Source organism: Crassostrea angulata, chromosome 6 (assembly GCF_025612915.1).
Source record: "Crassostrea angulata isolate pt1a10 chromosome 6, ASM2561291v2, whole genome shotgun sequence".
Classification (NCBI taxonomy): Eukaryota; Metazoa; Mollusca; class Bivalvia; order Ostreida; family Ostreidae; genus Magallana; species Magallana angulata.
Genome location: NC_069116.1, coordinates 51615485 through 51743731, shown reverse-complemented (window position 1 = coordinate 51743731; position 128247 = coordinate 51615485). Strand labels below are relative to the sequence as shown.

The following is a 128247-nucleotide window of genomic DNA, read 5'->3' as shown; positions in this document are numbered from 1 at the left end:
ATCGAAATCTTGATTCCTATGGGTAATGTGGAGCTAAAATGGGGGTGGGGGTTTAACATAGAATAAATAGAGAAAAAATTTTAACAGGATAATATGTGGAGAAAAATAACATCAATTCTATTAAATTATCAAGAAGATTTGTATTTGATACCATGAAGTTGATATGATCATAGTTAAAGCTGTTGCTAGTCAGGTTAGTGATGGAGTCCCTGGCCTCTTGCTTACCAGTTTTATCACAATAGTTGGCTTGAAAAGTTATTTAAAACTCGCATAAACCCTAAAGTTATAAAGTTGAACTAAATGTGAAAAGGAAAGGCAAGATCAGATAGGTATGACAAGTTGAATTACTCACCAAAATAAGTTTTTGTGTGCAGTTTGAAATTTAGGTAACTGCAAAAGTAGGATATTATTGAGGTGTCCTGAATAAACCAAAAACAGGACGCAGCTCAATGCTACATGTACTACTAAAAGATATTTTGAATGAACTCTTAAAAATAAAATAAGTTTGATAGATTCTTTGGAACTGAACTAAGTGCATAATTAGGAATAGTAAAGATAATTAAATTAATACAAAGGTCAAGGTTCAAAAGTATGCCAAAGTTCAACAGCTATCACCGCTGAATATCTTGAATAGTACGCAACCCGATTGTGAGTAATGGTAAAGTCACAGTCAAAAGAAACAGTTTCTTGAAACTGAACTGTATTAATGAAGTTCAGTGGCTCTCAACAAGGGATATGGAATTGAAGGTCATTTAAAGAGTCAAGGTCGCAAAGTTGGAAAAAAGTTGTGCTCTCATCAATAAGTAAATGTATTTTTCGTTTAAAGAAAATATTTACCCCACTTAAACATCGACATCGGAGATAAAAGAAATACTAGTATATCTAAAATATTATGTTTGAGTAGTAATTCCTTAACCGTAATAAAAATGTGAAAAATTCAATGCCCAAAGGATGAAGGAAGTAGATCTAGTTAAAATGCGATAATGATGTGTATATATTAAAAACTATGTTTTGACCCTTAGGTATGTTATCAAGTTCACACCGTTTGCCTAAAAATCAAGACATAAGATGTCCTTTTTATCACGATACTGATCTCAAATCTCGTAAAAAGGGGGGACATTTATAGGTTTTCCTGGCCAATATGTCTTTTTTGTCTGCATTCTTTCTCATTTGATCGCTTTATTAGGTCGGCCATACCAAACAAGCGTGCATCATTAATGAGCTGTATTGTTGTTTATGGTACCAGAACTAAAGTACAACCCAAAAGTAGACCATCTGTAAACAGTGGCCTTATGTTGATACTAGATTGCACCATTTGTCAGCGAGAACAGTGCACTTTGTGCATCATGGATCAAACACAGTGAGGGTAAAGGAGTTTAAGGGAGTTCAAAAGTTAGAATTGCTCATTGTTTCTCTAGTACAGCATTTGCTATGAACGGAGTTCGTGTTACCAAACTGCAGGTTGGTACTCTTATATAATAGAATCATATCTTAAGATATGTTTCTTTACTAATTGATTGGTAAAATTTCGTTGATCTGTTATCGATGAAACCAAAAAATGTTGGATGGACGTGACTATTCTTAGAATTTCATTAATTTATAGACGATAAGGTATGTATAAAGAAAATATTCAAAAAGGAATTTATAAAAATTGTAAAAGGATTTTTCTTTACTTATTTATAACATATTGCTTAAAAACCATTTATAACATTTTGATGTAGATCTGATGGTTACTTTGAAATAGAAATGGCGATCAAATTTTTGGGTTAACTTTTTTTCTTCTTATAAAAAATTTACGTTAAAATTATGAAGATACGACCAGAAAGCCAAAAGATGATCTGCTCTCTATATAACGTATAAACTCAAATCACATGTGAATGATACTAAAAATGTCATAAATGTCCTTCTTTGCACGATGAACATAAAATTATATGGAGAATTGTAGTGAAAATCAAAATTCATTGAAATGTTGAAAAATATTGGGTATCTTAATCAGGGAAAAAAACCCATTGGAATTGATTAAACTGGGAGGGTATTTTTTAACTAACTTAAAGCTCTACTTGGTAACGTTGGTTAATTAGTCTTCATAGTAAAGTACTAACTATGTTACATTTCGTGTACACGTGTCTTTATTTATGGATAGCTTCTGAGACTGTACCTACTATTGCTATTTGTGGGCGTGGTCTCCGGGCAGTCGTGTGAGTACCTTCCTTTTGTTGATGGTTGTTCCCACTCTCCAAACTTCATCAAGAAGTTCATGGCAAAAGCCTGTGTTCGTCACGATCTTTGTTATGGATGTGTAAGTAAATACTATCTTTTATAAAGTCATATATTACAATGCTTTCAACATCTATTAACAACATGCACTGTAAATTTAAGTAAAAATTCGCGTGTCTCATTCTCTCCTTCTTGAACTTGTTTTATACAAGTACATTTATATATAGTATATGAATCCCTTGATTTATTTAATGGCAAATAGAGTTCATCATCAATCTTCAATTCCTCTTAGCTTTCAATTGATTTTGTATTGCAGGGAATCAAGTTTGGATTTTCGCGATCTTTTTGTGACGATACTTTTCACTTAGACACCGTTAGCATTTGTGATTTTAAAGCTCCCTTGTTCAACTCTCTTTGCAAATCCCTCGCCAGTTTTATGTCCTTTAGTGTCCGTTTGCTGGGGGAGAAAAGATACAAATGGGTTTACCCTGAGCCGTGGTGCGATTTACCGGAAGTTAGGCACTGCTTGCCCCCATTCCCACTAAAGATTGATTAAACACTTATATTATACAATTTCCTTTTGTGTTTTCTTTGATGTGTGATTAATTAAGACAAAGATGGTTTAGTTCTATATGGGGTACGATTCTGGTTTAGATCTCCTATAGACGATGATTGAGTACATGATTGAATAAGTTAAGTTTGATGACGTTCTCTGGATTTTGTCAAGTGCCAGCTGGAAGTCCTTAATAAGGTTATCCAAATCCTCAATAACAATGCTATTTGAAGAAAATGCTTGAAATCTGGGTTTTATTATATAATGTTTTAAATAATTCCATAATACCCAGTCGATCAATGAGTTGTTTCAAATATGTTTTTTATTAGTAACACTGCTTTAGGAATGCATTTCAGATGACCAAATGGCATTTGAGAGTCAGTCGTAGAGTTATAAGCAAGATACAGGGACAACTCTGTGTCATGTAAATAAGGCCCGTGCGCTGTTTTTGTTTACATAGGTTCAATATACCAGTAAAAATCTTTTTTCAGGCTGATTCATTTTAAGCATAAATAAACTGTTCTTAACGTTTAACACATTCATTTAGGTCTAAAACTGGAATTTTCACTTCAACATTCAAAATGTAAAAAGAAGCTTTGATCACAAGTCAAAGAATTGCAAGGTCTGTAACTCGTTTATAACGCAACGAATGACACTAAATTTTGGTTTCCTATTAAAAATATCTTAATGGAGTGTTGTAAGTACTAAAATCGAAAAAAAACATTTGACCAAAATCGTGCTAATGCCCCTTTAAGAGGGGTTTGATAATGTATCATGGTTTTCCAAAGATCAACGGCCCCAAAGGTCAAACAACCAACAACACGGTCAAGTAAGACTTTCATATTATATTATAATTATGTATATAAAATGATCACCATTTATGTAGATTACAAATTATCTTAGTATACCACAAACAGTTTGCCATAATAAAGTATTTTTAAGTGTTCATATCCTAATGTTGGGCTTGATATGTTTCTTATACTCAACCCACAGGTTTATGTGATTCCATCGCTGAACTCCCGGTGGTGTGTTCGATTCCATCCCAAGGCAGGATATTTACCTCTAAGTCGTAGGTCCATCCCGCTGTAACGAAGGTTGTTTACCGCCTGTTAAAAGAGTTTAAATTCTTAGGGTGCTTCTATAAACACATAAATTTATTTTACAATTATTGCAGATCGTATAAACGATACACATGTTTATATTATTCATATTTTAATAGATACAGTAAATAAGCATGGACAAAAATGTATCACTGTAGGTTCAGCCTTTTTTTTTTTTACAAAAATTTTCTCCTCTGACCATTTAAATCAGTAATTTCAGTTTTAAATTGAAAGCAAGCAAACAACTCTCACAATTCCTGTATTTAGAGGACTGGATAGTACCAGGCTGAAGCTAACAGCCAATAACAGCAGCCAATCAATGAAGATATGTTCGAGTACTCTCAGTACTTTGATGAATTTCCTTATTGGTTGTAGCATCTACGGTCTTAGTGGCTGCTGATAGTGGCTGCTAGCTTCAGTCTGGTCTGGATAGTCGCGGCCATTTTTACGGTAGATTTATCTTTTATAAAATATGAAGATGAGCTCTGTTTAAAGAAAAAAGAATGCGTTCGAATTCTAAAGCTAAAATTTTTGGGATGTTTTTCTTTACTAAATGCTAATTTATGTCCAAAAATATAATGTCAAATTTTACGGCACATCTTAACCACCCAGCCCTCCTAAACTACTAAAAGAATAAGAAGAACACGCTTTTTAAAAGCACTGCCATATTGATTGTCATCAATCGACACACAATCGCTGAAACAACGAAATAATCACTGACCTTGCGCGTAATAACACAGGGGCGGTTAATTAATTTCCGAATGTGTGAGGGTGGCTTACATTACATACAGATGCAGGGGGTCCGTCAGCCGCTTATAGCCCCCAATAAGTCCAGGGCAAAGCTCTTATTATCATTTTACAATTGTTGTATTAAAACTAGTCAAAGTTAGGAAAACCTTAAAATCGGTGATTGTATAATGTTCACCGTTTCGAATGTTTATTTCCATCTGGCTCAAACAACATCAGAGGTGGATGAGGTACAAAAATATTGGTATGTCTCAAAATAGAGTTGGTCCATTACATTTTAATTGATGGTTGATTTCAAAGGCAAGTAAGATGACACCATTCATTAAGAAATATCTCAAGAATTTTTGGTAGGAATTTGATTGATATATAGACTAGGAAATTATTAAGGAAAAAGGTCAAAATTTAGTACACTGTTTTACACAATAATAAATAGATAGCAGGGAGTTTTTATAATATTGAACTGTGGATTATTGGCAGGTTTCCAGAGAGCAACTCTTCTGCAGTCTGTTGTAAACATTTTTTGTTAAAGTTTAATTTGTTTGGGGAAATATAATACCGATATTTTTAAAATATTTAAAGGGACCTAGACAGATTTGAGATCAAAATTGTATTTTTCCTTTTCAATTTCAATATTAAGTCTGGTAATAGGGTATTTTAATGCTTTTTCAAAATTTGAAAATCCAATATTGAGTTACAAGCAACATCCAGAGTTTCAAATTCTTTGTTTGGTAAACAAAACTAGGGTCTCGTTATTGTTTACATATATTTGTGATGTATTGGTATAAGTTGCTTCTTCTGTTGATGATATTATCTGTGGTCCATTTGAATCAGTTTATAAGGTTTTCCCACAAGACATTTTGTCAAAGAAAGGTAATTCCTAACTTTACTTTATTTGTAAACAAATAAAATTTTTTAGCTGTGTTTAAATAACAATGAGTTCTTACCATGGTTACCTTTACATCTCTTATAACTTGACTTCTAAAATTCAAATTTTGATCAATCATACAAAATGAACAAGTAAACCATTTTACACAAAATAAATGATTTTTTTTAATCTCAAACTGTGTTAATGTCCCTTTAATCAGAAATCATAACTTAGGTGCGCTTAAATAAATGGTATTGATAATGCAGATTGTTCGAGTGCTTGCAAATGGCAATTTTAGCTCTGAACAGCTCTTTATAATCCTGTGACTAACAGAAGTTGATAGAACTGAAACGTGCATTATGGCGAGTGATTAGCCCTCTCACTTACTTTTATCAAATCTCTACAAAACCCCTATTAACTCAAGCCTAGTAAGAAATCTAAATCTTTAAAATATTGTCGGACAATTGTGAACAATATAAACATTGCATTTTATAATTTTATTTTATTATAATATATGTTCATTACAACACATAATACAACAAATGTAGCACTAAATCATAATATAACATGACGTTAGTTGTTGTTGCTTAATATCAGACTGTTTCACTATAAAAGCAACTTGGTGAAAGTTCTTCATGTAATATTTAACACCATTTTGATGTACAAGTTGAAGTGTAAAACTTATTCTTGAATGGTGAGAACATAAATCCTAGCACACAAGAAACTTTTTCTTACAGAATGAAACTTCTTATTACTGTTTTCACCTAACAAACAGAAAAACAGATGATTTTAAGTAGATGTTTTATTTAAATAGTGAAGTACAATTCAACAACAAAAATGAAAACTGCAGATCACATTGTTTAATTAATCAGCATTGTTACTTTAATGTGTCTCAGATTCCAAAACTACAGCTGAGGTTCTAAGCTTACGCTTTAATGGTATATTTGTTTGCAATTCTTCACTCAGTCCTTCTATTTCATTATCATCATCCTCATCATCACCATCACCATTTTCTTCTGGATGGACATAATCGGGTCGATATTCAATGCCAACTTCCTCTCTCTTTTCTCTCTTGGAATGATCTTCATCATAGTTTTCCTCTTTTTGTTGATCATCAGATTTCCTCTCAGACATAGTTGCCTGGTCACCATTTTCAGTCCTTGTCAATGACATAGTTCTGGTTTCAGGACGTTTCTTTTGAATAATATTTTTCAGCTTTTGACAAGGGAAAAATTTATACAGAATAAATAAAACAAACAATATAATTAATACGATTGCAATCCATTTGTATATCTTTGAATCAACATTTTCTGTAGGTAGATCAATTGTTTTTTTCTTCAGTTCCTGAATCTCAGTTTTGCTTTGGTTCAACTTTGTGTTCAGTTCCTGAATCTCAATTTTGCTTCGGTTCAACTTTTTGTTCAGTTCATGAATCTCAAGTTCTCTTTGCTCTAACTTCTTCTCTAGTTCCATTTCGCTTTGCTCCAACTTTTTCTTCAAGAAATTGATGTTCCTTTGATTTTCTATTGGGGAGGAAATCCCACCATACTTTTCGAAGCACTCAAACAACTTGTAGCTCTCTGAAGAAAAGTATTTAACTTTACATGGAGTTATTGAGAAGTCATTGCAAGGAGTATCACCTTTTGGTTGAATGATAGTTACATTCTTATTTTCATTGTACTCCAAACATTTCTTCACAGCCACGGGCTTTTCACAAAAACAACCAATGCTGGTTTTTTTGCCGACAGGATTAAGTACATACGTCACTTTGAGCATGGTATGATTACACTTCAGGTCCTCTGTTTCTTTGAAGTACATGTATTCTTCTTGAGTCCTTGGAACAAAGGTCACATTTTCCACCAATATATACTGCACGTGACGAATATCTTTGCACGTCAAGTTATTCATGTCTTTATTGTAATATTTTTGAGTCAATGGAGCAGAAGAAACGTTTCCCATAAATATATGTTGCAGGCCTAAACTCACTAGAGGAATGGCTACAACTCAAATCAGATTTCGAATCATGTTTGCCTACAAAAAATGACACTATGAAAATTAGTCTCCCAACATTCCACAGTATTTTAATTCAAATGCTGCATTATATTCACCAAAAACTTTCTACTCTGTTCCAATATGGACATAATTTTTGGTTGGTAAATGTCAAATCAACACGAGTCAAAATAACTGAAGAAAAGCAATACCATGTGCGAACAACATGATTTTTTTACCAAGCGGAAATTTCTTTTGACATTGGGAATAAAAACAATTACAATTGATGGAACTCACTTAAAACGACTGTCCTGACCAAATATTCAAAATACTCGACCCTCTACACGAATATTTTCTGTTTTGTCAACATTCAACGAGATCGACTCATCGAGAACATTCGCTGTTGGGATTGCTAACAAATCTAGATCTAGACTGGAGAGCCTGCCCTTGATTCTGGACGGGTGTAAATGTAGTCTGGGGCGTACATCACATGAGTTCCCGGTTTACTTTTTTCACCGATAGATGGTTTAATCAATAAAATATTTCAAGGGTTTTGTATTGTCACTTACTGCAAGTGCGCTGAATAAATCTGCAACATAATAATGCCTTTTAGTTTAAATCGCAAAATATCTTTTTCGGGTTGTATTTTACATTACCCGTTCCTTGATTTCACATGCTGCAGCACCGCTATAGAAGTCGTAATCAATAAGCGAACCGGTAATCGGTATATGAGAAAACCAAACGTATAAACAAAGTTTTTTACTTTTTTATGTATTTTATCAAAATAATCAACAAATGACCATATTAATTAAAGTCAAAGCCATGTCGACACAAGTGTTATATGTGTTGAAAATATGGAGAATTACTGTTCGTGCGTGAAAGTCGCCGATGTAAAGAAGAATAACATGATGACCCCCGTAGAATAATGACTGGATTTCTTCATCGAAAAATGATCCCTTTAATACCTGCAGAGCAAATTCTATCAAAATCACCTATGTACTTTAAAAAAAATGATCTTCGTAGAATAATGACCCCTTTTGATATGTTATTATTCGTTCTCCGAGTAAGCCAAAGGCGACTGCTCAGTATTACAATGTAAATAAAGTTATCAACAGTAAGTAATTTCAATCATGAATGTTTCTATGAAAATACATTTTCATTAATTTTTATTAAAAATTAAGAAATGCAATTATGTTTAATTTACTTTGAAAAAAATCCAATAATTTACTAGTTACTTTGTGCAATAAATCTGACTCATAATACATAGATTGGTATTCTTCTAACGGAATCATACACAATTAAAGTAATATACAATAGCCTTGTTTTGATGAATATGAAACATGCAGTGTGTCTACATTGATTGTCAAGAAAATTCATATTCCTGATCAATAAACAAGCAAATAGAGGCCAAACTACATGTACCTATAAAAAAAGAATGATACCTTTTCCAATTTTTATTAATTGTTGGCTATGTCCGAGGAGCCCGGATCTGATTATATTTGTTTCAGTCGCCTTTGGTTTCGACCAATTGGTAAACGGGGCGGGAATATCTTAGTTCTGTAGTTTCTATAGGGCTATGAATTAACTTACTGATAAGTTTCTGTCAGAAATAGAGGGAATCATACTCGGTAGAAGTAAATACTCATAAATAATTAGCAGGGTATTTTTATGATATTGAACTGTAGATTATTGACAGGTTTCCAGAGAGCTACTCTTCAGCATGTTTGTTGTCTACATTTTTTTTTAAAAAGTTTATTTTGTTTGGGGAAATATGATATATTTGATATATTAAAAGCGACCTAGACACGATTTGAGATCAAAAAATTATTTTTCCATTTCCAATGTTAGAAAGATATTTTGGGCATTTAAATGTTTTGTTATAATTGGAAAGTCAAATATTGAAATGCAAGTAAGATACAGAGTTTGAAATTCTATTTTTTGTAATCAAAACTTGGGTCTTGTTTTTATTTACATGTATTTAATTGATATAAGTTTAAATCAAATGTTGCTTCTTCTGTTGATGATATTATTTATGAACACATAGAATCAGTTTAATTTGTTTACGACAAATCATTTTGTCAAATATTTGTACAGAAATATAAGATTCGAGCTTTAATCACGAATTAAATTATTAATTATGTAACTTACAGAGGTTGATGGAACTGAAGGCATTCCGGTGAGTGATGGTCCTTGGGCGTCTTGATTACTTTTATCATATGTCTACAAAACCCTTTTAACTCCAGTCTTAGAAATCTAAATCATTAAAAGATTGTCAGATTGAACAATATAAACATTGTATTAAATAGTTTTAATTTATTATAATATATGTACATCTCAATACTTGATACCACAGATGTAGCACTAAATAACAAAAAAACACCAGTTGTTGTTCAATATCATTTTTTAAAAATTCTCATTTCATTATAAAGAAAAAAAAGCTTGATGAATGTTCTTTAAGTAACTAACATTTTGATGTACAAGGTGCAGTATATAAAACTTTTTATTGAAAGGTGAGAACATATAGCCTGGCACATAAGAAACTATATATTTAAAGGGATGACAATACTGATAATTTCTTCAATCAAACTAAATTTCTGATTAATTTCTTCCACCTCACGAACAGAAAAACAGTTGTTTATAAAAAGAAATTAATCATTTAAATAGTGAAGTACAATTCAACAGCCTACATCAAAACTGCAGCTCACAGTGTTTTTAACAGGATTGTCAACTCAATATGTTCAGTGTCAATAAATACAGCTGAGGTTTTAGGCTTACGCTTTAATAAACTAGATATAAAATCCCCAGAATGTTTTCCATTTGAAAAAAATCAAAATCATATATTCAAAGATATTCTAGGTGTACATAGAAAAGCCACTTTACTATTTTTGTTATGAAAACATGTTTAAATACTATATCAGATTAAGAAATATGGAATCAAATACCACATATAATCATGAATTTTTGGTATCAGCTTTTAAAGAAGACAACGAGTTAGCTTCGAAAAAGAGTTATACTTCATGGCAAAACAAGATTTTTAATCTCCAACAAAAACTAAACTTAACATCTTTAGATATTTCCCATAAGGATTTGAGGTTTAAGTTAAACAATTTTTTGTTGATATGATCTTTCAGCAATTGAACAAAATCTCATCCTCTAACTCAGGAAAACTTCATTTTTACAGTAAAATATTAAATACTAACGAGTACAATTTGCAAGATAACTTAAAGTTTTCCTTGAAAAAGCATGAAATATCCCAGCAAACAAGATTAAGAATAAGTACACATTCACTATTCATTGAAACGGGTAGATATTGAAACCAATTATCCCAAAGGAAAAATGTTTATGCTATGCTTGTAAATTATTGGTCGAAAATGAAAAACATTTTGTGCTTAACTGCCCTGTGTATGACGATCTTCGATTTCATTATTGTGATATTTTCAATGATAAATTGTACTGTGGAATTGATCCCATTAAAGAAATTAGTAATCCATGTGATTATGATACTACAAAACGTCTATGTATCTTAACTTGGATATTTTTTTATGCATAGAAAACAGTTCCAAGGACTATGAAGTATTGTATAAAACTGTCATGCATGCTGTAGCCTTTATGTTGTAATTTTCTTTTGTTTGTCATTTGATTTCATTTTGACTGTATGCCAACATGGTGATGTCAATAAATCATTGACTTGAATTGAATAATGATATATTTGTATGCAATTCTTCACATAACTCTTGTATTTCACCATCGTCACCATCACCATCATCATCACTTTCTTCTGGCTGGACATAATCAGTTCGATATTGAATGTAATTTATGACAGCTCTCTCTCTCTCTCTCTCTCTCTCTGAATGATCTTTATCGTGGTTTTCCTTTTTATGTTGATCATCCCGTTTCATCTCAGACATAGTTGTATGGTCACCATTATCAGTGCTTGTTAATGATATAGATCTAGTTTTAAGATGTTTCTTATGTATTATAATTTTCAGCTTTTGGCAATGGAAATATTTAAACATAATAAATAATAAAGACTGTATAAAAACTATCAAAAGTGCAATTGCAATTCATATTAATAATATAACAAGCTTTAAAAAATCAACAATATTTTGATTTCTTGTTTACTTATGAATTAGAATGTGCTTAACGAAACCAAACTTTATTGTATGTAAATTATTGTGAATCTTTACATATACATATATCATCTTTTATTTGCATATGAATAATCTGTTTGACATTTTTGAAAGGAAAGGGCTATATAAGCCATAGAATATGTGCTAAATTCTATTGTAGATATATTACAATAAAAGTTCAGACCATTTCCATATATATAAATGGTGTTTATGTGATATTTTACCGCAAGCATGCGCAAATCTAAACTCTTTCCCGAGTTTTTGCTTCCACCACTTTTCGCTTTATATTTCGATAATCATAAATCATAAAATCTTTAAAAAGTGATGGAAATAATATCGTGGGACAGATTACAGAGGTGACCGTGAGGGTCTGGACTCTTCCCCACCATACCCCACCTCACCCCTTCTGAAAATTCAGTCTCTTAAATTTATACAGTAAAATTACTGAAAATAAGCCTCGTACTAACCCCATCCTATGGAAAACAAAGATCTACACACATATATATATATATATATATATATAACGTAGTTTAGACACAAAGGTATTTATGATTATCGAGTAATCAAGCAAACACCGGTGGAAGCAGAAACTTGGGAGAGAATATTGTAGTCTCAATCAATTTGGCATATTTCATTTTTTTTCTGAAAAAATTCACACACATTATAGCAAAATATCCCATCGCTAAACTGTTTTGATAGAATCTAAAAAACTGTGTTGCGTATTTTTGTAAACGAGAGAAGCAAATGATAGATTAAGCATAATAATATACAATACATACGTCATGTAATACATAACCAACACGATCAATGCACAGAGTTCACTATTAACTATTTGCAAATAAGGATAACTCTGATCACAATACATGCTATAATTTCAAGGTAAATAATAGTTACTCCGCATGAATGCAATCAACAAATTTGTAATTGATCAACCCGATGTACATGTATTCGTATATCAGTATCAAACCTGATAAGTGTTTTGTTTTCTCGAGGACTATTTAGTGAGATATTCATTCACCAAAAATGATTTACACTAATCCATGTAAAACTCAATCCGGTTCATGAAAATCATACCCTCGTTTCCGCTCCTTTTTTACAATCGCCATCAAGTATAGCGATAATAAAAAAAGCGGATCGAGGAAAAAAAAAGCTTAACATCTTGTCCAATTATACAAAATCAGATCTTCTTAATTATCATTCTCACATTTCATAAGCTCTTTGAAATTCTTTGCTGCATCTTTGTTCACTTACAATGATATATATTGTTGCTATTCAATTTTAAACGTTTATTGAAATGTCAAGATGAGCAGGCAAAGCGTTGGCCATATTGCCTAATATCACCAGACGGGAAAAGATATACATCATATGTCATGCATAAACCAATAAAAGTGTGACAATTCAGTCAGAGGAAAAACAAGAGCAAATAGTTTCCATAATGAAAATTGGATGCAATCATGCAACTCCTTAAAACCCTTACCAAAAAAATTGTATTGTACTTATTTAAACAAAAAAATGCTTTTTTTTTTACGATTCATGCGGGATTTGAGGGTGGCGATGTTACTTATTTCTAACACTAAATCATTTAAACAAAGCACAACAGTTGTTGTCTTTGAAGGCTTTATTGAGGCAATTCATACTATTTTTCTTTAAATTTTATTTTACTATGAAAAATTGACAATTTCCAGTATTGACAGTTCTGCAAGTAACTTAAAACGTTTTGATATTGAAGAAATAACAAATCAGTTTTTGAGTCTTTTAAAACTTTTATTCAGAAACAAGTTAAGATTGTTGACAGTTTGTTATTGTCATTTTTCATCAACACACAAAAAAAAAAAGAAATACATATAAATATATAAACATGAAAAAAGTTTAAAACTCTCCCTTGATTGAATGGTGAGAACAAATACTGTTACGAATATAGCCAGTACATAAGAATAATTATAAAATGACAATACCATGTTTGTTTTTTTGTTTTGTTTTGGGGGTTTTTTTTCAATCATATGAAAGTTCAGATCACTTATTTCAAACTTTAAGTTAAGAATTATACAGTGTTTTAAATCAGTATGTTTCATTGTCACTTACAGGATATTCTACATCTTTCTTGTCCCTTGGTTTACTCATTGGTGGCAGATTGGGTTTACCTACGTGTACATCAGCCATGATTTCATTAAGTTGCATATCATTAACATCATGTGGAATGTTTACACCTGTATACGAAAGTTCGAATTTATCTTCATTACGGTTTTCCTCTTTGTCATCAGATTTCATCAAAGACTCTCCCTTGTCACCATTATCAGTACTTTGCATTGTGTCAGAATTACTGATTTGAGGATGGCTTTCCTTGCGAAAATGGAATATAATAAAACATATAAATAAAACTAACAGTATTGAAAAAAGTACAATAAAACTAATTGCATAAGCCTTGTAACCGGTTTCTTTCTGTAGATTTTGGATTTCGTAATTTCTTTCTTTTATTGTCTTATTCAGTTCCTGAATCACTTTCTGTAAGAAATCAATTTTCCTTTGAAATTCTTTTGGGGACGAAATACCGCCATATAGTTCAAAACATTCAAAGAATTTGTAGCTTTCTGGAGAAAAGTACTTGTCTGTACATGGAGTTATTGAAAAGTCATTGCATGGAGCATTAAGTTTTGGTTGAATGATTAATTTTCCATTCTTAAAATTATACTCCAAACAATATTTGAAGACAGAAGTTTCACGAAAGCAACCAATGCTTGTTCCAACACTGTCAGGATTAAGTACATATGTGATATTGTGCATGGGATCATTACAAGTCAAGTCTTTTGTTTCGTCCAAGTATTCCTTTGGAGACCTTGGTACAGAGGTCACATTTTCCCGTAATAGATATTGCGAATCTAAACTCACAAAGGGAATAACTATAGTCAAAATGACACAAATGGGCTTTCCAATCATGTTTGCCTGCAATAAAAAAATAAGATTATGAAAATCAATTGGTCCACGCGATTCCACGGTATTTTATATTCTTTTGGGAGGTTAAATTCAGATTTTATATCATTTTCACTTGAAAATGTCTATTCTGTTCAAATTATGACATGCTTTTTGTTGCCAAAAGGCTTAAGCACACAAGTCAAAATAAGCAAAAGCAAACCCATGTGCGAACAACGTGATTATCTTCACAACTAACACAAGTCAGTGGTGAAGCCGAAATTTCTTTTGACCTGGCAATTAAATCAATAAGTATTGATTGAACTCACATAAAGGCTGTTCTGGCCAAATATTCAGGAGTTTCGACCCTCTACACGAAGCTTCAATTTTGCCGAGATCGACTCATCTAGAACATTTGCTGTTGTGAGGATTCTTTGACTGGATAGCCTGCCCTTGATTCAGGATGGGTGTAAATGTAGTACGGAACATGATTGGGCAGTGAGCACATTAATTTTCCCTCTTATTTCTTTATACAATAAAAAATATAGCTAACCTATAGAATGACATTAGTCCAACAATATATCCAAACTACAGGAAAATAAATGAGAGGATACTGAGATATGGTTTCTACCATGCAAAATCCACTTTCACTTTGGAATATGTGTAAACAACATTGGCCTCTTTACGCCCGTTCTATGGAGCCTTTCAAGATATTTTTTCCGATTTATATCTGTTAGTTTCTTTCCAAAACCTTGTTCTTTCCATCTATGCTCTAAAAGTAACCAAATTCGCACCTCTTAGCACCCCTGGGAAGTTTTGAAATAATACATTCATTTTATAGAATAGAACTAATTGCGTATTGTTATATGACCTAATAATATACAGTTCTATTTTTATTTTGATAAAACTTAGATCTAGTAGGTTTACAATTCTACACATCATACATGTACATCTTCCTCTGAAATTTGGATTGAATTTTCTATTCTACACCAGGGTTATGGGCCTGTGAATTCTGGCAATGGAAGGCTGAAAACACGCGCAAAATATATCACGTTGCACATATAATTCAATTTATAGGGCTACATTTAACATTACTCGTCAAAATTTTCATTAATCTCTTGCAAAAAAAAAAAAAAAAAAAAAAATTAAAAATTAAAAAAAAAATAAACATGTAGTTCGCTTTAGAAATCAGGTGTTGAGGTAAATACATGTAAACATGCAGTGCCTAGTTTACCCTTTTATATTAAGCAAATATTCACAGATATTCACATAGGACCAATGCACACATTGTCAGGAAGTGGCACTTGCTGACCAAAGTTGATAAACTCTGGGTACACAGGGATGCATATGGATTGACATAAAATCCCTTTTGAAGCAAAATGAACAATTAAGAAGAATTAAGAATGAAATTTATTTACCTGCTTATTAAATATACACTAAAAAAATCAATTTAATGTACCCTCATAAATAGTTGGTAACGAGGGGCTTCCTTACAAAGTCATGAGTTTCTACATACTGTGGTTTCATATATTCAAGGGTATCAATTTTCATGGACAAAGTGAAAATCACAGTTTCAATGAATTCGTGGCCAATGACCCTATCAATACAAAATGTTAATAGAAACTGCACTTCAATGAACATTTAATTTCGTGGATCAACTTAACAGCATAGAAGGTGGAAAGGGGAGTCTGGTGTTCAGTACCGGAATGGCGGCCATATCTACGGCCTTGTAATGCTTTCTGATATTTAAAGCGGTGATCATATAGATAGTATAGAAAATAAAAACTTAAATTTCTGACATACACAGACACCTTCATATTTTTCATTTGTTTCTTGGATGTTAAACGTCTTTTTGGGTTCATTGTAATGGAATCCAAACACCAGTTAAAGCTCTCCACGAAAAAACATTGATGGGAAAATATTATATCAACATTTGCGAAATGTAAACGATAGTATATGATTTCTATCAATTGTTCTATAGAAAACTAACCTAAAAACCTCACACTGAATTTGAAAGACGAAACTTTAAAAGTAATGTTATATATTAAATAATGACTGTAAAAAAAAACTGTGAGAAATTTTTGAATCAAATTACCTGAACATACATATACGTTGAAATCACATTGAAATCACATCTCTGTTTACCTGTACATGTGCCTTGTTTATAAATCATACAAGTGTATCGTCCGCAAAAGAGGTGAAATGAACGTGTTTTACTTTGAAGCACCTTTAGAATTCACACCTTTTTATCAGGTGGTAAATGTGTCCACCCTGTATTCAAATTAGATGATACTAGTAATTAAAATTCTTTAACAATGCTTTCTTACTTTTGGGATTATAGATTTATGTATATTTAAAAAGATTTTCTTCATTAGGTAATATTGTCAGTCACAAAAATTAATACTAGAAGCTGTTGTGTATGTGAATTGCAAACCTCCTCTAGAATCTTGAGATAATCACCCTAAGATTTCATTTTGTACGTGAATGAATGATAGATTGGCGGTACCAGGGCCCCTGTTTTGGGACCAGGGGGAGAGGAGAAACGTGATGACGTGGCCACAGTGTCGGGTGTGACGTCACTGATGTGAAGACCATTCACGCTCTTCTCCACATCGGATTGGGGAGGAAACCATTTCTTACTGTAGACAAACAGGTAGAGGACATGATTAAATTTTATGATCTTATCCTTGAATTTTCTCTTTAACACTACCTGTTAGTTCGTCATTTGGGATAATACTTCAATTTTATGCTTTCTCGATAGTATGGTGGCACACCTCTGCCCCTTGTGTGAAAGTTATTTTTTTCTATACCAAATATATAGTCATGCAAAATAATTATGTTAACATGCAAGATAGTTATGTCAACATGCAACATAACTATGTTGACATGCAAGAAAATTGCAATCAAATAAGAATTATAAAAAATCTCAAAAAATCTCATATAACGCCCACATGTGACATCCAGGATACTAGATGCTACTTATTTATGTCGACATGCAAGATAAATATGTTGACATGCAACTTATTTATGTCAACATACAACTTAGTGATGTTAACATGCAAGATAGATATGTCGACATGCAACTTGTTCATGTTGACATGCAACTTATTTATGTTTACATGCAACTTATTCATGTCGACCTGCAACTTAGTTATGTTAATATGCAAGATAAATATGTTGACATGCAACATATTTATTTCAACTTGAAACTTAGTTATGTTTCGATGCAACTTTTAATTTGCATGTAAACATATTTATCTCACATGTGAACATAACTAAGTAGCATGTCAACATATTTATCTCGCATGTCAACATAACTATGTTGCATGTCGATATAAATAAGTAGCAAGTTGCATGTTAACTTAAATAAGTTGCATGTCGACATAAATAAATAAAAAGCATCTAGCATCTTGAATGTAACATGTGATCGATAATTGAGATTTTTGATAATTTTTATTTGATTGCAATTTTCTTGCATGTCACCATAGTTATGTTGCATGTCGACATAACTATCTTGCATTTCAACATAATAATCTTGCATGACTAGATATTTGGTATAGAAAAATAGTAAAAGAGTAATACGATATGAATATCAGTGAATTGCTGTGTTACCAATGCATATGCACGTATAAACAATTTGAAAACAAATCCAAAATCTGAATCGCACTTTCTCCTTCGATCCAACAGCTGTTTGTACTGTTTTTTCGCTGACCATTGTGTACACAAGTCTGAAATGTATATATTGTAAATGTTTACCACAGTATGCATTAAACGGGTGGGCATGACGACCCATTAACTATGATCAGCTGCAGGAAGTTCCACTTTTTACATACTCTACAAACATTGATGACTGCATACACTAAATATCAACTAACTCAAATTCTTACCTCATCTTCGCGTTTTAGATTTTTGAAAATATTAACAGTCCTAAAGAAAGATAAAATAACAATACTGCACCATGGGCAGCGAATTTGACAATAATAAGACATTGTGTACATAATAACAATTATGCATGATGACTGTGAAAGCACAGAAGAAATACTAATACTAGAAACAGAGTTCAATTCACTGTCACTATATGGCCATATTGGCCCCACCTTAGGGCCTGAACACCTGACGCATGAGCCAAGAATTTTACAATTTAGATAGTGGGCTTCATAATCATAATATTCATGCATTCAGTTTATCTCCCCACTCAGCCATCATCGGTGACCACCCACGTGTTATTCACATCGATTCTCTCCATCATCACCGTGACTCAAAACCGTGGTTTGCGACGATGGCATTCAGTTTATCTCAATCAATTATAAGGGTAGAGAAGAAGATTTTACAAGACAGTGTACATTAATATCTTTATATGCCCATATTAGTCCTGCCATAGGGCATGAATACCCTGACCCAGGGGCCATGAATTTCACAATTTTGGTAGAAGGCTTCATAAGCATCAGAACCATGCATTTAGTTGGTTTTTTTACAACATCTGTTGATTTAGAGAAGGAGATTTTTTAAAAATTTGACTTTTTGTTTTGTTTATTTGGCTCTGCCCATGAAGCCCTGGAGATGGTATGGTCACAAATTTCACAATATATATTCTTCTTATCCTAGAAATGCTTCAAACCAAAAAATTGTAACAATTGGTCTAAACGTTTTCAAGAAGAAATTTTTAAAATGAAAAACTGTTGACAGACGACCTGCAACGCACAGTCAAAACGAAGACCATTGACAGTAGGTCACCCGAGTGACTCAGTTCATCTAAAAACTCATCAGTTTTCATTAATATTCAATTTATTTAGGACATGAACTGCAAAGCAACTGTCATATTCCATTATTTAATTTTTACACATACCCTAATGCTGATTTTTTTTATTATGTAATGTTTTAATGTTTGTACACTTTAACTCTTATTTTCATAATGAAGGGATGTATTTGGTTAATTGAATTTGAAAAGAGAGTTTATTTTTATATACTTGCAGGATTTACATCATAATATGTGAAAAACTATTCTTCACCATGTTAACTTTTTTCCTTTATCACTGTACTTTCAGTTCTACAACGTTTACCCTGGTTTGCTGAAAGTTATATGTTTAGGAAGGAAAGACTATAGTGGGAGCCTTCTTCCTTGAATAATCTTCTTTTTGAATAATGTACTGGTAATTGAACTAGATTTCCAGACAGTTAATCATTTACATGTGTATCACCTTTTACACATTATCACACTTTCAACTAATCAAAAACGAAACCCAGAATTTTATATTTATAATTTTTTCTCAAACCGAGTTGTCACAGATGTGGCCCATGGGCCTCTTGCTTGCTAATGCCAAAAAAAAACCCCAATGAAGTCCTGCTTAAGAAATTCAAACCTTCAGATGATTAACAATATATTAGTTAACATTGTATCCATTTGTTGCACTTAATCATAATTAAACAAACAATTTCGGATTTTTTTGCTCTTTTTGTGTTGATACTTTTCGCTTGAACGCCGTTAAAATTCGTGAGATCAGAGCTCCCTTGTTCAACTATTTTTCTTTAAATCCTCGCCAATTTTATGCCTTTAGTATCCGTCTGCTTGGCGAGAAAAGGTTCAAGTTTGTTTACCCTGAGCCTTGCTGCAATTTACCGGAAGTAAGGCACTGTGTGCCCCAATCGCCATTGAAGATTGATTAAAACACATACGTATATATACAGGTAGTATATAATTTCCTGTTGTTTTTTCTTTGATGTGTGATTAATTAAGACAAAGACAGTTTAGTTTATATAGGGTATTATTCTAATTTAGTTCTGCCAGATGATTGAATAGATGATAACTAAAATAGTTCGGTTCTTAACCGATGACGTTTTCTGGAATTTTGTCCAGCGCTTGCTGCAAGTCCTTGATGAGGTCATCAGGATCCTCAATACCAATGCTATTAGAAGAGAAGACAGCAATTTTTTAAATTTGATATGCTGCAAAGAATTTAATTTTATGATGAAGTTACTAAATATCAAACAGCACCTTATTCTAACGAGTCCGTCGGTTATACCCCCACTCAACCTGTCTTCTGACGTCATCAACATGGGACCATGCGTCATCGTCGCTGGGTGTTCGATGAGACTTTCCACTCCTCCTAGCGAGACAGCCAGTTGAACAAGTCGCACATTCTGTTACAGATTAAGTAATTAAAATTGGTATTAAGAAATTAAAATAAAGGGATTACCAAGTGATGACTAAAAGATTGGGAAGACCAGATGAAGATTCTTTATATATAACTTAAGTTTTATATTTGTGCAGAGTGCTTTTTGCAGCAAAGGGGCTGAGGGTCTATTCGATGAATAATAATAGTCCTAATGTCCTTTCAAATATATTTCAATTCGTCAAATAAAATATACAACGTGGGTACTTTATACATAGGAAGAGACAATGAGAAGAACTCCATGAATAAGATTGGGATTCATCAAAGCTAGTACACCATATGTTGATGATTAGAAACGACACATACCTCTACTAGGATCTTGCCTCCTTGGACACCGCCCCTGATCTCCGCGGCGATCATGCCACTGAACATCTTCATCTGTTTCCTAGCGATCTGGTGCTGGGGGTGGGACGGGAGACCGGGATACATCACCTTTTGAACCTGCAACAGTTCATCATAACGCGATATACATGTATTGCATCTTTAAATTAGACAAGAATTCATAGTGCATGATCATCCACACTTTAACTTCCCAGTGTGACAGAGCAAAAACTTCTGAAATGGACAGATGTGTGCTATGATATTAAGACAGTACTGTTGACTTGTACCTTAGGATGCTTTTCCAAGAACTCGGCCACTTTTTGCGCATTCGAACTGTGTTTCTCCATACGTATTGGCAGAGTTTTAATTCCGCGAAGGAGAAGACTTGCATCGTGGGGAGACTGTAAAATTCATTAAAATTAAAACTAATATAAAGTTTGTTTTCACATAAAAAAATATTGTATGATGTAGAAGAATAACAAAATAGCGAGAGATAGGTTTAAGGTGGGTTCCGCAATGCACTAAAAGAATAAAGGGGACAGAAAAGTTCACATTTAGAAGAACATTTCAAGCAGGGGTACGTTTAGGATGAGACTGAGAACATGGCCAGAGACAGAGGCCACATGCAGGGTAAAACTTGTTCAGGTCCTACGACAAACGGGGAAAAGAGGTTCAATAAGTAAGTTCATGTTCAGTGAAAATAGATTCCATCTCGTACGTACAATACAGTGAAAACGTTTACAAGTACAGTGCATAAGGATGCCCTTGTGGTGAGTTTATAATTTTGCAAGAAAGACCAACCATTGAAGTCCCCAGAGTGGTTTGATAGTGAATCATGGTTTTCCAGAGATCCACGGATGCAAAGGTCAGACAACCAGCCACAAGGTCACTGTGGCCTCCCAGGTATTTGGTACTGCAATGGCAACCAGTACATATAAACCAATCGATATATGAAAAGTGTGTTTCTTAATAGGTTCTTTTTGTAATATTAACTTAAATAAGCTAATACAATACAAGAACGTACCAACTATGCATTGATATATCGATTCCGTGTTTGATGACGGGTTGTAGGTAGGGACTGGCAAAAGTACTGTCCACTATGGTCAGAACATTGTCCAGTGATCTCCCAAGTTTACCGAACTCTTCCAGGTCAAGGATGGCCATGTTTGGATTACAGGGAGTCTCGCCATACAACATCTGTTATGAAGCGGGGAGTAAAAAATACATCATTTGATAAAAATCATCCAAAATATTCAAATTTCATCCATTTACAAAATGAGTTCATTAATATTTAAGTAAACTTTTATTTGTTGCAAAAAAAAACCAAAACTTTTTTATCAAAAGCTTTGACTTGGGTAGTTGTGACAAACAGCATTGTGGCGTAGTCATGTCTATTCCATTGCTGGCCATTCAGCCATGGTTCTATGAAATCAATATTTGTCTGGCTTATGACTTCGCAGTCGTGTATATTTCGCTTAAAACAAGCTTCATTTTGAACTTGATTTGATGCAAGAAATAGATTGTTACGGTTTACTGAAAGTCCAAGGCCTTGTTAAAATGGTTCTAAATGCCAAAAAAAAGGAACAAAGGTTTAAACTGAAGGTTTTACCCTAGTGTTAGGTTTGATGTGTTTTCTATACTCTTCCACTGGACACCCGGTGGTGACAAAGGTGTGTTCGATTCCATACCGTGGCAGGATGTTCACCACTATGTCGTAAGTCCCGCTGTAACAAGGGTTGTTTACCACCTGATAAAAAGGTGTAAATTCTAAAGGTGCTTCCAGGTAAATCACGTTTATTCACCTCTTTTGCGGTCGATACACAGATACATGCACAGGCAAATAGAAAAGTGATTTCAATGTACATGTATGTTATGGTAATTTGATTTTAAAATTTCTCACAGGTTTATTTTTAAAACATTAATTCAAGTATTTGATTTGAAGGAAGCAATAAGCTCGCATGACTATTTTTTTCCAGTGAATTAACATCATCAATACCCTACAATCTTAACATTACTGTTTAAAGTTCCGTCTTTAAAATTCAATGTAAGGCTTTTAGATTAGTTTTTAAACGTCCTATTGATAAATCATAAAATATCGCCAATATTTCGCAGCAAATGTTTATATTATATGTTCCCAATGTTAATATAATTATACTTTCACCTCAGTGTTTTATGGGAGAACTTTAACTGGTGTCTACATTGCATTACAATTGTTTTTATCAAAATCAGCCGTTCTGATACGCTACCGAGAGCGGTAGCATATCAGAACGGCTGATTGTAATCAGATTGTTCAACTGAGAAAGCTCCTCATAGAAAAAAACCCCAAAGAGACGTTTAACATCAAACAAACAAAGAAAAATTATAGAGGTGTCTGCGTACGTAAGAAATACAAGCTTTGATTATATATACTTGCTATATGATCACCACTTTTCAGAAAACATAACAAGGCCGTAGATATGGCCGCCATTCCGGTACTGAACACCAGGCTCCCCTTTCCACCTTCTAAGCTGTTAATGACGGCGCAGACGGAATCGTTCGTGAAGTTACCCAACCTCGAGTAAATGTATCCACCCTGTGTTCAATTAAATGATACTACTACTTGTACATTAAATGTTTTAACAATTCCTTCTTAATTTTGGGATTAGAGATTTGTGGATTTTCAAAAGGTGAAATGATCAGTCGCAAAAATTGATAGCAGTGTAATATGTAAAATGCAAACCTCCTCCAGGATCTTGAGATAATCATCGACGGATTGCAGTTTATACGTGGATGAATGATAGATGGGCGGTACCAGGGCCTCTGTTTTGGGACCAGGGGGAGAGGAGAAACGTGATGACGTGGCCACAGTGTCGGGTGTGACGTCATTGATGTGAAGCCCATTCACGCCCTTCTCCAAATCGGATTGGGGTGGGAACCATTTCTTACTGTAGACACACGATTAAATTTTAGTGCATTTCCTAATTTTGATATTTTTCTTTAACATTTTTTTTAATGAGTCGCACGTTCTCCTTCGACCCAAAAGTTGGTTGTACTGACTTTTCGCTGACCATTGTGTACAAGTCTGCACTGTATATATTGTAAATGTTTACTACAGTATGCATTAAACGGGTGGGCGTGGCGGCCCATTAACCATGATCAAATGCAGGAAGTTGCACTTTTTACATACTTTACAAACTATGAATGACTGCATACAATAAATTACTAAACATTAACTGGCTCAAATTCTTACCTCATCTTGGCGTTCTAGATTTTTGAAAATATTGTATACCTGTAACATTTCGATGAGATAACAATAGAAATTAGGTCAAGTTTGTGTAAATTTGACACTACACCTGGGGCTCGTTTCATAAAGAGTCGTACGTCCAGACTAAGCGCTGCGCCGGTGTAAATACGGGACTAGTTCGAATATATCATATTGCGCATCTTTACGTCCGACTAAAGTTAAGCCAAAATTTTACGTTCACTCATAGGTAGACGTAAGTTCGGACGTAAATATAAATACGCATATATATTATGAAATGACGATTGTATTTTATCACTAATGCGATTTAAGTAACATGTATTGTCACATTCAGATACTGAGAAAGAACTATTTATACGTTTAATTCTGGAATTTGATTGCCACGGGAGTTTCTCTGGAATTATTGTGCACACGGGGGTTTCTCCCGAATAAAAGCATGAGAGAGAGAGAGAGAGAGAGAGAGAGAGAGAGAGAGAGAGAGAGAGAGAGAGAGAGAGAGAGAGAGTAATTTATATAAAAAAAGTTCCCTAATTTTAATTTTATGTGTTGCTTTTTATAAAGTTACATTATACTTTTTCTGAAGCATTTTTTCTTTCTACAACATTTACCATGAACAAGTTTGCATCACATTTAGTAATAACTTTACCTTTTAAAAATCTTTCATTAAAATTTTCATTTAAATTCTGTGTCTACACAGTTTATTCATATACATGTATAATATAAAATATGACAATTTCCTGACCTTTTTCGCTCTTTGTCATTGCGCATTAATTGAAATTAAGGGTTCTGGAGCATAATTAAAGAATTTTTACTATATATATTATTCATTTCGCGATGGTTTGCATTTTACCGTAATATAATATATTATCATACATGTATGTACTTTAACGGGTTAAACTTTCAAGGAACAATTATATGTATCCAGTATTAAAAAATATAAATTGTACCGGTATTTATCAAACCAGTTCGAATTGCGATTTTGTCTAAACTCTAATGTGTCATCATTATTTTGTTTAGAACACTGTATTGATAATATATCTTGAGTTAAAAAAAAAAGAATCGCATATTATGTATTCAGTGAATTATACAGTTGTTGCTGAATATTGCAGAATGCACGAGAGTCAACTATTGTTTTATTGATATTCATGTGAATCAAATTTCGCAACAACGACAGTCAAATATAGTAAATTTATTTAAAAAAAATATAATAATGACAATAAGATATCTATAATGTATATACATAATTATAATTATATTTAGTACATGTACGTATAAATAAGTATATTAAATTTTGAGTGTATCGATATTGAAAAAAAAATATATTTTTTAAAATGTTATCACAGTTTTAATATACTGGTGCATGCATGATAAGAAATCAATTTCTATATATAGTTTAAAATATGTATATGACAAACAAAGCATTAAATTCAATCAGAAGATATTGAAAATAAAAAATAAAAAATCGAAACGTAAAATAACCTGCACATTCCAACGATGAACACCAAAGAAAAGCAAAAGAGGAGGAAAACATGTACACATCTAGTATTAATCTGTACCTCCGAGTTAATTAGCCTCTGCTTCATAAAATAAAAGCAGGAAGTTGTATAGACAAATTACTATCATAATATATTAAAACTTAAAAACATCAATCATAACTGTGATAAAATAAAAGCAAATCTCATTAAACAATACCCTGAGTGACTGAACAAATATGGGGGTGACATTTTAAAAGATTAATTAGGCCTGTTGGATACTATAAAGCCGAAAAAAGCGTAGTCTACAAAAGTAGCATAGTTTAGCTTCACATCAGCTAATAAGATAACACTGACTCCCTGGAACTATGGCACGAAAATTGTAGATGTTAACAAACTCATCATCAAAGAAAATAATGTCATGCTCATCTTCATCATTTGCATGCGAGCACAATTCTACAAACGTTTCTGCCTTGTCGTAACCACAAATAATGACCGATCCCTTCCTAGCATACTTGCCGGAAACTAACACAATCTCATCGTTATGGCACGTAAAGACATCCGTAAGATTTAACCTCTCGACTTCCATCAATATGGTTTCCAGATTCATTCGAGTCGGTCTGATTGCGCTGATAATGAAAAGTTCACACGATAGATTCTTCTTCCAGTGGAGCAGGCGATCTCTCGCCACCCGTGACGACAATCTTTTGTCAGATTTCCGGTACACTTTCAGCGTATTGTCCCAATCCAGTACGATCTTGGACCTTGGTTTTATCATCCATTCTTCTATGTCTGAGTACGATTTCTCTTGGGTTTCTAGATTGGTCAATGACTGCATAGCAACTGCAGAAACGTTCACTCGAATGTCACAACATTACCTATGATACCCTCAGATAAAAAATCTACGGAAAGCAACTCGGTTTATTTTTGTAGTCATTAACCACGTGCTCGTGCGAGTTTGTCTGTAAATATGATCAAATAGCATACTTGTTTTCCGGTAGTAATTGGCCGAGATAATTTTAGAACGACACAGTACTATATTTATTGCGCTGCATGTTTAGCAGTTATTTTGTTACACGATACATGTTAATCCGTATTATCAAAATAAATTGTAAAATGTATTACTGAACACGCGACATGTAACAGTGTATACATGTATCTCAGGCAAATGGTACAGTATTAAAAGAAGATGTACATGTGCCATTAGATACATGAAGATTTTATTCTTAAAGTACAAAATGTATCCATAAATTTATATCACTTATACTCAAAAAAGTAAGTCATGATCATATTAAAATATCATTGAGGTATATAAAAAATGTGTATCAAATATGGTTGCTATGACATTTTGTTTATACATGTATTTATTTTGCCACTGACAGAATTTTTTTGGAGTTGTTGCTAAAATGTTTTCGTCCAAAGTCTAATCTGAATGAAACTATTACAAAGAGATGTTCGTAAACTCTCTTACTTCAGCTTATATCCGAAGAGAAATGTAATTTACTTTGTTGTTTTGAACATCAATTTTCAACATACGAGTAATGCATGATAATATATTCTCTCCACTTAATTGTTATGTTGGTGTTACGATGTGACAAACTCTATGGAGTACAGTAAGGGTTTTTGTCGATACTGTGTGGCTGGTATAACATTCATAATACAAGTATCTGGATATGGAGAAGTGTTTTAAGTAGGAAAATTTTATGATTCTTTTTTTTCTGTATTTTATCAATAAAATAAACTGCAACGCAATAGAAACAGAAAAAAATCCTTCCCAGACGGGGAATCGAACCCCGGCCGCCGCGGTGAGAGCGCGGAATCCTAACCACTAGACTACCTGGGAACTTGCATAAACAGTAAATAAACAAAAGTTAAACCACTGGGGATTTGCATTCAATAGCTATTTTTAAAGTTTTAAACATGCAGTGGCGGATCCAAAGGGGGTGGATTACGGAGTGTGAATTAGCACCAGATGAAATGAATGTCTTATACAGATGTTTCCGGACTGTGTTTGTTTTATGAGAAAAATTATTTAAAATGCCAATTTTAAGAATTTTTATCTGATTAGTTGCAATTAATCCACGGAAATTGAAGTGCAATATCTTATAAAAACTGTCTTGATTGCATATACGTATCCTAGCTAGTAACTGTGATTTTTTTATAGCTATGCTAGTGATGTCCGTATTCAAGAAGTCGGCTGTCTTTTTAGATATTTTATGCAAGAGTTCAAGAAATGTAATTTGTGGTTAAGAAAAATGTTCCTCAATGTTTAAATATATCATTCTGTTTTAAGAACTATAGCTCTATTTTAGTGTAATCGCCGACTTCTCTTACTTAGAAAGCCTTTAAAGGGTTTAATTTGTATGGTTTTTACTTTTAAAAAATCAATCAACGAACATAGAGGTTTCAAACACATTGCGATTTCAATGTTGATGAGAGAACGTCTTATCACTGTTATAAAATGTTAGAACTGTGCAATTATTGAATTTTTTTAAATTGTAAAACTCCTTTTTTGTTAAGATTAACTAATAAATAAACTTAAGTACGTTGACAAAGTATCAACATTTTAATTTCACCTTAATAGAGACAAGAGATTTGACTAGAAACCCGTAATTAATTGCCCTTTTTCATGATGTTTGTTCGTTTTACTCTTTTTTTAAATAAAAAAAAATTAGAAGCCTCTGGAGGCCCCTCGTAAATAAAAAACCTACAAGCCTACACGTACTCCCATCATTGCAAACCACGCCCAGTATGTACAATTCTATCGAACACCCTTGTCAGACTATAAGTTGAATCTAAATAATGGGGGGGGGGGGGGTATGGACTTTATGTACATTTTAATTGAATGAAATATATATCGAACGTGTCTGTAATAAAAATTTTGAAGGGCCAGCTAGGTGTTGATTACTAGTATTCATTTTTTAAGGTAAAGGTAGATTTACAAAAGGCGTAAAAAGAGAGGGGGTCCCTAAATGTTCTCTACTTGGGCTCGGAAGTCATCAAAATTAATATAGCCTACTTTAAAATTAACAGTAGCATAATCACCTTTCAAATATATTGAAGTTGATTGGAGTTAGTGCTGTTCCTTAAAAGATATACCCCTGGCGCAGACAATTAAACCATCAAAGAGTGCTTTTATTTAAAATTGTGTTCTAGGGTCGTGCAACAATTATTGATAAATAGCCGAAACAATGCTGACAAACTGAAAACAAAACTCTTTTGTCGTTGTTATCTGGTTTTTATTGCATGTTTAATTACACGTTCATCGTTTTCAATCAAAGTTTACTTGTTTCAAAACCTATACAATATCCGTTGCCAGAAAGTGTTTGTTTTGAAGGTGAAGGTGCGTTTGATCCTCAGTTCCCTGTTGTAAGAGTAAACAGAGCGTCGGGGTATGAATACAATCTGGGCCTTACTGGGGCTCGTCATCAGTACTACGTCATATATCCCCACACGTCCGCGGGCCGTGAGGGATCCCCGTCGCCTCGGTCGGTACCTTCTGACGTAACTTCCCCTCCGCGACCCTCTCCTGCTCCCCCAACGTCCCCATAATCTTTTGTAACCGTTTGATCTCCACAATTTCCCTTTCGATCCCTTCCGTCCCCTCATTCTTTTGGAACCTCTCTGACTCTTTCCTTTTCCGGATCCCCTCCATTTCTTACCTTTCGCCGACTTTCTATAGGATGGTCTTTTGGATTTACTTTCCTTTACGCTGGATTTCCCCTTCGATTTTCGTTTTGCGGACCCTCTAAGAAGTTTTCTGACTATTTTTTTACCATACTTTTTTGCTCTATACGTAAATTTTCCGCGGCTTCTCCTGTAACGTCTCTTGTAACCATTCGTTCGATAGTATGACCTGGAAGTTCTGTAACGGTTCCTTCGTCTGTAGCGTCTAGTCCGGCAGCCCCCGAATCCACATCTTCCATATCCGACTGTACTCTAAGTAATAAATCGTGATTTTAGAAAATCCTTTACATCATAAAACTTTTTTAAAAGTTCCACAAAAAACAGTCAAACGCTATAGCTGCATGGGTCCCAGGTCGTCCATCCGATTTTTTTTTCAGACCGGGAGCTACAGACCTGCAGCTAGTCAAGCGCATATTGGAGACATACTATGATATGAAAGATCCAAGGAAAAATCTTGTAAATTGGTATCTTATAGTTTGGTTTTACGTAAGACATACCGTGAATTTCAAAAAATATGTATACAGTATACATTGGAATTGTCGATCCGTTCTGAACTTTCTGAATATTATTTAGAACAAAAAGTCTTTAAAAGAATAATTAAAACCCATTGATTTAACCAAATTTCGCGCTCAACTATGAAAAATGACTCACAAATGTGATGCTACGAGGCTTCAAACTGAAAAAGATTCTGGCGGCGTCATTTGCATCACCGTTGGCGCTGTATTTGTTGGCTTCTCGATAGCTTGTCAGGATTAGTTGAGCTTTCCTTAACTCTGTGAAAGGGGCTCTAGTTACCCGCTCTGAAAAAAAACGTAGACAATTAGATTGTGATAAACGTACCCAATATATGTTTCATCCTTTCCAACATGAAAAAAACTTTTCTCTGCATTCCTTCTTATCCCTTGTCTTTCCGCAGTTTTAATCCTTTTTTTAAAACACGCACCAGTTGGATTTTTTTAAACTAAGGAAATTGTGTCTTATAAAAATTGATAAAGTAAATATACTCTTTTGAATTTTTATTATCTCTCAAGAGTAAGAGCTCAAGGATCATTAACTGTATACCGGTAAGTTGTCCATATATCGACTGTCAATTAAACTTTTCAATACAGATTCGTTGATATATATGAAATTATGGGTAAACTATCAAGGAATTGTAAATAAACTTTGGATAAATCAAAGTACCCAGATAATTGTAAAATTTATGGTCCAGAACATAGTCCGTTCGGCGGGGGGATTTCCAGTAGGAGGAATAGCTCCGAGCATCGGTCCGGGGGGACCAGAGGCAGGCCACAGCCAACACCAGTACGGTCACACCGAGTGCTCGCATAATGGCGCGGTCCTGAAACTGTTCAAATAATGAGAAATACTATCTAAAATTGTGAAATTTGATTCTATTGTGGTAAATACAAAATTTGTTGTATTGTGAATTTTGTATTTATATTTCTAGCATTTATTTTTGTGACAGATGAACCTGAAACTTTCCAACAGGATCTCAAGCATATTTTTATTTAATATTGTGATTTTATAGAAAATGCAATAGTAAATTTTATAAATCGCAAATTAAAATTCTCTTTGTAAGTGCTTCTATTTTTTTTTACTGTTAAAAATATGTATAAGATTTGACTATAGTGCAATAACGTTGAAATACCAGAATTTTTTCAAACTACGTAATATATTTTTTTTCTTAGTGATAAAAAGAACATAAGCAATTATTTTGAATATGAGTATCTATTTTTTTTTTTTTACTTTTATCAAACTATACCTGTGTATTTGGTGATCACAGACCAGCGACAGAGGAGGGGGCTGTACGATGTACGTCACTATCCCTGTCTAAAGAGTAGATCGCGTGTCTCCCGAATAAAAACCAAAAACCCGCGTGTGGACACCACAGGTGTGACATGCTGTACGAAATCAATCCTTGAAATTTGAACATCGTTGGCAATCATTTAAGGAAAACAGTACAAATGTTGTATTAAAACATGCGCAAAAAACCCCACTAACATCACCTTTAAGATACCCCTCCCCCCCCCCCCCCAAAAAAAATGAATAGAAGATTACCTATTCCTTTTGTATAGCTGTAGTGACGATATTACAATCAAAAACCTTACAACTATTGCACAGTGTTGTAAACATGTCATAAATGATATTCAGGTGAATCTGCAACCTAGGAAATGTGCAGATAACCGCTACCCACCCATCCCGCCTATATATATTTTCAGCTCCAATTTTTTTTTTCGGAAAAGGGGTGGGTGAAGTTCTAAGCGCTTTTCAGTATCATTTTATATAGCTAAGTATTATATACTAAGATATATATTGTGTATAATTTCATGTTGGGGCAAGCAGAGACGTTACCGGCTCAAATTCGTAACTTTTAAAAACGATGCAAATTTACCATCCAAATTCACCCTAACGATCCACGCAGCCGCTCGCTGGATCCTAATATGTAGATAAGAACCGTACATGCAGTCAGTGGACTGTAGTTTCAACACCCTGCATATTTTGATTCACTACTAAAAAGGGTACCAAAGAGCTGTGAACTTTTAAGGAAATACACACATATTTTAAAACTTAGAACTTATCATTCGGAATTTCTTGTTCTACGCGTGGGTTTGTACAATAGTGTCGTCATAGTGTGTCCGGTATACTCAAGCGACGGACCGAACTTACTCAGTTACTGTTAAAGATGTTGATTTATTGTGGAATTTTGTTGATTTTAATAATTTTATTTGCATTATCAAAACTTCTATCGGCAAAGGAAATAAAGCTAAAAGGAGCTCATGTATTGGTAAGTTTCATTATTCCGACACAGCAAACTTGTACTTGTGAATAGTTTTAACAGTTTTTAAAAGAGAAAGCATCCTGTAATATGTTTTACGGTGCTAACGTTATGGCGAGCGCAGCAAGAATTACACATACCTTGCATCATTGTCAACTTATAGTTTTATTTAGGTATCAACGAACGTCAAATAATTTTTGAGGGTATTGCTCTACAATAAGTATGCCAAATGTACTAATTTTAATGGTTATGATACATACAGCGCAACCCCCTTCCCAGAGAGAGAGAGAGAGAGAGAGAGAGCGAGCGAGAGCCAGAGAGAGAGAGAGAGAGCGCCCGGTACCTGTTTGTAGGTGTGTAATTTCCCACTTTTAAATTTAATAGTCTGACTATATGCAATATCTACATAATTTTTTAACTGTTTATTTTTTCATTTTATTCCTTTTTATTTATTTCAAAATGTCCTATTGTTTATTTCCTCCCTACTCATGCATGCACAATTAGCTTAAAAATGGATCGTTATGACAGTAAAGTATGGCACTTGCTAATATATATATACATAAAATCTCTATATTAAAAAAAATTAAAAACAAATCATCCGTCAATGAGGCAGGTATCGCAGTCTATTCTGGAATAGCTAGTACACGCATTACAGGCCCCGGGGCCATAAAACTTAGATGAGCTTACTTTTGATCTAGGTCTCACTTTTACAAAAGAAACATATAGTGGAAAAGTGAGACTGAGATCAAAAGTGAGCTCGTCTAAGTTTTATGGCCCCAGGGCCAGATGTTTGATCCATCTCTAAATTTATCGCGGGAAATATAGCGCGAGTGCACTGTGACGTCATCCATGACTTTGTTCGTCTTTGTTTACGTTTCTCGACTCAATACGGAGGTATGGAAGCATGTAACAACTCTTTTGAGTCTCGCCATAGCATATGCGGTACTCAAAACGTGTCTATAAACTTTGAGTCACTGTAAATTACGAGTTAAAAGTCGGCCATTTTTGGCATAGCACCACGGGTGAAAACATTAGAGAGCATTATGGGACGTAGACAAAAAATTTTGTTTGATGAACTGTAGGTTTAGCTCGTTCTTTTTCCCGTGCACACTGGTTCTTAGAGCTCGCTTCGCTCGCCGGCGCTGCGCACCGGCGAGCTGCGCTCGCTATTAAACAAATTTTACAAATGTTAAACCAGAGATATGTATATAACATAGTATATACGTCCCTGGTTAAACCCACTGGAATCATTATTAATCACTCAATTATTGAGGTCAACTCCATATCGGAAGAAGAAGGATTCAAAATACTTAAAGATTTAGATTAGCATCGATAAAGTGGTTGATAATTTTTGAAAGATTTGAAGTGTTTATGAATGGTCATTACCTATATATCTTTCTCTACAGTCTCTCCATTTCATTACGAATATCTTGCCTAGGGAGGTTTGTTGTATAAATTTGATAAAGTGTAACCATGATTGATCAGTTGATAAAATCATGGCATGTTTTTATTATTCTGTGTATCAGGAAATCGTGATATTCGCATGAGTTTATGTGTGGCCTTTCATGATATGATGCTTATTAATTTTTTTTTTCAGGTAACAGGTGGATCTAGTGGTATTGGTAAAGCCCTTGCTATTGAGGCGGTTAAAAATGGAGCTAATGTCACTATCATGGCCAGGAATGAAGTAATTTGCTTTGAAGCATTATGTTTTTACATTCAATGGATATCCGTTAAATATTTGGTGATCAAGGCAAAGTTATCATGGTTATGATAAAACAGCAATTTGATCACATTTATATAGGAGTGAGGATTGAAATCATTTGGCCAACATTAATTGGAATTGATTTTACAGATATATCAAATTATGCATATAGTGAAGTAAATTCAAAGGTCCCCAGAACATCACTATAACCATGTTACTGTATCATGATATTTACAAAATATATATTATATTTTACAGAAAAAACTAGAAGATGCAAAAGAAGAAATAGAAAGTCACATAAAAGATAAAGATGCTCAGGTGAGTCCAGTTACCTGTAAGTAGACAACTTCAGAGACCCAATAATTATTGATAAAAGCCAAATTAATTGATAAACTTACTTACTTGCAAATACTTGGCTTAATTCACTGCATCCCATGGAGGACATATGACGACTCCATTGGCTTTCAATCTCCCTTTGTCTTGTGTGATTGTTTTTGCCTCTTCACAGGTTTTGCAAACTTTCTTTAAGTCTGATGTTAACACTCTATGCTAGCTTTTCTTTTCTGTTCCATATCTTTGCTGTCCTTGTTGGTTATACTCTAAAAGTTTGTCATGTTTCTCGTTCCTTAGGTCTTCGGTTTTCATTTCATCCTGCTCCACAAGTCTATATTTCTAATGGTATCTGGCTATCTTATCCCAAGGATGCTTTTCAGGCAGTTGTTCACAAAGACCTGAACTGATGATTATTTTCATTAGTTTATCACTGGTGCTCAAAGTAACTCACTATATCATTTTTATCTCAGTTTTCAAGAAACTACTCAAGATTTCTAACTTCATACAAGAGTATGTACATGTATTGAACTGTTCAAAATTTTCTGATCTTTCTTCAAAGATGCAAAGTACTGAGAGCAATTCCACATTGACATACCTGGTACATGTATTTTACAATGATCAGACCCTTTTTTACCTTGACTTCACTATTTCCTATTTTTCTTGTGCAAAAAATGAAGGTCCGCCCCTTAATATTGCAATTCATATGTACACATTAGATGGGGCATTCATGTCTAAGGGTCACAACACGTTTCTAATTGTATTAGTATCCAAGTGATTACAAAATGACATGCTTTTATGGTAGTTTAAATTCATCCATTAATAAGTAACATTTATTTTTTTCCTGTCTGTTTCTAATGCAAATACCGTATATAAATGATACACTGTCTTTCTTTTTATACTCTGTATGATATGGATCCTTTCATCAGTGATAACTTTATGATGTCCTATTTTATATTGCATTGCAAAATTGTTGTTCTACAATCCTGGTCAGATTCAGGACTGTGCAAAATGCACCAATATTGTCAACATTGCTCTCTAACACTGCCATCCTTGGTTTAACTTACAAATATGTTCAACTTTTCTAGAAGGTTTTTTCAACATCTGTGGACATAACAAGAAGTGCAGAAATGGTTAAAGAAGCTGTTAAAAAGGTAAATTGGAGTGATACTATATAAACATTTAGGTAGTTTGTAATTGAACTATTCGAAAAAAAAAAAAGCCGATTTGAATAAAGCTGACTAAGCAATTTAGCATCATGATACCTTTGATAGATTATGTCCATTTATTATTCTTTATTTATTTTTTTTTTCATTTTACAGGCTGAAAACAATCTGGGACCAGTTACAATTCTAATTAACAATGCAGGCAGTGCAGTGGCTGGAAATTTTGAAGACACTTCATCTGAGCAATTTCAGGTCTTTATTTTTAAAAAAAACTCATTTATTTTATTGATATTCAGTCTAAATGCATCTTACAAGTTATTGCTTATTTAATCTTTTGAATTTCATGCATATACACACCATTACATTTATTTCAAAATTTAATAAATCAACAAACTATTAATATTAAATTTGTCTATATCAAAGAATGATAAATATGATAACTTAAAGTCTATTTTGATAGTTTCCAAAATTTTACCTATTATCTAATCTATATCTCAGCGCATGATGGATTTGAATTTTCTCGGAGGTGTCAATGTCACCAAGGCTGCCTTAAAAGGGATGAAGGACAACAATGGAGGAAGAATAGTTTTCATCTCATCCCAGGCGGGACAAGTGGGCGTGTTTGGCTACACCGCCTACTCAGCCTCAAAATTTGCTCTCAGGGGATTCGCAGAGTCCCTTCAAATGGAGGTACTTGATGAATTTGCTAGTGTAGTACAATGAGCTAGACTCACCTTCTTACAGTGATATTATATTTAAAAGAAATCTTACTCTCTTAGTTCACTATGAAAGATACTTCATTGTTAATTGGAAGATAAGACTTCCCTATGATTCTCTACTTCACTATACATTGTTATTGCAGGTAAAACCATACAATATTTATGTTACCATGGCATTTCCACCTGACACAGACACTCCTGGTCTAGCAGAGGAGAATAAATCTAAGGTTGGTACTCTATTGTCTATTTAATTTTTTTTCCACAGATACAGCGTGCAAATATAGGGTTTGCTACCTTTCAAGGATTTAAATAAATTTCCACATGCAGATTGTATATAATTATTGTACGAGTTGAAAGTTGCATCTCTCTCTCCTTTCTTCTCTCACTCTCTCTCTATGTATATTTTTAAACATAGATTTAAAGAGCACATGTATTTATTTTTAAAAATCCAGACTTCCTAGCAACATAATTTTTAATAATTAATTCTGTCTTAGCCCAGGGAAACACTGCTCATATCAGATACAGTAGGACTGTTTTCTCCCAGTGATGTTGCCAAGTCAGTTTTCAAGGATGCTGTGGTAAGTACATGTATACAATTGGAGTCCATCATTACTAGTAAATAATATCTTAATAAAACAGTTATCCAGTAATCCTGTACCAGTTACTGGCAAATAACTGTTAAAAAAAAATTCATGTTGTACAGTGCATCTATTTCATGATGTACATGTATAAGACTGGCTGTTTTCAGGTTGTATATCTTCATATTAACATGTACTGCCTAAATGCCATGTTTTGTTATTTTCTGTTAATGTATGAATTGATGATGATTATATCTCATTTATCTTAATCACTGATTTGCAGAATGGGAAATTTTTGAGTTACGTTGGTATGGATGGCTGGTTGCTTTGCAACTTATCAAGCGGGATGTCCCCTGCAACGTCCGTTTTGGATTTACTTCAGCAGGTATTTATCATTCCATTTCATTTTCATGTATTAAAACAAAGACATTAATTTATGCATTAAACAATAGGTTAGGAAGTAATTTTGCTTAACAAGCAAGCAAACCTTACAGGCAATGGGGTATTTAGATACCAAGTTTTACTTTGATAGAAATCTGTCGTTTTCCAAGATAAAGATTACTGCTGAATTCTATTCCAGTCTTCCAATGACTGAATAATGAGTTCAAAGTCATCCTTGCAAAACTAAGTTGAAGACAAGTTCTCTATAGTTTTGTAGCTTGTCGCACATATTCCACAGATATTGTCAGCTAATTTAATTGACTTGCACTACTGTTCCTTTATATTAAAGAACATTTCTTTTTTTCGTTTTAGATATTCACTATGGGACTGTTCCGCTTTATTTGTCAGTTTTATTTGTTACATTTTGACCGAATTATAAAAAAGTGTAAAGAAGAGAAGCATGCAAAACCCAAGACATCATAAGATTTCATATGTATCTAATGGTTTTTTTTAAAACAATTTAAGGAGGCCGATTTGGGTTTTTTGGCAAAAAAACTACAATAGCAAAACTCTTTATTTTTTAACCATATGTAATTTAAACCAACTCTAGTTTATATGCGAAGGTTCATGAAAATCGACCGTCTGGTTCTTTTAAGGGACCATCTCAAAATAGAGGTACATTTACTGTAGGAATGTATAGGAAACTGTCATTTTCCGCACATCATAGCAGTTTTAAAAAATACTACAATAGCTTTTTTTCTCAAATTGTTATATATGATAAGTAATATCATTTCCTACCTTATTTGTAAAAAACACAAAATTCTACCGTCTGGTTTTTAGTGGGGGCCATCTCAAAATATTAAAATGCACCAAATGTTGCTATATATTTGGATCATCACGAATGATGATTGGTATAATGGATTCATTCCAAAAATGAGGAAAATATCCTCGAGGATAGCATCATTCTGTATATAAAATTTCAACAGCGTACAATTTTTACTTTTTCTTTTATGTTATTTCTTATAACGTACTCCTACAAAGCTTTATTTTATCATAACGTCATAAAAGCGCAATGGCAATGCTCCCCTACCGCACAACGTAAAAATCGTGTTAAAAATAAAAATTTCCTTTAAAAATCTAAATATTTTGATCTGTATTTTGTTTATTGTGTTCAATTTTATAAATGATATCGAAAAAAATTACTAAGAAGTATAAAACAACTGTATTATATTAGGATGCGCAAAAACATGCGCAATGCAAACTAAAGTCGGCCTCCTTAAATATATTTATGAACAAATTATACATTTATCAGTTGTATTTGAAATACTGGTATATTAATTTGCTTTTACATTCAATGTATTCACACTTGCAAAAAATATTTTTCGTATTATTTGTATGAATAAATTTTATATCAAAATAAAATATTTATGGCATTTATGTACTGTGATGTTCAGGTAATATATTTTGAAAGGGCTCTTTGATTTTATTTTATACTTGCATATTAAGAAAAAACGAGCTTTTTATGGTGTTAAATTGATATTTCATAGGGAACATATAAAGGAGTAAGATATGAACTACCATAATGTGAGATTACATTTATTAATTTTCATATTGCAACATATTTCTTTGGCTTGAATTTATGTGTAGATCTTAAAACTGGCTGACAACAGAAATTGTTGCCATATAGTGTGATGTAATGTCCATCAATTTCAAACATGAAAACGCTGCCTTTCTTTGGGATGCCTGGAAGTAAAATAAAACATTTTTTAAAAATCATGGGTCATATGGTCACGTTGAATGTGAAATAAAGTTGAATATATATATAAAAAAGGAAATAAGAAAATACCAGCTGTTACTAACACTTTACTTGATCCTGTTTGGTAATAAATTTAAATGTATTCTTGGTTTCCATGATAACAATCCCAGTAGCACCAATATAAGATGGACAACAGGACTTGGAAACTGTTAGGAAACATCCATGAAAGTCCGCTTTAAGGATGCTTTCACAGTTATACTGATCAAATGGCCTAAAAATAAATATACCAGTACATATATATTTATATACAGTGTATACAAAAACTTAAAGTAAATTCTTTAATAATAGAACAGTTTTTCCTGGGCAATTTTTTTACACTACCAAGTAGTCAGAAGAGCAGAGACAATGTCCTTGAATGTGGTTACCGGAATATAGAATGTATTTATAGAAACATTATTTGTCCCTGACCTATTGGCTTTAAGTCTTAAGGTCACTTAAGGGGTCGTGGGGGTGGGGTAAGGCCATCATTTCATAAAGTTATAACGATCAACCCCCTAAGGAAGAGAATTTGATATTCCAGAAATTCATGGAAAATTTTCATATTACTTGTGTAATAAATTAAAGCATTTTTCACTCTAGGAAATTCGGTGACATAAGTAAAATATAATATTCAATATCATAAATTGTTCTCTTACTTGCTCTTATCTGTCAACCCCAAAGTTTGTTTCATGTACTCTTTCCATAGATCATGCATAGGTAGATAGGTTTCAAATCTGAAAAAAAAAATTAATAACTTGATCTTTCTCTCATTTCAAAGCAAACAAATATGATAGAGACTTTAATATGGTAAACTTCATTATACAAAGTCATTGCAAAAGATGTAAAAATTACTTATGTCCTTCCTTTGGAATGTCAAACAACTTCAGTTTTCTTCGCTCTCGAGATGTAAGACTCTTTCTTTTGGATTCCTTAAGTTTCCTTTTCTTTATAGGCTTGTTATCTAGGTTTTGTTTAAAGTATTCAAGATTTTCTATCTCCCCTTTACGTAACCTTTTTTCCGGAAGAGTTGCTTTTAAAAAGTTTGCAACAAAATCATCTTTTACAGCCTGCAATAAAGACATTCAAAACTTTATAGTTGTTTATTGACGGATGGGGAGGGGCAATAAACATATTTTTCCAAACTCCACAATTTTCCTTTACCTTAAATCCAAAATTTCTTGCCTCATCAGTTATTTTTGGATCCAGTTGTGAGTACATTTTCAATGAAACCTAAAACTTACAAATGTTTGAATCAAAAAAATTTCTCGGACATTTTACTACATACATATCATCATTTCACTTTGCCTTTCACTTTGCCTCTGATATTTTTTTAAACACCATCAGCAGCACCGTGAAATGAAGTGGTGCAGTTTGTTTACATGTAAAAATGAAGACTATCTTTTTCGACGTGAATAAATATACTTCATTTTTCCGAAGTCGGTTAGGCCTTAGCATGTTATCTGAGGCAAGTAAAGTGACGATATCACTATTACTAGTATCATTGATAAATTGCCCGAAAAAATTATTAATGGTACTGAATGTTTTCACAGAATTCGTGTGAAAATAACTTAAAGTTAGTCCAAAATATGTGCGCCGTAAATTGCAGTGTTTTGTTTTTTTAACAATGGGTACCGTGGCACTCTACATGTACAGGTCCATTACAATCTCTTGATTTAGCTATATAGCTTGAAAAAGCTATATAGCTATATAAAGCTATTCAAAATAGCTTGATAAAGTTATATATGTACAGTTTTTGAAGCAAATATTTATTGTAAGAAATGAATAAAAAATCGCAATTAACTTGCTACTCATATTTGCACAATTGACCATTATAAACTTGACCACAATTAAAGATAGTTTTAACACTGCAGCTTTTAAACACTTATAAGCAAAAAATATATTTCCATTGTTTGGGTAACTGTTTACCACTTTGTGTGCAATGAGGCGTGGATAAGTATGATTTCTTCTCATTGTGATAAATTATTACCAATCAATTTATCTTGTTTACCATAACTGACCTCCTTTATATTTCAACTGTGTGGTCATGAATCAGTTGCCCCCAAACTTTTAGTGCAAAGTCTCTTAAGGAGACGCAAACTGATGAGTATTCTTTACATGCATTGTTTTCAGAACAGTTCAAAGTTGAAAACTATCACTGGACTAAAGTGCGATTTTTTATACATACTGATAAAATTACAAATTTAAGAAAAATGTATGACAAAATAGCTAAATGAAGCTACTCTGAATAGCTTAATAAAGCTATTTAGCTTATTCAAACTGTATAGCTAAATCTGGAGATTGTACTGGACCTGATCAGCTGCTGATGTACATGTAGCTCACAGGTCGTCCATCCGATTTTTTCAGACCGGGAGCTACAGACCTACAGTTAATGATTGTCCATACAAACCTCCGATCCTTAACCAAATGTTAATGTTGTCGTTAGATTTATTTCCAGACAGAAAGCTAGAAACTATTTACTGCGAAAACAGCGACAAAACTACATACCTCTTGTAACTCTTCTGTTCGAGAAGGCAGAAATATTGTGCAATTGGTAAAGTGAGGAGCAGCATTGCAGGAATTAGATGTATATAACTATAATTCCTAGGTTTCATTGCTAAAAATGATTTTTCGAGGATTATCAACTTTACTTGGACACGGTATTATAAAAACACATAATTTTATTATAAATATGTAATGTTTGAATAACCAAAATTAAACTTTTATTCAACTTCTCTAATGTACGGAAGCCTAAAAGTGTTAAAATTGTATATAGTGAATATATTCTTTGTAACACGTTTTAAATATTAAAGAGGCTAGTTGGACAACAAATTGTCTATTTTAGGTTTAAAATATGAACATTTTCCTATATACACTTTATTACGGAGCTCGTCTTCTTTTGGAGATCAATGTAGTTTGTAAATGGCAACCATCCAGCCATCTAAGATGATTTATTGTTGTATCATTTGCGTGCGATTTTGCATACTTATAATATTTTTCATTTTAATTCAGGACGGAATTTAATAAATTTTCCAACTGCAAGATTTTCAACCTCCCTTTTTTATAACACTCCATTTGACGAAACTATCCTTGAAGTGCTTGTATGTCCAGTCTCCAAAAAACCTTTGAGGTTAGTAAAATATATCAGCCAGTTCAGTTATTCCACAGCTATTCACCTTAATTAATTTGTGAGCTTTGTGTTGTACAACGTGATGTATTTATATGTATGTGTTGGAAGTTCTGTGGAAAATAATTCCTCCTTTGTTTGAATTTCAAAGTTCGATTTTATAAACGCACACTTTTTTAATTTGATTTATACACATTGCATGTTGAAATCAAGCTTAATAAAACAGATAATATTAATTTTATAATCATTTTTAATAGGTATGATCAGGAGAAAAATGAACTAGTCTGTGAAGAGAGTGGAATAGCGTACCCCATTGTGGATGGAATACCCAACCTCGTTCCTCAAGATGCCAGAATTATAAACAAGGGCACAGTAGATAGAAATGAAAGTCCACCCAAAACACAAAATAAATGAACCATTTTTTCAATATTTCTTGGGTTTTTTTTAACTTTTCATTTAAAATTTATAGAGAACCCATTCCCCCAGGTGCAGAATTTTATCTCTACGAGAAGAATTTTCCGTAGAGCTACTGATCTACAGCTAATTCTCTCTCTCTCTCTCTCTCTCTCTCTCTCTCTCTCTCTCTCTCAGCTCTTTTCATCAACATGTTCCAACCAAAAATGAAGTTTTTGGTTATGATAGAACTATAGTTGTTTCCATTTTTACAATGTCAAGGTTTTGTGATTACGAAACTTTGTGTGGAGTACCGTAATCAAAAAATTTTGACGTTGTGAGGGTGTTTTGTTCAAGGATTTCGTCAAAATTGAAACGTAAGAAAAAAAACCGAACATTGGTCGACTGTAAATATTACAGGAAGTACTAGTTGTGCTTGCTGAAATACAATAGACTGTCGGAAAGGAAACATAACATTATGTCCCAATCTGATTTAAATACAGATTTCTACATAAGCGCTTATGTAGGTAGAGATCTGTATTTTAATCAGATTGCATTATGTCCATTACTGTCGCGATACCACACTGGATTTTATTTTTCACAAACTACATCGCATCTTCAAACTGTCAGGTTTTACAAAATTTGTGCAAGTAAGGTATTTGCAAGACATTTGAAGATGGTTGTACAGGTGCTCAAATGACTCTTATTTATACCCACTGAACACGGCGATACCTTTTAAAACACCACCACACCACCCTGCATCGTTATGTTAATGTACAAAGTAAAACCAAATAGTATATATATATCAATAGTTTTTCATTTTATTTTGTCAGTATCAATAAAATACTGAAAAATGTCCTGAACAATATCATGGAACTGGCAATAATAGGACACGATGTAGATACATGAAATATCATTGCATAAAATTAATATCTTTCATTGTTACTGCGTTGTAAAGCTAAAAAATATCACTTATATAACAATGATTTGTTCCCTTAAGTATAAAACACAATACTAGTATATGCTTGATTTTTAAATAAAAATACGAGACAGGTAAAATGCACTGTCAATTTCTAAGTAAGTCACGGTTTTGTTGGGACTAAGCTGGTCCTCCGTCAATCCCGAGTTCCGGTTCCGTAGTTAGCCCCGCCCGCCTTTACTATCGCCTCTCTGATGAAATCTTCATTCAATTCGGATTTCTCGTTAATCATTAGTTCTACAGCATAACTCTGAAATATTGAAAAAATATATTAACTTTTTTGCGTTTGTCTCTGTTAAAATTATGCGACTTTGAACTTTCAGAAACAATTTAATGCTTTGCATAAGTATATATACGTCCGAGAAGTTGTGCCGGGTGAAATTATTTTTGTAAATATTGCCGGGTGAATATTTAAAATATTTAAACGATCAGACTACACACACGAATGACTTCTTTGACTGAGGATTTGTCGGTGCCCATTCTTGCCCGTTTGATTCCAGACACATTTTTACCGAGCCATACAATTAAGGCGAATTTAGTTCGTTTGCTGAGCTCGTCGCCGGCGATCACTCGGAGGAACCCGTATACTCGATCATCATCTACAAAAATCAACAATGGTTTCATGATTCAGAAAACAGTGGAGAACATCCTATCGCATCTCGAACATGATCTTTGTAGATTGACCCAACAGTGCCTAGACTACTTAGCTTCTCCTCTTCTCTGCACAGTCTCATTTTGTGCAAAGTGATCGAAGCATCACCATCAGACTAACACTTGAAAATATATCGTAAACATGTAAAAATAATATTTCGATACCATATGCATACACACAAATTTGGAAATTTGACATGTGAAGTGGCTATTTGAAGTACTCTCTTTTATACTTTTTTATGCAAACATTTGTTTGGTAACATATTGAAGTGCAGTTAGAGTAGATATTTATATATTTTTTTAAACACACAAAAGTTGTCCAAAAGAAAAATATGAGAATGGATATGCAAATCTGTTAAGAAATATATAATTTTAGTAAATTGTTTCTCATTCAAAGGCTCTGAATTTTCTTTTGCTAGATTAATTACGCTTTTTACGCACAGGTGCTTGTTGACTGGACCCCCCCCCCCCTCCCCCGACCGAATTTTACAGAAAACCCAGGGAATTAACTCCCATATATTAATGAAATAATCTTTAAAAACTGTTACAAAATATATCCAAGTGAATAAATCAGTAAAAACAAACTACCACAAACACTTTTATAAAACACCCACTTAAATTCCTCCTCTGCACGTTTTTCTGTGCGGGAGGGGGGGGGGGGTGCTATGCTCGGTTTTAAACATTCTAAAATGAATGAACAAATAGATAAAACAGCAAGGCATACCAAAATAATAATGGTTTAACTGTGGCGGGATCTGAACCAGTGACCATTTCAATTCATGCAGTTGAAAACTTTTATGCGATTCCACTTGCCAACTTCGAATAATTTACATACATGTCATTCAAGACATAGATCTTCCGCACCACACATATCAGATGTTCATAAAAAGCGTTTTGAGTCAGATATTAATCGTTATCACTGTCGAATAAGTTCTGTCGATCATATAAAAACATGAATGAGATCTATACAGCTTTATACTTACCGGTGAAATTCGACGCGAAGTCTTCAAAACTAGACCCAGTAGAACCCAGGACAATGTGTGATCCATCATATTTCAAAACAGCCCTGTTAAAAACCGAATACGTTTTTACAAGAGATAAATATTCAAACAAAGCATTGAAAAGAATGTCCACACCTCTGAGACTAATCACTTAGTCATAGCTAGGTTTATCGCGAGTTTTCATTTTTTTATTTAATCCATGAGACAGGTAAATCGTTATTTACTGAGTGGAAAGGTAAAAATGTAATGAAAGCCGCGGTACATTAATTATAACTTACCAATTAGTGTCGTTACTATCATTACGAACTTCTTCGTAAGCATCGCGGATTGTCTGTTTGTCTATGTTAGCCATCTTTACGTGTGGAAAGGAAAAAAGCCGGCTACACAGGTGGGCGTATTAACTTGTTTACCTGTATAAGAGAGCCATAAAAGGAAGTGAATAGAGACATGTAAATCTCAGGGACGATCTCAAAACAAGTTATAAACATTTGAGAAAAAGTTACACGTACATTCAATATTTCTTCCATGTGTTACCCATACATTATATTGGAATATTATTGAAGAACCTGTGTACTTGTACCTTTTTAAGAAAAGTAATTATATACAAGTATAGCCTAATGTCATCAGCAATAATCTGCATGCGTGTTAATGTAATGTACGTACAGTAGGCCTGCAACATATCCATCGTGAAAATGAGAGTATATCTGGTAGACTATAGAAAAATATACCGAACACACAGAAACCAGTAAATTATTTCTATACCATTATTATATTATCCATGAGTGCATATTTTGAGTTTATAATGTTTCCCTATACTTTAGGGAGTCACTTTTAAAAAGTTCTACTTTTAGTAACAAAGTACAATTCTATCGACTAATACATATTTTTTAATTAAGAATATCATTTTGAAATGGTAATTTACCAAAACATTGTTTACTTATCGATATGAGATAATCATTTAAAACAACTATATAGATATGGATGTCCGAGATAATGATTTCTCCCTAGGTTAAAGGTCATAATGGCTGCGCCCATAGAACAACATGGGAAAATGCATTGATCGTTTAAGTATATGTTAATGCTGATAGCTGATGCCAAGAACTAGTGATTTTTCTTATGAGACTTGTGATTTCTACTACAGTGTTTATTAGGAGGAAAATGAGTACTTTTGTCTCGGTAATTAACCCTTCCACGGGAAAGATAGACTGGAAGCTCCAAGATGACCAGTATGATTACCATCAAGAAATCGCCAGGTAAGTGCATTAGATTGTTAGAGGGGCCTTCCTGTGCGTGTTAAAGATAGAGTGTTAGAGTGTTATAGTTCACTGAGATAATGCTGTGTTGTTTGAATATTTGACATATATGTAAGATATCACTGAAGAGCAATACTGACATGTGGTCTTATAATAGCATGCTGCCATTGACTTCATGACCTATTCTCTTTTGAGAAGTGGACAGGCGTAGCCTACATCCACGTGGATGTAGGCTATGCCTGTCCACTTCTCAAAAGAGAATATTCAGGATCATACAAATATTTACACGTGTCATGTCACTTCACGTTCTTTCTTATGTGTCTTGTTTTAGGTCAGGATATGCAGACATGCTTCATGACACAGAGAGGGTATGTAGATATGGTAAATGTTTTGACAAAGAAATTTTGTATTAAAGTCTGTCCGAAGATTAAAATATGCATAAATATCTTGAAACAGACTATAGTATGTACTGTTGAATCATTAAAATTCGTGGTGGCTCAATTTTCGTGGTATTCGTGGGTAGCCCTTGCCCACGTAATTACATCCTCAGCGAAAACTACTTATTAAAGATTCAGTTTACCATCAGATTCTTAAAGCTGACAAATCCACGAAATAGCATCCCAAGGAATATGCAAAAAACCCACAATCCACGAAAATTGGCCCCCACGAAATTAAATGATTCTACAGTAGCCAATGGTTTGTCAGTTTCATCTGAATTCAGATGTCTCAAATTTGTTGAAAACTAGCTGCCTTAAGTTTTGATTGAAACTATTACACAAGAAAATGCATGTCTTTGAAGTAAAGGAAATTTATAAATATCTCTCTCTCTCTCTCTCTCTCTCTCTCTCTCTCTCTCTCTCTCTCTCTCTCACACACACACACACACACACACATCAATTTTTCTAAACCTTATCTTTTAATTATAGAACAAAAAATATTACAAAGCCTTGGCAGAGGCAATCCAAATAAAGAGAGGGCTGGGAGAACCAGTCAATGTTCTTGATATAGGCACTGGTACCGGGCTACTGTCCATGATGGCCGCTAGGCTGGGAGCAGACACTGTCACAGCTTGTGAGGTATACTATTCACCCCCTCCTTTTATTCTGTGAATTTTGGAACAGTACTCTACAACACAATTTGAATAAGTTCTTTATTGATACTAGAGATACAATCAACTATTTTCTAAGTATTCATAATTATTTTTAGCTAATATTTAGTGTAAGACCTTGTTATTTAGGCTTTTGAACCCATGGCTAAATGTGCTAGAGAGATTATTCAGCAGAATGGTTTTGGAGACAAGATCAGATTAATTCCAAAGCGATCAACAGACATCACAGTTGGTGAAGGTAATATTAGATCCTTTTATGTTACATATATTCTATTCTTAACAAGTTTTCATGTAAGATATATATACTGGTTCCAATATTGATGTGCATAATTATGATATTCATCTGATTGAATGAGATACCATAGAATTTAAAATGTTGACCAAAATTAATTTTAAATGGAAAGTCTTGAATTTTAGATGGAGATATGCCAGAGAGAGCAAATATCTTGGTAACAGAAGTCTTTGATACCGAGCTCATTGGAGAAGGAGCTATCAACACATTTACACATGCTCACAGGGAACTATTGCAGGTGATACGAAGCTCTGTTCATTGTTGTTATTTATAGGTTATTTCAAAATCGACATAGGATAAGACTCAGAAATTTTTTTTTTACTATGAAGAATAGTGTACACGAATACTAAATTATATTTGAGAATGAAAACTCATCAACTTGACCTATAACTGATACTATATTATATGCATTGTAAATGCATACATGATATGTACAGTGATTAATAAAATATAAATGTTGATACCTTATAGATGATCAAGCATGATTTTGTTTACAGAAAAACAGCATTGTTGTCCCATCAGCTGCTAACATGTATGTTCAAGTGGTCAGCTCAGATTTCATACGTCGATGGAGGGACATCAGACCCATAAAGCTACCTGGGGGTGGGGTCATTGACCCTCCTTCAGAAATGACCAGCTGTGGAGGGGCACCTGCTCTCCATGATCTACAGCTCCATGAGCTCCCACAATCCTTGTTCCAAGTTCTTTCCATGCCTCTCCATGTCTTCAGGTATTCAGTTATTGTATAAGTGATGAAATTGTTTCACATTACTGATACATTTACTGGCCATTGTATTGCATTTTGTCCTGATTTGATTGATAATAGCCTTTTTGGAAAAAAATTCTTTGCTCAAGCAGTACAGGTAGTAAAAAATTTGCTTACCCCATGTACTAGTGATTTGATTTGGTCCTTGTATTTCCAGTTAACCAAGAGAAATTTTATTTTATGGTAGGTTTGACTTTAGTGGAACTCATCCCCTGAAATTTGACAACCAGTCGTCAAAGACGTTTGAAGCCCTACATGCTGGGCAGACAGATGGGATTTTCATGTGGTGGGACCTAGAAATGGATACGAAGAACAAGATCAACCTGAGCTGTGCCCCAGGGTGGGGTCACCCAAGGCCTGAAGAACTGCAGTGGCGTGACCATTGGATGCAGGCCATTTATTACCCCAACCAGCCTCTCTCAGTGCAGAAAGGTGACAAGGTCAAGGTTATCAGTAGCCACGATGAATACAGTCTGTGGTTTAATGTGCAACCAACTAACAGGTATTGGTCACTTATTTGCCCACTACAATTCAGATTGACGGGCTACATTGTCATTTATTCTATTATTTCAAATGTGTAGAATAAATATTACAAATGTTAAATGTTCACCAACTTACCGTAAATAATTTTGTGTTTGAGAAATACATACTATGTTTCCGAATACCTATAGGGTCAAATATTAGAATGGATGCAAGGAAAATATCAAATGAATGCTAAAAAATACCATGAAATTTCATTTGCAAATATTTATCATAAAATAAACATTTTTGCTTATGAAAGTTGGTTTAAAATACATGTTTGATTAATCAAGGTGCATGATTTCAATGTCTTTGATGCAGGGCTGATAGCAGTGATAACATGGGACCAGCCTGTAGCTGTGGGATGCACGTGTCCTACAGCAGGTCACAGATTGGAATGCTGAATGATCCTCACAGGCGCGACATTTATTACTCACTTTTAAAAGAGGTAAAGCTTGATGATATAGATAAATCCTTGATTACCGAGTAGTCATGTGGTTGCTAGAAGTGTTTGATCATTTCATTATCTGCAAATCATGCCAATATTGTTTTTTCTGTGATACACATGTAGATTTATTTTTGTGGGTTTTTTCATTTCAGAAGGTTACTGAAAATTCTATTGTATTAACTATATCAGATGGAAGTCTGCTTTCTCTGGTGGCTGCTAGACTTGGGGCAAAACAAGTGAGTTTACATTGATCATAAAACATGTATGATAATTCCAGAGAGAGAGAGAGAGAGAGAGAGAGAGAGATAATATGTCTACAGGACTCATTGTATAATTTTTGTAGGTGTTTGCTTTGGAGACCAATAATTTCACCAGAAAAATACTGCAGCAGTTTATAAACCACAATGACCTTGGTGGTAAGGTGACCATTTTAAGTAAGGAGCCTGAGGAAATAACAGAAGAGGATCTACAGAGTTACAAGGTGACAATAAAAAAACACCTACATGTATATAAAAGATAAAATAAGAACATGTTAATTCAGGGGTCAGTTTTTGTGAATTATCAGTTTTCAACAAGATCATGGGAATCTTTTTTGAAAATTACGTGGATGCATATCAAAGTACTATACATTTATTTCATAATTTGTTGAAAATTCATTGGAAAGGAATACCCATGAAATCCACAAAAATTGAGCCCCATGAATTCTAATGATCCCACAGCATGTGTTTCTGTATTGCTTATAGCACATAACATATTGCATTTGTAATAACAATTATGTTCCGTAAAATCTTATTCAATTTAGGAAAAAGTGAAGATATTTTAATTACCATCTTATATCTCTCTACCTCTAATGAATGTCTGAAAACTCATTAATTGAAAATTTCTACCTGTTTCCATGATCTAGTATGTATATCTTTATTAAATTTACCTTACTGTTACATTGCCAAATACAATGCACATACTCATTGATAGCATGTCACACACAAAAATATTTTGCATTCAATATTTTTCCTGGGATTCCACAGATTGACCTAGTTGTTGGAGAGCCTTACTTCCAGTCCGCTGTGTTACCATGGCATCATGTTCATTTCTGGTACGCAGCCAGACAACTGTCTGGCTTTCTCAGCGAGAAGGCAGAAGTGTTTCCACAGTTGCTGACCATTAAAGCAATGGCTGTCAGTTTCCGGGACCTATGGAAGATCAGATCACCAGTGGGGATGTGTGAGGGTTTCAACATACAGCTGTTTGATCAACTGATTGAGGTTCATACCCTAATATTATATTACCGGTATAAAGCAACCATTAGTATGTTGTTTTTTTTGTAAGTTTGTGACTGTGTGAGATGTACAGGTATAATTATGTAAAGTGTTTGTTTATACAAAACTGTAAATGTAAAATAGTCCACACAAAAGTAATTTACACTTGTATTTAACCCCAAAAAATGTATCCATCTAATTACTGGTATTAACCCATGAAGTGATTATAACATACCAGCTACCTATTTCTAAAACAAAAAACAGAAAAAACCGATCCATATCTCAGAAGTATTATCATTTTGATTCCACCATTGTTTACAGTTTAAAGTGTGTCTTTTGTCTAAAAGAAATTACTGAAATTTCTTATGTACTAGTAACTATTTGCTGTATTAAATTTAAGTATTGGTATTAAAGTAAAAGAGATATGTGTCACTAGGAAATGACAAATTTTAACTGTAAATGGTTTGTTTTGACCCAGAGCTCCTCCGAGATATCAGACAGCGAGGTGGAGCCCCAGCCCCTGTGGGAGTACCCCTGTACAGCCTGTACTGACCCGGTCACGGTCCAGTCGTTTGATTTCAGTGAGGCATCATGGGTAGACAACACGTCACAGTCGTCCAACATCTCCATAACTCTGGACCCCTCGATGTGAGTTGATTTACCATTTTGAGGAGATTTTAGGGCATATGAGTTTCAAATATAAAACCAAATGCAACTGCTCCCATAAATTAAACACCGTCTGTATGTTTTATACAATTCTGTGTAATATATAGTTTTTTGAAATGAAAGTATGCTGTTAACAAATTTGGGTGGTTCTCTAAATTTAAGGGGTGTTAAATAAATTCTGCCATGCAGAAGTTTAAAACTTTTCAATGAGGATGTAAGTAATCATGTCCAAGAATAAGAATCAACAGTAATAATAAAAGTTTGATTTTTTTTTCAGAGATGAAAAGTGTAATGGAGTTGTGTTATGGGCAGAGTACCAGTTCACGGACCAGTTAAAAGTTTCTTTGGGGCCACGGGAAAAAGTGATTGTAGGAGAGAAAGTGGAGTGGGACTTTTACAGTAAACAAGGCATCCATCTTCTGACAAACAAAGGGAAAGATTCTGTAGAGAATCTCAAGACAATTGACGTGTCTTTGACCTTTAAACCAAACACTGGCGATTTTGACTTTATATTCAAGACTAAAACTTCATAAAAATTTACCTTGTATGTTTTTTTTTATTCTTAAATTTCAGTGGTGCTTCAATATTTTCAAGTTTTTGGTACATGTATTATTGATTTTATTGGTGTACTTTATTCAAAGAGAAAAGGCGTTCCTGATTGTTACATTACTTAATGCGAGTACATTTATGTACTATTTTGAGCAAGAATCATGTTTTAATGGGTCTTTTATATTCAAAGAATGTCAATCTAATAATTGGGTTTTGTAATTTTCAACCTTCATTAAAATCAACTATCGGTACATGTATTGACACCTATGACTAGATTTGGTGCAGATTGTCGTTCATGAATTTTATACTAGTATGCGTTGGTAACCAATTGTATCACTGGGACTGACCTTTGAAGGGACATGGTCACGATTTTGGTCAATAATTATATTTCCGTTTTTAATGTTTACAATACTTCAGAAAGGCATTTTTAATAGTCATTCGTCATGTTATAAGCGAAATACAGAGCTCGCAATTCTCTGTGATGTAAACAAACTTTTTGTTCACGTTTTGAAAGTTGAAGTAAAAATTCCACTTTTAGACCTAAATGAATGTGATTAATGACGGGAACTATTTATTTATGCTTAAAACGAATTGGAGAAGAGAGAGAAATCAACTCGAAAAAGAACTTTTACCGGTTTATTGAACCAATGTAAACCCCAAAAAAAGCAGGACCCAATCCTTGTTTAGATGACAAAGAATTTTGAGCTCTGTATCTTGCTTATAACTCTACGGCTGATACTCAAAATATCGTTGATCATTAGAAACGCATTTCAAAAGCAATGTAAACAATCAAAATAGAAAAATAAGATTTAACCAAAATCGTAATAATGCTTCTTTAAATGATCCTGGTTGGTCTTTTTTAGATAATACAACCAGGATTATATTTTTTTGTTTTATAGGTACATGTAATGGCATGTATATGTTCTCCGAATTAATATTTAAACTCTGCATAAGAGCCTCTAGATCTTGACTTAGATGCAGAGTTCAGCTCTCAAGGAAAGATTTCAATGAACAGACAAGGCTGTTCACCAAACATTTTCTAAGAAAAGAAAATGACAATTTTTTATTTTCTTCAGTTTAATCAATGACAAGAAATAAATTAATACATTTTTGGCACCTAGTATGATTGACAACTATCAATAAATATTTGAATTCATAGAGAATATAACAAAGATAGAGACACCATTACCGACAAAAATGGACGTGATGCAGAACAGCAAGTTCATCAGATGAATAACCAAACAAAGATGGAAGTCTCCAACAAAAGCCATATATTGTAACAATGAAAACAGCGAGTTCATTTAGAATGTCACTCGCTGGAATATGTGGCGTAGAAGTGTGCATATCCAACGTTTCTCTGCACACTGTCAATTTTATCCTGCAGCGCTTTATACATCTTCTGTTTCAATATGATTCTTTATACATATTAGGTCTTTATCTTCAGTATTTTGCGCAACAATGATAGATATCACAAAAAGCGATCAACGCTATTGTAAAAAAAATGGTATTTTTTAGAAGTGTGAATACTGATGATGGATGTTAAACCTATAACATTTGTGCTCAATTATAGAAACTGCATGATAAAAGGAAACGTTGCAAAAGTTGATTAACAACAATGTCTTTGTAAATGTAATAGAACGTTGATCCACCACTACTCTACATCGGCGAGGTTATTACGCGGGTCATCGCTCCCAATCCCTGCGGCATCGTCTTTCTGAACCTCATCCTCTACATCATCCCATTCAACGTCTTCCTCTAGTTTGGTGGTCTCTCGGTACGTGGGTGGGGGAGAGAAGTCTTCGTCATCACGGTCTCCCATCTCCATGCCAGGCTCAACCTTCGAGTTTCCAGCGCCACCTACATACATTACAAAAGTCATAAAGCAACTATCCATTTACAATTATGAAATATCATAACCTTAACTAAAAATTTCAATTGTTTTTCCAATACGTTTGGATTATCGCCTGACACTTGATATGCGTTGGTAACATCAATAACAGTAATAATACTTAAACGTCGTTTACAAATTACGAGAAAGCTTCATGATCCTGGGACCATAAGTGATCTCGGATCCGACATAACCATAGACTCGCTGAGTTTAATTAGAAATTTTGAACGAAACAAGGTTTTCAATGATGAAAACAAACCTTTGCATTTTTTGCAACACGGCCAGCAACAGCAGCATTTGACGCAACATTTCTTGCAGCAGGTCAAGGCGCCGACGACGGTCCATATACCGGCGCAACCCGCGATACAGAATACGCCGGACATCACCATTCCTCCCAGCCCCAGAGCAAAGAAGGTCCCCAGCAACTCGTCAAGAACTGTCAACAACAAAACAACAGTTAGTTATCATAAAAATTTTCGTTTGACGACATAGCTATACTCTGGAGATTTTTTATTTACAATCTGAACAACCTTTTATCTATTTGAATTTTAGCACTTTGACAACTTCGGTGAGTGGGGGGGGGGGGGGCGCAATAATTTGTGCCACAAATGGAGCCCCAACACTGAGTAGAGAGAGCACAAACAAACATATTCTTGAAGACAGACTAAACGTGTTTATGGAAATAAGTATTCATGATACTCACAGGAGCAGTTGAGTTCGTCCGAGTTGTCGCTGCAGTGCCTGGTTCCGTCACAGACCAAGCGGTCGTCGATACAGATGTCCGTGGCCAGCGTGTCATTACAGTAGAATTCCTCAGACTGACAGGGCGCTGTTCAAAGAGAAGTACAATATATAGCAATCATAACGTGATTGCAAACCACAATATGCAGTAAAATTATTCTAAGCACCCATCTCTTTAGAATTATGCTTGTCAACTTTTATCTACATCTTAAAGAATTAAATTGAATTTTTTTTCTTCCGGTATTATATTATACTTACAGGGTTCGTAACGGGTTGCTCTGAGTTTAAAACCACTCTTGGTGCCCGAGCCATCAGTATGGAACACCATGGTCATGTAGCGATCTGTGGGTGTCCCATTGAAGCTGACGCCATGAAGCCCACAAAATTTGCCGACAAGATTTGTGGAGTTTATGGCGTTCATGTCAGCATCGTAAATGGCCAGGTAATCTTTTGTACAATCGGTTGATGGTTCTACATTGAAGTATTGCCATTCAAATTTGAATTTGGCGCCAGCCATTTTGCCAGCATCGAACACCATCGTGCAATCCACGTTGCTGCTGTAGTCCGAAAACCCGAACAAATCCAAGTGGCTGCTCAGGTATGCGCAAGCGTCTTCCACCCGTTTATTGCAAACTCCCCCAAATGCATTTCCTAAATCGGGATCCATGTAATCTGTAAAATGAAGAATTTTTAAAAATTTCATTTTTTAATGACTGTTTCATGTAAATGATTAAATCATGCATGTGCAATGCTATTTATATTTTGGTTAACTATTAAAGTAACGTTGTTCAGTTTTTCTTTTTTTATATTTTTGTCTTGGTCTTGTTTAAATTGAAACTTCATTTCTTGTCTCAAATCCACCCAAATACTTTCAGAAACACGATGGGCTTACCAAAGACAACCTTTTCATAAAAGAATTTAAATGCGTGTTATACTATTTAGTCTGTTTAGTTCAATTGTATGCAATGTTTTAAGCTTTAAAATAAATATATTTATTTAGAGTTTTGTGAAGTTTAAACCTTCCTACATATAAATAAAACCAATATTTTCACAAAGCAAAAAGGAAAATTGTTTTTAATATTGATGAGGGAGTGTAACGGTTTTTATTATCTGACCTCTAAAGCGCACCTGTCCTTAGGAGTTCTTGAGAGTTTTTGGAGAAGATGTTAATATCCTTTGTCTGGATGAGGTCCAGACATCAAACGCCATAACTGAATGATTGTGTTTACTAAATATTATGAACTTTCTCAGTCTCCACCCCACCCACCTCTTCTTTCGCGCACCTTTGATGTCGCGGCTGCAGACGCTTATATCCAGACTCTAATTGCCAGTTGTTTAACACGTATTGAAGTAAATGTTGTTTACTAGGATGGAAGATATTATTTTTTTATATTAAAAATGCCATATAATTTTCAAACTCCTCGAGATATGTCCTTTACAAACAAGACTGTTTGGTAATCAATCATTTTACGCGACAACTTGTTCAATTACATGTACATGTGTAGTTCTATCGGTGGATTTTTCGTCTTTTTGACTCAAATTGAGTTTAATATTTCACGTCGACCTCCTGAAGAAGTTTCTTACAAGAAGTCATATGCAATGGATTGATTGCCTTGTCTGTTGTACTTTTACAATAAAACAAAAATATGGATGATAATCCTCATGTTTTTTAACAAATGTCGTGTATCTTAATTGAAAAACGAGAGAGAAATGCCATACTGTTATTTGAGTTATAAATTGACCAGGTATGTGTATTTTTTATAGTTACACGGTAAATACAATTTTACACGCATCGTGTATAAACTCCGATTTACAAAATGACAGCCGTGATATATTTCTGGAAAAAAAAAAGTTAACTGCGTTTAGGAAAATGGGCGATCAATAAAAATTACTTATCTCCAAATAAAGGACTTCTCCATTTTAACATTACCCTGCACTCTCTCCCTCATTTCATCAGAAAGAAAATAAATCAAATACGATTCAATATATTATAGAAAATTCCATTAAAGCTAAACATGTTCTTTCTATGACAGTAAATGTATTAATTAATTGATTAATCAATTATTTAATCTAATAATCAATGTAATTTTTTTTTATTCATTTATTTATTTGTTCATTTTTTTTTTTTTATGAATTGTAATATAGAACATGGACTGCTTGATATTTGACATACTTTCTCTATAAAAAAAATATACAATGTCTTACAAGAAAAGGATATCACACGGTCAGTATATATGTATATAAATTGTAAAGGGATTAGTGATTTAACGAATTAAAAGTAAATCTCTCTTGCAGTTTTAACCTGGCAAGTTCAAGGGGTAATTAGGGCAAAGTCTTCGTAATATTAGTTCATGGTCCAATATTACACATTTCAACTTAGCATGAAATTCACATTTTTCAATAAGAAAGCATAATAGTAAATCAAAAAATTATTTATTTGTTATAGCTAGGAATAAAATAGAGACGAAATAAACATTATTTTTCTTTTAAAAATTTAAAAAAATTAAATAAGAAAATTGGTTAGGAAAAAAAAATAAATCAAAAGAAAGACAGAAAATAGAAAATTATGATTAAACGTTTAAACGATTCTTACGTTAAAAACGTTCAAACAGATACTTACAGTCGGCGATCAAGTAAAAGCCAAAAGAGGAAGAAAATGTGAGGAAAAAAGCAACGATTCTGACACACGACTCCCCGTGGTTCTTCATGGTGATTTGCTGGGGGCCTAAATTTCCTTTCTGATAGACACTGTCACGGTCTCCTCAGCAAGACAGGACTTTAGGACACCATAAGCAAGCGTAATGTGAGCGAAAGACGGAAAAGTCTTAGAAGGTGCCCTATATTTAATTTAAACCTACATGCAGAATTAAAGCGCGCCTGATAAAACAGGACGATTGTTACCTTCCAATAATGCACATAAGAAGATTAGGCGAACAAAGGATGGTAAAAATGGAAGGCCCCTTTTCTTTGTTTCAATTGAATTTGATAATATACAAACTATTTGAAAGACAATGTTTTATTTTCACAATGAATTAAGTTGCCATCACGATACAGCCAATACATTAGATGCCGGGATCAACTCTAAATAAGACATGTTGTGTACACCAACTCACGCGTTTGGTATTTACGACAATTTTTTGTAATTTGAGAACAAATATCATTGCGAAAAAATTAGAAATCTACATTTTACTTATATTTTATAGTGACCTAAGTGTTTCATATATTTTTATGATAAATCCCGGCCTCTTTCAAAACGCAAGAAATTATTTCAAACAAAATATTCGTCCGGTCATTAATTGTCTCAAATAGCTCAAATTTCGAATAGGGGCATTCATCTTTTATAAAAAATGTGTTTTTCTTACAATGTTAAGTATTCCAGTAAATGTTTAAAAAATCTGTAACCACATACAAATATATTTTTAAGTTTACAAAATTATTGACTTAAATTGGCTTTTGAAGTATTATACATGTATAGTTTACAAATATGTACAACTTATATATTAGGAGTGGATATAAAACAAGAGAGAATGCGGTCCGGAATCTACATAGATAGTTAATTGACCCCCCCCCCCCCCCCCCCGCACACACACAAATCCTCAATCCGCAAATATGTTTCATAATTACCTGTAAGGTTTAGGAAATTTCTTGAAATGTTTAAAGTGATATTAAAACGAGAAATAATAATTTAAAACAAGTAATTTCAAAAATCCAGATTTTTGCAAACTGGATGAAACCACTTAGAGAATTGACACATTGAAATAGGAGGGGGGAGGGGGGGGGGGGCAAATGGGATGAGAGCTTTTCAATATATTTCCTTTGTATATTAATGGGAATGGGGTATAACCAGATCCGTAAAAGTATCAACAACGACCTATGGAGAACCAAACTTTACGTATTTCCCTCATAATTAACCAATGTCTCTCTCACAGCACGTCCCAGTCTCGGTATCAGTGTAAATAATTGTTTTGTGCAAATTTTTCTTATGAAGAACCAAACTTTATGTAATGAACAATACCCCACTCCCTCTAACCATGGTCACTCTCACAGTTCGCAAAACGGTCTCTTCTAATTTTATCAGTGACGAATATGATCTGATTTCGGACTAATTGGATTAAAACATGTTTATTTATACCAAAGTAACCGGTATTATATGTTTTTGGTCTTGCACCTAATTAATTAAATACATTCTTTTATCTAAACGAAATCAACTAAGTCCATATGTACTGCACGTGAACTTATATTAAACACCGCACAATCCTTAGACTGTATTTAATTATACAGCTAATCTAGGCGATCGATAATTATAAGATTGTTTGAATGACCAAAAGTTTAACCCACTTTTTGACTGGTTCAAACAATGTAAGACTGGTTAATGTAGGGTAAAGGTTTTCATAAAGTATATAAATTTACCTTATTAAGGATATATTTGTAAATTCTCTTGACAAAATAATATTATTTAAATCATCATAACTCGATCGGGTCGTTTTAAATATTCACCAGTGTTATAATCGATTTAATAGCATACACTGCTTGTATACGTATGGCATTCTTTGGTGCTATTCAAATAAGACATACCTTATTTGTCAAAATTATCTTCAATATCATTTCAAAATGTCATATTAATGTACAGAATTCATGTTATAGCCCTGCTTTGATAATAGTAAAAATAAAGAAGAATTTACATCTATCAGCAATAATACAAAATGCTCACAGATATATTCATTTTATAGCATTGTTCATGATATGGGAGAAAAATCTATGCGTACAACTGTTCAACCCTGAAGTCATTATGTGTATAAAGAAATTAATTCCTTATAAATAGATTACATCAGTCATGTACATATAAACAAACAATAAACAATAGGTACATGTATACTACATGTACATGCACACTTCTGTGTGAAAATATGAGGCACCGGTTAATTTTTCTGATATGAAAGAGATATATTTTATGTTATTATACTTTCATGTTAATTGCTGAAATCTGATTGGTTTAGACGCAGTTGATAATCCGTTCTATTACTCTCAGCGTAAGCAACACACTTAGCAACGGGTACCACAACGAATTGTTACATGCGCGTAAATTATGCGCATACGGTTTGCCGTAAAATTCACGTCATTTCTATAAAAACAGCAGTAAAAAATTCTCTAAAATAAGACATTCAGTATAATGAAATAAATAGTGCCTGTTTGGGAGGATAACAGTTGAAATTGACACCCCTCGAAAACCATTCGCGGAGGTTGACAACGGTTTCCTCGGGGTGTCAATTTCAACTGCTACCCTCCCAAACAGGCACTATTTATATAATGTCAAGAAATCGGTTTGAATTTATGATATCATAAACTTATTTTCCGATATTGAAAATGAAATTGCCGGTATCAGAAAAATGGTATCAGAAAGAACTTATTTACTTATTTATATATGGTGTGCCATCATGACAGGTTCTCTCACCGCAATATAAAATGTTAAGTGTAATATTAACATGATTATAACGTCATATAAATTAATATGTAAATATATACATGCTTTTTCGCAAATATGTATTTAAGCAAATATATTTTAAAGCTATGGTTCATTAAAACATAAGAATAAAATGCTTTCTATGGTGATTTATGCGGGATATAATCTGATAAAGGTAGCGACATTGCAGAAAAAATACATAACCCGCGTTATGTAATTTTTTTCTGCAACGATCGCTAAACCTTCATATACAGTATATACACCGCATGAATCGTCTAAGAAATCATTTTATTGTTTATATTTACATGTAAATTAATGAATTGATCGTAAAGAGTAAGTAAAATTTACTTACTTATTGTTAATGTAAATCAGTGCGTTAAAGTGTTTACCTATAAGTTAGTCGCCTTAAGATATTAGAATTTGAGTCCGACATCACCATGATTATTTCGTATAGTCCGTGATTTTTCTTAGGTTCCTAAAGGTCAATTGACCAATCGATAAACTGGTTAGAACTAGGTATTGTAGATTTCAGTTCTATCAGTTTCTGCAAGGCTATGGATTACATATGAAATTTCCGTAAGAAATAGAGTGAATCATATCTGAATGTAAAAAAACCAAAATTCATTCGTATGTTCTGCATCTCCATTCACTATTCTTTATGTTCGATTGTCTGTGTGTATCATTCGTAACTAAGTGTGTCTCTTCTGTCTCAAAAAAAAAAAACAGAATGAAAAAAAACCCAAAACGCTAACGATTTCATCTGATCGAATAGGTTTAAGTACAACGACGGAAGCGAACGCCGCCATTTCTACTTTCGCTTTGTCTCAATGATATTTGAAACATCTTTTCACAACTACAGCAATGGTTCTTAAGCTTGCAAAATTATTGGTAGGTATATGTCAAATCAACAAAATGAGCCGAACACATACTCAGGTTACATTAACCAGGGTTATCAAATTAATAATACATGTATATAGTTGACCCCCAAGGTTTCCTATCCGTTATTCTGCTTTCAGCAGATTCGGAAAGAAAACCCGTGGGTTCCGACGATGCTGTTAACCTTAGTTTACAAATTGTAAAACCATACTTATCAGGAAAAATATATTTTGTAATTGTAAATGCTCATGTTTTGTACATTTGTATAGACATAATATGCAAATTATTACACAAAGCATTACTCATATATTTTTGTCAATATGGTATACGTAACTGTTTTGCTGTGCATGACTGTAAATGTGATTGTTCTGTCTTCGATTACAGGGGATTGTGGGAACAGGTGTTCTGATTGGGATATACATTGACCAGAACTACGAGGTAAAAACTTTTCAAAGTTTTCTATTCTCACTTGCTTTGAGGAGAGATATTTATAACATAAATGTACCTGGTATTACATTTGGCTGTGTATTCTATGAAAAAAAAATAACTTTTGGGGGGAAAAGCTTAAGCTTAATGAAGTATATCACCAAATGTTAAGCATGTATATTCATAAATGCCCTAAATAAAATCCAAGCAAACTTAATGAAAATTTAAAATCCGCCAAATATTGCATTCATGCGAAACATCAACAGTATTATCATTAGGATGAAAATGAATCAATATCACTATAAAAAATCAAGTGGCTTAAGATGAGAATTGCATAATGGATTATTTATTTTAAAGATGTATTAATCTGTTTTTAATTAAGGTACCCCGTGTCAACAAACAATCATGGGATAACCTAATGAAGAAAATGGATGACATGAAGAAAGACAGTAAAAAGGACCAGTCCTGACACATGTAGCAATGCATTTCTGTGATTTTTGATTTATACAACTGTGAACTACATTTTTGTATTGTTAAAAAAAAACAATAAATATATACATTCCTAATTGGAATTACTGTTACCTTTTTTAATTTTGCTTACCTGGACTTTATATATACATTGTACTAGTAATTATAATATTATTTAGACATCCACTGTACAAGTATTAGAATTCATTTTTATCACATCAATGATCCCCTTTATAAGTTAGCATCATCAATTTTTTTTAATGAAAAACTTTATTAAACTGAATCATCCACAAAATTATATCCCCTTGTATACAGGTATCTTCAGCAATAATTGTATAATGTTTTCAAATTCTAGCAGCACTTGAAAGGCCTAAATAAAATGCTGGGCAGTTTGCCAGCTGTGTTTATATCTTCTGAGAGGATTAATACATTGTATTTGTTTAAATTGTGATGTATAAACACAAGAACAACTTGAGAAAGTTAGAAAAATATTCATTTACTTGTACTTATCACAATTAATGCAAGAACAATGAATACACAATTAATTCATGGAGGCATATTAGCTTTACAATTCAAAGCATGAAAAGAAAAACTACCACATGAAAGTTCAGTTGAAAATAAGTTGTATCACATCTTGATATAAAGTATGTACAATGCTAAATGAATTTAAAGAATTCTTGAGGTGGGTGTGAAAACATCAGATCTTTTTTGTTATCTTTTGCTTCATCTACATATACTATATTACAAAAATGGGTTCATAATGCAAAAACAGGCCTATTTTCTATTGCATTGTATACATCATTTTGTACATACCAGTAAATATATTGAAAGTACAAAATTGTATTTCATCATATTGTACATACCTGGGAATATTTTTAACAATGAGCATAAAATTATATCCCTGACCATGGGGAATACGAATTTTAAACTTATTTACTAGAATCATGCATACTGTTGAATGAACAATATTTCTTTATATAAACAATCACTGGAGAAATGTCCCAGGGTTGTCGGTTTTATTCTCAAGATTCACAATCCTATTCAAAAAAAATTAACTGGATAATAAATGCAGATAATAACTTCTGATAACAATGACTTAAGGACAGACGAGACGTTCCTCAATTCTATATAATTTTTCTTGATATCCTTATTTATTAAGATTTAAACCTGTTAATTCCCAAAAATTCAGGCTCATTTCGGAGCTAGAATATTTAGAATTTTCCTTAAAATAGCATGCAAAATGCATTTGAATGCTTATAAGTAAAGTCATACTATATATTTTCAATTAAACACTTTATATCCAAATAAAAAAAGATTCATATTACATAAAAATATAATTATGAAATTATGAAGTGGAAATCTTCATATTGTGGAGATAAGAAAAAATAGAAAAAATGGAAGATAGGTTGCATCTGACCTTAACATCAATATACAATACACAGTAAAAAGGAGAAAAGGATAAAGACACAACAATGGCAAATTAACTGAATCAATAAATTGTACAGTAAAATAAAAGGAAGGATTTCCCCTTCAGTTTTTTATCATAATCTATTTGGCACAAGGTAAAATCATTGCTTTGACAGCAATACATTACTTTTGTTATAATATTTGTCATTTCAATTTAATTAAATAATATTATGCTTTAAACAACAAACCATGAACAGTATCACATTATGCAATGTTACACAAAAATAAAGAATTACTCAAGCTTTAGTGAAAAAAAAAATAAAAATACAATGCCTTAAATTATACATGTACATATACCTAAAAAGCACCCTATCATTTGTACCGGTAAACATATACATATTTTATTCTATTTCATTCTATGATCATAAATTGCACACATTCCCTAGCTAGTCTCTTAATCAAATTGCAAGTGTGATGATCGACTCAATTTAAACTATCCCACTTCTTTATGATTAACTTTTGAAGTTAAACAAACTATGATTTCACCTCTGAGTCAATATCTTTTTATTGCCTATATACCGGTATAACCTATTAAAATGATTATAATAAATGCAGTTTGTTTCTTTTTTAAATGGATTTCAAAATCCCCTTGTGTGTCTTTCTCCACATGTACATTGAAAAAGAAAATCCAATCTTTGGTTTTCAACCATCAAGAAAAGATTAGGTCTGCTGTCCATGGTTTTCTACTGAACAAAATATTTGAAAGCACCGACACATAAGTTTGAGATAACAAAGTAAGTATATGTAGTAGATAGATATAGTAAGAAATATCTAGACACTACATCACAGCATAGGGCCCAGAAGGCATGACTTTGTCTTATTCCTGCACGTATACAAAAATAAATCTATTTGAAAATAAATGACTATTGAGATCTAAAACACATCATATGTAATTAGATCTAGCTCTCTTCATATAACATATTATAGTACAAGTTTACTTCAAAAGTAAAAGTAAATCAATCTTTAATCTAAATAGGTTAGGAGGAACCTATCCAATATTATAATATGTGATAAGTTTAATGCTATAGTCAATCTAAAGAGATTTGCCTCTAACTACAAATTATAAGAATTACTTGCACACTTGTCCATAAACTAAACCTCACCTAGCTAGCATATGTGCAGGAAAGATCTGATGTATTATTATCAAAAATATTTATAAATACTGCATTAAACTACCCGTTAGAAAAAAATTTTAACGAAAATATTTTTTGGATGTAGATAGTTTAAAATGATTAAAAATTGATACATGTATTTTAAACACAAAGGCACATTGCAGTGAAGCATAGGGGTTATAGCTACTTTTATTGGTAAGAAATAAGACGTGCAATTCTTTATGCAATGTATCTCACAAGATTAAAAAAAAATTTTTACTTAAATTTGAGATCAATAATTGTAAATCAATCTAAACAAATACCCACTTTCCAGGTTTTGTTATTTCAAACATTTTCATACTTTCAAAATCAAACTGGGGGACACAAATTTCTTCACGACTTTGAGAGCAAGTAGATGGAATATATATGTAGTCACAAGTTGAGTTCTAGAAAGCAAATGCCCCATCACAATACATGAAATGCAGAAAAAATGACACACCGAAGCAAAGGTTACAATCCCTTAGAATCCTTATTAAACACGAGGACTCAATATCCGTGTACAATCATGTGAAGCACCACTCGAAGATTTTAAAATCCAACTTTCATTTTTGAGACAGTTGTAAACTATTAAAGATTAAATCTAATTCTTGTGTTTATACATTCACTCGATTTGATACAAAATGGTGGATTTGCAGAATTTATGTACACATGTAAAAAAAAGAATCTACACTAAATAAGACTGATCAAAAATGTGAAAATAATATTGCAGTAAGCATAGAGTACGCAAATGATGAACTTGGGCATCAGTTCATTTAGTCTCTACATCACAGTCATAAAAAACAAAATGGTACAAATAAATATCAACATTTTGCACAAGTAAATCTCCAGTTTGCTGCATATCACTGACATTTTCACAAGTTGAAGATCTGAATCACCAACATTATGTTGCCTCTGTCAGTCAATCAAACTGTATGATTATGGCAAGACCTGGACGTTTCTGGAAGCTGCATCTGTTCCCTTGGAGATCTACTCTGAATTGGTCCACATATGAATTCCAGAGTTATAGAACATCTTTTGTCACCTCGCCTCAGAGATTGTGTTGAAATTCGCTTTTTCTTGGTTTGGTTCTGCTGTCTCTTGAAAATGAAAAATTTGAACACTAGTGTCCCCTGGATTAGGACTTAACTGGTCCACTGATAAGCTCCTACGATGACCTCTATTCAATGAAGGTCTTTTAGGCACCGTGTCATAACTTGGTGACAACACTGATTCGTGGCTCCTGGATAGGAGAATTAAGGCAGTGTCATAATTTGGGGGAGGAGTCATCGGGGGCTCCTCTGAAGAAGTTATTCTGTCCTGTAATTAGAAAATGAAAGCCGAATTTTAATATAGTGTCTTGGCTCAATCAAATTTTTATGGCAAAAATTACACTTCATACAGGTAGACAATCTATTTAAAACATGTTCAAATACAAGAGGCACAGGGGCCACATTGTTCACCTGAGCAACAATATCCTTAACTATGATCAAATTAGCATTACAGTATCGAAATCAAAATATCTTGACAACTAAGTAAGTAGATCTTGCTAAAAAAAAATATTTAAAATCTGCCAATTTTTATTCACATATTTTCTTTGGTAAATACCAAGAACCTTTTGTTGTTGTACCTGTAAGAAGATATACACCCCACCCCCAATTTTGTGGCCCCACTTTTCTATAAGGAATCATGGTTTCATCAAACTTTAATCTGCACAACCTGTGCTTTCACACAAGTTACTGCTTTTTGGACTGAAAACTTTCCCAGAATATTTTTAAAGATTTTCTCTATATATTCCTATGTGAAAATTCATCCCATCATAGGGCCCCGTCCTCTCCCAGGGATGATAACCCCCTATGATTTAGCAAACCTGAATTTACAATACCGTACCTAAGGATGCCTCCACACAAGTTTAAGCTTTTCTGGCCTAATATTTTTTAAAAAGAAGATTTTAAAAGATTTTCTCTATATATTTCCACGTAAAAAGTTATCCCCCACTGTGGCCTCCCCCTACCCCAGGGGACTATGATTTAAACAAACTTGAATCTATACTATCTGAGGATGCTTCCACTCAAATTTGAGCTTTCCTTGCCTAATAGTTTTTGAGAAGATTTTTAAAGATTTTCTCTATATATTCCTTGTTAAAATTTATCCCCCCGTTGTGGCCCTGCCCTACCCCTAGGGACCATGATTTGAACAAACTTGCATCTACACTATCTGAGGATGCTTTCATGCCAATTTGGGCTTTCCTGGCCTAATAGTTTTTGAAAAGAAGATTTTGAAATATTTTCTCTATATATTCCTTAGAAAAATTTACCCCCCCCCCCCATTGTGGCCCGCCCTACCCCCAGGGACCATGATTTGAACAAACTTGAATCTACACTATCTGAGGATGCTTCAACTCAAATTTGAGCTTTCCTAGCCTTATAATTTTTGAGAAGAAAATTTTTAAAGATTTTCTCTATATAATATTCCTATGTAAAAATCCATTCCCCCATTGTGGCCCCACCCTACCCCCAGGGACTATGATTTGAACAAACTTAAATCTACACTACCTGAGGATGCTTAAACTATAATTTGAGCTTTTCTGGCCTAATACTTTTTGAGAAGAAGATTTTTAAAGATTTTCTCTATATATTCCTATGTAAAATTTGATCCCCCCATTGTGGTCCTGCCCTACCCCAAGGGACTATGATATGAACAAACTTGAATCTTCACTACTTGAGGATGCTTCCACACAAGTTTAAGCTTTTCTGGCCAAATAGTTTTTAAGAAGAAGATGTTTAAAGATTTTCCCTATACAGTCAAAACTGCATAAGCGGCCACCCCTATTAAGCAGTCACCTTTCATATGCGGTCATTTTATTTCCTCCCGATGAAAAATCCTATATATTTGCCCTCTAAAGAGCGGTCACCTGTCTAACGCGGTCAGCGGTCATTGTATTTTGATCCGAAAGTGTGCAGTCGACATGCATTAGGCGGCCATTTTGGCCGGTCACGATTTACACCCAGGGATTTTAAACACGGCTTCCGAATGTCGGGTAGTGAATGTAAACAATAATCATAGTATTTTGCTTGAGGCGAGAGAAACCAAATTAATCGATGTATTTATAATACATAATTGGTAGATCAGATACGAATGGGAATCAAGTGAATGTATTGACAATGTTTGTTTTATAAACATGAATGAAATAGGTATCAAAAATGTCCACTGCAAGGCAAATGAAAATTGCTCGATTTAATACTATGATTTTGAGTTCAGATATGGTCGGTTAAAAACGTAATTGTTGATTTGTATTAAAAGTGTTTGTTTTCTATATATACGGTACTCATGAAAATAGATAGTGTTATAATTGTGAAAATGTCAGCGACAAGGTTTTACCACGTAATGACTTTTTTCAAGAATTTAAAAAGATATAAAATTGCATGTACAATGCATTGTTATGTATTTGATCTTATTTGTAAATATAATAGATACTATAGAAACATTTAATCAATTACTTTATCTATCATTTTGATACATTATTGTTTTATTGTCACTAATGTGATAATTGTTTTAAAAAAGTAATTTGATATTGGCAAATTCACAAGTCTCTATTCAAAGGTCACCTCTGTTAAGAGGTCACTTTGGCTGCCTCCCACGGGTGACTGCTTAATACAAGTTTGACTGTACATTCTTATGTAAAAATCCATTCCCCATTGTGGCCCCAACCTACCCACGGGGACCATAATTTGAATAAACTTAAATCTACACTACCTGAGGATGCTTCCATACAAGTTACAGCTTTTCCGGCCTAATAGTTTTTGAGAACAAGATTTTTGAAAAATACCAACAAATTTTCAATAATTCTAAATTATTTCCCCTTTAAAGAGCGCATGGCCCTTCATTTGAACAAACTTGAATCCCATTCACCCAGTGTTTCTTTGTGCCAAGTTTGGTTGAAATCTGCCCAGTGGTTCTGGAGAATAAGATGAAAATGTGAAAAGTTTACAACGACAACGCCCCCAACACCAACACCAACGACGACAGACAACAGACAAATTTTGATTAGAAAAGCTCACTTGAGCTTTCAGATCAGGTGAGCTAATAAAAGCTAAACTATAACTGCAATTTGATAGATACTCTAAATATTATATCTTCCAATATCATTTTCATACTAATAACAATAATTTTTTTGCATAATAATGAATTGTTATTTATCATTATGTAAACAATTTTGTGACCTAAAATAAAAGACCTGTTCATTATTTTGATCAATAAAAGGCAATTCTTTACTAGTTAAAGACTATCAGTATATTGTTGTCATTACCAGTTTGTCATTGCTGTTATATTGTTGGTAATTTTGATATCTTTAAAAAACATTCTATTGACATGTTATAATCAGATAAAGTCAGGAAACAAGAGGAACATTGACTTCAGACTACAGGCTACAGACCCTTCTGTGGAAAATCTGAGGTGTAGGTGGGTATAAGTTGGTTGTTATCACTTCGTCATAGGTAGGAGGAGGTAGAAATAAAGAAATTCGGTCGGCTTCATCCCCATTGGTTCCACTGCTGCGAACTGTAATCACAATCACTCACAATATATATACTTCTCCATTTATAAAAGATTAGATCTCTAAAGATGCTTCCTCTATTTGCTCTATGTCATGTGGTTTTTATTTCTATGCCACATGCATTGACAGTAAATTATTTCTATTCTAATAATATGTGACAAATATTTCAAGAACTCAAAGAGTGAAGCAAATATATATAGTCTACATAAAATCAATATTGTCAAAAATGCAACCATGTTTAAAATCATTGCAAGTAAATCCAATCTCCTTGTGGTTCTCTAAAAGACCTATCGGTCAACCATACAATTGCATTTCATAGATCAGTATACATATAAATTTTTCAAAATTAGGATTTTTGTGCATAGACCTACCAGGGTACAATATCTTACTCATCGGCTTAAAATTCGATTGAATTAATTACCAGTGTCGAAGTACTACTTTATAAAGTATAATGAAGATTTCACGTGATCAATCCCATCACGTGTTAATAAATCACAGTGTTTCTACCAACCAGACAGAAAACAAATGTTTTTCACATCATCATGTGGATGACTAATGTATTTTTCAGAGAGAGTGAGAATATCCAATGACAGGATAATAAAACACTAGCAATCAATTAGAAGTCAAGATCATTAAGGTGACTTCGCACTACATCGGTCATCCATTTTCAAGGATATTATGTTTCTGCTCAGAAAAGATCAGCTCTATGAGGAATACCAGTTACAAGTTTTCTGACAAACTCACCTAATGCAAGAAATTCAGGGGAAAATTGATTTTACTCAGATGAACCTGTACTCAGATACACCAGATGTGTATACTATTTTATGTGACCACATTGTGTAGTAACCAGTCTAACCAGATGATTAAGAATGACATTAAACTTGTTGACTGACCTTGATCCTTTGAAGGTCATTTATAACTGACCTTTATCAAGATCATTAGGATTGATGTCTGTAATTTCTATAGTCTAAAAGTTGGAAATAAGGTAAAACTTATAAATAAAAGGACATACAGCCCCAAAATCTATGTTATATGTTTTTGGCATAAATCTAATACATATGTATCACTTTAGACTTACAAAATTGTAATGCCATCTTAAAACTGAAGGCAAGAATAACACATTACAATAATTGTTTTTAAAGTAAGTCCAAATTTTTCAGACACCATCTTTAGAAGAGATATTGTGTTTCCTCAAATTCCAATTCATCTTGAAATAAAAGCTTTCCAACATTGATTGTATTTTATGATAATATCGCTTAGCTGCTATATCAAATAATCCTGAGTATCACTACAGATAACATAATCAGATCTTCTTATTTAAGAGAGATATTACAATCAAATTTTTCCTACAGCTTCCCAATACCCGGGTAATGAAGTCCTCAACAATTCTTAACAATAACTTAATCTATGGATTCTTAAAGCAAGAATGCCTTAACAATCAGCTATAACATTGACTTATTCATTCTTCTTACAATTACTGTAAATGCCTCTACATTAGCTACCTACATCACATTTGGACAGTTTTAACTCGATGGTATACTTGTGAGCAAAGAGTTAGATGGAGGGAGAGATAGCTCACCTGACTGGCCTCGGCTATGAGTCAGACTTCTGTTTGTGAGAAGAGAATTAGATGGTGGGAGAGATGGCTCACCTGACTGGCCTCGGCTATGAGTCAGACTTCTGTTTGTGAGAAGAGAATTAGATGGTGGGAGAGATGGCTCACCTGACAGGCCTCGGCTATGAGTCAGACTTCTGTTTGTGAGAAGAGAATTAGATGGTGGGAGAGATGGCTTACCTGACCGGCCTCGGCTATGAGTCAGACTTCTGTTTGTGAGAATAGAATTAGATGGTCGGAGAGATGGCTCACCTGACTGGCCTCGGCTAGAAGTTGGACTTCTGTTTGTGAGCAGAGAGTTAGATGGTGGGAGAGATAGCTCACCTGACTGGCCTCGTCTGTGAGTCGGACTTCTGTTTGTGAGAAGAGAATTAGATAGTGGGAGAGATGGCTCACCTGACTGGCCTCGGCTATGAGTCAGACTTCTGTTTGTGAGAAGAGAGTTAGATGGTGGGAGAGATAGCTCACCTGATCGGCCTCGGCTATGAGTCGGACTTCTGTTTCTTTGCTGGAAACAATACAGGACGATGAGAAAGATGACGACGGCCAGCCCGACCACGATCATTATCAGGATGGTATTCTGGTTCATCAGCTGCTCCTCCGCTGAAAAAAATCAGACACTTTGGGTTACAGGACGGGATAACACACAATGATAAACGAGTTTGTTAAAAACTCTTAATTTCTTTTTTAAAAAAAGGGCTAAAATCCAACAATATTATGTCATTTTTTGGGGGTAAATTTGATCTTATAAGGATTAATGGAAAAAACATCTTTTATCCATCTAGATATACAGCTACATGTATTTACAATAATGGTTCATGTAATGTTGGTGAATATATCTGAAAAATATATGTAAAATTCTGGTGAAACATTGATTTCTTTGTTTCTCCTAGGTTGCTTTGATAATTCTTCACTTTGTCATATTAGTGGCAGATGTTGCCAATAGGAATGAAATATTGAACTTTAATATAATTGTAACAGTTCGAATTGGATGAACTCAGTGAGTAAAAAGACATGCTCTATTAAATGCTGAAATCTGTTGAATATGCAATCAAATAATGTCACTGTGACATCATTACTAATTGTTTGTTGATTGCCATCAACTATCATACAGTTATATCCACGCCATTGACAGTAACCGGCATGTCATTCACATCGAATTCAATTCTCTCTATCATCATGGAGTGCTGTGGACTCAAAATCGTGGTTTGTGTCAATGTATCCAAACAGGCTTAAGATTTTACATAAAATTAATCAGAAAGGCTTTACTATGGAATAAACAAGGATTAAAACCAATAGCTATTGTTGACATCGATGTAGTATATAATTTTATGGTGATCGATCAGTTCATATACTTTGCATCAGATGGATGACATGTTGCAAAATGTTTTTGATTCAGAACAGTTCATATAGATTTCAGACAAAGTAAATAACAATGCTGTGTTTTTATTAAGTTCATGTATTGTGCATTTCTATGGTGATCGATCAGTTCATATACTTTGCATCGGATGGATGACATGTTGCAAAATGTTTTTGATTCAGAACAGTTCATATAGATTTCAGACAAAGTAAATAACAATGCTGTGTTTTTATTAAGTTCATGTATTGTGCATTTCATATTCTTCCTGACCACTTGACAATCACTGCAGTCATCTTCCCCTTCATCCCCAGCCAATACATTAAATGAGCGTGAATTTCTATAAATCTGCATGCCAAAATCCCCAGCTCTGATCAATACAGTGTAGGGACCCGCTCTCTCTCAGTCTCCATCAGAAATCCTAATGGTGGCACACTGCCACATCATATTTACTAATGCCTATGAAATTTTCCAATCACATCTTTTCGTCCCCATAGGAGTATCAACCAACATGCTGGTAATGTCATACAATCATTTACACTTTCCATACAACATATCAAATTCCAGACATAGCCATTATTAATACAGGGTACTATCATATTTTTTAAATTGTTCAGAGAAATGGAGAAAAACATCTTTGAAATGATATCAAACGAAATACATGTACTGTAGAAGCACATTGGGTTAAAATTTCGTTGTTTTTTAACCATTAACAATTTTGCTAGGGTTTAATTTTGTCAAAATTGTAATCTCTAAAATGTATTGTGTATCAACTCTGTATTTACGAATACTTGGGCGAAAAATTTGTCATGGATTTAATTTCCTTGATAAATATTGCCAACGAAAATAACGAAATTAAATCCTCAATGAATTTTTCTGCTTCTGCAGTATTTAAATTGTTTAAAGTAATCAGTATATTTATGATCTGAAAACAGGCACCGGTAGGTAAACAGTATGATGTCCAACAATCAAAAGGTTCTCAGAAGGAATGAATGACTGAAATTCCTTTTTTTTTTCAAAGAAGGTCATCAAAGGAAACATGGTATGGACAAACAAGCTTGGAACAAACAAATAAAGATGAGTACTAACGGCAAAGATCCACTTGTGATATACAGCTTCCATCAGCACACAGTCTGTAGTTCTCCACTTCACAGGCTGTTTTATCCAATCCTGGATTAGGATCCAGTCCCATTGGGGAGTCCCTGGTTCTGTTGGTCCGTAACAGCTGGAGCTGGAAGGGGTTCCTCCCCTCATACTGGGGAGTACTAATCTTCATCCTATTAGACATAATAAAAATAGTTGCCTCTTACAAAGGAGTACTAGTTTTCATATTATAAGATTAGTCAAAAAAGATATTTATGTCATAAAAACTAAGATGTTGCATAACAACAGTTGTTTGGTAATTGGTTACATAATCATATTATCATCATTTCATATCTCTCTCTCTCTCTCTCTCTCTCTCTCTCTCTTTGTTTGCTATAGGTAACCGCTCTTAATAATTAAGTTAATAATTATGTAACAATGTGTTGTGATACAGAGAAGTCTAAAAGGGGTCTATAAGTCAAAATCGATTCCACTGTGCAGTGTGCATGCTTAGGTCTTAATGAATTAATTAGTATATTTGATCACAGGGTATTCTTTGCTATGAAACAGAAAAAGATAATTCAGCACTTATCCTTTCATTGCTTTATTCATTTCATCTATTTATCATAAGTTCTAGCTTAACTTTTAGCAAGAATCAGAATTCTTGTTAAGCAGATGCTTAAATCTACCTTTGTCACGGAATCACTGCCCATCTTCCTAAAACTTTAATATATTTATTTCAACTTTGAAACCATAATAACCTTAGACAGCAGGTTAAAAGTTTGGCATGCTTACTCAACTATTAATGCCTAAAATTACTTTAAAAACCCCCAAAACAGGGATTCAACTATTTGTCCATGATTTAATAAATAGTCCAACATTTAGTAATTAACATAACTAAAAAATGTATACACTACAAACTGTTTGATCTGGAAACCAATTCCTTATTCAGTACAAAGATGTAATGATAATTATAGAGAAGTGGTTCATATATGACAATTTTTTAATCTATTTTTGTGAAATAACATGTTGCATCATGATTGTTTTTTTTTTTCACTGCATTTCAATGCACAGCTCTATAATTAAGAGCAAGATTTTATCAATAACTTATGTACTGAGTACATATAAAATTTGTTATCTGTATTCAAGAAATGGAAAACAAAACAAAACCAGGATGTTCTTATTTACAAGTAAGGTTATAGATATTTAAAATATACAGTAATTTATACAAGTACAATTATATATCTTTTAATGTAAAAGATATTTACTTTGTACCAAGGATGACAATATAATTACCCCTAAATTATGGCTTTTCCTTCAGCATCTGACAATATTCTAGATCTCCCATAGCATGAAGAACACATCAGACATATGATCCACTTGTTAACACCTGAATATTTCACCAAAACGTTAATTCACTTTTTGCATTAAACGGTAACAGATTAGTATGATTCTTTGTGACAAACTTCACACTCCCTTAAGCAATATCTGTAAAAGATTCCCTAGTGTTTCACTTTTTCTCATCTGCTTGAAGTAGCAAAGGATGTTTAACTTGATGATCTGACGTCACACTTAATCTTTTCCTGAGAATCATTCAGTAGATCTCTTAATTATCATGCTACTATACACTCAATGTAACACAGTTTGTACTATAATAGTAGAAAACTTCATTGTAGCAATTTTTTTGAAAGGTGATTAGGTGTGGGAGTAGAGTAAAGCTTTGTCTTTTAAATTGCAATTCAAAAGCGTGACACTATTTCCCAATTTAGTGAATTCCTTTTGAACAAGGATAAACAGGCTAAAATGTTCTGTTGCCAACCAATAAAAAAAAGCTGTATACTTTTAGGAAATATGCATAGAACTGAATCAAAGATTCATTATTTAATTATTTAATAAAAATATTAGCCTAAGAGAATTTAACTTCCTTTTTTCAAAAGTATTTGTCCCACACATTGATCAAACTGTTTCTTCATCAAGCAAGTGATAGAATTTTCAGAGAGTTTTTCTACACCAAAGATGAAGAATATAAATGATTGAAGATTTTGTAAGCACTTCAACATCTTCAAGTCTTTTCAAGTATTAAATTGACTCATTTTTCTGAGAGTTATAGGTACATTATTTTCCCCCATCATTCAAAATCTTTCATAAAAATATTTATACATCCCATATGTTTCCTGTGAAGCACGAAGTGGGCACTTAAATTTCAAATAATAGACAAGGAGAGGGCTATAGGGCCAGCGATTGACATTAAACAATCATTTATAAAGCATCAATTTCGATTTTAATTGCATTTGAAAACTGTAATATTGAAACTATGGGAAATGTTGCTATTTTTGAGATGCTGACAGATACATAATCAATAATAGATATGATGTTGAGTTACAAAATTGCCAGATAATTTTAATAAAAATAAAAAATGTTCCGAATATGTGCAATCTCATAAGTTGTACTATTTGATGGGGGTCACATTTTTATAAGTGTTTAAAAAAGCTTACAAGGAACACTTATAAAATAGGTAGGGGCTCTCAACTTAATGAAAGACATCAAATGAGATAAGTGTCTCTTTCTCAATGTCTTTATCTAAAAATCAAATGAACTCTCAAAGTTTATAATATCAAACATGCAATCATTCCAGTTCCTGATGCTGGTGTGGCTTCAACAGTGATCGTCATGCATTTCTATCCTAATTTGATTTAGGATTAGATGACTGGGACTTTCGGTTTCCTAATCAACCACTTTTTGGATGGGATAGCTGACTAATGCATACTATAAAATATTTATCAATTTGTTTCTGATTTCAATTGCAAATAAAATGTTCAGAAATGCATACATGTGAAATAGTAAGACTTATTTCCTTATGTTAAGCAATCAAGCTGCCCCCAAGAATTGTTTAATAGAAATAATGGAATTTTGAAACTTTTAAACTTATATTACAGCTAAACTACCTGAGAATGAATTAGTATCACAGAGTCTGACCACTTTTGCACACAATCACTCTTATAAAAGTAGACTGTTGTCTTGACAATTGGAGAGGTGACAGAATCCTCTATACAAATCAGCTGTGAAATTGGATGCCATGATAAAAGGACCGTGCATACATAACTGGTCGCATGTAATTTGCAGTCTGAGCATTCAAAGCTGGATATAGGACTAAAACCAGTTCTCCGATATTTTCCTAATAATTGCTCATATATTCAGACATCAATTTATCAATTGAGCTGAAGTAAAAGGCATAGAGACCATGTACTCCATTATCTTGGTTGCTGAACCAGGTCACTTCAAAATCACCAATAAGAATTAATGCTTAGAGACCTCCAGACCAGCTGATGAATAAGTGGGGGGGGGGGGGGGTCTTATCAATTGGGAAAGGTACCATACCAGTTCAAATGGGAATGTTATAGCATCAAAGCTAGCAAGTTGAAAATACCGGAATATGAACATTATCCATATTTTAGAAAAATGAACATTTCACCATGTATTGTTTTTAAAGTCGGTTATTTTGCAACATTATTCAAGTTGTAAAATATGTCAGATTTAAGACAAAGGGATCTGTTTATGGCAATTCAATTGGGTATGATATTGTTGGAAAAATAACCATTTCTGTGCATTGGGAGGGGAACCAGCTGTTATGAGTGGGAAAACCACCAGTAACAGTTAATTATATTGATGATAGGTATAATAATTTAAACATTGTGTAGAAACTTTATTGGTTAAAGAAAGTACCAGTAAATATGGCTGACAAATTCAAGCAGAAATAACCAATATACTGGTATGTATTTTTAAGTAAATAGTTTTGAATCGATTTATGTCCTGCAAAACTGCATGTCAAGAGTTCAGTTAAGAAATGCAAATAATAAAATAATTTATTTACCATATGTTTTGTGGTAAAATTATTGTAGGAGCGAATGACTCCTTTTCTTACACCATTCAACAATTCAGAGTTGTGCAATCAGCGTCAGCAAAGTTATTTGCACTTAATTCTTGCAGCTTTATCAAATACTTTTCGCACAAAAAATTGAATTACCAGTACAGACACATGTAATATCATCATATCCTTCCAAAATGAACAATAGTTGTGAAATTTCCTTGTGTTTAGGTGAGTCTGAGGCTTCACTGACATTTACCTGACATACCAAACCTATCACCCTCAGAAACGCTCCAGCTACACCTGTTAAACTGCATTCATACAACACGCTGCTTGCTTCATCTATTTATTCACACTGACACAAACAGACCCCACAGCAAACACCTCTTCCCCTGCATAAATAGCTCTGGTCACTGTTTAGAACAAGAATGACCTATCTTCTAGTACCACTACACAGCTTGGAAAACAGACCACCTTTATATTAATCCTCTCTTTCTACATCCAAAGACCAATTTATTTGCTGCATTGAATAAATGCTACTATATACAAACATAATGCAACGGCAATTACATGTATAATAATCAGAAAATCACACCCACACGCTACAGACTGAGATATGTTCTGTTAGTACTGAAGCCCACCCATGCTGGACTCTATATCTACTATATACACTAGTAAATACTGTTGTCACTTTGTTACAACTATTTGTGAGCGTACCAATTCCTCAAGTTAATAAAAACAAGCACATTGTTTGTGTGTATGCATACCTAAGAGTATACAGATCACCAGTAAAGGAGAAGGTTGATCATTTTATAACAGTCCAACTGACATCCCTGTTATCTGGTATGACCCGGGTCACAAAGTTTACATAAATTACAATCATCATGAAATTCATGATTCAGTATCCTGTATATTATTCTTCCTAGTTAGTTAAGTTCAAAATAGTAATATACTATTGAGTTTATCCAAGATTTGAAGTTAGAGGGAGCTTTAGTTTTAGGCAAGGAGTCTGGGGGTCTCAAGGCTGCCTGGCCTTGTGGGTCCATGGCAAAGTCTTAGTGGGGGCCTAGGGGCGAAGCCCTGGAAGCTCCTGGATTCTCAAAATTTTTAGGGTAAAAATGAAGTCTTCAAATTTAGACTTTTGTGATACGCCATGTATTTCTTCTTGTGATTATATTTATTAAAGGTAATAAATTTATTTACAATTTGAATTCGCCACTGTTATCCAATATATACGGTAAGATTTAAAAAAAAATAGAAAAGAATACAACAGTTGCAGAACTTTTGGAAAATATTTCCTCTGGAAAACTGCATGACACTGTGCTGAAGGCTTAATTCATTATGGAAAGGAACAAGATTGAATGGTACATAAACAATCATATGGTGATAACTTGATTGATGGCATTCATAGAGAAATTATTATAATATTCATAATTTTTTTTGTACAATCATGTATTATCCTATCCATGATTGTACAAACAAGAGGCCCAGGGGCCACATCGCTCACCTGAGCAACAATTGCCTTAATTCTGATCAAATTAGCATTACAGTATCAAAATATCTTGACAACTAAGTACAGTAGATCTTGCTAAAAAAAATAGAAAATCTGTCAATTTTTATCCACCTCTTTTTTTGGGTAAATACCAAGCCCCTTTTGTTGTTGTACCTGTAAGAAGATTTTTCTCTATTCCAATTTACCCCCCCCCCCCCCTCCATTTCGTGGCCCCCCTTTTCTCTAGGGAATCATGGTTTCATCAAACTTAAATCTGCATAACCTGTGCTTTCACACTAAGTACTGAGTTTTGGACCGAAAACTTTCCCAGAATATTTTTAAAGATTTTTCTCTATATATTCCTATGTAAAAATTCAAACTGCCGTCACGGCCCAGCCCTATCACTAGGGACTGTGATTTTGCAAACTTGAATTTACACTATCCGAGGATGCCTCTACACAAGTTTAGGCTTTTCTGGCCAAATAGTCTTTAAAAAGAAGATATTAAAGATTTTCTCTATATATTCCTATGTAAAAATTCATCCCCCATTGTGGCCTCACCATACCCCATGACTATTATTTAAACAAACTTGAATCTTTACAATCTTGGGATGCTTCCACTTAAATTTGGGCTTTCCTGGCCTTATAGTTTTGAGAAGAAGATTTTTAAAGATTTTCTCTATATATAAAAATTTATCCCCCATTGTGGCCCCGCCCTACCCCCAGGGACCATGATTTGAACAAACTTGAATCTACATTATCTGAGGATGGTTACAATTTGAGCTTTCTTGGCCAAAAAGTTTTGAAAAGAAATTTTTTTAAAGATTTTCTCTATATATTCCTATATAAAAATTTATCCCCTAATTGTGGCCCCACCCTACCCCTGGGGACCATGATTTGAACAAACTTGAATCTACACTATCTGAGGATGCTTCCACTCAAATTTAAGCTTTTCTGGCCTTATAGTTTTTGAGAAGATTTTAAAAAAAAAATTCGATATATTCCTATGTAAAACATGACCCCCCTCTTGTGACCCCATCCTACCCCCGGGGACCATAATTTGAACAAACTTGAATCTACACTACCTGAGGATGCTTCCATTTTAATTTGAGCTTTTCTGGCCTGATAGTTTTTTAGAAGAAGATTTTTAAAGATTTTGTCTATATATTTCTATGTAAAACTTGATCCCCTAATTGTGGCCCCACCCTACCCCTGGGGACCATGATTTGAACAAACTTGAATCTACACTATCTGAGGATGCTTCCACTCAAATTTAAGCTTTTCTGACCTTATAGTTTTTGAGAAGAAGATTTTTTAAAAAAAATTCTGTATATTCCTATGTAAAACATGACCCCCCTCTTGTGGCCCCACCCTACCCCCGGGGACCATAATTTGAACAAACTTGAATCTACACTATCTGAGGATGCTTCCACTCAAATTTAAGCTTTTCTGGCCTGATAGTTTTTTAGAAGAAGATTTTTAAAGATTTTGTCTATATATTTCTATGTAAAACTTGATCCCCTAATTGTGGCCCCACCCTAGCCCCGGAGACCATGATTTGAACAAACTTGAATCTACACTACCTGAGGAAGCTTCCACTTTTATTTGAGCTTTTCTGGCCTAATAATTTTTTAGAAGAAGATTTTTAAAGATTTTCTCTATATATTCCTATGTAAAACTTGATCCCCCCATTGTGGCCCCACCCTACCCCTGGGGACCATGATTTGAACAAACTTGAATCTACACTATCTGAGGATGCTTCCACTTTTATTTGAGCTTCTCTGGCCTAATAATGTTTTAGAAGAAGATTTTTAAAGATTTTCTCTATATATTCCTATGTAAAACTTGATCCCCCCATTGTGGCCCCACCCTACCCCTGGGGACCATGATTTGAACAAACTTGAATCTACACTACCTGAGGAGGCTCCCATTTTAATTTGAGCTTTTCTGGCCTGATAGTTTTTTAGAAGAAGATTTTTAAGGATTTTGTCTATATATTTCTATGTAAAACTTGATCCCCCCATTGTGGCCCCTCCCTACCCCTGGGGACCATAATTTGAACAAACTTGAATCTACACTACCTGAGGATGCCGCCACACAAGTTTGAGGTTTTCAGGCCGAATAGTTTTTGAGAAGAAGATTTTTGAAAAATACCAACAAATTTTCAATAATTCTCAATTATCTCCCCTTTAAAGAGGGCGTGGCCCTTCATTTGAACAAACTTGAATCCCCTTCACCTAGTGGTGCTTTGTGCCAAATTTGGTTGAAATCTGCCCAGTGGTTCTTGAGAAGAAGATGAAAATGTGAAAAGTTTACAACGCCAACGCCGACAACAGACAACGGACAAATTGTGATCAGAAAAGCTCACTTGAGCCTTTGGCTCAGGTGAGCTAAAAATGCATAGTATACATAATATATACAGGTACACAATCACAGCTAGACTGTTAAAAGTTTATCACAACTGCAACTATCAATCTAACTAATGAACTCCCAATGAAAATAATTTGAGTGGGATTATGTTATTCACGTTCCAGGTTTTTCACAGCATGCATGTACTTTAACTAAACAAAATTATAAGAAGATAATCAACCAATCATGATCATCACAGGTGTTTCAACACAATTTATCAATGCAAAACAAATTTGATATATCATATTGAAGAAATAGTTATGTAACCCCAAACACTAAATGTATCACTAAAATACAGTTAAACTACAATCGTACAACTTAAATTTAGAAAAACTAGTTGAATGAAAGAAAAAAAGTGAGTAGGCTGTTCCCACCACTGACTCAAAAAAAGTGAGTAGGCTGTTCCCACCACTGACTCAAAGCTCATGCTAGATGCAAAATGAAAGACTAAATGTTACAATGTATGCATGCATTGAATACCACACTCCATCATTTCTTCCAAAAGGGGCACTTTTACTTACCGTATTAAATATAACATGCAAAACATAAACAACATATATGATATAGGGGTAGGAATACAAACAGATTGCATCACCTTAATATGTCCATTTGGACCCTACTGTTTCAAAGCTCAATACAATTGCATAAGGCATGTATCGACTAGCATCACCTCGTACCTAAGTCTAAATTATACAGAAGTTCCACAATAAGTTTCCTTTTGTCAATCGTAGAGTAAGTTATTGCCAGTGGAAACCTAGAATAGCTCACTGTATGGTTCGGAGCTACACGTACAGTTGTTTAACTGCGAATCAAAGCTACCCGTACAGACAAGTACGGCAAGAGCTACGCATACAGTAAACAATACCATAGAAATACGGCAAATCACATTGTAATTAAGCTCAGATAAAGGATATACTGTGGTTTCATTAATATTCAAGGGTATCAATTTTCGTGGATAAAGTGAAAATCACAGTTACAAGGATATGTAAATTCATGGCCAATGACCCCTTCAAAACCAAAATGTTAATAGAAATTGCATTTGATGTTTTGTAGCAAAATATGGGTGTTTTCCGATGGTTTTTGGACTGGGAAACATCGAGCGCAGGCTTGCTCAAGTACCATTTTTTAGTATAATATGTATAACTATCTGAAGAAAAACATATGTTAAAATCGCACTTGAGCAGACCTGCGCTCTATACTTCCGAATGCAAAATATAGAGCAAAAATGAGACTATCTTCATTTGTTTGCAAATTTGCGGGAATTAGGTCATTTGAGTGACGTCATAGATAAACAGCGAGTGAGCAATGATGACTAAAATCAAGATTAAAGTTATAGGCATCCTCTTTACAATGATTTGTGAAGATTTCATTTTCATACGATACTATTTAAAAATTGGTTGAAATCGGGGGCAGATATTTGACCATACCGCACATAGTCCTTTTTTAGAGTTGTACTCTACAGAAATTTCTGATCCAGTCCTTGATAGCAACAGGAACTGTAGTTTTACCATACAAGTTACAAACAATGCTTTGTCCTTTGACTATTCATACAATGAATGAACACATCAAACATAGACATACATTTACTGAATGCATATTTAATTAAGTGGACACTTGAATCTTGTATCTCATACATCTAATTGCAGTTAAAAACTTATCGATAATACATATCTTTATATAAGGTACTTTTGGCTATCATAAATTAGCTTCAGCCCCTATTCCTAGTAAATCAGGAAAGGAAATACTATCACTACCATCTGTCAAAAGTTATATTTATTCACATATCCTACAATTAAATCAGCAGAAATCATGACCCCAGATTGAATGATGTCCTAAGAGTCCCATTAAGAGACCATGGAGCTTGACTCCCGCTACAGCTGATATCTACAGTCAATACTCAAGTCTGACCATCATGCGGGTCTGTAATACGGTCCTCAGTGATCAGATATCAATCAGAATACCGAGGGCTTTACTCTCTCTTTGATGATATTTCTGTTCAATATTCATAAATATATTCATAAATAAATTACCTACTCGTGATACTAGTATACAAAGCCTCTCTATTTTCTCTTCTCTATTTTCCTTCAGGAAATGATGAGATTCAGAAAGATATTCATCATCAAAGGCACAGTCTGAATTAGCCTTCATCAAATTACAATTGCTCAATTCCCTTCATTAGTATTTTTTCTTTCATTCTACCAGCATCAACTAATTCAGCATGCCTATAGAGCTACATGTATGTCATGCACTAGCTTATATCTCTGTGCAAAGATTTGACTGTCAAGTGTTAAAACTTAAATGTGTTGATAGATAAGTTTCCTGTTTATCGATAAAAAGATCTTTTCTACCCAAAGGATTTCATACTAATAAACTCATAGTTGCAGGTTCAATAAATATGGACCTAGAGCTGCTTACAACTATTTCAAAATGAGACAAACTTTGACAATTGAGGGCAATGATGATTTACGTGTCAAGTGAAAGGAAATCGTTTTATTCTCGAATCTGTAACATTTACTCTTCCTGAAAACTTTGATCACTCTGCATGCATAAATAAATTACAAAGTACTGGTATGTTAGAGTTTCATTTATATTTTTGTGTGCTTAGAATTGTGAAAATCCAGAGTGTTTCCCGAATCTGAAACATTTACTCTTCCTGAAAATTGTTCATTTAGTGTGTTAAAATAAATTACTATGCATGTAAGATGCTCATATTCACTTAACTTTCTTCTGTGCTTATAAAAATACGAAAGTCTAGTCTGTTGTTATCATGTTAAACAAAGAAAATATCAATGATCTATCACTTGTTTGGAGCTTTTAATGTCATGTTCAACAAATTTTATGAGTGCCTTCTCAACAGCACATAAAATCTTTGTATGGTTCACTCTCCAGGTGGAGAGTTTCAATTAAAGATGATTAAGCATTACAATGATTTTACATAAAACTGTACACAGTTCCATGAGGCCTAACAAAAAAATAGGTTTGTTTCCGCTTTCCCGACCGACCCTAACTTAAACCCAAAAATTTTTTTCGAGTTTTTTTCGTAAATTTCCGTTTATATCCGTTTTTGTTAAAGTTTCGTTTTTATCCGATTTAAAAATTTAGTGTGTCCTCTAAATTTAAGTTGTAAAAACGCTTAAAGAACTTATTTAGATGTCATTAGTGATGTGTGGATGTTTGTTATTTACAAATGGCAGCACATGTCGTTCCAGTTGAGCTTGAGAAATGTAAGATTCAGGGTGAAAGTAATTATTGTAATTTCTTGCACAGAAAAAATTAAACAATGACAACAAATACTTGGTTTTTTTTAACTTACCCAGTTTAATAGATAAATGGTTTAATATGCACAATTGAACAGATGAAAAAAAAAAGCCGACCTACCGACCCTAATTTTTTTCAGCCTGAAAGCGGAAACAAACCTATTTTTTGTTAGGCCTGATACAGACAAAAAGGATCAGGTTGTCATGCAACCATCATCTCCTAATTTTACTTTATTCATGTAACTGCATGCATGATTACAAATGATATCTTGGCACAGTGAAATTCATTATATTGCATTACACATATTTAATTATATAAATTTTTGTTTATTTAATTTCAGTCCACATCAAATTTTGTTATATTTTATCAAACTAATCTTTGTACTACCGGGGGGTACATGTATCTAGGTTATATCAATTATAGTAAACATAGCTAAATACTTTTTTACCCTCTATTAGTCTAAGACTGAGTGAATGCAATTCTCACCAAGTACCATTTCACACCAGGGCATTGTTACATAATTTTTTGTACGTTTTATGTGCTGATAACAATTTTCTAAATGATCTGAGAGTTTTGTATTGATATTCTCATATCAGTATTTAGGGATAAACATATTTTCTAAATGATCTGAGAGTTTTGTATTGATATTCTCATATCAGTATTTAGGGATAAACATATTTTCTAAATGATCTGAGAGTTTTGTATTGATATTCTCATATCAGTATTTAGGGATAAACATATTTTCTTTTCTTTTTCAGTTCAGCAACCTACTTTATAGATTTATTTAAACAATAAAATGCTTTCTTTGGTGATTCATACGGGATATGAAGGTAGCGACATTGCAGGAAAGATACATAACCCGCGTTAGCGGGTTATGTAAATTTTTCCTGCAATGATCGCTTCCTTCATAACCCGCATGAATCATCAAAGAAAGCATTTTATTGTTTATATTAACATCTTTCTTTAACTTATTAATAAACTGATTGTGAAAAGTTAGTAAAATTCACTAAATTACTGTTAATGTACAAAAGTACGTTAGCTAAAAGAAACAGCCCAATCGTCTCCTGTGAGACTTTGAGTCTGGCATCGTCATGATTATTTCGTGCAGTCCAGGATATTACTAAGGTCGCTGTAGGTTCAGAGCAATCGATAAACAGGGCGTATCAATTTCAGTCATGTCACTTTCAGCCACTGTAGATTTCGACCAATGGATAAATAGGGCGTGTAGATTTCAGTCTGGCTGTTTCTATAGAGCTATGAATTAGCTATAAGTTTCCGTAACAAATAGAGGAAATTATGCTTGGTAGATGTAAATATATACATCTAAATTATGTAACCAGAACAATGTATGATTATTATATAATAAGTATTTGTAATGGTGAGTACCTGGTAATTTAAATGCAAGTTTTATTTTTTTAGCTTTCATCTTTAATATTTAATGACTGTCTGGTATATCATAAGTGCAGACAATTGTTACAAAACACTAGTTGATTTGACAACCCTACTTTTCAATAAGCATTTTTTAAATATACGAATGTAAATAAATACATGTATCAGCCCATCTTTTTGTTTCTAGATTCTATAGCTGTTGCTATATCCCTGACATTTATACTAGTCCATCTGACATACTAGAGGTTCCTGTTATGACATTTTAACTAATAAAGCATAAGCACACATGCACTACATGTTCATACATGTACGCATACTTCTGGTACTTCAATTCAACCACATACACATATTCCACATTCTCCGAATACCTATACAAACAAATATTATGCACATCATTTGATTTGTAAGTTGCATGCTGATTAGAATAAATCAATTTCTCAAATTCCCAAGAGATCCTAATGATTTAACTGCTGATTGTACAAGATGCATTGAGAACTCAGAAATATATTAAGTTAGTGTGCATACATGACTTTACAAGCTTTTATCCATAAGCATATAATAACAATCAGCCTTAACTGTTTGGTTTCTTTAATTGTGTAATATGTTGGCCATTCCATTAGTATTAAAAATTAAATGTTTTAACAAGAGCTTGGATTTTGGGCGGTTCGTGACAAACTCCGATTTGATGAAGATGAGGTAAACTCATAGTTAACTGTCAAGTCATTGGCAAATAGTATGAATATACCGGTATTGAACACAACATCACTTGTCAGACTTCATCCTGAGATGTATATTTCAGATGAAACAGCATCAATTTGACACAACAGAGCAGCTCTAGGGGGAAAAACTTTCCAATTTTGACAGTCTATGAATATTAATGAGCTCCTCTTAGCAAATTAGAAGAAAGGAGGTCAATATCTGACAGCTTGTTTTGATGAGCAAACTAGATAGTAACATCCCACAGAAAGTCCAAGCTCTTGATGGCTCTATATATACCACTAAATAAATTCATCATTTCTAGTCTATTATCCTGCCTGAATGTTTACTGTAAAACTTAACGTTTCTGGCAAAATAAGTAACTTATTGGATATAGTTTTCACAAAACATGTACTAGTATATTAAACACTTTTTTTATTATACCTAGTGTTAAATTGCTATGAAGTGATTGCCTGTAGCTATCATATTTATTGGACTCCTGTTCTACAGGTATGCACAAATAATTTTATGTGAGGAGTTACATGTATCATTTAGGACTGGAATAAGGAACTAGGGGTAAAAATAGAAATTTATGCATATTTTCTTATCTCATTCTTATTTCATTAAGACAAGTGTGAAGTTTAGGCAGAACTGGACCAAAGAGAGAGAGAGAGAAATGTACTCTGGACATACGCAATTAGACCTTGACCTTTGATCAACAAAATTGGTTCAAGGTCAGAGTTTGGAATTGGTAAGATTTCAGACCAGATTGACTAAGGATAGAAAAAATATATTCAAAACAAAGGGTTTTTTAGGTGGATAAATTAAATTGGATGGAGAAACATCCAGATATTAATAATATTCTTCAAATGCAATAACTTGGGGTTAGCAAGTTATTCTATATAAGCCATCGGTTCGTAAGATTGAATCTCAGGAGTTCTATATAGATCTACTGAGTGATCAATCTCATACACAGTCAGTAGGCTTATAGAAAAACTTGTTTACCATATTTTTGACAAAATAATCTCTTTTTTGGGGGGCCAAATCACGTTTGGGATATTATATCTCAAATGGGCTATTATTACCCATTTGGACATTTGGTGATCCCAACCCGTTCAATAAATTCATCCAAGAAGCTCAAGCTAGTATATCATCAATTCAGTATTCTATAGTTTCTATTTAGCAGCATTCTTCAACCCGACAACTTAGCAAAAGCCCTTAAAAATGACATCTAGTGATATTTTCCTTTGATTAAATTCATATTATGCAAGGTATTATCTGTAATGAATAATTGAGAAAACTGAGATGCATAAACATCTTGGGTCTGAACATCGTTTCAACCCAAAGTCCACCTAGTTCTCTCAGTTATGAGATTAGGAGAGTACATCATGGCCATGATTCTTTTGTTATTTTGCTTTCTCTTGGAAGTGGGGAGGGGGGGGGGGGGGGAGGGAACATCATCGACATGAATATATACCTATTCGATCCATGAAAATTCAAACCTAAGAAAATTTGTTGTTAGATTTAAACTGGGATGAATTTTTACTTTGTTTTAAATGTACTGTCTCAATGTGGACTGGTAATGTTATAGTACACAGACTGACAGCAGAGACATAACACAGACATATTACAGAATATAACGTTACATCCCCGACTAACAGATTTTTTTTTTGGGGGGGGGGTTCTTGGTTGATCATCTGAATAAGATTATGCGATATCACACAAAATACAAGTAAAATACCTTGAATATGGAAGCTTGAATTAACCGGAGTATCCTGTTATTGTTGATTGTCAATACCCTTGTTTACAAACACACGCACGGTATGGTGTAATCAACATCCACATTATATAACAGTTACCGGAATTACAAAGAAATGACACTAAAAAATATCGAATAGTTACATTTTTCCAGTTAAGTACTTCATCTTCTTTATCTCTTCGTGTCTAGTAGAAGCCTAAATTCCAGAATAAACGAATTTTATCTCATTTTCTTGATGAACACTCCTCAGTCACACTCGATATACACTTGGTCCTAGTTTTACCATCCAAATAAACTAAATACCAAACCGGATACGCTGTTGTCCACTGGAGTGAGATTCCGGATTTCATTTTGCATGCTACCGAAGTTGATGATTTTAAATTTCTGAATAAATTTTTTTATAAAACTATACTATTTATATCAAATCAAATTTTGTCTAAAATGCAGGCAATGCCCGTAAAATACATTGAATTCAATCCACATATGTTTCCGATAACAATTTGTGACACACTGAACAATTAAACGAGTTTCTTGTCTGTGTTGTTATTTTATTATAATCTTGTAAAACTGCTTTAAGACGTATGTCTTCTACATGGAGAAATAGAGAAATTAAATTGAATTTATAAAATATAAATATCATGTATGAAATATCATAGGCCTATAGGCCTATAATATATAGAATATAATATTCGTGAACATCAATGAATTGTCAAACCGCTTTGCGCTGCTATTAAAGAAATATAGGTCGAAGGCCAGCGCTCACAAAAACATTGTGTCTATGATAATATTTTTTTTCTTTAATCCAACGTATAACTGTAAATAATGTATTTGCATTTTGAAAAGATTCAAACAAAATGTGCGCTGTTGATTTCATTTTACGCTTAATATCAAAATTAATGAGTCGACTTCTTTTTTTTATCTCGTTGAGCGACTTTTCGTAACATTACGACTTCTTAGAGTCACGGAGTCACTACTTTTAAAACTAAAGCAAAAATAATAACGACAAATGGTTAGTTATTCTCAGACTTCTGACTTCAAAACTCATAATAAAGACTTTTTAGCTCGAAAGCCGACTGAGATCATATTCGGTAAAAAAAAAAAAAAAAAAATATAAATATATAATTCGTAAAACTTATGCGAATAACTTCATAGCTTTCGCGAAACTACTACTCAAATAGACGGGAAACTTTCGTGAATTATTCAAACGCGCAAAACACAATATGAATATCGCACGTTATACATGTATGTCAAACAAAAATCCATGTCAAGTATATTTCTTATTTTCAAAAGCTGTGATCAATGTTTATAATTTTCCTTGCTTCTTTTTGAAATTCTATTGAGATGTGCTGGTCTTTGTAATTCTTTTTTTCAATCAGACGTAGATCATTGATTCCTTTACAATATATCATATATCGATCAGAGACTTCATCATAATAGAAACTATAACTTCTATTTTCAAAGTTTCGTTATTATTTCATTCGGATACGTGAGTTGTATGGTTATTCCGAATTATGTACATTTGTAAAAGTTAAAAATTTGAATTATTGTCCAAATAAAGTGAAGAACAACTTGTGATAAAAAAAAATAACGTTCAGTATCGCGTTCAAGTTCCATTCAAGGATATCAGACACAGCTTTTAAAGAGCGAATGCTGGGAGTATCACTTATTTTGCATTAGTGGAAATGAAGAAAATTAATCTTTAAATGATTTTGAAAATCTATCTTTTTTATGGAGAGAAAAGGTAAGAATGGTCCTTCTTATCCATAGTACGTCATATTTCTGTATTAGTACAAAATGTAACATTTATTGACAATTTTCTCATGAATTATTCAGTCCAATTCCTACATGTATCTCTTACATTCAAAACGATTGTTCGACAATCATTCATATAAAATCAACAATACAGCTGTTGTTGTTTTTTTAATGATGGAATGATATTACAAGTCGCCTATTGCGTTTGTAGATAACAGATCAACCATTCAGTCTGTAGGTCTTCTGTACGCGCACATAACTCGGCTTAGTGTTGGCCTATTCAAGAATTGTGCTAAAACTGTGAAAAATTTATTACATGTACTTATTACGTTATCAGTTATTACAAAATCTTCCCGCCAGAGTTGTTTCTAGACCGAGACGTAGTTTGAACACACGACAGATGGCCAATACAAACTCGTTGACCCGGTGATTCAAACAACAGAAATAGAGAAAAATCTTTTCAAAACCCTTTTCTCAAAAACCATTGGTCTGAAGTACTAAAACGTGCATGGAAGCATCCTCATGTAGGTGTAGATTCAATATTATATATGATCCCCAGAAGTAGGCTGAACAAATTTAACTGAATTTCAGATCTAGAGCTTTACATATATTAACGTACGTCATGCAAACCTCCACAAGCGTAGGTGACAAGGAGGATGGTCAAAGTAAGCAGTCAAAATACACGTACACCTTTATACTATGGTAGGATGATAGTTTTCAATATAATTGCAGAACTATAAAATAATTAATCTAGTTGATCATATTTGGATGACTTGTCCTCTCTGAAATAAGTCGCCTACTCCAAGTTGCCATAATATGTTGCAATAATGTCTATAAATTTTACATTTTTACTTCATTACAGCGGCATAATTTATATGCATTTTTTTTAGTGCAACATCATAAACCATGCCTGTTTTTGTTGCAAAATGATTTCGCTTTTTCAAACCTCAAAATTTAATAAACCAATTCTTGTTTCCTGATTTATTGCAAAAAACAATAAAAACAAACTGGTTGTCAGTAATCAGCTGTACACTATGATACAAGCAAATTGAAAATGTAATGGATATGTACATGTAAAAAGTAAAGCTGTACAGTATAAAAATCTTCAACAATAAATATCAATTGAACAAAACATTGCAAACTTATATACACAATTAATTGGCATTGAAATGCAACAAGATCTATGGATGAGGTTTTTTACAAATATACATGTAATTCATGATAAAATTTCTACATTTGTGTGGAGACGATCAATACTAAGGTGCTATAACATGTATAATGTCTGTCAAAGCACTACACTAATAAAGCTAGATTTTTTCCAGGTATTTCACGACTTTCTTCTATGATTCTTAGTGATGAATAAACAAGTGTTTTGTCATCTTTCACTTCATATCTGTACAATGAAAATCATATCTTCCAAATAAAATGTGGCACTTGAAGAAAAAAAGAACACATTAGAGCATTGCACATTCAGACACTGTAAGTACACAAAGCCTTGTTTATTGGTGGCTGTCCCTTAAATCTCACTAGGTGGGGTATCTACAAAATTTACAAATATTTGAAGAAAACAGTAACACTGGGCAGTGCTTTCATTGCTCAGTAAGCTCTGGGCCTGTTTGTAGTTTGCGTATCTCAGTCACTGGAATGTTCCCGTCGTTCAGCACACAGTATTCGTTCCCCTGAAGTCATCCAGCTGCTGTTGGTAGTTCTTGGCGACTTGTGACACTGTGCTGGTACTCTGTCGCAGAGTTGGGACTGTAAGAGAGACAGTAATTTAGTATCCCAGTAAGATATTCAGTGATTAAAGTTATTTTTTTTTAAATACCAGGGTACATTTTACATTTTCCAGCATCTTTGCCTTTGATAACACGTCGTATCAATTTTGTACTATATAACCCATAACTTCAAATGAAGCCAAATTGAGGTGCCAGCGGGGTTTGCTTATTTATATTTAAATATTTAATCATACGATGGCTTAAAATTATATAAATATAAGTAACAAGGAATCATTCTTAGAATATCATGAGGTGATAATTTCGGTCGAGGCGTGATCATCAATCTAGGCTTTATTGGATTTGATCACGTCCCGACCAAAATTATCACCTCATAATACTCAAAGAATGATTCCTTATTCCTTAAATAAAAATTCTTCATGGATTGGACTAATTATAGATTTAAAATTATAAAAGATGTGTACCTGGTAAGTAAAAAGAGAGACTACTGTGTATACATTATGCCCTGGCAATAACAATGCAGGACTTAAATTCAAACATTCTACTTTCCAAATGGCCAGTCTGTTTTGCTTAAAACAATAAAATATCACAATTCTTTGCTCCAAACTTTTATAATATAATGATTAGAAAATTACCATATCCCATTCCTTGTAAGAATAGACGGAAAGCTTCACACACTTTTCCTGGTTGTTCTTCCAAAGGCATCCCTCCACAATCCTGGATCTACAGAACAGATTCATACTGTCATAGAGCTACAATTCTCTATAATTTTTTTTCTTTTTTCAGGCAACAAAAAATTTCTGCAAGATTAAGTGCAGATTAATTATTGTGACTTTAAAACTAATTCAATTATGCAATGAAAATTACCTTGAGAAAATCTGTTTTTTCTGGGTCCATCTTTCCATTTAGTTCAACAGTTTCATCCAAATGAGGGGAGTCATCACCAACAATTAACAATGTCTGGCATCTATTAGAGATGAAAAAAAGTCAGTCTTTTTTATATTTTCCATATGCTGATGTATTTTTCAGCTCGATCAAGCTCTGACTTGTTAAAGTCCTTGAGCTGTATTTTTGACATTCAATTTTCACAAAATTTTACCTTGAACCCAAACAGCTGGTTCATTATTCATTACATGGAATGACAAAGATGCACACACCCCTAATACACAAATATATACTACACTGTAACTTACGTCAGAGTTTTGGTTCCAATTCTTCTCACTGGATCCAATTCTCTTTCGATGCCCAGAGGGGTTCTCCTAGGAAAAAAAAAATCATGAAAAAACTCTATAAGCTCCTTTTGTAAATGGATGCCACATGCCCCCCCCCCCCTTGATTCTGATTCGCACATGGACTACTCTGTTTGGAATCCTTTTGTTCATACATGTAAGGCTCCAATCATTTGTTCCATTCTCTGCTTTAAATCTGTTTTTAATAAGGAAAAACGACTTACGCAAGATAGGATTCAATCAAGAGTGAAAGATTCTGAGGGTTGATGCTCTTAATGTATTCTTTGTAAACAGTTGTCAAATCGTAGTTTTCCCATTGGGTTTTCTGGAATTTCAAAAATAAACAAAATTTACAAATTATCAATTTATTTCCCATCCAAATAAATTATTTTTCCATGGGGAAACATCAAATAAATGACTTAGTGTTATGCTTTTGTCTATGATAAACTCTCTGTTCAGCTAAAGTACTTACTGATCCGAACCAGTGCCAGAGGAGGTAGTCTTCTGTGAATGTGGTCATGTTTCCTCTCCACAGATACCAAGAATTTAGCTACAAAAAAAATTAAAAATGTGACTATAGAATGAATTCTAGAATTCTACACAATGTAAGTCAAATAAAATTTGATAAATTAAGCATATTGATTTAGACAGGTGAAATTGCAAATTAAATTAAAATATTGTATCAAATATGTAAAAAAAATATTAGTCCCCTTTTAAGTCATATTGTTAAAGCAGCCAAAACTAACACAACTCAGAAGAAACTTACAAAATATGCATAGTTTAGGACTGGTGATAGACCAGTCACATAGATTATGTGGATTATGTTGACATGTAGATTAAGGTCAGACGATACGTTCCTCAATTTTAGATAACTTTTTCCAGGAATTTGTTAATGGTTTACAACTACTTTGACAAGCTTTCTTGAAAAAAATTAGGGTACCTTACCAGGCATTTCTGCAAAATACTAGAGTATGCAATTTCCTATATATATAATCTTCTTGAAGATACACTTGAATTGCTGATATAAAAAAAATACATCTACAGCACAGCTAAATTCACTATATAATAACTATATCTCCGCCGGGGCGGGGCTTTGAACTCACGACTTCTAGAATCTATACACTTCTGGCAGTGAGCGGCCACGGTTCTAACCACTCGACCATCTAGACGTATAACCAAATCCAAGTAAATTTTGATCATTTTTAAAGTGATTATAAAATTTGTATTTTTTAATTGGAACTCTTTATTACAAGGAGATACAAAAAAGATTCTCGAGGAACATGTCGTCTGACCTTAAGGTACAGTGGGGCCTCAGATATCCGGACACCAGATAACCGGACGCTTCAGTTTAAGGACGATTTTATTTGGGAACAGATTTTTTATACGTTATTTTGTCTCATTTATCCAGAATTCCGCGTTCTGGATCCGGACGGTCTGTTTTTACCACAAAACACTGATTTACTACTAATCTTGCTTCATTTAACCGGAAGGTAAAATTTGATGATACATTACTCAGTACAAAAGATTACCCCTGTCAATTAAGTTTCACGCTTTTTTTACGTGCTAGACCCTCATGAGTAGCTTGTATAAACACACTGACTTCCCAAATCACTTTCAAAAATTGGAAAATTGCGAACAACAGTGTATCACACACATATCACACTTTGACACAAAGAATTTAGCTAGATTCGGTTATCATTATTGTCTGGTTAATATTTCATGACAAAATAATAAAATAAAGCAGAGTTCTTTATATCTAAAAACGTTCATAACAACAGACAACTCTAGTATGTGCTGCTATATGGTATGAAAGGCGAAAAAAACTAGTATCAACAATGGGAGCCATTGTATACAAATACATTATCATTCATGACAACAATAGACATATTTCAGATATCCGGACTATTCACCTATCCGGACGATTGGACTTGGGAACGAAAGCGTCCGGATAACTGAGGCTCCACTGTAATTTCTTCTGTGCTTTGACAAACTCATATTATGAATAAATCAATAAAAGAGCTGGCTGTTACCTTCTGGTATCCCCACTCCACCCAGCCCGCTTTGTCTGCTGATCCATTGATCAACACCAAGGAGTCCACATGTTCAGGGTGATTGAGCTAAAGTACAGAATTCATTACACAGGTGTTAATGTACATGTATTAAGTTTTTTCAATGATAGAAAAAGGTCTGAAACAATTTGCCCAATGTAATGTGGCATTAACCCACTGTCATGTCTTAAACTCTGGAATCAAGTTTGTAAAGTATGACAAACTTACAGCATATCTGCACAGAACGTTGACTCCTGCTCCTACACCAAAACCTATGAATCTCTTGATTCTGAAATGGAAATCAGGATACAAACACTGAAAACAGCTTTATCAGAATTACAATTTTGAGAGACATCAAATTCAGAGTTTCACACAAAATTTCACTAAACTCCATACAGCGATTAAAGAGAGTTGTGCTAACAAAAACACAGAAATGACTAATGGATGAATCCATATCTAATTAAAGTAATGAAGAACTGACGGGAGTTGATTTTGTCGATGTTTATTTATTTTAAAATCAATGATATGTTATTTTGCATGACAAGTACATGTATTTTCTAATTTGAATTACGCACATTTTTATAATATGAATTTTTGGACTTTTTCGACAAGAATGTTGAGAAACCCCCATATGAATAATGTTAAATAATATTTAAAGATAAAATTAATTCCCTCAAACTATGTATCAGTGATAGAAATATTTTTCGAAAATTGTATGGATCCAAGCAATATTGAACTCAAGTCTAGTTCAACCAAATGCTCGGCTGACACCGTAAATCTCCAACAAGGATTTACGGAGACAGCTGAACGTCAAGTTGAACGAGACTATATTGAACTCTGGCGTAGGAATACATTGATGTACGACTACAAAAAATATCTAAATTGTTCGTACCATTTAAAATCTGACTATTTTCAAGGTACTTATAAATAAGTTTCCTTGAAAAACAATGCTTTAGCATACATTACATCGAATTCATCAATTATTTTCAAGAACTAAGTCTTGTCAGCAGCAGTGATTTGTGCTGAGGTCCAAACACTGTTTCACTTTCGGTTTGTCTGAGTAACTGCATAGGAGAGTTGATTAAAATCAACTCCCAATAATATATACATGTATCCCTTGCAACTTCTTTGCTTGTGGTATAAATATTACATAATAGAATGAAAATGTTATGTAACCTGTACTATAGAAACAAATTTCATGAATTCCTTATGCATGTATGGACGGATGGTCGGATATGCTGGGATTGAAATAAAACATTCAGATATTTTAAAAAATCAAACAACTTACTTGTAGTGGTTAACAACTGAATGAATAGCCTCTCCGAGCTGATCCATGGTAGGGTAAGTGAAACTGTTAGGGAGAGAATCAATAATAATTATGCATGGTAAGTCAATTACTGTATCGCAAGACACTCCATTAACAATGAACAATGATTTCTGAATCACTTCTCAAAAAGTAAGTTCTGCATAATCAGTTGAAGTGTCTTTTAACTACTTATTATTATATTAACTACTTTATCTTTTACAAAAAACAACACAAAAGTATGGAATTTTATGAAAATATGGATTTGTATGCCAAGAATTAAATAAAGCACAGCAATTAACAGGCAAAATGATATCAAGCTTAAATCAAACTGATTTAAATATTGGTGCTACAAAAGTTGTGGAATTGAAATCTTGCACACAAAACTTATTTACTCAATAAGATTTAAAAATTCTTTTGAATCAAAGCAATTTCATGAGTTCACAACACAGGAAAGTTGATACATTTCACAAGCTGAGAAAAATTATATACACCACATTATCTTATGGTAAAAAAAATAAAATCTTAAAATATAAAATGTAAAATCTGAAACCAATTACACATGTATATTGTATAAAAAGTAAAAAAAAAAAAAAAAAAAATAAGTTTTGACTTATTTTGGATGCAATTCTACAAACCACTGGTCTCTCAAGTAGCTGTTTGAGTGTTCCAGATGTTAGAGAAAGAGATAAAAAGATGAATTAATTCAATACAAGAGCTAGCTGTTGTAGTGGGAGACTATCATGAGAAGGGAGAGATGGTCAACTTGTGGTATCAATACCATGGTATCTAGAACTGTCACCAAGTTGACATGATGTTAAGTTTAACTCACTAGATTACTACAGTTCATATGCATAGTAATGTACCAGGTAGTTTTATGGTGTCAAGCTATAATAGTATCGAGTTAGAAAAACTATTAGCTCAGGTAAAGATTAATATAGATATGAAGTACCGGTAAAAGATTGATAAGCAATATGCTGTATAACTTTGCATACTAAGAAAATTTCACTGAAAGATAAAAAACGAGAGTATATGTACTCTGCATTTACTGGTACATTACTTATCTTCATTTATGCATTCTGGTTTATAAAGAGAATGTACAATAGTGGACATCTGAAGTTTGGTCATTATTGAATTTTGTACTATAAATGCTAACATGCAAATTTGTTTCAGCAGACACATGCAAACAATTTAATTACTGTAGATTCCTTATTTTACACGAGTACTTAATTCCGTGATTCAACAGTTTTTCCATCAAATCACAAGAACATAAAACCGCGAATGTCAAAATTTTATCATAATTTCATGTAGTTTACATATGTTCGAAAATTAAAAGCAAGACATTGAAATTCGCGAGATGGGCTTCTCGCGATTTTACGGGGATATAAATTCCTTGCGTTTAATTAGGAATTTACAGTATCAAAAGACTGCATTCCAGCAGGATTCATGCATGTTTCTTTGACCTCACCTGGAAAAAACTTTTAAAAATGCTCTGAGAAATTATTGAATTTTTTTTAGCTACATTATTAAGTTATTTGACTTTGATATTCCATTAAAAATCTATTTTCATTGTCTATTTATAATAAAATACGAGAAAAAAATGGCCTGCATAATGTCTTTATCATTTTTCTTTAAAAAGGCACACTTTTAATCATTTGATAAACTATGAGATTGCAATAATGATAATATTTTATTACAATGATGTACATGAATTAATAAGATGTTGAAAAGGCTCAACATTTTTCCAATCAAAATTCAGGAAAAGGATGGGAAATCTGCAGTATAATCTAAAAAAGAGAAAATTCCTACAATCCAGAGAAAAGCAGCGAGTTGACTTCCAATGTAACATTCTCTGTCAGCAAATGTCAAAATGGTAAAGTGAAAAGAAAGAAGATGAAACATTCAAAATTCGAACAAACATTTTTTGTCCACAAATTTGCAATTTTAATTTCACTTCAAGAGAATTTTGTTCGGAAGCAAGCTTTTCTCAGACAACTAGCAGAAATTCTTCATCACATTAAAACAAAGCAGTAAATCCTGAAGTTTTACAAAGCGTTTCTCTGTTTGGTAGCAGCGAATTAAGACTTGCGCAGTATGTAGTGCAAAGACAAGCAGAAAACAAGTCGTCTGACTTTCATACATGATGTCTCCTTGTTCTCTAGCTAGGGAGGCAGACAACTAAGACAGAAATGGCTTTCCAGATAAACATCAGTGTCAAAACATATTACAAAGATTTTAGCTCATTAACAATTAACCAGTTGATAGCATTATAAAGTTGCATAAAGAGAGTTTTCATACAGCTACTAGTAGTTATATTAGAGTTCATTTGGCAGACAGAAATTCAGAGAGAGAGAAAAAGATTGCTTTGCTTGGACAATTTACAACTTCTATTTTTGTTGTGATCATTAAATGATTGTTAGAATGAGAGAGATGGGTTTACAAGCAAAGAAATCTTTTTCCTCTTGTTGTCTACATGTGTACTAGCCATTTCTGTGTCTGAGGGTGTCCTAGCTAAACATACCTGTTACCCAGTGAATCTGGGTTGCCTAGGGCATCCTGCCTATTGAAAATAGCAAACAATAAATATAAGCATCAGTATTTAAACCAATCTGTCATTTACATGGAGGTTACACGGCATGATTGACTGTGCAACAAAAGGCAATAATTATATTGGTGTGTTTATGTTTCATAACAAAAAGTTTTATCAAGTTAAAAATAAAGTTTTACAATTTATTCAAAGATAAATTTTTCCTTTTACATAAAGTGAACATTACAAAAAACTATAAACCATTTTCCAAAATAAACAGCATGCTCTCTACAAATTATTCAGAACCCTACAACGTAAGCCTTCACCACTGAATAAAACCTAGACCATGTTTAAGTTTTGAATATTCCATCTCCATTTACCATGCTCTGATCAAAATCAACACACACATATACCAGACATATTTGTAACTTGGTGATCAGTTGCTCAAAACAAACTGTCATTGAACAAAACATTGCAGTTTTTCAATCGTCCAAGTGTACACTGGGAAAACTTATGTACGGTCCACAAGTGCAAAATCTATCTTAAGTTTCTGCAATGCCATAAGTGCAAAATCTATTTTTCTGCAAAGGTGAAGTTTTTCATGGGGGATAGATCCCTATTTCATGTCCCATAACCTCAGTAAAACTGTAGGCAAATGAAGTCCATACAGTAGAACTTATTCACCAGCTACACACGAAGTGAATATCTCTGCTTAAATAATTTAATGTATTGCAAAACAGTGTAAGTCTTTATATAATAGGAAAAAAAAAATAAAAATAAAAACCAGAAAGGAAGATATGTCTTACTCGGGTCGTAAATGGAGAGCGCCATCTTCCTGCCCGGGTGCATTGACATGGTACACACAGAAATGTCGCAAGATTGGCTGCATATCCGTAAAGTTGAAAAATCCTTGGAAGCATGTGATGTCTAAAAATTGTTGAGTAAAAGCATTTCGATATCAAACTGCAAATTCAAATTTAGACCTAATATGCAAAATTCTGTATTTCATTTCATAATGAATAACAGAAAATAAAATTTGACAATTGCATTTGTATAGTCAAATAACCAATTGAATTTGGAGGAGAGATTTATTTGATTTGTTACAATAAGAAGACAAATATTTCCATGCATGGACTTACTGTTCAGACCGATATCATGGAATGTCAAAATGGCAAGCTTTGACCTGTCTCCCTGAATAGCAACATGAAGGTTTCCAAATGGTGTCTCAATGTCATCCTCCTTCACAAAAAATAAAAATCAAAGAATTAGAGTCCTGTCGATAAAAATTGTTCCATGTTAAACATCAAAGTAAATTAGACACTTGTTAACAGCTGTTTGAATTGTAGGTATGAACAAACCTGAATCAAAATGCTGGAGGCATTGTTAGAGAAGTTTCTTGGTTCTTTGTCCTGTACATTTATACCTGTGAACTCTATCTCTGTTAGTTTTTCCATTCTTTTCTTCTATAATGAAGGTAAATATCATAAGTAAAGCATAAAATACAAAAATATTCTTGATTTGTTATATCTGAAACAAAAATTCAAATGTTAAAATTGTTAATTGAGCAAAAACCGTCAATCTCTGATAGGATATAAAAGGCTTTGTTGAGTGACTGTGAAAAGAGGGCTTTTGATATAATATTGATGAAAGTTAAAAAATCAGTAATGGTAGCAATTTCTTATTTTAATTCACATGTATAAATAACAGTTTATGGTAGGTCTAGTATTTGTAATAAAGCACATAGTTTCATAGAGTCAAACCTATGGCTAGAAAAAGAATGTTTCAATGGTCATATAAGATTAAAATAGAATCCAGCCCTTTTGCCAACAAATACAACAGTAGTAGCATAGAGTCATAAATCCTCCATCTAAAGGTTACACAGCTCTAACAACTTGTAATAAATAACCCTGTGGCAGACCGGACTGTATGTTTTATAAGCCATTGGTAATCCCTTTATTTATCTACCAGAGATAAACAATTCATAAGATTAAGTTCATAACCAGTTGTGTTTTCCATATTTTACTGTCTGTAAAATTTACATACTAAAAAAATTGAAATAGTTTGATACATTTTAATAAAGTCTGAATAATCAAAAAATATAACTCTGTTGTCTTTTATGTTATAATTTTTACAATTTTTAAAAAAAAAATTTAAATACAGAAATCTACAATTATTTAGTTGTTTGAGACACAATGTCTAGCCACAACCCAATAAATTTTGATTTATCATTTACATGATCCATGATTGCAAATATTTACATTTCTTCTGTACTAAAAAAAGAAGGCTGCATGAATTGCACTTTATTTTTTGAAAATGCCTTTGTTTCAATTTGAGAAATGCTCTTGTGTCAGTTATACTATATGTATACTTGATGGGTTTTTTTCTTAAATGGTGACTCTTAGTCCACCCAGGTTAAAACAAGCTCTAGCTTATGAGTCAATGACTTTCATCAGCAAAGCAAAACAGGAACCAGGTATAAGCTGTATACCTTTGAAAAATATTGCTTTGTTAAGCCTTAAATTGGTACAGGGCTTTGAAAGGAATTTACTTTGGTGTAGTTTTCTTGATATAGCATAGATATATGGGTGGACTAAGAGTCTAAGACAATGCAAATTAATTTCATCATTTAAAAAACACCAAGTATACGTATAGTATATTTTTAACTGACACAAAAACGTTTCTCAAATTGAAACAAAGGAATTTTCAAAAAAAGAAGTGCAATTCATGCACCCTTCTTTTTTTAGTACAGAAGAAATGTAAATATTGACAAAGCTAACAGTAAGAATGTGACCTCACAGTAAAAGGTGATGTACTTGGCCTTGCTCACTGTGTTTTTTGCAAAAACTAAAAACAAACATCTGATTCAATGAACCATTTACCAAGCATATATGGATCGAGTTTGAGAAGATTAATTGCATTGTCACATAAATGAATGCTTCACATGTCTCATGTGATACCTGTTTCAGAGTAAACAAACCAAATTAGCTATCAGTGCAGGTACCGGTACTTGACCTACATGTCACATTCTTTACAACATTTAATAAACAACTTATACTAGACATCTTTGAGATGGTGACCACCTCAAAGGGCACCACTTAAATAATGGAATTAGGATTAAAGAATATCAGAAAATTTTGCTTTGACATTGACCTATGACTTAGAAAATTTCAGGGTGGCTTAGAACTTTTAAGTTTATCACATGTGTCCAAGCAGGTGATCACCATAGTATACCCTTTGACATATAATTTTTAATCAATGCACTGTCAATCACAGGGATCTAACTCAAGTTGTAGTGGTGAGAAGCAAGTGCAATGTCTACTGTCCTACTTAGACTCCATTTAAACTAACAGTTTTTAAAATCTCTACTGTGGTTTCCACATGGGGATGAAGTTCATCTACACATTGTTGATGCCTCTCAGCCTAACATTGTAGTGACATAGGTCATCAAAAAATTACAGACTTGTAATTTTCTAGGAGATTAAAGAAAATATTAATAAGTAAGAAACATTCTTCTCTCAATTCAAAAATGTGAGGTTTTATCTGTACATGTTGTAAGGCTATAAAAGCCACAGGTAGCAATTGTTTTTGTTTACCAGTCTAACACTTGCTATTGATATTCACCTGTCAGCAAAAGGAGGTAAATGCAATTCTGTTTTGACAGTGACAGGCGTTATTTATTAAAGCTTGACTGAATAAGTTGACTGTTCATAAATCTTTGCCCCGGGCCATCTTTCATGGAAGCGTGGTCTGTAGTAATCTATACTATAGTTGCATTAATCACAGGCACCTGAATTTTTATCAATCAGTCGCTTAATAAGTCATTTATCGAAAAATTCTACCCCTACTATATATAAATATGTATTTATATATAGTAGGGGTAGAATTTTTCGATATATGACTTATTAAGCGACTGATTGATAAAAATTCAGGTGCCTGTGCATTAATTCATAAGGCAAACTAAATTAACTAAAATCAACGTGTAAAGAAAAAAGGGCTGAAATATTTTGTGCATCAGAATGAAATCCAAATAAGTTTGTGTTAATGTATACATTATTTCCCAAAGTATATACATTAAATGCTAATGAGAAAAAGAATATAGAATATGGACAGGCTATTTACGTCACTTCAAAATAACATACTAATTCAATTCCCAGATTTGTCTCTTTTGTTGAACTAAAAGTAAAATTTCAATCATTTTCATCAAATAAATCATCATAACTTACCTTAATCAAAATTTATGTGTCCTCAAACTTTTAAGTTTTCACCTTGTAAACTCTCTAGCAGAATGCAAAGTGCTATTTTGTAAACACATCTATGATTGGATCAAGCTAAGAGCATGGCCAATCAAAATGCTTCTTACCAAATTCATACTAAATACAAAACTTTTCGATAAACTTTGAAGTATCCGAAATAGAATTATTAGTTTTATTTTATATATACATTATTTTTATTGTGAAAACTAAAATATAAGAAAATTTGGATTCCCGAAAATTTCAATTTGCGTTTGTGGAAATCTTATAAGTCATTTATATAAATTTTTCACAATAAGATATTTCCGGAAATAGGAAGGCCACGCAATCTTTAACGTCACCAACGAAACAGCGTCAAAATGGCGTCCGAAGGTCTATGGGAGGACAGAGATGTCCGTTTTGACATCAATCCACAGCAAATGAAGATGCGACCTGGTGAAAAACTGATTGATGCCCTGAATGCCGTTGAAGATACTAAAGGAAACAATGGAGATCGCGGTCGTTTGATGGTCACAAACCTGAGAATTATATGGCATTCCTTGGCTCTGCCCAGAGTAAATTTATCCATTGGTTTCAACTGTGTCATCAACATTTCAACAAAAACAGCCCAGTCAAAGCTTCGTGGTCAAACCGAAGCGTTGTATGTTTTGACAAAATGTAATAACACACGGTTTGAGTTCATCTTTACGAATCTCATTCCTGGTTCTCCAAGACTCTTTACAACTGTCATCTCCGTCCACAGAGCATATGAAACATCCAAGCTTTATCGCGATTTGAAGCTACGAGGAGCGCTCATTCACAACAAACAGCTTCGACTTTTACCACAAGAACAAGTTTACAACAAAGTGAATGGAGTGTGGAATCTCTCCAGCGACCAAGGAAATCTGGGGACATTTTTCATTACCAATGTTCGACTGGTTTGGCATGCCAACATAAATGAATCCTTCAATGTCAGCATTCCATACTTGCAGATGAAATCTGTAAAAATTCGTGATTCAAAGTTCGGACTTGCCCTCGTGGTCGAGAGTTCTCAACAGAGTGGAGGTTATGTTCTTGGGTTTCGAATTGACCCAACAGAAAAGCTACATGATGTTGTAAAAGAAATTCAGAGTTTACACAGAGTGTATAGTGCTTGTCCGATATTTGGTGTGGAGTTTGAGTCCGAAGAAAAAATTGAAGGAGCAGATGATATGGGGGTAGATTATCAGCAGGATGATGTTGAAATTGAGGCTGATAATTCCTCAGACGCCTATGCTGCATACTTTGCAGATGGAAACAAGGATAAAGACAGAGATCCAGTTTACTGTGAAGAGCTGGGACTTGCAATAGAAAAATTAAGAGATGGAATCACCTTGCAAGCTCTTTGGGATGTGCTTGCTTAAGTATACATGCTGGTTTATATAAGAGACCTTTCATCACTGTACATGTCTGTTTTAGTGTATTATTTAATAGATGTCCAATAAAATTATCAAAAAATTATATTGAACTCACAGTATAAACTAGCAACATTTGCAGTCATTGGTTAATATGCCCTTTCTTCTAAATACGTACAAAAATTACCACCTGGTAAGTTTTAATTTATTCATAAACCAGTATACTAGTGTGGAATCATTAAAATTTGTGGGGGCCAATTTTCGTGGATTGCTTAAATTTTACAGGTTCGTGGGGATGTAATTTTGTGTATTCTCGTATACCTACAAAAGGAAATATGACTTTATTGCTTAAATTTATTAATTCATGGAGGATGTTAATTCGCGGATAAGAGGTACCACAAATTCAACGAAAATTGAGCCACCACGAAATCTAATGATTCCACAGTATGCTCATTATGCTTAATATCGTACTTTAAAGCATAAAAGTTTCCACTTAAAATTACTGCTTACTTGTAAAATATTCATTAAGTCAATGAATGTAATATTAATGTAGTAGAACCTCAAAAAGATCCAGTGCTAGTGAAAATGTCATTCAGATAACACCTCTTTATTAAAAAGTCTCCTGGGAACTTTAAAGTACCAGCAAAATTGAAATCTACAGACAATATATGTAAATAATGTATTTCCTGTTGTTTTGCCAACCCTTTACTACCATTATGTGAGTTCCGCATAGCAGGTGTTTAAATGTGCTCACCAGAATTCCCTATTCTCTAACACAAATTTTGGTACATGCTTCAACAAAGTTGATGTTACTTTGAGATATTTTTGACAGTTTCTAGTTTCATCAGATAGACATGATGTTCAAATAGTCAACTGAATATAATACAAAATGTTACTTGTATGGATGAAAGATAAAGGGGAATAACTCCTCTCAAAATGGAAATAAAATTGCTTAACGATAGTGGATAAATGTGTTTCCTGTACTTATTAATAATTACATTTTATTCTAGAAGAAATATTTTTGCTCATCATAATTAAGCACTTGTTTTAATAGAATTAAGTGTACATGTTTGTATTTACTGAGTGATTATAAAAACTCGATCCTTCCTGAAAACTATAAACCTACACCAAGGGTCATCTATTTCCCAATTTTGTTGAGTTTTTCATGCTCATCAAAAATATGCACTCAGTTCGCCTGCTAAATGTCAGCAAGTTGAGGAGATTTTGAAATAGTTTATGAATGCTCACAATATCAGAAATAGAATTTCACCTTACACCAGATCCTTGATTCACTCAAATTTCAGGCAAGACCAAAATAACATTATTGTTTGATTGGAAATGCCTCCAGCCTCATTGAAATACCCCCGCTATTAAAAATTTATTAGCAAAAAATAGAGAACTTTCTTTTTATATTGTGATTTTTATTTTTCACCAATTTTCAATAAGTTAAACGTCAAGTTTGAAAAAAATTCCCTCCTTCCCTGCTGGGTCTAGAAACCTCCAGACGGCAATTCCAAACAAACATTTCTTTAAATATGGCCTAAATAAAAGAAATAGTGCATTCAGATATCGTGAGTTAAAACACTGCTGTGATGCCATTTCTTTGTTCCAGCAGTCTAAAATTTTACCTGTGACAGTTCAATTGTAGTGAGCTTCTTAACTTAAACATTGGACTGTCTCATGTAAATCAACAATGAAATTCAATGGCAGCATTTTAGGTACCATATATGCCTCAAACACTTCTGTATGAAAAATTATCAGACAGTTCTCCGCCCTAACAGGCCTTGTCTGTCTGATAATTTTTTCTACAGAACTGTTTTCAGCATATATCCATTACATACATCTGTAACTATGATATTAGTCATATCACAAAAATGACAACCAGCACAATGTATTATGTTGTACATGTTCTACATTTTAATTGTAAAATTATTAGCTCTGACCTCACAAATTAAAACAGAAAATTCTTAATAATATCTTTCTTCATGGTAATCAAATGAAAAAAGGTATGGTACACTTCAACATGTCTTGATGGTTTAAATATTTCAGTCACTAAATTTGAGAATAGCACATGTAATGCAGTCAATATTTTGTCTATGATCATCCCACCATGGTCCTCTTCCTGCCCCTCATTCTCACCTCCTCAAGTTTTGCTATGACATCTTTAGACCCTGTATCATTGCTCTTGCAGTAAGCCTTCAGTATAACATTGAATAACTTCTCTGTGTTTGGATGAGTGCTTATAAGTGCACGCTCTAAAACATACAAGTCAACTCCTTTGTCTTCCGACAGATTTTCAAAGAAACTTAAACCAAAATCAATAAGACAAAGTCTATTATTTGAGGGATCTCCTTGAAGAAGCATGTTTGAAGTTGTCAGGTCTCCATGTACAATGTTCTGCTTGTGCATAATACCCAGCGTGTGTCCGATGGTATTTGCAAGGGGAGTGAGAGTTTCTATGGCTTCTACTGCTGTCTTACTGCTCTGAACACTCTGAATGTAGTCCCTTACAGTTACGGAATCTAGCATTTCTTCCATGTAGATACAGGAGGAATCCATGTTCACAAAATACACAGTTGGAGTGAGGATACCTGTGAAAGATAAAAAAATATATCTCTAGCTGGAACATCTGATGGAAAAAAATAATAGAATCATTTTAACAAGAGCTTGAACATTATGTAGATTAGTCTGATGGCAATGTGACATAGTCCTATCTAATCCATTGCTTGCAACTAAGCCATGGCTCTTAGAAATAAATAAGATTTGCATGGGTTTGGAGCTAAGATCATGCAATTGGTGCATATTATGCTTGACACCAGCATCATTTTTAACTTGTTTTGATGCAAGTACCGTAATAGATAGTTATGTCCCACTTAAAGCCCACGGTCTTGTTAAAATGATTCTAAATCACAACAAGAGGGACAGAGAGAAAGAGAGAGACAGAGAGAGAAAGAGTGTGTGTGAACTTGTTGAATATACACTTGTACATGCATATGTACCTTTTTACCAACTTGCAAAATGAGCGGTCAGTGGGTTTTATAATTTTATTATAACAAACAAGTCTATAGCAAGTACTTAAATTCATCAAACCCTGAAACCTAACTTTAACATTAACAGGGACCTAGTTTAGACAGACAAGACGGGGATGCAGGAGAAAAATGGCTAGCAAAACCAGCTGTCTCCCTAATCAAATAAGGAGTTACTTTATATAGAGACAGAACAATAAAAAACTGTCATTAAAGTTATTGGTTATTGTATAAATTGGGCGTTACCAGGGTAATAGAAGTAAATCACATCCAGATTGGAATACTAATAATAATAAATATAAATAAAATCTCGATCTACCACACATGGAAACCTTTAAAAAAATAATTCAATTTTATTTCAGTTATAAAGTTTGAAGCATGCCAAGACTATAAAAAATGACTCCCTTCAGAAGAGTCAGAAAATTTTCTGACTGTCGTCTTATCCGAAGATTCAGTAGAGATAACAATGAATGAATTTTAAATAAAATGAATTATATAAAAGAGTAAAGAAAGAAACTTAGAATATTGCACAGTTTTAAACCATAAATGCATGGAATAAAGATCACAGAAAGAAAGATAATCAGATATACCCTGTCTGTTTATAGCGAGCGCAGCTCGCCGGCGCGCAGCGCCGGCTAGCGAAGCGAGCTCTAAGAACCAGTGTGCCCGGGAAAAAGAACGAGCTAAACCTACACTTCATCAAACAAAATTTTTTGTCTACGTCCCATAATGCTCTCTAATGTTTTCACCCGTGGTGCTATGCCAAAAATGGCCGACTTTTAACTCGTAATTTACGGTGACTGAATGTTTGAAGACACGTTTTTCCAACCGCATATGCTTTGGGGAGACTCAGAAGATTTGTCCTTCGTATTGAGTCGAGAAACGTAAACAAAGACGAACAAAGTCATGGATGACGTCACAGTGCACTCGCGCCGTATTTCCCGCGATAAATTTAGAGGTGGATCAAACATCTGTAATGAGTGTACTGGCTATTTCAGTATAGTCTGCGATACCTGCCTCCTTGACAAATGATTTGTTTTTAATCTTTTTTTATATAGAGATTTTATATATATATACTAGCAAGAGCCATACTAACTGTCATATCGATCCATTTTTAAGCTGATTGTGCATGCATGTACAGTAGGTAGGTAAGTATGTGAGTAGGGGGGGGGGATAAACAATAGGACATTTTGAACTAAATAAAAAGGAATAAAATGTAACAATAAACAGGTAAAAAAAAATATGTAGATATTGCATATAGTCAGACCATTAAATTTAAAAGTGGGAAATTACACATCTACAAACAGGTAACGGTCTCTCTCTCTCTCTCTCTCTCTCTCTCTCTCTCTCTCTCTCTCTCTCTCTGGGTAGGGGGTTGCGCTGTATGTATCATGACCATTAAAATTAGTACCTTTGGCATACTCATTGTAGAGCAATACTCTCAAAAAATTTTTGACGTTCGTTGATACCTAAATAAAACTATAAGTTGACAATGATGCAAGGTATGTGTAATTCTTGCTGCGCTCGCCAGAACGGTAGCACCGTAAAACATACTAAATTCATAAATAGAGTATATCTCTTTTTCCCCATACATTTAACGGTTTATTGATAGAAATTCAGAGGCCTTTGGTAAAGATATACTACATTTACTATAGCAAACAACTATAAGTGTCATACCACTCATCCTACATCTCAACATTGCCCTTATTTCAGACTTCACCCTTTGAGCTGTCAGTGATTTGTCAAGAATTGGGTGTCTGTATGATTTGCGAAATCGTTCTTTGACGATGCATGGCTTTCCATAAAAGTCCGTTTTATGAATCTTTGCTTCAGCACCTTGTTTCCACAATTCCATGTTGTCTCGCTCGCTCCTCGCATGAAATATTATGCTTACACTCTTTTTTCATTTTATTCAAATTCGATATTTTTGCCTTTAGTAAAACACAGATATGATAAAGATTAAATATTCTACCTTTTGAATCTCCAGAAACAAAAGAGCTAGGGATAAGTCATTAATTTAAAACCCTATAAAATATCATAGGCATCTCTATTTTATATATAAAATCCCAAAAATTGAAACGTATTCTAGTTGAATTATTTTTCAAACATTGACCAATTAAATGTTTTTTATTAATCGTTATGAATATAGATAATATTTTCTTTCAATGTTTAAATTTATATTAATAACTTCTCCTGGAGCACCTTGCAGACAGCTGCTTTTAGAATGGCACAATCCAAGGCAGAGAAAAAATTTACATTGTATTATTTTCCCACTTCATATTCTTCTCAAAAGGTAACCAATTTATTTATCGGGTAAATGATTTTAACTTGTCGATGATACTATCCACTGCTTAATTCATTTCAATGGACGTATAACGTTATGTGTTTGATCTTCACTATCTTGCCATGCACGTGAAGGTCAAAATGACAGAACTTCACTGTATTTACAGACTAGAAAAGTAAACAAAGTGTAATTAGAGAAAAAAGTGAAAATTGATGTGCCAACATTCAGCCGAGATTACTTTTATTTAGTTTTCTTTTGAGTCTTAATGACTGTTTATTTACTGTATTACCGCGGTACTACATATTGTTTGAAACATCTTTTATAACCAGGGAATGAATGAAAGGCAAATAACATCCAAGAAAACATAGTTTTACCATAGTTATTTATATAACTTTTTCTAAGAGAGAGAGAGAGAGAGAGAGAGAGAGAGAGAGAGGAGAGAATGAGAGAGAGAGAGTTTTAAGAGTTAAGTTTTATGACATAATTTTACATTTCTGGAATTATATTTTTAACAAATACAGGTACTGCTTGCTTTATTTGAGAAAGAGCTAACGTTCACCCCACGTCTTGTAAGTTTGTTTTCTGGACAACACAATCAACCATGGTATGTCAAACTAAATCCAGAGGGGGCACATGTTCCTGTTCTCAAAGATGAGGCAGCAGACATGATCATCAATGAGCCTGAAAACATTATGGAATATGTGGACAAATCCTCAGAAAATGGTAAAGAGTGGTTTATCTATTTAAGTTTTGTTGACAAAATGTGTTTCTAGTGATACTGGTATTATACATGTTAATTTATGCCCTCCAGCTACAGTGTATGCTTTACAAACTCATTTATTTTCTTAAGCAAAGTACAGTTGTCTTTTCAGTATCTCAAAATGATTCGTTTATAATTAAAGTAATTCACCATCAGAAACTCAGGGCTGGTCTTTCATATACACAAATACTGGTCATTGACCAATTTGTTAAACTTTCCTTAGTCCTAATTATGACCGTGCATGTATTTACTGTTTATAGTCAAGAGTGAAAATGATTATTCATAGACCTTAAAAAAATGTTCTTTAAAAACATGCTTCTGTTTATGAGGTTGCATTTGTGTTTTCATTTACATGAAAGTGTTAACTTCAGAAGGAGCTAAAATGAAAAAGAATGGGAATTATGAAATAGTGAAAAGTTCAGACCTTGGGTTTCTGACAATGGAAGTAACATACAGTGTTAATCAAACAGGAGGTTTACATAAACAAAATTTCATATTTATCTATAATAATTATTATCATGATTATGAGCTTTTTTTTTATTAGTTATTAGAGTTTAACTCTTTTATGTTAAATCTTTTAATTCAGCATGAAGTTTGTAAACAGATGTGGCATAAATTACACCTGGAGTAATAAATTAATTTTTTCTACAAGTTATGTTTAGGAAAAATCTAGCTCTGGACGCTTATCACGCCACAGTTTGAAACTGCAGGCTTTATAACATGTTGCATGTTTTTCATGTTCTCAGGTGAGACATTATTTCCTGATGAATCTTCAGAACTTGGAAAACAGGTTAGACAGCTTTGTAAGCGGTTGGATATGGTGGAAATGGACATTATAACCTATGGTATTATTTATCATCCACATCTGTCCGAGGCAGGGTGTCAGATTTCAGGGGCGGAGCAAAGGAGTATGAGGGGTCAGTATACTTCTTATCAATTAAAATCATGTTTGTTTTTTACTTAGAATTTATAAACATAATTGTTTGATATTATATAGTTAATTACAGTAAATCTAGTTAAAACTGGTGTACTGCCATATGAAGCTCTGGATGCTCAAAAGAATAGGCAGAATGGTAAAACCAGTGCATGTCTGCCCAATGCTAGATTATTAAGATGAGGAATGTAGCAATACAGTGTCTAGGTTGTGTCACATTTTTAGTTTTCATTTACTTGAAAAGTCTTTGTGGATATAGCAATAATTAAATTTATTTTTTTTTCCAGAGAATTTTGCAAATCGACTGAGTTACTTAACAGAGCTAGCAGCAGCTCATCCTGCACTAAGGGACAGCTACCTCACAAAAAGCCAAATTGCAGCTCAAAAATTTGACACCATAACAGATGAAGCCAAAGTTAAAGGTCACCTAGAGGCTCTTAAGCGTCTTATGAAAGATATCGAACAACAGCTGAAAGATCTGAAAGAGAGTAGGTCTTATTTGCTATGCATGAAATAAAAATATGAATTGCACAAAATATGAACTGGCCTGTGTAATTAAACAATTAAATTAGGTGACACTCTGAGCCAAAAAAATTAAAAGCTTTGCAATCATTTTATTTTTCCCTAGCTGTATCAAGTCAACTTTTAAAGATGATTTTGGTTCTTGATATGAATTATTAATTTAAAAGCATCAAAACTTAAAATAGAAGTAAAAACTAATAAACATGTAGGAATTTCCAAGGTATTTACAATGTGTAAAAAAAACACAACTAATGTATTATGATTGCTTTTTGTCTGCAGAGAATGGAGATGTGGCAGATGTACTATGGTTGTTTGGACCAATGTTTACGTCTGCCGATATCCACCTAACGGTTTTGTTAAACCGCTTGACTTTGCTAGGCATGGACAAATATTATTTCCCACCAGACCAGTGCCCTCACATTGACAGTTATTTCTCACAGGTGAAGAAGCGTCCCACTTATATACGACTGGAGAAAGAAATCTCAACTTTGAGACTCACTTTACTTTGGGAAAACCTCAAAGCCTGGTCGCCTTTCTTAGCAGGGGCTGCTGGGATAGGCGTAGTTGCGGGAGGAGCCTATCTAGTTTATAAAAAAAATAAATGAGGTAGACTTTAGGGACTTTCGAATGAACATTGTTGTAATATGGTATTGTAGAGAAAAAAAGAGTGTAGCACAAGTCCATAGAAGGGTTTAAATGTATGACTCGCTTTTACTGTGGATTTTTTCCTTAATATTCACCAGATCTTTCAGTTTAAAAATTTTGCATTTAAATCTTAATTGACATGTTGGTCCATTTTTTGATGAATTTTTAATGTCTATCAGTGCAATTTTAATATTATTTTATAGTTTTGGTGCTTCCATTGAACCTTTTTCTGTCATGTTCATTTTTTGGAAGTGTTTATGTTGAAATCAGTCGTGGTGTTCAAGATGTAGAGTAATGTTTGAGACATGTTTTACCATTTTATATATTTTAACTGAAACCAGTCCATTTTAGAACTGACTTTTTGAAAGGTCGATATACGTATGTTGTGAATAATTTATAAAGATAATGGATAATCATGGTGTTTTTTAAGGGTGGAGTAAGGGGATAGTGTTATGTACTGTTGGAACAAACATTAACCATTTAATTGTTAACAAGATTATTATTGGCATTATTTCCAGTATTTTTCAAGGTATGTCTAAGTACATACTACATAGCTGATGGAATAATCAGCTAATGGGTCTGGTCAAATCCCACATATTACAGATATCCTAGTCATAATTAAAAGTGTCTCTCTTCAGTCTATTCAATCGGAGATTTTAGACTTCTTGATTCTCTTGGCACTTACTTATTGCAACAAATAGTATTACGTGTAGTAGTATATAATTATGAACAAGGTGAACTACTAGTATACATAAACAGTTTTAAGGCTGAAATGTAGCCTCAATTTTGATTTTATAGATTTATTTTTGTCTTTCTTGCTCTGTCACCACCCCCTCCCACCCTCCCACTTTCAAAATTCCCTCTTTTCAAAATTGTTTGCTTTTAAAGAAATTTGATTTTTATCGTTGATGGAGTGTAAATGTTAAAATGGCTATTGCGTAATATAAGATATTATTTAAATTAATTATAAAAAATACAGGTATTCATTTTGGATACCATCATCTTCTCAAGTCAAGAGTTTAAGTTCTGATCAAACCCTTGTGAGGAGAGAAGCTGATCAGAAACTTGTAACTTGGGAAAATGGATTACCATATAGATGGAGATTTCTCTGTAATATTGCAGTACTGCACTAGGGCTTTTAATTTATGCCTTAAAATCTTTCTACAGTAATCCAGGTATGGGATACTAAATATTGTTCTTAATTCTAATGCAACCAAAAAGGTAAAATGATGCACTTGAGCCATTCAAAGTAACTGTAGGCATTAGATTTGCAGGAAAATTGTATGGTCTATTTACAGGTTGTGTTTACATTCTGAGCATACCTATAGTATTGATATTTTACACACAAATACTATTTACTGTTACTTACATTGTACATTTATATAGTATTGTATTTATAACTGATCTTTTCAAACAGTTGTAGCATGCAACGAGATTCTGTTCCATTTTCAAACTGCTGATTTACGAAAGTTTTAGAGACTGACAATGACTGTAGGAGAGTACTGTGTATTATTCCTCTCCTTTTTTTTGTCGTTGCTTTTTTGTTTCAGTTTTTGTGATGTATTGTGATAGTTATTGTTATAACAGAATAAACTTACAAGTTCAAGGATGGTGTTGGTCAGATCCATTCAAACTAAATGTACATGAAACTGGTACCTCGTATAAGTTTTTCCACTCTGGTTAAAGTCAACTTGTAGATAATCTAATATTATTATACAATACGTATGATACAATATTATATAATATACAATATTGTATCATACGATACAATATTATATATTGCAATATCATATATTTACATTTTCCAGTGTTTTGCCTGTGATAACACTACGTAACGATTTTGTACTACATAACTCATAATACAAATGGCGGCAAATTGAGGCGCCAGCGGGGTTTGCTTATTTATATTGTCACGACAGCCGTCGTGACTGTTCAGTCAAACACAACAGAATTCGTTTTATATTTACAATTTTTATATAAAATAAAACCAAACAAATATACATATTATAAACAATAAGATATTTAAGCTTTCTGATGTCCATAGTCTTCGTCACAGGCATGTAGAAGAGTAGTGGATAGATATGGCATGGCGTGAGACAGTGGCGGACAGGTATTACCACGGCGATGGACTGCCAGAAACTGGATAGGGACCTTATTAAATTAAACAAATAAACATATTTTGAGTTACATGATTAATATACCTTACATAAACATAGGCTAAGTCGCACGGACTTAAAATATAACATTATGGCAACAACAGCACGCCATACAATAGCACGAAACCACAGCGAATACGATCACTGCATAACGTTAAGAGTATCACACTACTTAACACAGAAAAACCACGTCAAAACGATATACAAATACTCCGTACTACACGGACAATATACAAGTACACCGAACTACACGGCAAAAATACAAGTATATCATGCATTTATATCGCAATATAAAGCACACACACTCGACACGTGACCACACAGGAACACGCGCGAGCAAGCACCTATGTTTAACAGTTCTACCTCGTAAAACCAGTATATCAAAAGTAACAAAAAATACTTAATATAAACTCCACAGTAATGTAAAAAGACTGAGCCGTAGTTCAATTACAAAAGTATAAAATAGTTTAACTTACCCCTAATAGGAGAAAGGGTTACTCAAAACCTTAGCTGCTCATACCTGTCATGGGGAAAACGTGGCCACTGTCTGCCAGTTCTGCAATGCGGCAGTTTAAATAAAGTAATCGAACAATAGAAAAGAACTGACCAATACGTACTATAGCTGACACCGTGTCCAGAGAGGTACACTACGGGTAAAAAAAACTAGTTACACAGGAACGTTAAAGAGGGTCCCTACAGGATACTAATATGTAAACAAAAACAAATACAATACCAGTAGATACTGATTTGTGACAACACCTCCCCAAACAAAAAAAAGTTCGAAGAACTTTTAAACGAAAAATAAAATTCAAAAATACTTATGCAAAAATCTACAAAAATATATTTACAAACGACTTAGACAGTCGGCTCCAACATTATCTGAGCCCTTAATAGATATAATTCGAAATCTATAAGGTTGTAATAATAATGCCCATCGCATCAATCGAGCATTGGATACTTTAGCTTGTGTCAAGTATACTAACGGTTGATGATCTGTTTCTAAAAGAAACTCCCTTCCGTATAGATATCGCAGGAACTTTTGCACTGACCATACTATCGCCAAGCACTCTTTCTCTATCGTGGAGTAGTTGACTTGCCCTTTAGTAAGTTTCTTGCTGGCATACGCGACCGGCTTCTTTACACCATCCTCGTACTGAAGTAACACTGCGCCAACTCCCAAATCAGAAGCGTCTGTCTGTAAAATAAACGTTTCATTCAAATTTGGCAATTTCAAAACAGGCGTTACCATAAGCGCCGATTTGAGGGCTGTAAAGGCATTCTCCTGTGCTTCACCCCACACCACCTTGTTTGATAGGCCCTTCTTGGTAAGATCTGTCAGTGGTGCTGCCACAGCAGAAAAGTTTGGTATGAACTTGCGATAGAATCCTACCAGACCGAGAAAAGAACGTACTTGCTTCTTTGTAGAAGGTCTTGCGAAATTCGAAATAGCTGACACTTTGTCCGGAAGTGGTCGAAGTTCCTCGTTTCCTGCAATATGCCCAAGACACTCAAGACTTTTATATCCTATGAAACATTTGCTAGGTTTAACAGTAAGGTTTGCAGCACGAAGTCTCTGTAAAAAGTCTTTCATAACACAAACATGCTCTCGAAACGTACGAGTAAAAACAATGACATCGTCAATAAAGTTATCAACACATTGCATCCCTTCAAGAAGTTTTCTCATAAGGCGACTAAAACTAGCAGACGCATTGACTAACCCGAACGGCATCACTGAAAATTGGTACAAACCCATCGGAGTCTGGAACGCTGTGATCTCCTTCGAAGATTGCCCCAATGGTAACTGCCAGTAGCCCTTAGAAAGATCGAATTTAGATACATATCTACAACCTGACAATTGAACAAAAATGTCATCAGCGTTAGGGATTGTTTCAGCATCAAAAACAGTGATTTTATTGATTGCACGAAAGTCAATACAAAATATATTGGTCCCGTCCTTCTTCTTCACAATAACTATGGGTGAACAATATGGACTTGATGACGGTTCAATAACGCCTGCTTCTATCATCTTCCGCACTTCTTCACACACGGTATCCCGGGAAACGAAAGGAAGAGGATATGGCTTCGTACGAACTGGTTCATTTGTCGTCAACTTGATGTCGTGGACTCCCAAAGTCGTCACACCAGGAACATCTGATAAAACATCTTCAAAATCGTCAAGTAATGTTCGTATTTCAGTCTTTTCTTCTTCAGAGAGTTCATCACTTACTGTAACTTCCCTAGCACCTTCTGTTCTTTTCTGTCCCGGAGAATCACACAGCTCATCTTCACCATCGTCTTCGTCGTCAGCAAGATCTACGACTGCAACTCCTGCAATTCCTAAAACACCTGCATCATTCTCATTGTCTCTGTCAATGTATAATTTCAACATGTTTGCATGAAATGTTTTAGTTTTACCGTCCATGTTAATTCTGTAATCTACATTACCAACTTTTTCAAGTATTTCATACGGACCTCTCCATTGCAATAAAAGTTTATTGTTTGATGTCGGCAACAAGACTAGTACCTTTTCACCCACTTTCATATCTCTCTTCTTCGCACGTTTGTTGTAGTTGACGCGGTACCGTTGTGTTGCCTTTTCCAGGTTCTCCTTGGCCATCGTGCACGTTGACTCGAGCCGCTCTTTGAGATCTACAATGTATTGATAAGTAGTACGAACTTCAGGATCATTTACCTCTTTAGTCCAGAGTTCACGCAAAATTCACATCGGTCCTCTCACTGTTCGTCCATACACCAGTTCAAAAGGCGAGAAACCTAAACTTTCTTGAGTAGCGTCACGGTATGCAAATAAAGCTGCTGATAAATACTTGTCCCAATCCTTCGGTCGTTCTGCACATAAACGCCGTAGAATCTGTTTCAGCGTCCCATTGAAGCGTTCAACAAGACCATTGCACATCGGGTGGTAAGGTGTAGTCGTAAGCTGCCTAAAAGAAAGAAGGCGACTCGTCTCTGCCATCAGCTCTGACGTAAATTGCGTACCCTGGTCCGTAAGCATTTCTTTCGGAACTCCAATTCTACAAAATATATCAATCAAAGCTTCAGCAACTTTCTCTGTCTCTATACCTTTAAGTGCTACAGCTTCCGGATAACGAGTAGCAAAGTCCACCAGCGTCAAAATGTAGCGATTGCCCCGGTCCGTAGCTGGCTGTATCGGTCCTATCAAGTCCACTGCTACACGTTGAAAAGGGACGTCGATAATCGGCATTTCACCTAGAGGAACCTTTGTTGTCCTTCCTTTGGGAGTCGTTCTCTGACAAATGTCACACGATCTGCAATAACGACGCACATCTGCCTGCACCCCAGGCCAATAGAATTCAGACATAACTTTATAAGCTGTCCTACTTGAACCTAAATGTCCAGTCATTAATGAATCGTGTGCAAGAGACATTACTTTGTTTCTCAAAGGTTTTGGCACAATAAGTTGAGATATTTTCTTATTATTTTCAACTGTAGGTGATTGAAAAGATCGATAAAGAATACCGTTTTTCCGGAAGAATCGGACTTTGCTGCTTTCGTCTGCAGGTTGTTCAGCTAGCTGCCTTATCTTGTGCAATGATTCATCTTCACCTTGAGCTCTGATGACGTCATCTGGACTAAACGCAAGTTCTGGACCAATTATGTCAGGTACATGAAGAGGTTTGTCCTTCTTACCTTCCCGCTTCGCCTGCTGACGCGTCATCACCGCATTCACCTGAATCGGCTTCCAGTTTCGATCTGGATCAGATGGGTCTCTGGCTTTTGGGATGTTTCCTATTATAAGCTCAAATAGAGGATTTTTCAAACACCAAGCATCAACTTCACCCACAAAATATGGCGTATCAATACTCACACGAGCTATAGGTGCCTCAATCTGCGATCCATCTGCAAGGATACAAAGCCGCTTGTTCCCTGTCAGTTGCTCCTCTGGAACTAACGCTTGACGAACAACAACCCCATTACACCCCGTGTCTCTCAACACTTTCACAAAATGTTCATTAAGTATACCATCACTTGTAGGCAAGCTACCTACTGATGCACAAGCGTTATAAGAAGTGTTCAGTATACTAAAATTGTTTGCTGCGGATACGGATGAGGTAGTAGTTACTGTAGTAAATGCAGCGCACTTGCCTGGATTACTGTAATCCGAAGATCCTTTCCCGTCGACTGCCATCCCAACAGAATTCCGTCCCTTTGAACACTGATATGAGAAGTGGCCTGGTTTTTTACACTTGTAGCACGTAATATCCATCCTTGCTTTGGGTGGTTGATCTTTGGGGTTCCCTGCAGTTTCCTTCTGATCCCGCTGAAGCTGAGGTCTGGATTGGCTAGAATTCTGAGAATCAACTGATGTGTCCTTTTTGCTAGAATTGACTAAGGTTTGAATGTTAGCACATCTTGCCTCCTTATATTGATCAGCCAAAGCACACATATCTTGTATATTATTGGGAATGCGTTCTTTAAGAAACAAAATCAAGTCTTTGTTGCATACTGATAGAAATTGATCACGAAGTACTAAGTCATATAGTCCTTGAAAAGTCTTGTTCACTTTCCCAATTTCTATCCATCTGTCGAGATAGCTCGCTAATCTAACAGAAAACTGGGTAAACGTCTCACCTCTCTCTGGGCGACATCTGCGAAAATGCTGTCTAAACCCATCCTCGGTTTTCTCGAAACGTTTCAACAGAGCTGCCTTCAGGGTTGCATAGTCTAGGGCCCTCTCTTGTGGCAGAAGAGAGTATACGTCCAACGCTCTTCCCCGTAGCAACGCACTAAGGTTTACCGCCCACGTTTCGCCGCTCCACTTCTGTGCTGTAGCATAACGCTCAAAACGACGTAAATATGAATCAATATCATCTTTTGTTTCTTCAAAGAAAGGCATTTTAGGCACTTTAGCAGAAGCATTACTAGAAATATCAGCTTTAGTTTCTTGTAACTGTTGTTCAAGCTTAAGTAACGTCTCTTTGTACTTACTTTCAGCTTCAGCAATACCTTTAGCTTCCGCTAACTTCATCCTCTCCAAATCCAGTTCTTCTCTCTTCAGCTGATACTCTCTCTCCTCTTTCTCCTTAGATCTCTCTGCTGCTCTCAACTCCCGATAATGAGTTTGCTGATCCAAGATGAATTTCTGAAGGTCTGTCCCCTTCAACTCCATCTTTCTCCCGTGTTCTGTTAGCTCCTGTAGTGTTGGCGACTCCATCTTAACTACGCTAACTAACACAACGATCAACAAAATAATCTTACAAAAGAAAAAGCGTAAATAAAAACAATGCTTCTAGTATCAATATACCTGACCTCTCAACACTCGAGAGTTATTTCATATACACAACCTGAGCAACCTTTCTCCGTTCGGGGCCCTTCCATATATCAACGCCACAAAAAAAATCTGCCATTCCACTGAAAAATATAACAGAAGTATAAGTTCTTAAGAACAATATTCAAAATAAACTACAAAAAAAATGTGTTGACTGAACAGCTATCCCACTTCTGACACCATTTGTCACGACAGCCGTCGTGACTGTTCAGTCAAACACAACAGAATTCGTTTTATATTTACAATTTTTATATAAAATAAAACCAAACAAATATACATATTATAAACAATAAGATATTTAAGCTTTCTGATGTCCATAGTCTTCGTCACAGGCATGTAGAAGAGTAGTGGATAGATATGGCATGGCGTGAGACAGTGGCGGACAGGTATTACCACGGCGATGGACTGCCAGAAACTGGATAGGGACCTTATTAAATTAAACAAATAAACATATTTTGAGTTACATGATTAATATACCTTACATAAACATAGGCTAAGTCGCACGGACTTAAAATATAACATTATGGCAACAACAGCACGCCATACAATAGCACGAAACCACAGCGAATACGATCACTGCATAACGTTAAGAGTATCACACTACTTAACACAGAAAAACCACGTCAAAACGATATACAAATACTCCGTACTACACGGACAATATACAAGTACACCGAACTACACGGCAAAAATACAAGTATATCATGCATTTATATCGCAATATAAAGCACACACACTCGACACGTGACCACACAGGAACACGCGCGAGCAAGCACCTATGTTTAACAGTTCTACCTCGTAAAACCAGTATATCAAAAGTAACAAAAAATACTTAATATAAACTCCACAGTAATGTAAAAAGACTGAGCCGTAGTTCAATTACAAAAGTATAAAATAGTTTAACTTACCCCTAATAGGAGAAAGGGTTACTCAAAACCTTAGCTGCTCATACCTGTCATGGGGAAAACGTGGCCACTGTCTGCCAGTTCTGCAATGCGGCAGTTTAAATAAAGTAATCGAACAATAGAAAAGAACTGACCAATACGTACTATAGCTGACACCGTGTCCAGAGAGGTACACTACGGGTAAAAAAAACTAGTTACACAGGAACGTTAAAGAGGGTCCCTACAGGATACTAATATGTAAACAAAAACAAATACAATACCAGTAGATACTGATTTGTGACATATATTTAAATATTTAATCGAACAATGGCTTAAAATTATATAAATATAAGTAATAAGGAATCATTCTTTGAATATTATGAGGTGATAATTTCGGTCGTGGCGTGATCAAATCTATCATAGAGCCCTTCGGGCTTTATTGGATTTGATTCCTTATTCCTTATTTGTAACAGTATCATGTGATGATAAAATTAAATAAATAATACAATATCATATTATACATTATTATGCCTTCTGTCAGTTTTTCACTATACATTCAATACTCATCTATTTTCACATAGTATCAAAGGATTTATATAGCGTAAGCATACTATGCCGAAATAGAGCACGGAACGAAAATCTTTCAAGCGCCGACAGCGGGATTCGAACTCACGACGCTAAAATCATTCAAGCTTGAAGCCCAACGCGTTACCGCTACGCTAAATTAGCCGTTATTATAATTAACGGTATTTATATATATAAAACGTAGATATATACGACTGACATCAAGCAATGAAAATTATTCATTTTTCCAAAAACACTTCATTATTGACGGTAATTTTAAAGTTAAAGTTTCCTATAAACTTTTGAACAAATTGATTGAACAATTTTCAAAGAAATTCTACATGAGAATCACAAAAACGCTTTTTTAAATGACGCTTGAAAAAGAATGTTCAAGAAAAGAATTCAATGAGATTTCGTCTGCTAAACATTTTCGAGTTTTCTCGGTAAGGCCAAACGTCTCTCATTTCTTGAAAACAACATAAACCTTTGTTGACTTTTTATTGTACAACAACTTGTTGATTAAATAAACAATCAAATCAATTGATTAATTTGAAGAAGAAAAAAAACGCTTGCTTTTCCAGTGATTATTTTTAGCGACTTGTCAACACTCGAACGTCACAGCTACTTATACCAAAGCACGTCAGTATATTCAACAGTCGGCATAATAATAACAATAGTGTTGTGTTGTGCATGTACTATGCCTAAACAGTAGTCAGGGTTTGATACATAAGATATCACCTGCAACAAAAACTTTAACCAGCTCTAAAAACTTTAACCTCCTCCAGCATCTAAAACCCATAGCTCAAATTCAGCATTCAAGCCTGTCTGGTGCATCAATATCATAAACCCACAATCTGTGCAAGTTTGATGAAGTTTTGACCAGTAGTAACTAAGACATAATCATCAGAGGGCACCTGCAACAAAAACTTTAACCAGCTTTAAAAACCTTAACCTCCTCCAGCATCTAAAACCCATAGCTCAGATTTAGCATTCAAGCCTGTCTGATGCATCAGTATCATAAGACACACCATCCATGCAAGTTTGGTGAAGTTAGGACCAGTAGTTACTTAGATATAATCATCAGAGGGCACCTGCAACAAAAACTTTAACCAGCTCTAAAAACCTTAACCTCCTCAAGCATCCGAAACCCATAGCTCAGATTTAGCATTTAAGCCTGTCTGGTGCATCAGTATCATAAGACACACCATCCGTGCAAGTTTGGTGAAGTTTTGACCAGCAGTTACTTGGATATTGCTATCAAAGGGCACCTGCAACAAAAACTTTAACCTGCTCCAAAAACCGCAACCTCCCCCAGCATCTGAAATTTAGGACCCAGATTCAGCATCCAAGTCTTTCAAGTCCACAAGTAGGTCTAGATACATCATCCATGCAAGTTTGGTGAAGATAGGACAAGTAATAGCGAGCGCAGCTCTAAGAACCAGTGTGCGCGGGAAAAAGAACGAGCTAAACCTACAGTTCATCAAACAAAATTTTTTGTCTACGTCCCATAATGCTCTCTAATGTTTTCACCCGTGGTGCTATGCCAAAAATGCGGTACATAGAATTACCGAAATACCCGCGATTTACCGAAATACCCGGTGAAAACACCGAAATACCCTTCAAAAACACTACAACGCCATTAAGAGTGTATGTCTAGTATTTTATATAGATGGTTTTGTATATAAAGTTAATTTTTTTAATAAATGTATATTTATTATAATACTTGAACTTGTGTTACATACGTGTGCAAGAGAAAGGAGCAATATTCTGATAGTAATTAATTTTTAAAATAGTTGCTATTTTTATAGTTGCTTCAACTCTATATGGATTTTTGATGATTATTATATTCTTAGATATTTTATTCTGGGAATAAAATTTCACACCTCTATTCGAGTGAAAAGCAATTCATGCAAGAGTTATCGTTCTTAACCCAATGTATACACGTTAAAAATCGCTATTTATGTCAAAATACTTACATTATCAAACTGAAAATTAGGGAAATACATTTAAACACTTAGATTTAAACTATGATGTTAAATATTTGTGCTAAAATGAGGCATTTCTGTGTTTTTGAAGGGCATTTCGGTAAATCACGGGTATTTCGGTAATTCTAGTTACCCCCAAAAATGGCCGACTTTAAACTCGTAATTTACAGTGATTTAAAGTTTGAAGACACGTTTTGAGTACCGCATATGCTTTGGCGACACTCAAAAGATTTGTTACATGCTTCCATACCTCCGTATTGAGTCGAAAAACGTAAACAAAGACGAACCAAGTCATGGATGACGTCACAGTGCACTCGCGCTATATTTCCCGCGATAAATTTAGAGGTGGATCAAACATCTGTAATGCGTGTACTAGCTATTTCAGTATAGACTGCGATACCTGCCTCATTGACGTATGATTTGTTTTCAATCTTTTTTAATATAGAGATTTTATGTATATATATATTAGCAAGAGCCATACTTTACTGTCATATCGATCATTTTTTAACCTAATTGTGCATGCATGAGTAGGGAGGAAATAAACAATAGCACATTTTGAAATAAATAAAAGGAATAAAATGAAAAAATAAACAGTTTAAAAAAATTATGTAGATATTGCATATAGTCAGACCATTAAATTTAAAAGTGGGAAATTACACACCTACAAACAGGTACCGGGCTCTCTCTCTCTCTCTCTCTGGGAAGGGGGTTGCGCTGTATGTATCATAACCATTAAATTTAGTACCTTTGGCATGCTTATTGTAGAGAAATACTCTCTCAAAAATTCTTTGACGTTCGTTGATATCTAAATAAAACTATATATAAGATGACAATGATGCAAGGTATATGTAATTCTTGCTGCGCTCGCCAGAACGGTAGCACCGTAAAACATATTAACTTAGATACAGGACCTACAACAAAAACTTTAACCAGGTCCGGATGCCGACGCCGGGGGTATAGCATTTTTTTTTTTAAGTATTTTTTTAAAGGACTTATGAGGGTATCTATTGGCATGGCACTGTTGGAATAACAAGGCTGCCCATATATCCCAATTTGGATTGTGTCTTTTCAAAAAATGTATGGAGGGCCTATAAAAGTAGGTCTTTAAGACTTGAATATAAAAGAAAGTAAAATTATAGATCTTTCTTTGAATACATTTAATAGTTATCTGTTGACAAAGTCATAAATACATGTACCGAATAAAAATTGATCATACACTATGTTTTTATTGTAAACATCCTAACATTACAATAGATGAATACAACCAGCATCACTAATACAAAATGTTATAAATCATACAAGATTTCTCCACATCATGATACAAAATGAAATAATTCATGATTGATTTTAACACAGTTATAATGAGAGTTTCATTTTTCTGTGAACACTAATGCCACATAATTTCTTCAGAGTTCCTGATGGCACGGGGTGGTCTTTTATTCTGTATGACATATTAGATGATCTCTGTATGTTGGAATCTTCTCACTATGTAGGTAAATGCTATGAATTGGTATGCAAGGATGAGTAGATTATTATCCATGTTACCTGAAAAAAAAACAATGTCCATAGTATTAAAGTTATTGGACTGAAGTTAGAATCAACCAGTTTACTTTCGGTGACATAGCTGAAAAATGACTATAACTGAATTACCGGTAGATAAAAAGCGAACTTGAATAAACTTTTAAGCAGAAAAACTTTGCCACACTTCGCCAATGAGCACATAAGGTACATGTCTAAAACTTAGTTTGGGAGACTCAATTAATTTACATCATTTTTTAAAATAAGATGCAGAAGGACAATATTCAATAGGACTATTTTCCAAGAGTTAATTAAATGTATGAAAATCACAGCTCAATTAAAACTAGATGGTAACCACTTCAAAGGACAATTCAATAAGTGAGCCGATGTACATAAGTTTGAAAAACATGTTTTAGAATTTTGCTTTCATCTTAACCTCTAAACAAAAAATTAACATGTAGTTTGAGATAAAGAGAGAGAAAATATTTTCAGACAAAGATTTGTTAAACACATCTAACTTGACCTTGACTGTTGACCTAGAAACTTTAAGGGCACTGGGCTAAAGAGAATATATGATCTGGACACTGATATACAGTAAAACACGGTTAATACAGCGAACACGCTTATAATGAGTTGACGCTTACAGCGAATTGATTTTCATTCCCCGTGACTATATCACATGTTGTAAACTTGACGGATATAACGAATTACACTTAAAACAAACCAAATTCGCCCATCCATGGCGCTTCATTATAACCGTGTTTTACTGTATGTATTACATATTATAGGTCTGCTATGACCTAAAAACTTGGTTCAAAGTCAGTACACAAAATTTGTACAAAGGAACTCTGTGTGTAGTAAGGCCAGATTGGGTCAAGGGGATAAAAAAATGCTTCAAACAAGTGATGCTGGATGACAGAAAACCAGACAGACTGATCACTAACAGTAGGTGTCTGTAGAATGGAGCTCAGTACACAAAATACATGTAGCTTCTCACTAAAAATCATTAGCTATACTCTACATGAGCCCTGGCATTGTATGTGTACTTGGTACAAAAGACCTTGGCAATGGGTTATTATCATGTAAAATGTACCAGGGCAGGAATAGAATCTGGTTAACTTTCTAAATGTTACATTGAACTTTACCAAATGACTTAAAGGGTTAGAATCATGACACACCTCCAGTTCAATTCACGTACAATGTATTTATTATAGGCAATCTTTGTGTGAATTACGGTGGAAACGTTTAATGTTTCTCCATTAGAAAGTTATGAACTGGGCAAGAACATTACACTTTTTGTCAGTGATATTAAATTTGTTAAATGACCTTGGTGGTCAGACCTTGGTGGTCAAACAAGTTTCAAAAATTTTTCATTAGCATAGTTTATGTGATCATCTGATCAGGGTTGGAAATAAGAGCCCGCCCGACCGCCCGAGACGGTCTGTTTCTTAGGCGGGCGGGGGTGAAACTTCAAAAGACAGCCCGGCGGTCGGGCTAATTTTAATAGCCAGTTCCTAATTTAAAACCGACAATATCTATTTTAAGTTATTTATCTCATTCACAAAAAGTACAGACAATGTCGGTTGTTAGGTTTCTTTGAGAATTAGGTAAGCTCTACAAGTTAATCTATTCGCTCATTGGTCTGAATGATTATTATAGCCAACCAGTATTCGCAATACAATTTTGTTCGGCACTATTGCAATAGAAGCAACATGCTAGATGATGCGCAAGTTTTTGAGTTTGTTGATTCCCAAAAAGCGTTCCTTGATTGACGCTAAGGGGAAAAAAGTATACAACCAAAACAAAAGACACCGATGTACAGTTGAAACACATGGGAAGCTCTATTGTAAACAATGTCGAGGGTGAATAGGTTGTACACCACTATTATATTTTACTATATATTCTGACCAAAATTACGCATATTTAGATGTGGGTAGTTGATTTTAAACAGTCTTCTGGCGAAATCTCCCTTTACAACTTTTAAAACAATAATTCATAAACGATTTAGTAGCAAATAAACACAAAGACACAAGTTTACTCGGAGACATCAAAGTTACTCATGTGGTTGAAAATCAAGTACAAGCATTTTCATCCCCTGTGCAAGTAATTGGCATAAGAATATCAAGTTACCTCGTATTTTTACAAAAGCGGAAAAAATATGCGTTTTAACCGTTTTTATCTCATTGAAAATAGAGCCCTGTCACTGGCAGAAAACACCTCAAAACAAACGAGAAATCTGGAATTATTTTGCTTTGACCATGATATTTTGAACCTACAGAAAAATAGTGTTGTGAGACCAAAACACAATTAGAAGTTAAAAGGAGTGCATCTGACCGAATAAATAAATTTTTATAACATTTATTTACAGTTGTTTTAATTTAATCCCTTTCAATATTTGGTATCATATTATTGTCAATCTTTGAAATTGTTTAGAAAGTTCATGATCATGACATTGTTAGCTGGCTTCAAAAAGAGGGTTTATAATTATATAGTACATGTAGATAAATAGTTTAATTTTTTTAAGCATATCATACTTAATAATAAGCATTCTTTGGGTTATGTTTAGATATGGTTTCAAATACTTGTAGAAGTTAAAGATTTCGAGGGGCCTGTGTTACAGATGTAAATATTAAGCTTTATGTATAATTCATTCATTATAATGAACTTTTTTATCAGGACTGGCAGATTTTGGGCAGGGCTGGTAACTTTTTAAAGTAGCCAGCCCTGTGGCTGGCTGCTATTTTTGATGAATTTCCAACCCTGATCTGATACATGCATTCCTTTTCAAAAACTTGTAAATTTTTTAAATAGAAAACAAAAGGTACCAGAAATGCAGCAAATGATGTCATAAGTCCCTCTTTTAAGATTTCTGATGCTCCTCCATATTCTTCATCATCAATTTTTTGAAATGAGTTGTAATACAGATATACAATGCCAAGGTTGAGTGCAAAAAACCTGTAAAATGCAAAAAGTGAAATTGATGGGATAATTTATCAGGTGTAAATGATTGTCTTCTTTTTCAAAATCAGAGAGATTTTCATCTTTAACAGTTTGTAATTTTGTACATGTATTAAGATAGAAACTACCGATAATCAAGTTTTTTATAACTCACTATGTAAAATGCCTTCTTAACTATCAAAAGACATGAGATACAAAAATTCCATAACAACACTGTCATATCATGTTATTTGAGAGATTAACCAAATTTTATAGAGATCTTTGATCACTTACAGAAGCAATCCAAAAAATCCCTTCAGTGGCAACAACCCCCATATTAATCCTTGAACAAGACCAAAAACCTGCCGCATCCAATAAATGACATCTAAAAACTCATCCTGAAAGTAGAACAAATCTTAATCAAGGTACAACATTGTCTATTACTTCATAAACTAATAAGAAAATAAAACATACCGGTATGTGGCGTGCGATAATTTCCTGCCAGTGCATTGTTATGTCATTTTTCGTATACATATGTGTTGATAAAATGAGGTAACAATGCACTGGCGAGAAATTATACTTGGCGCGAACTAGTAACGTGGCAGGAAATTTTTAAATGATGGATGTAATGGTTGACTGTCATTATTTTGGCTCATTTGAATTTTCTGAAGCAATAGAATACAAGATAAATCAATTTTGTACACAGATCAGCACACTTGAGGTC

The 128247-nt window shown here is 33.8% G+C and overlaps 16 protein-coding genes, 1 long non-coding RNA gene and 1 other non-coding gene across 26 annotated transcripts in view; 6 read left to right on the top strand and 12 right to left on the bottom strand.

Annotated features, from left to right (window-relative positions):
- The first annotated feature begins 1224 nt into the window (after positions 1 to 1224).
- Positions 1225 to 2790, top strand: LOC128190055 (uncharacterized). The gene is made up of 3 exons (XM_052861953.1): positions 1225 to 1461; positions 2144 to 2299; positions 2534 to 2790. The coding sequence occupies exons 1-3, from the start codon at positions 1432 to 1434 to the stop codon at positions 2771 to 2773; spliced, it is 426 nt and encodes a 141-aa protein (XP_052717913.1). The 5' UTR covers positions 1225 to 1431; the 3' UTR covers positions 2774 to 2790.
- Positions 2791 to 6293: 3503 nt separating this feature from the next.
- Positions 6294 to 7624, bottom strand: LOC128190075 (uncharacterized). Its single transcript, XM_052861981.1, has one exon. The coding sequence runs from the start codon at positions 7439 to 7441 to the stop codon at positions 6365 to 6367; it is 1077 nt and encodes a 358-aa protein (XP_052717941.1). The 5' UTR covers positions 7442 to 7624; the 3' UTR covers positions 6294 to 6364.
- Positions 7625 to 20252: 12628 nt separating this feature from the next.
- LOC128190106 (L-methionine gamma-lyase-like) lies at positions 20253 to 24370 on the bottom strand. 2 transcript variants are annotated; one of them, XM_052862013.1, is made up of 10 exons: positions 24268 to 24370; positions 23719 to 23923; positions 23413 to 23571; positions 22609 to 22746; positions 22024 to 22196; positions 21801 to 21912; positions 21287 to 21400; positions 20985 to 21119; positions 20501 to 20646; positions 20253 to 20411 (listed from the first exon to the last, which is right to left on the bottom strand). In XM_052862013.1, exons 1-10 carry the CDS (start codon positions 24345 to 24347, stop codon positions 20330 to 20332), a joined length of 1344 nt encoding a protein of 447 aa, XP_052717973.1. In that variant the 5' UTR covers positions 24348 to 24370; the 3' UTR covers positions 20253 to 20329. The 2 variants fall into 2 exon arrangements, with proteins under 2 accessions (XP_052717973.1, XP_052717975.1); XM_052862015.1 differs by having other exon boundaries at positions 24229 to 24366.
- Positions 24371 to 27483: 3113 nt separating this feature from the next.
- On the bottom strand, positions 27484 to 27555 carry Trnae-cuc (transfer RNA glutamic acid (anticodon CUC)). The gene has a single exon. It is a non-coding gene; the product is annotated as a tRNA-Glu (tRNA).
- A 1369-nt stretch (positions 27556 to 28924) lies between these two features.
- LOC128190107 (uncharacterized) lies at positions 28925 to 31290 on the bottom strand. 3 transcript variants are annotated; one of them, XM_052862017.1, is made up of 4 exons: positions 31162 to 31290; positions 30582 to 30744; positions 30051 to 30199; positions 28925 to 29651 (listed from the first exon to the last, which is right to left on the bottom strand). In XM_052862017.1, the coding sequence occupies exons 2-4, from the start codon at positions 30724 to 30726 to the stop codon at positions 29004 to 29006; spliced, it is 942 nt and encodes a 313-aa protein (XP_052717977.1). In that variant the 5' UTR covers positions 30727 to 30744; positions 31162 to 31290; the 3' UTR covers positions 28925 to 29003. The 3 variants fall into 3 exon arrangements, with proteins under 3 accessions (XP_052717977.1, XP_052717976.1, XP_052717978.1); XM_052862016.1 differs by having other exon boundaries at positions 31146 to 31230; XM_052862018.1 differs by lacking the exon at positions 31162 to 31290 and adding an exon at positions 31048 to 31156.
- Positions 31291 to 32020: 730 nt separating this feature from the next.
- On the top strand, positions 32021 to 37572 carry LOC128188878 (3-ketodihydrosphingosine reductase-like). The gene is made up of 10 exons (XM_052860185.1): positions 32021 to 32184; positions 33773 to 33862; positions 34139 to 34198; positions 35299 to 35364; positions 35533 to 35628; positions 35875 to 36066; positions 36239 to 36322; positions 36590 to 36673; positions 36957 to 37058; positions 37427 to 37572. Exons 1-10 carry the CDS (start codon positions 32083 to 32085, stop codon positions 37535 to 37537), a joined length of 987 nt encoding a protein of 328 aa, XP_052716145.1. The 5' UTR covers positions 32021 to 32082; the 3' UTR covers positions 37538 to 37572.
- A 1064-nt stretch (positions 37573 to 38636) lies between these two features.
- LOC128186522 (ribonuclease P protein subunit p29-like) lies at positions 38637 to 41429 on the bottom strand. The gene is made up of 6 exons (XM_052856317.1): positions 41355 to 41429; positions 40011 to 40079; positions 39702 to 39916; positions 39506 to 39583; positions 38915 to 39081; positions 38637 to 38797 (listed from the first exon to the last, which is right to left on the bottom strand). The coding sequence occupies exons 2-6, from the start codon at positions 40065 to 40067 to the stop codon at positions 38661 to 38663; spliced, it is 654 nt and encodes a 217-aa protein (XP_052712277.1). The 5' UTR covers positions 40068 to 40079; positions 41355 to 41429; the 3' UTR covers positions 38637 to 38660.
- A 1736-nt stretch (positions 41430 to 43165) lies between these two features.
- On the bottom strand, positions 43166 to 45434 carry LOC128189053 (coactosin-like protein). The gene is made up of 4 exons (XM_052860478.1): positions 45276 to 45434; positions 44980 to 45062; positions 43787 to 43944; positions 43166 to 43595 (listed from the first exon to the last, which is right to left on the bottom strand). The coding sequence occupies exons 1-4, from the start codon at positions 45347 to 45349 to the stop codon at positions 43482 to 43484; spliced, it is 429 nt and encodes a 142-aa protein (XP_052716438.1). The 5' UTR covers positions 45350 to 45434; the 3' UTR covers positions 43166 to 43481.
- Positions 45435 to 46038: 604 nt separating this feature from the next.
- On the top strand, positions 46039 to 52111 carry LOC128189943 (protein arginine N-methyltransferase 7-like). The gene is made up of 13 exons (XM_052861770.1): positions 46039 to 46250; positions 46582 to 46618; positions 47177 to 47326; positions 47488 to 47596; positions 47776 to 47888; positions 48148 to 48380; positions 48604 to 48918; positions 49257 to 49383; positions 49536 to 49619; positions 49727 to 49864; positions 50409 to 50645; positions 51118 to 51287; positions 51583 to 52111. Exons 1-13 carry the CDS (start codon positions 46114 to 46116, stop codon positions 51836 to 51838), a joined length of 2106 nt encoding a protein of 701 aa, XP_052717730.1. The 5' UTR covers positions 46039 to 46113; the 3' UTR covers positions 51839 to 52111.
- A 786-nt stretch (positions 52112 to 52897) lies between these two features.
- LOC128189944 (suppressor of tumorigenicity 14 protein homolog) lies at positions 52898 to 57298 on the bottom strand. Its single transcript, XM_052861772.1, has 5 exons — positions 57104 to 57298; positions 54742 to 55155; positions 54446 to 54571; positions 54002 to 54178; positions 52898 to 53711 (listed from the first exon to the last, which is right to left on the bottom strand). The coding sequence occupies exons 1-5, from the start codon at positions 57189 to 57191 to the stop codon at positions 53506 to 53508; spliced, it is 1011 nt and encodes a 336-aa protein (XP_052717732.1). The 5' UTR covers positions 57192 to 57298; the 3' UTR covers positions 52898 to 53505.
- A 3419-nt stretch (positions 57299 to 60717) lies between these two features.
- Positions 60718 to 61818, top strand: LOC128188277 (uncharacterized). The gene is made up of 3 exons (XR_008244138.1): positions 60718 to 60832; positions 61205 to 61258; positions 61629 to 61818. It is a non-coding gene; the product is annotated as an uncharacterized LOC128188277 (long non-coding RNA).
- Positions 61819 to 65048: 3230 nt separating this feature from the next.
- Positions 65049 to 88068, bottom strand: LOC128188276 (uncharacterized). Of its 3 annotated transcripts, none has more exons than XM_052859235.1 (5): positions 87768 to 88068; positions 72925 to 73112; positions 70947 to 71081; positions 68744 to 68868; positions 65049 to 65628 (listed from the first exon to the last, which is right to left on the bottom strand). In XM_052859235.1, the coding sequence occupies exons 2-5, from the start codon at positions 73109 to 73111 to the stop codon at positions 65350 to 65352; spliced, it is 726 nt and encodes a 241-aa protein (XP_052715195.1). In that variant the 5' UTR covers position 73112; positions 87768 to 88068; the 3' UTR covers positions 65049 to 65349. The 3 variants fall into 3 exon arrangements, with proteins under 3 accessions (XP_052715195.1, XP_052715194.1, XP_052715196.1); XM_052859234.1 differs by having other exon boundaries at positions 87929 to 88068; XM_052859236.1 differs by lacking the exon at positions 87768 to 88068 and adding an exon at positions 74215 to 76268.
- Positions 88069 to 90503: 2435 nt separating this feature from the next.
- LOC128189046 (protein NDRG3-like) lies at positions 90504 to 102728 on the bottom strand. 4 transcript variants are annotated; one of them, XM_052860458.1, is made up of 15 exons: positions 102601 to 102728; positions 99736 to 99837; positions 99517 to 99616; positions 99184 to 99304; positions 98372 to 98410; positions 96489 to 96506; positions 95836 to 95898; positions 94776 to 94836; positions 94530 to 94616; positions 92972 to 93049; positions 92724 to 92824; positions 92464 to 92529; positions 92138 to 92237; positions 91906 to 91993; positions 90504 to 91292 (listed from the first exon to the last, which is right to left on the bottom strand). In XM_052860458.1, the coding sequence occupies exons 2-15, from the start codon at positions 99829 to 99831 to the stop codon at positions 91195 to 91197; spliced, it is 1116 nt and encodes a 371-aa protein (XP_052716418.1). In that variant the 5' UTR covers positions 99832 to 99837; positions 102601 to 102728; the 3' UTR covers positions 90504 to 91194. The 4 variants fall into 4 exon arrangements, with proteins under 4 accessions (XP_052716418.1, XP_052716417.1, XP_052716419.1 ...); XM_052860457.1 differs by having other exon boundaries at positions 99736 to 99840; positions 102601 to 102721; XM_052860459.1 differs by lacking the exon at positions 96489 to 96506 and having other exon boundaries at positions 99736 to 99840; positions 102601 to 102721.
- Positions 102729 to 102946: 218 nt separating this feature from the next.
- LOC128189664 (Bardet-Biedl syndrome 5 protein homolog) lies at positions 102947 to 104106 on the top strand. Its single transcript, XM_052861362.1, has one exon. It carries the CDS (start codon positions 102987 to 102989, stop codon positions 104007 to 104009), a length of 1023 nt encoding a protein of 340 aa, XP_052717322.1. The 5' UTR covers positions 102947 to 102986; the 3' UTR covers positions 104010 to 104106.
- A 507-nt stretch (positions 104107 to 104613) lies between these two features.
- LOC128189665 (EKC/KEOPS complex subunit TP53RK-like) lies at positions 104614 to 108943 on the bottom strand. The gene is made up of 2 exons (XM_052861363.1): positions 108704 to 108943; positions 104614 to 106591 (listed from the first exon to the last, which is right to left on the bottom strand). Exons 1-2 carry the CDS (start codon positions 108879 to 108881, stop codon positions 106101 to 106103), a joined length of 669 nt encoding a protein of 222 aa, XP_052717323.1. The 5' UTR covers positions 108882 to 108943; the 3' UTR covers positions 104614 to 106100.
- A 284-nt stretch (positions 108944 to 109227) lies between these two features.
- Positions 109228 to 113777, top strand: LOC128190353 (ganglioside-induced differentiation-associated protein 1-like). The gene is made up of 5 exons (XM_052862376.1): positions 109228 to 109319; positions 109832 to 110033; positions 110817 to 110987; positions 111292 to 111492; positions 111806 to 113777. Exons 1-5 carry the CDS (start codon positions 109251 to 109253, stop codon positions 112129 to 112131), a joined length of 969 nt encoding a protein of 322 aa, XP_052718336.1. The 5' UTR covers positions 109228 to 109250; the 3' UTR covers positions 112132 to 113777.
- A 2569-nt stretch (positions 113778 to 116346) lies between these two features.
- LOC128186485 (uncharacterized) lies at positions 116347 to 120815 on the bottom strand. The gene is made up of 2 exons (XM_052856262.1): positions 120544 to 120815; positions 116347 to 120062 (listed from the first exon to the last, which is right to left on the bottom strand). The coding sequence occupies exon 2, from the start codon at positions 119519 to 119521 to the stop codon at positions 117047 to 117049; it is 2475 nt and encodes an 824-aa protein (XP_052712222.1). The 5' UTR covers positions 119522 to 120062; positions 120544 to 120815; the 3' UTR covers positions 116347 to 117046.
- Positions 120816 to 124274: 3459 nt separating this feature from the next.
- LOC128186567 (respirasome Complex Assembly Factor 1-like) overlaps positions 124275 to 128247 on the bottom strand; it is a 4694-nt gene continuing 721 nt past the window's right edge. Inside the window, exons 2-4 of the mRNA XM_052856389.1 lie at positions 127818 to 127921; positions 127412 to 127541; positions 124275 to 124613 (exon numbers count right to left, since the gene is read on the bottom strand). Of these exons, the coding sequence (XP_052712349.1) occupies positions 124569 to 124613; positions 127412 to 127541; positions 127818 to 127921 (279 nt within the window). The 3' untranslated portion in view covers positions 124275 to 124568. The remainder of the gene's footprint in view (positions 124614 to 127411; positions 127542 to 127817; positions 127922 to 128247) is intronic.

Bases quoted from the DNA above. Each gene is read 5' to 3' on its own strand.
- LOC128190055 (XM_052861953.1), top strand. From the start codon at position 1,432: ATGAACGGAGTTCGTGTTACCAAACTGCAG. The intron at 1,462-2,143 runs GTTGGTACTCTT...ATTTATGGATAG, and splicing joins TTCGTGTTACCAAACTGCAG to CTTCTGAGACTGTACCTACT. The intron at 2,300-2,533 runs GTAAGTAAATAC...TTTGTATTGCAG, and splicing joins ACGATCTTTGTTATGGATGT to GGAATCAAGTTTGGATTTTC.
- LOC128190075 (XM_052861981.1), bottom strand. From the start codon at position 7,441: ATGGGAAACGTTTCTTCTGCTCCATTGACTCAAAAATATTACAATAAA.
- LOC128190106 (XM_052862013.1), bottom strand. From the start codon at position 24,347: ATGAAACGAGCCCCAGGTGTAGTGTCAAATTTACACAAACTTGACCTA. The intron at 22,747-23,412 runs GCAAGTATATAT...CCTTTTTATCAG, and splicing joins TGAAAAGTGGTGATCATATA to GTGGTAAACAACCCTTGTTA. The intron at 22,197-22,608 runs GTAAAACCTTCA...GCTTCATAACAG, and splicing joins ACATCAAACCTAACACTAGG to ATGTTGTATGGCGAGACTCC.
- LOC128190107 (XM_052862017.1), bottom strand. From the start codon at position 30,726: ATGCGAGCACTCGGTGTGACCGTACTGGTGTTGGCTGTGGCCTGCCTC. The intron at 30,200-30,581 runs GTACTTTGATTT...GTTTTTTTTCAG, and splicing joins TAAATTTTACAATTATCTGG to AGCGGGTAACTAGAGCCCCT. The intron at 29,652-30,050 runs GTGAGTCATTTT...TTTATTACTTAG, and splicing joins AGCCTCGTAGCATCACATTT to AGTACAGTCGGATATGGAAG.
- LOC128188878 (XM_052860185.1), top strand. From the start codon at position 32,083: ATGTTGATTTATTGTGGAATTTTGTTGATTTTAATAATTTTATTTGCA. The intron at 35,629-35,874 runs GTCTTTATTTTT...TCTATATCTCAG, and splicing joins CTTCATCTGAGCAATTTCAG to CGCATGATGGATTTGAATTT. The intron at 36,674-36,956 runs GTAAGTACATGT...ACTGATTTGCAG, and splicing joins CAGTTTTCAAGGATGCTGTG to AATGGGAAATTTTTGAGTTA.
- LOC128186522 (XM_052856317.1), bottom strand. From the start codon at position 40,067: ATGTACTCACAACTGGATCCAAAAATAACTGATGAGGCAAGAAATTTT. The intron at 39,917-40,010 runs GTAAAGGAAAAT...TCTTTATTGCAG, and splicing joins CAAGAAATTTTGGATTTAAG to GCTGTAAAAGATGATTTTGT. The intron at 38,798-38,914 runs GTTAGTAACAGC...TTTTACTTCCAG, and splicing joins CAAACAGGATCAAGTAAAGT to GCATCCCAAAGAAAGGCAGC.
- LOC128189053 (XM_052860478.1), bottom strand. From the start codon at position 45,349: ATGGCTAACATAGACAAACAGACAATCCGCGATGCTTACGAAGAAGTT. The intron at 43,945-44,979 runs GTAAGTATAAAG...TGATTTTTGTAG, and splicing joins CTTCGCGTCGAATTTCACCG to ATGATGATCGAGTATACGGG. The intron at 43,596-43,786 runs GTGTGTAGTCTG...TCAATATTTCAG, and splicing joins CAGTCAAAGAAGTCATTCGT to AGTTATGCTGTAGAACTAAT.
- LOC128189943 (XM_052861770.1), top strand. From the start codon at position 46,114: ATGAGACTTGTGATTTCTACTACAGTGTTTATTAGGAGGAAAATGAGT. The intron at 47,889-48,147 runs GTGATACGAAGC...TTTTGTTTACAG, and splicing joins CTCACAGGGAACTATTGCAG to AAAAACAGCATTGTTGTCCC. The intron at 48,381-48,603 runs GTATTCAGTTAT...ATTTTATGGTAG, and splicing joins ATGCCTCTCCATGTCTTCAG to GTTTGACTTTAGTGGAACTC.
- LOC128189944 (XM_052861772.1), bottom strand. From the start codon at position 57,191: ATGAAGAACCACGGGGAGTCGTGTGTCAGAATCGTTGCTTTTTTCCTC. The intron at 54,179-54,445 runs GTGAGTATCATG...TGTTGTTGACAG, and splicing joins GGACGAACTCAACTGCTCCT to TTCTTGACGAGTTGCTGGGG. The intron at 53,712-54,001 runs GTTTGTTTTCAT...TAATGTATGTAG, and splicing joins GTGTTGCAAAAAATGCAAAG to GTGGCGCTGGAAACTCGAAG.
- LOC128188276 (XM_052859234.1), bottom strand. From the start codon at position 87,951: ATGAAGTACTTAACTGGAAAAAT. The intron at 71,082-72,924 runs GTTAGTACTCAT...GATTTTTTTCAG, and splicing joins ATCACAAGTGGATCTTTGCC to CGGAGGAGCAGCTGATGAAC. The intron at 68,869-70,946 runs GTGAGCTATCTC...TTGTGATTACAG, and splicing joins TCATAGCCGAGGCCGATCAG to TTCGCAGCAGTGGAACCAAT.
- LOC128189046 (XM_052860458.1), bottom strand. From the start codon at position 99,831: ATGGAAAAACTAACAGAGATAGAGTTCACAGGTATAAATGTACAGGAC. The intron at 99,617-99,735 runs GTTTGTTCATAC...TTTTTTGTGAAG, and splicing joins CCTCCAGCATTTTGATTCAG to GAGGATGACATTGAGACACC. The intron at 92,238-92,463 runs GTAAGTTACAGT...CATCTCTAATAG, and splicing joins ATTGGAACCAAAACTCTGAC to ATGCCAGACATTGTTAATTG.
- LOC128189664 (XM_052861362.1), top strand. From the start codon at position 102,987: ATGGCGTCCGAAGGTCTATGGGAGGACAGAGATGTCCGTTTTGACATC.
- LOC128189665 (XM_052861363.1), bottom strand. From the start codon at position 108,881: ATGGAATTGTGGAAACAAGGTGCTGAAGCAAAGATTCATAAAACGGAC. The intron at 106,592-108,703 runs GTATGACACTTA...TATCTTTCACAG, and splicing joins GTTGAGATGTAGGATGAGTG to GTATCCTCACTCCAACTGTG.
- LOC128190353 (XM_052862376.1), top strand. From the start codon at position 109,251: ATGGCACAATCCAAGGCAGAGAAAAAATTTACATTGTATTATTTTCCC. The intron at 110,034-110,816 runs GTAAAGAGTGGT...TCATGTTCTCAG, and splicing joins GGACAAATCCTCAGAAAATG to GTGAGACATTATTTCCTGAT. The intron at 110,988-111,291 runs GTCAGTATACTT...TTTTTTTTCCAG, and splicing joins GGAGCAAAGGAGTATGAGGG to AGAATTTTGCAAATCGACTG.
- LOC128186485 (XM_052856262.1), bottom strand. From the start codon at position 119,521: ATGGAGTCGCCAACACTACAGGAGCTAACAGAACACGGGAGAAAGATG.